Source organism: Parasteatoda tepidariorum, chromosome 8 (assembly GCF_982258835.1).
Source record: "Parasteatoda tepidariorum strain Cologne lab strain chromosome 8, Ptep-v5.0, whole genome shotgun sequence".
Classification (NCBI taxonomy): Eukaryota; Metazoa; Arthropoda; class Arachnida; order Araneae; family Theridiidae; genus Parasteatoda; species Parasteatoda tepidariorum.
Window position 1 is genome coordinate 104,827,082 of NC_141762.1, and position 144,179 is coordinate 104,971,260.

Sequence of the window (144,179 nt, forward strand, 5' to 3'; positions counted from 1 at the left end):
CATAATTAGGAAATGTGGGCAAATTTTGACAATTGTAGGTTTTAACCCGTTGGATAAAGGATGTTAACCTGAAGGATGTAATACACCTGTTTCAGGATGCGTAGCCAAATTTTTCAACAAAAAATAAGCACCTTTTAAGCACTTTTCAAGCTCTCAAAAAGTATCTTTGAGCACTTTAAAAAATATCATAATTAGGAAATGTGGGCAAATTTTGACAAAAGTTTTAACCGTCATATCAAAAAAAAAACTCACAATTTTGGCCTGAGGATAAATATCAGTTATTATAAATATGAAGTAATTTTAAATTAACATATATGTAAAATTACAAGCGTTCCATTATTTATGTTCTTGAATTATTTTAACATAAAATTCCTCTTTATTTTGAAAATTACCATCAAAATCCAAAATTTTGGTTTAAAAAATATAAATAAATTATTAATAAATATTAATTTTAATAAGTAATAATAAATTATATTAAATAATTATAAATAAAACTGTTTCAAATTGAAATTTATCTAATCCCTTAATTTGTTTAACTATTGAAAATAAAAATACAATAGCGATTCGTGGCGAAAATAAACATGTAAAAGAAAAGAAAAAAAAATCTCATTTTGGAAAAGGGAAAAGCACTTTTTAAAAACACCTAATTAAAAAAGCACCTTAAAGGCCTTTTAAAAAACAAAAATCGAAAAAAAGCACTTTTTAAAAACGCTACAAACCCTGTGCTTCCAAATGGAAGCATCACTCATGTATTAATATTTCCAGAGATAAATCACTCATTTATATTAATATTTCCAGTGATGTTATTAATATTAACAATGATGAATCAATCATTTATATTAATATTTCCAGTGAAGTTATTAATATTAACAATGATAAATCACACATTTATTTTAATATTTCCAGTGATGTTATTAACATTAACAATGATAAATCACTCATTTATATTAATATTTCCAGTGAAGTTATTAATATTAACAATGATACATCACTCATTTATATTAATATTTCCAATGAAGTTATTAACAATGATAAATCACTCATTTATATTAATATTTCCAGTGAAGTTATTAATATGATAAATCACTCATTTATATTAATATTTCCAGTGAAGTTATTAATATGATAAATCACTCATTTATATTAATATTTCCAGTGAAGTTATTAATATTAACAATGATACATCACTCATTTATATTAATATTTCCAGTGAAGTTATTAACAATGATAAATCACTCATTTATATTAATATTTCCAGTGAAGTTATTAATATGATAAATCACTCATTTATATTAATATTTCCAGTGAAGTTATTAATATGATAAATCACTCATTTATATTAATATTTCCAATGAAGTTACTAACAATGATAAATCACTCATTTATATTAATATTTCCAGTGATGTGTCCTAAAAATGCCAAGAAATAAGCTAATCCTTCATAAGTCAAACTACTCAACATGAAGGGATGAGAATGACAATACAAAAGTCTATTATCTTGAATAAAATTTTGTAAATGCAACAGATTCCTCAATCGCACACTGTCAGACGTTTTGTCGATTTTGTTTAGAACCGTACAATAAGGACGTTTAAATTCCTCCAGCAACTTCAACATATCTTCACTGCTTTCTTCAAGTCCAACTTTACCATCAACAATTAAAAATATCTTCACCAAGTTCCGACTGCTTTGGAAAAATGGAAAAACTATATCTTCGAACCACCGTGGTTGCCTTTCGCCGTACCCGGGCATGTCGACAAGACGGAGTTTAGACCCGACTTGGAAAAAATTAATTGACTTCGTATGGCCAGGTTTCTTCGATGTTTTGACGCGTATATCTGGAACATTTTGCAATATTGCTTTGATTAACGATGATTTTCCAGCATTACTGGGACCTATCAAAGCAACTTCAGGTAAATTGGGATTGGGAAATTTTTCAAAGTCAATAGTTTTGGAAATCAAGCTTATTTCGTGCTCACTTTTAGGTGAAAATAGGTCCTCCGCAGCAAGCAGAGACTTGAAGCCTGGAGAAAACAAATTCACATCTTTAAAAATAGGAACTTCCACGTAACTTTGCAACGTTAAGCAAGGGTTATTGTACTTGAAATGAAGGGTTTGTTCTGTGTGATATAATTTTGGCTTGAAGTTTGCGACAGAATTTATTCCTTTCATTTTAAAGTTAAAATTTAACTTAATGCATTTAATTGACATTATCACATTCATTCCTGATATTCAATAAAAGGCCATCGTTTAAATAGAAAGTAAATTGGAAATGACATAAAAGAAAACTACAAAATGATGCTAGGAACAATGGTTATTTACAAAATAGCGTGTGAATTGTAACATGTGTCAGGATAAAACCTTATATCCTATTTATTTTGGTGTATCGTATTTGTTTACTTTTCGCGACCAATTTTGAGATGCTGAAGTTTCTGGCTCCCTACTTCTGTCCTGCTCTAGACCAACTATGTATCGTATTTCAGTATAAATTTAGTCCCGCAGTCAAGCATCACTGGCTGCGATCAGTGTGCGGGTGGAACCGACGGTGGGCGGTATTGGTCCTCGTTAAACTGTTCTACCATAAAGTGCTCGACTTTGCATGCAGGTTGTCGGGTTCCCGAAGCGGGGGAGCCATCACCTCTGCAGAAAATCAAAATTGTGATGGTATATCTTCGGATCATCCAATGGGATATTTCCCAGACCGTCGCCAATAACCCATTGTGCAGCAAGTAGCAAAAACACGTGAACAAGAAATGCTAGCCCAGAAGATTTCAAAACGCAATGTGTTGTGAGTCAAATAGCGTCAGAACACACTAAAAACAGAAACGCGGAAGTTGCAGTCCTTCCTTAGGTTGTGGAAAACACAATCCATTATCTAATAAGGCTTGCTTGAATATTGTTTTGTTGCATTTGTAAACTATAGCTTGTCTAAAGTAACAACTCCCCTAACAATTCGTCTGGAACAGTGGCGGTGACTATGGTTACGAGGTATAACTATTTCAAGTAGAGGTGTGGGGTCATTGTTTAATACTGGCTTTGGCTCGGGTTGGCGAAGGAAAGGGAATAATTTTTTTGGGTCTATTATGTTAGCCCTAGAGTGAAGAGAAGCTACCTTACCTGAAATGCGCTATTCCTTTCCATAACAGCAGTCGACCTCCGACTTTGTGGCCGGGGGGTTCTTACAGTAGACAAACTATACAAATATTGACCATGTAAAGGTAAGTACATAGACTCCAGGAGATATAATTTGGCGTAAGACTTCCGGGTTACTACTTGTAATTAATTTTTACGTCCAAGTTTGACCGAGGAGATAGGGGGGGAAGCACATTTTATAAATGAAGGATAAGACCGACTAAAAAAAAGCTTTTAATGAGAGATAAAAAAAATTACAGATAAACAATTTCTTTTATTAATTCTATTTTAAAACAATTCGAACCATGAATTTAAAATTGTAAGTTCGAATTTTTCGATTGCTGTTTTGTGAGGTTCAGTTCATTTTGACAATTGGTGAATAATAATTCGGTGAATACTATATACATGGCTGCCAACATAGATAGGTAAAATTCCAGTAAATTATATAAATCTCATAAGTGTTGCATAACGTACTAAATATTTTACACACGGGGAACGATAGGGATTTTTTTAGTCATCGAAATAGAAAAACTGCAATATTTTCCAGTTATGATTGACATTAAACATACGTAAATGTTATGTATTATGTTTACTCATAATTTCGAATATTAATAGGCATTTGATTCATAAAATATAGTAAAAAAGATTTTTTAAAAATTTATTTAAAAAGTGAGATTTGAATAAAAATAAACTGATAATCATAGAACAAAACTCATTATTAATACTTACTTCAATATTCAAGCAAGCAAGTAATAATCTGTGCAAAAATTCTACTTCAATAGTGATTTTTTTTTGTGGAAACTTTCTCAATTAGACTTTTCTAAAACGTAGAAAAACCAGGAGAAACTGGAAAATCCAGTAGAGTTGGCAGTTATGTATATATATGTGTGTGAATATACATAGCTGCCAACATGATCCCCCCCCCCCCACTCTTGAGATACTTGTGTTTAAAATATGAGTTTTTTCAATTTAAATTTCAACGAAGCAACTAATAAGCAAAACCCAAAAAAGTAACAGTGTTATTTTACAGAAAAATAGGCAAACACTTTATTTATGCAGTGATATTAATTTTCCTTAGAATCATAACCAGTCAGAATTTATATATTACAGGAACTTATGAAGGGTAAAATTAAGCATAAACTTAAATCACAATAAAACTGTGACATATGAGCAATTCTACAAATAAACGTCATTTAGGCGGCAAAAAAAAAATTCGGGGGGGGGGGGGGGGGGGCACACTATTTCTCCATGAATTTTTTACATAAATATAATATTGTTATAATGTCTCTCTAAAATGTATTTATAGAGATTTCATACTATAAGATGATATTTTAGAATAAAAAACAAAAAAATTTAATCAAAGTTCGTAAATTGAAAAAATCGGGAAAAATTTAAAATTGGTATTTTGTCATTTAAAGTATGTAAAAAAGAAAAAATTTCATGTTCAATACTTTTTCTTGCTTTTTTAGGGTAAGTGGTAGGGTGTAAAAAAGAAGAAATTTCATGTAGAAATAGAGTGCCCCCCCCCCTCCCAAATTTTTTTTAAAATTTTTGTTTGGCTGCCTAATTTGCGTTTATTTGTAGCATTGCTTATATGAGCAATTCTACAAATAAACGCCAATTTTTATACTAAAATATAATCTTATAGTATGAAATATCTATAAATACATTTTAGAGAGACATTATAATAATATTATATGTAAAAATCGTTTTATCTGAATAAATGGCTCAGATTTATCTAAGTATGTCACAAAGAAAAAATTTCATGTTCACGATTTTTTTTCTTGCCTTTTTAGGGTGTAAAAAAGAAGAAAATTCATGTAGAAATAATGTGCACCCCCCCCCAAAAAAAAATTATATATTTTTGACCTCCTAATTGGCGTTTATTTGTAGAATTGCTCATATGTATATGTTGTCTCCGGATCATCCTCAGGGATGTTTCCCAGACCGTAGCCCATTGTGCAGCTCTAATGCGACTTAAATCTAAGTACTAAATCCTTGAATATTAAGCCTTATTTCCTCGTAAACATAAACTTTTTTAGGAAGTTTGTTATTGTTTACATTTATTCTAAATCCGAAAAGGACGATAACGCAGAGAAAATTCATTACTGACCCTGATTTTGTAACTGAGAATATCCAGGCCCCGATTATCACCTAGGCCCAATATGCATGGGCCCACAATTTCTGAGGGGCCTCAAAAATCTGTAAAAAGTCTAATGAAAGGTGGGCTAGCTTTGTGTTGGTTTAAGTATTACATAAACACATATTTAGGCTAATCAGTGACTTTTAGCAAAAATCACCGATTTCAATTTTTGTGGCCACCAAACTATTTTTATTTTGACATAACATTGTTTCATATTTTGCTTTAATTTATAAATACGTAAATTTTATCTTAGAAAAATAATCTTCAATTGTCTGTTTTCAAAATTTCTTAGAACGTTTCTCTTGAACCATGTAGTTCGATAGATTCTTTTTCATTGTTAGGACTACTCTTCAGTAATTTAATTTTTAAAATATTTTGTAAGGAAAATTTAGTGGGCCTTGGGCTTGAATTTGTCTTGAGAATATCGTTTGCATAGCATGTTTCAAGTAAAGCACTCTAGGCACATTTTTTAATTTTACAGCTAGCAAGTATTAATTATTATTTTACTTTTAAAATTAACCTCACCCATGAATTTCTATCTAGCCTTGATGACATAGAAAGAAATACAAGACACATAATAATAATAAAGAAACTTTATTTGTACAAGGAATAAATAATATTTATAAACAAATAATAAATTTGATTGCAACGTTCAATACTTTATAAATACAAAATGAACTTTCAACATTTCTAAAACTTAATTTCATTTTTATAGTAAGCTAGGAATCTTTACATAGGAAATGTTTCTTATTGTCTACTGTTAATATATAAAACAGACATATTAGACCAACTTTGTTTTTATTCATTCTATCATAAAAGGTCTCTACTGACTAAATTAATTAGTGGAATTTATAATATCTACAGAATACAATTTTGAAACAAACCAGTCACAGAATATGATACAAGCATTATAATTTTTTATCGCACAGTCAAACTCGTTTTAAGGAGTAAAACAATTTGATTATTAAACCTGAGTGAACTGAAATTGTCAGTAATAAAAGTTATTTTAATGTTCCAAAAGAGGAACTAGGAGAGGTGCCCAAATCGATTACTCTTTATTTACACTGTTTGGAACAACCTTAGAATTTGTTTAAACCTGGACAACTGCTCAACATACAGCATGGATTGGATGAAATACATAACATCTATTGCGTCTAGAAAAGTTTGCAATAACTTGGCGTACCCCTTTTTTTGCTATCTCTCTCTCTCATTTGGTGGAGGTTTAATTATTCAACATTTAAGTTAGATTTTGTGTCTTTACAAGTATTTCGTCAGGGACATGCATGGAGATACTTCATCATCGTTGTCAAGAACAGCCCTGGGCAGGCCTTGTCGGGGTTGACACAGAAAAAAAAATTAACAAAACAGTTGCTTTTAGTAGCCTAAAGCATGAAAGTAGTTGCCGAAAACTATGAAAATACTCCTTAAAATCCTTCTCTCAAGTAGTGTGACACAATTTCCCTCCAGTTTCCTTCATTGTCCAGCGCATGTCAAGACTAAATATGCACTGTTTCTAAATGTCCCCAAATTTTTATATTTTACGTTATAAGGGTTGTTGAACAGCCGACCCAGTTTTAAGGGTATACGACCACTAATGTTCAACTCCGTAGCCTTGTCATTTTGAAATCTATCCGGAAGACAAGGGAACTCCTGGATCAAGTATTGGGAGAAATTTGCCTTCGTGGAGGACTTTATGATGGAACTAACCCACATTTGTGTTACACGGAGGGGAAGAACTACGAGAACCTCCCACAGTTAGACTGACGGCAAGGGGACTCTAACCCATGATCCGTCTATCACTGAGGATATTTCACACCAGCATTGTGTTCGGTGCAAGCCGGATGCGGAATTCGAACCCGGTTCGCAGCATGATTTTGAAGGTCAATACAGATGAAATAGGGTGCGAGAGCGTTCACAAAATCAGCCACATATTCTTTGAGCCAGATGAACGTTACTTTTGTCAATTTAAAAGAATGAAGTTAGTAGCAGTTAACTCATCATGAAGACGTTAATTGAAAAGGAGCACCTGATCACTCTAGAATGTCATGACATGATGAACAGGTTCATTCATGTTAGCGATCATCTTAGTAAGCTGGCCCAATCCATTATAAGAAAAGCACAACTACTAAATAATAAAAAAATACTCTGTTCTTCATGAATTTTTTTTAAGGCAGACTCAATTCTTTGTGTGGTTAAGCCTACATATTTCAAGACATTCTTATTTTAACTATTTTAGCCACTAAAACTTTCAATGCTAACATTTCAGCAAAAAATATTTCGAATTTTTAGTTAGATGCTTTGGGTAAAATATAAAATACTTAATATTTACATAGGTGCCAACATTTAAAGGAAAAAATCCAGTGGATTTTACGAAATAATATAAATTTCACGCTAATTGTTGCATAATGTACTAAGTATTTCACACTGAGAAATTTTAGGGATTTTTATAGTCATCAGAATAGAAAAAACTGCTCTATTTTCCAGTTATGATTGACATTAAACACACTTGAAACGTTATGTATTATGTTTACTCATAATTTCAAATATTAATAGGCATTTAATTTGTCAAGTACAGTTAAAAGATTTTTTTAAAATTAATTTAAAAAAAGGATTTTTGAATAAAAATAAACTGAACATTTTAGAACAAAAAAAGTTTTGAACTGATTTCTATAAATGAAGTTCGCTTCATTATGCTTTAGTAATACTTATTCAAATATTCAAGCTATCAGGCAATAAACTGTACAAAAATTCTATTTCAATCGGGATTTTTTTCAGGAAATTACTCAATTTTAGGAAATTTACTATAATGTACAAAAACCAAAAGTATTGAAATTATACTAGTAGATCAGGAGAAACTGGCAAAATCCAGTAGAGTTGGTAGCAATGTATTTACTTTTTCCAAAATATTAATCGAGAGTTCTAAATTAGTCCACCTTAGAATTCAAAGTAGGGGTGATACGTGATTATCAACATTATTTACATTTAATTCAGATCAACTGGTTAGTCTAGGTAAAAATGAAAAATTATTTTTTGTTGGCTAACAGTATAATTTGAAATATTAGAAAATGTTTTGTGACTGGCTTGTATAATAAATGAGACTAGTTTTAAAAAAAATCCACACATTAAAATGAACTCTACATAATGAAAAAAATTATAAGTTAGAATATTTCAGAAGCTAAGTAGCAAGTGTTTTTAAGAACAGCTGTACAGATATATACATGGAGCAATCACAGAAATAAACACAATTTTCACTTCATTTGTTTTTCAAAAATAAAAATTTAAATTTTTCTAACAAATCTCTTTCAATTTAAGATGTATTGTCTGACAGCAATATAATTTTAAATGCAGGGATACCGACTTACAGATATATTTTTCTATATTGGTATGTAAGTGGGACGCACAGGTACAAAAAGAGTTTATTGTTAAAGAGTAATTGGGTCGGACAATTGGCGAAATAGACAAATGGTCGTTGCTGCTTCATTGCAGATTTTATTTAAAACTCACACCTGAAAAAGGACTAAAATAAAGTTATTTTAAAATTCTTTGACTAAAACTAGGATTAGAGGGATAAAAAAAAACCCTCTAATAATTGCAATACAAGTTTTTAATATATATAATCAGGGATCTGTCCAGACATTTTGTGAAAGGTCCGTTTTTGTAAAATTGTGAAAACATTACTCGTAATTTGTGAATATAAAATAAACGTTAAGTCACATTCTTTTAACCAGGGTCCGCTTTTGTGAATTTGTGCAAATAAGGTCTGTTATTGCAAAAAAACTTTTTCAAGGAGTTTTTAAATTGCAAAAACATACAAGATTATGCTCAACACTGTAAAATTATAATTAAAAAAATTTAATTTTAAAAAATTAACAGCAATTGCAGTTACTAAATTAGCGATGCAACATACAAATATTTGGTATTTAGCCTATACTGCTGAACGCAGAATATTCATTTCGATTGAATAAAGGAAGAAGCGTCTGTGAAGACAAATTTTAGTTCGTTTACATCTGTCTTTCTCCCCCCCTTCCTGGGAAGGGTTTATTCGATTAACAAGACAATAATGAAAATAAACAAATTTGTGAAAGGATCGATTAAAAGATAAATTATTTTGTGAAGGGTCCGCTTTTAAGTTAAAATATTTTGTGTAGGGTCCATTTTTATGAAAAGATATTTTGTGAAGGGTCCGTTAACAGACCCAAATTTCTTCTGAACAGATCCCTGATAATAGAAAAGCAAATTTTCTAGATTTAACTATTAAAAATTGGTAGAAATTGAAAATTAAAAATCATCACAAAAATGTGGTTAAAAACATGGATTTATTGTTTCTCAAGGGATAAAATTTTTGTTTATAAGAATTTTTTTTTTTTGTGAAATCCTTAAGTCCAATTCGTGAAGGTACCGCTAAACAATAGTAAATTTGGTCTGGACAGACTCCTGATATATATATATATATATATATATATATATATATATATATATATATATATATATATATATATATATATATATATATATATATATATATATATATATATATATATATATATACAAGCGAATTTTCTAGATTTAACTTTTCAAATTAGTGCAGATAGAATTATTTATTTATATATATCCAGAGAAAGAGATTATTTGCAGCATTTTAATATTTTAATTAAATATTAATTTTTTTCTTTCTTAATAACACAAAAATTAAGAAAATTGGCTTATAAATAAAAAGTTATAGACGTTACACCAATTGTTAAATTGAATCAATTTCAAAATGACCACCTAATAATTGTTTCGGTTCAAAATAATTGAACAAAAATGATCTTAGCCCTTTTTCATCGTGTACTCCTTCGCATAAAAATTTCATAAAAATCTGTGAAATGTCAGCAACGAGATTTTTTTAAAATCTTTTTTATGTTTATTTTGCACAACTTCAAATAGAATGAGCCATTTATGTATCATTACTTTAGAGTTTTCCTAGCATTTCTTACAAATGACGAAAATATTTTCTTCTTGAATGAAAGTTTCGGTAAATTACCTAATACATAGCATAATTTCAATAGAATTCATAGTTTAATTAACACTAGAAAGACTGAAACTTAGTATATACCTAAAATGCCCAAAAGCAGTCAAAATGACCGGATTGTGAAAGAATTACTAATGTGTAAAGAAATTTGTTTAAAATGAATTTTTTTAATATTATTTACAATTATATAACAAGTTATTAGTAAATATTAACAATAAAAAAAATTATGTGTTGTACAAAAAGTCACAAAATTCTAAGAAATTGTGCCATTGTATACATCATTGTTTTTCTAATTGAAATTAAAAAGCAGTCAAAATGATTTTCTTGGGCAATCTAGTGTTAACAACAGGCCATTAGACTAAATATACAGAAATAAAATTAACTAGACACATATGTGAAAGTCTTAAAATATATTCTAATAAATTTAGGTAATGTAATGAGTGATCAGTAAATGCATTCAACAACATAAAACATATTTACTGTGAAATGGTTTTTATTTCCTTCAATTTAAAATGTAAATTATTTTTAGAAAAAAAAAACTTTCATAATTTTTATGAGAGCAAGAAAAATAAATTATAATTTTGTTTTTTTGAAAACAATGTAGTAGATTGGGAACTGAAAAACTTTGCATCAAGTATTAAAGTGAATCTGACTTTGAAAGGGCAGAGGAGGTCATCCGCTTTTTCTTTACAGTTTAACATCACTCAGACTCTTTACTTGTAAAAGAATTCCTCTACAGACTTGCTAACCTTATAAAAAAAAATGCATCGATTTTTTTTTTGAACCACAGTATTGTGTTATAGCTTATAAAACTGACACATTTTTTTTGGCTAATGACAAATTTTTTAATAAAAAGCTATTAATAACATGAAAATTATTAATAACGTCTAAAAGAAGGACATTAAAAGAAAATAAAGCGAAACTTTTAAAATCAGAATGGTAAAAACTCGATTTTCGAAGAAATTTTATAATCGTGGCTAAAACATTGAGCATTTATTTAATTTATTACTCAAAGTTGGCTACATTGATTTTTTTGATTACATAAAAAAATGTAACATAAATTGTTTTTGGCAATACCAAGACTACAGATAAGTTTGAAATTTTTTGATAGTCAAGCTTGAATTTGAAAACTAAGTCGAATTTAAATCCCGAGTCAGTAGAAAATAAAATGAATAGTTAAACGTTTTTAAGTTAACATTAAAATAATTTCTTGTAAAAAAAAATATCACAAAATAAATAAAAAAAATTTTTTCAAAAAATAAAGTATAAATTAAAAAAAAAAAAAATTGTTAGCTGTATTACGCATAAAAAAAAAGGTAGTTAGTTTTTTAAAATAATAATGATTGAAGAAAAATTTTTCATAACTATACACAAAAGAATATATTTCTAGTCTAATTTTCGATGACTCTATATAATACCACTTTTACGTTGAATTGTTTAAGATTCACTGTACATACAATTTTTTCACATAACTCCACTATATGAATTTCACTTTTGTCCACTTTTTTGTTATACAAAACTGTTATTATAAACCCCAGACCATTTAAAAGGACTGAGCCAGTCTCAACTTTATCTTAATTGATGTACTCTTTTTTTATTCTTAAAATTTTTTTCTTCTTCAGCACCAACTTTAAATGAAACAAATTTCTTTTCCTTTCTTGAAAAAAGAAAAAATCTGAAACTTGTAATAAATAAGGCCAAAAACGAAAACTATATTTTTTAAACATTATCATATGACATTATGCAAGTTACAATAAAAATTAGAAAAAAAAATCTTTGCAGTTATTTACAGAAAAAAAATTACGTTAATTATCAATAGTTACTTCTTTTAAAATCATTAATACGAGAAAGCAGATTATTAAAATCATGAAAACAATTATTTATAATACTAGTTCAACATACATAAAAAATTTATGACAAATATAACTATGGTTTAGAAAAAAAATGCTGTATTATTTTTTTTTAAATCACTGCTTTAAAAGTACAAAATTTATATAAATTTAAACAATATAAATAAATGTGTAATAAATATGAATGATACAATGAATAAAAAAAGAATATTAAATAATGAGTCTTTTAAAAATTGTAAAACACAGTCTTCACAAAACATTTGCTAGAAAAACTGAAGTACAGGGTGCACATAAAACGTTAGGTCTTTAAATATCCATAACACGTAATGCACTGATTGCAATGTTTTAAAAAAAGTGACACACATAATTAGCAGAGCTTTAATTTATATACTTCTATGTACCATAAAATGCTTCAATTAATCTTTTTTATGTTATTTCTTTATCTAAATTCTAATTCTTAAACCTGCCAACATTGGAGAGTGCCAGAGATTTGGCCATGGTACGTAGTAAAATCTCTCAACAAAAAATAAGCACCTTTAAAATACTTTTTAAACACTAAGCACATTAACAAAATGCAAAATAATTTTCAAAAACTTTACATGATCATGATAAAATAATTAGTTTCTGTCAAAGAACTCTTTTCTTGATTACATTAGCCACAATAAAAAGATCGAGAGATTTTTCAGTTCAATTTCAGAGGGGGAGGGACAATTAAATCTGAAATTGTGAATATCTTTCAAAATGCAGCAGAGTTGCACATGAGAGTGCAAGAATCTCACTAAACTCAGCTTAGTAGTCACTCCCAAGTATTTAATCAAACATGTAATATGATTTGCACTATCATACCCTACGATCCGACGGTAGGCCGAAATGGATTGTGAAAACGTCGAATAAAACAATGTGAAAACCACGCTTTTGCATAATAAGCAGCGAAAATCGATGTGGTAAAGAAAAAAAATCTCATTTTCTAAAGGGACAATTAAGCACCTTTAAGCACTTTGTAAAAACGTTATGCACCATGTCAGCTGAGTAGTGTTTTTTTTTTTTTTTTTTGAAAATAAAACTTTCAGATAAGTACATCAATTGTTTTGGAGCTATAAACCCTACATGGAGTAAAAACTATATAGAGTAATTTTATGCGCACCTTGTATATACTATAAAGAAAAACCTTCAACAACATTGCTTGAAATTATTGCTCTTTTATAACACTGGAAAATATATTAATTAAAAAGACAAACTTAATACCTATGATACAAAAACAAAATATAAAACACTATATTTAGAGATTGATTTATGATACTTTCCTTTTATAATCAAGAAATAACTTGCACAATTATTAAATCTATTATTTTAAAATGACTTTTTGTATTTTATTCCTCATTTTTGACTAATTTTATAATGTTAAAAATTTTCAGTAACATTTTTTAAAATTATTTCAATGCAAACAGATAAATATTCATAATACATATGATAAATACATAGAACACAAAAAGTGGAATATAAAGAAAATAATGAGTTTACTGCACTTTAAAAAAAAAAAAAAATTTCCACTAATAACAGGAAATTCAGCAAACTTTTTAATTTGAAAATTAAATATTTATTTTTTAGAATATTAAAATGAGGAAAAATAAAATAATATTTCCAGTATTGATAGCTAAAAAGAATTAAAAGAAAAAAAAATTTCATTACATTTTTTAATTTAAATTTTTAAAAATTTGACATAAAAAAATATCTTTTGTAGTACACTAAAAGTAGATTCACAAATTTACTAATTTGATATTTTTTCAATCTGAAAAGGTAATTTGCATAATGATTATTCCAGCATTTTCTAAAAAAAATTAATTTTAATACTCTCTATATATCATTTTCCAACAAAATGTGCAATTATAACGTTAAATCATACTCTGCATTCAAAATTAAAGCAGAACACATCCAAAACCCCAACCCTGATTATATATCTGCCAAATTCAGTAGATTTTACGAAATAATATAAATTTCATGACAATTGTTGAAAAATATATTAAATATTTTTCACATAGGGAATTTTAGAGATTATTATAATCATCAAAATAGAAAAGCTGCAATATTTTTCAGTTATGATTTCACATTAAATGATATTGAAATACAATGTATTATGCTTATTCATAATTTTGAATAATTAGTAATAGGCATTTAATTCATCAAAGATAGTTAACTGAATTCCAAATTGAGTCTCGCTTTATTACGTATGAGTGACACTTACACAATTTTAGGTAATTGTCTAAAATGTACGAAAACCAGGATAATTTTTATTAAACTAGTAGACCAAGAGAAACTGGCAAAATCCAGTAGTCTACTGAAAAATCCAGTAGAGTTGGCAGCTATGTGTTTATTTATTTAGAAGAAAGTAATGAAGAAAAAAACAATATTTAATACATTAATTTCAAAAGTTTCTATTTTACTTCAACGAAAATGTAATGTAGCACTTCTTATTATTATCTCTTTCCCCTTGTCACAAACAGCAATTCTCAATAACATCTTCACCCTCAAAGCGCAAGATCAACCAATATGAAATATACTAATGATGTATACAGAAAAATCGTTAACTCAATTTTTCTTCTTCTTATAATGCAGGGTTGCCACAGATAAAAATGAACAAAATAGTTGCTTTTAGTAGCCTTAAACATGAAAATAGTAGCCAAAAACTAGGAAAATAGTTGCCTAAATAAGAACAAAAATTCATCAAAAATATGACTAAAATTTTGTTAATGACTTAATTGTCATGTACCATGATCCATTCAGTCAAGTAGGTGGCAAATATGATAATTTTTATATAAGCGTAAATGTTTATATATATGAAAAGTGATTACTCATATTCGAAATTCAAGCACCCTAATATTGTATTAAATTATTTTATTATTTATTTTTTCTTTAAATCATGCGGAATTTTGTAGCAATAATCATTAAAAAGGCGATCGAGAACTGAAATAGACTTACAATGGAGTCTGTGCAGATTGAACGAATTAAAAAGTGAAAACTCAAATTTGCAATTCAAAATTTTTAATTTTTTATGAAAAAAAAAAATGTTCAGTATGTTCAGATTGTAGGGTGCAGATTTTCCACTCAATTTATGCTTTAAAAAAAATATATAAAAACAAAAACATCACTAGGGGTTTAGAAAAGTCTCCTTTTCCTGAAAATAGTTGCTTTTTTAGCCTTTTCAGGCAAAAAAAGTTGCCATAGTCACCTTATGCCAAAACTAGTTGCAAATAGTTGCATTTTAGTCGCCTGTGGCAACCCTGATGGTACTAGACAGGGTTGGAGTTTTTTCCGGCAAAAAGGGGTTTTTTGCCAGGACAGTGGCAAAAACCTGGTTAAAAACTGGTAAAAACCAGCAAAAACCAAATTATCTAAATTGCTGATTAAATATTATTACAAAATACTTGAAACAAATTTAAATCAGTCATAAGGAATAATAATTTTGATACATTACATGAAAAAATTATTTTTAACATATTAATAATTAATATACCTAAGGGTAATAATTTTTAAAAGATTGAAAGTTTCTGATCTCTTTTCATTTTAGAATCCTAAAATAAATGTTTTTTTACAAATAAATATTATTATTTGTATAATACTATTATTTATTATAAAAAATTATTATTTGTACAATAATTAACTACACATGTTGATAGATATTTTATGCTTTAAATTATATTTGTATTAATTTAAAAATAAGTTCATTTCACTGGAAAAAAGAGAATAATCACAAATTTTCCAATCAATAATGTTTTAAACTACTAAAATGATACATTATCATTTAATTATGGAATAATAGTTTTGTTAATTTTTTTGTAATTATTTGTATTCATAGTATATATTTCAATTTTAGGAATAATTTTGTATCAAAAATGTGTTTTTGTCCTCTCATCTTATAGGAAAATATAGGTTTTTGCCACTTTGCTTGGCAAAAACCTGTTTTTGCCAGGACGGTTTTTACCGGTATTTACCATGGTTTTTTCCACCTGCGGCAAAATCTTGCCAACCCTGGTACTAGATAAATTTAAGATATAAATATTGTAAGAAAAATAAGTACTATTTTAAAATTAAGTAACTTCAACAAAAAAAAGACTAGTACATTCGAATTAACATTGATTTCAAAATGATTACTGTCAATTTAGATTGAATTTTATTTGCTGGCTACTCCTAGTTTGCAACGCAGTAGATATTTCTTAATATAGCGGAGACATTGCGAATTTAAGTTTAGTTTGAAAGTAACAATGTGAACAGTTTTTAACATAACTAAATAGTTTTCATTATAAAAGAAAAGAAAGTAGTCTTCATTAAAAAGAAAAGATAGTTTGTCTTTAGTAAGAACTCCCCCCGCCACAAAGTCTGAGGCCGTCTGCTGCTATGGAAACAAGAATAGTGCATTTCAGGGAGTTCTCTTCACTCTACCGCTAACAAAATAGCAGGGGTGATTGCGAGCCCAACTCAAAAATCCTGAAAACTTCTTGAGTAAAATCATTAATGATGCATTTCAAAAAATTAATGTCCTAATAAATTTAAATTAATGATATTTTCAAAACATGAAATTCTAAGTAAATCAAATGCAGCATAATTTAAATGGACAATTATGTATAAGTTTACTTTTATGTCTAATCACATTTATTATTATACCAGAAAAAATATTTACAAATGAAAGAGATGCCAATCATAAATTCTAGTTCTAATATTTCTAAATAAAATATACAAGAATTTTTATTCACAAATGTGATTGATAATTTCTTGAAACTTTTGGACCTTGGATTTCTGAAAATTTCTGGATCACGGTCAGTGAAAAATACAGGTTTTTCCCTGAGCACAATCACATCTACAATAGACCGGAGAAAAAAAATACCCATTCTTTCACCGACTTGAGCCAAAACATGTCCTAAACAATGACCCCACACTCCTACTGGAAAAAGTTAAACCTCGTTACCATAGTCACCATCATGGGTCCAGACAAATGACTAGGAGAGTTCTTACTTTAGACAAACTATACTCAAACTATACTAACAAGATAAATGCAGTTAGTCTTGACAATTCAAATGTTATTTTGCGTTATATATTAATTTATCATCATAATTTTCTATAAAACAGTCATTTATATCTTATAACAATTAAATGTATTATATTAATAAATATTTAACAAACAAAATGCACTTTGAGAAACTAAAAATACAAAAATCATAGAACATTTTTGAAAGAACAAAAAAAATTACCGTAATATAAATATTTAACAAGATAGCAATACAAATATTACAGTAAAACCTAAATTATCCATATAAATTATTATCTTTTTCATTTCAAATTATGTCACTTGTCTTTACAATGATTAATGAAAATAAATAAACTAATTCTTTTCTTTTTAATAAAAATGTAAATTTTAACAAAATGAGAACACAATTTATTAGTCTTTTGCAGAGAAAAAAAATCTTTATTAATCACAAGTCAATATTTTAAAAACAAAACTGGAACCAGGATGTATACAACTTTTTTTTCTTTTTATGTCAAAGTTGTTAAAATAAATTTTCTAACCCTTCTTTTTTCTAAATTTTTAATATTTGTTTCATTAGGGATGCAAAACTTGTGGCTGTTTTTCCTACTAAAAATGAACCGTAAAAACCGTTTTTTATTTTTTAAAGGCGTAAGAAATTTTGTGTTTTTTTAATTTAGTTTCAATCTATTTTGAAAAATAAAAAGTAATAAAATTTCAAAATGTGCAGTACATATTTCAGTTGTTAAAGATTTAAAACCACTGTCAGGTAGACTTTATTCATTGCATTTTCATTTGCCAGGATATGTTATATATTTTAAATATTTATTTTATACATTATAAATATTTATTTAAAAATTAAAGATATAAATAACTTACATACGGTAAAAAATAAACAAAAATTTTTTTCCCAAAGAGAATTTTATTTTATTAAAGAAGTTACAAGAGTGCAAATACTACAATTCTTATTAACCTTTTGTTTAAGCCTGGTACAGCAATTCAACCAAAATTACAAGCTTCACAATGCTAAATGCTATAAGTAAAAGTTTAACTTAAGAAACCCTAAAATCAAAGAATCAATCGAGGATTAATTATTATTATATGATTATAAATATTAGTATGATTATATTATAATTAATCCTTGAATAGGATTAACTATTTGACCATTAATAATTATAGTTGTACCCTCAATTTTACAATTATAACAATTTATTTTCTCTAACAGTAATTTGAGGTAACTTTGGTCATGGATAATTGAGGTTTTACCATTGTTAACAAATTGTACACAGATAGGAATGAATAAATGAAGATATGTTTTCTCAGGTAAAAACTATACTTAACATATCAGATGAGATGCACAGTAGTACCATCTTGCGTATGGCGACCACATCGAAGCAAATCATCATAGTTGGCGGGAACAGTCGTTTTATATGCTTCTTGAGATCCCATATCAGATCTGAAAGGAATAATATTTATTAGCAAAATATAAAATATATATTTTAATCAGGAGTAAAGAAAAACTCCATAATAGTTTGTCTATGGTAAGAACTCCCCCTGCCACTAAGTCTGAGGCTGTATGCTGCTATGGAAACAAGAATGGCTCATTTCATGAAGTGTATTTTCTATTCACTCTAGGACTAACACAATACCAAACAGCAAAACAAACAATAATTGGCTTACCAAGAAATGTAAAGATTTCAGAATTAATATTTAAAAGCAGTTTTAATCTTAAATAGCCTCTAAAGTTAATTTTTGCTTAAAAACTTTATTAAGAAAAGCTATTTTCCTTAACAAAGCAGTGCGAATTTTAAGCACACGTGTTGAAAAACAAGTAAATATTTCAATATTGAATAAAAGAAATTATTTTAAGTTACTTTTTTGGTCATCCTACCTAATGTTAGTTAACATAACTTGTCCTAGACTTTATAAGTCCAAAATAGTCAAACAAATGTGAAAAATACTTTTTATCGACCATTGCAGTAAATTTTTACAACCTAGTTGTGCTTATGACCATTTCTTTTTACTTATAAGTAGTGTAAATTAATCTTAATAGTTTTCCAACAGATACCAAAAACGAATTAAGTGTCTACCAATAAACTAAGTACAGTTTGTCTACGGTAAGAATTCCCCCCACCACAAAGTCTGAGGATTGCAATGGAAATGCACATTTCATTCAAAGAAGCTTCTCTTCACTCTAGGGCTAACACAGTACACCCAAAGGAAAAGATTCAATTTCTCTCGCCGACCTGAGCCAAAACGATGACCTCACATCCCTACTTGAAATAGTAATACCTCGTTACCATAGTCACCGCCACAGGTCCAGACGAGTGGCCAGGGGAGTTCTTACTTTAGACAAACTTTACTTTCTAGATTTTTAGGTTCAGATTTCCTGTTTTCACATTATTTTCTTAAATTTACTAATAAGTAAATGGCATTAAAACAGGGTGCATAGCCAGATTTTTCAACAAAAAATAAGTACCCTTTAAGTACTTTTTAAGCACTCAAAAAATATTTTTAATCACTCTCTAAAAAATCCATAATTAGTATCTCTGCAGTAATAAAATTTTTTTTTTTCTTCTATCGCTTCAAGTTCTTAATTTATAAACACAAAATCAGTTAAATTCAAAAACATTTTCAAAATCTTTACATAATCATGATAGAATAACTAGATTCTGATAAATATTGCAAAGAAAATAGTGAAAATCATGCATTTTATGTAATTTAGAGGGACAATCGACTCAGCAAAGAAAAAAAATCTCTCATTAAAGCACAGAAAATGAAGCACTTTTGCAAATTAAGCACTTTTGCAAACACCTTTAAGGGCTTTTAAAAAACATAAATCAAAATTATACCATTTTTAAAAATGCTAAGCGCCCTGTAAAATATAATTATTTAATTGACTGTATTAAAATTATACTGAACCTTATTACAACACCCTGTTGAGGTCCTAATGTATTGAGCAAAGGCCGATGTGCTTGACCCAATGGAGGAGATTTCTGATATGATGCTTTTGTAATGCGATGATGACCACCAGACCTATGCATGGGTATATTATGGTGCATTCTGGTCTGAGAGGATTCAGTCGGAGACTGGGCGAATAAGCCTTGCGGAACCGGAAAATCTTGAAATGCTTGTTGTGATGGGGGGTGTATATGATAATGTTTATAATGGTACTGTTGAACATCGGAGGGGGGTACAGTATGGGTGGCAGAAAGCAAAGGGTTGCTAAGAGGATCATAACGAACTACCGCATTCGATGGAGTTGTATGAGATCCCTGAGATTGGCGCGTAGCACGATATGCCCTCGCCCGTTTCTTTTGCTTGCGACGGACGCAACACTGTATAGTTAGTAAAACAGTATTGACAGCACCGAGTAAAACACCTATATACACAAGTACTAGGAGCTCCCCATTTTGTACATGCATGACCGCCCCCGCAATGACGAGAGTCACGCCTGTCAAGATGGCGAGAATGAAAATTGCTTGTTGGAAATAGTAACACACTTCGTGAATGTTGCACTCGGTTGTGGAGGCAGATGATGTACCAGAAATAGCGGAAGAAGGAATGCGATCCGTGTGAGCGGACGTCGCTCCGCTCCTGCTCGAACCGGTCGTGCTGTGCAGTCTCTGTTGTTGCCGTATTTGTTGGCCATAATGAGGGTGGGGTGCAAAGGGTGGCGCTGCTGAAGCTCCACTGTAACTGCTTGGATTTGTATGCTGAGAAAAGACGCTGTGAGCCACTGGTACTGCAAGTCGCTCACGGTCTACATCAGACATGCTCTAGGCTATTAAGTAAATAAATTTTAACACTATTAGAATGTTTGAAAAATATATTTATTTTTAAATAATTGAAAACACTTAAATCAAATTGTTAGAAAATAAAATAAGAAATAAATTCGAGTCAATTTAAGCTTGAATTTCCTCATTTTAAAGCTATAACACACATTATAATATATATACATACAAAGTAACCTAGAGAGCCATATTATGAGCCCCTTAATTGACCTATAATTATTTCCTCTGGAAGGGTATACTAGAACCCTGTAATATAATACAGTGACCTAATTTGAGTATTATGGGTCAATATTAAGGGGAGATATAGAGACATGTAGTAATACTGTATATAGGTATGATCAGGGTGACCATGAGTTATACTCTTCTGCGATTTTATTTTAGTTTCTCACATGCTATTGCCCGGTCATTACCAAAATTTGGAAGGAAAAAAATCAATTATATTTAACAAGACAAGGCAATTTTATACAGTTTGAATTGTATGCACTTGTTAATATGTTGATGTTTTGTATTTAACATTAAGTTGCCATGCAAAAGAATACCATCAATGCTTAGTTGAACTTATAACTTTTTCGTTAAAATTATCACTTAATACGAATGATTTATACTCAAAATAAAAGTGTTGATATTGATACATTGTTAATGTCATTTTTTTAAACTTAATAGTAGGCACATTCATATATTTTAATTAATATGCATTCAAAAAAGATGTAAGAGCATAATATATATATATTTCTTTTGGACATGTATTATGAAAACTATAATGCTAAAAGGCATGTAAAAATTTTAAGGGTTTCAAGTGCCGGTATTTACAGACATTACTATGCCACTACTTTTCACTCTTTATAATTCGAATGAGAGAATTCTAATTTACAAATTATGTAGAAAAATGCAAAAAATTGTAAATATTTAATACCTGAAATGATAGACTAACTTCTTAAGCATTGAAAAGTATGAAATAAAATCAAACAAAAAAAGGTATAAGTATTGAAAAAGAAAACTAGCAATAGCAAACTCAATATTTTTCTTATTTTTTAACATGAAATAATGCAAGCAACAAACAATAGCATATGGGAAACTTATATGTTTAAGAGGATGCAAAAAAAACACATTACCATAATTCCTAAATTTAGTATCTATACACGGTATCTGCTACATTTTAGATTTCCAAATTCATGACTTTCCATGACTAATTCCAAAAGTTACTATTTTCTCCGACAAAATCACAACAATAAATTTAAAAAAGCTTTATGATAACAGTCATTGGAATGGTAGGTATAACCATAACTGTTATATTTTGCATCTTCATATTTATATATTTTAAATTTAAAAAACAGAGTAAAGAAAGAGTCGAAGTAATAAAATAGCTGAAAAAAATACAAAAGCAAATAATTTTTTTTCTGCAGAATCACATTCTAAAGATACTTTTCTTGTTCATCGGAACAGAAAGAAATGCTCCTGATTTTTCTGTTCTCATTTCGGAATAAAAAAATTCGCCAATGACTGGCTTGCTTAAGCTAAAATTTTAAATTGATAAAATAAAAAAAATTCTGAAATCACAGAAGTTTAAAAGATAATTCGCTTCAGAAATTATGTTTTTTCTTTCATTTTTGAAAGAACACCATACTTTTTAAAGAACACGATAAAAACATTTTAATCAAATATGACTGAGTGAATTTTGTTACAAATTCAGATATTCAGAACACCATGAAATTGGGGGGAGGGGGTAAATTCCATTTTAAAAATTTGATTTTCGGAAACCTAAATCCATGACTTTTCAAGATTATTTTTAAAAAAATAGTTAAAATTATGACAAATTTTCTTCAATAACGAAAATCATGACTTTCAAGGTACTCGGATACCCTGTCTATATTAATAAGTACCTTTTACCCCTGCTCACATTAGAGTAAAATTCTAATCACACTTAATTTTAAGCATCAATTATTGATTATAAATTTTTTTTACAATTCCTCAAAGTGGATAAGTACTGAATACGGCAGTGGCGTATAAAAAAAACGGGTTTCGATTCCTGACCATGCCTTTGAGGGTTCAGTTTCTATTAATAATTAAAATCAGTGTTCTCCTTAAACATTTTTTGAAGGTCAGCTCTCCTTGCCAGTCCATTGATCCTTAAAAAAGCGCCATGTTGCCCTTATTGTAAAAATAAGCTACTATCTCTTAAAAACAGGGTTAGGGTTTTGGGACATCCTAAACATGTTTTGGGCAGGACATGTGGGTTTTTCTGTTAAACTGGCAAAAAATGTCCTAAATTGTCTTAAAGTGTCCAAAACTTTGAACACTGGTAAAAGGTAAAAATTCTATGTATGTAACCATTGTACACATAATAATTACATATATTAATAAATATTTCATACTTTTATAAAATTTGCTTTAACTTATTAAAGGAAAGTAATATAACGGGAAAAAATTTATAACTTTTGAAGCTCCACAATTAAATGAACAACAAAAGTGAATACCTTATCCTTTAAATACTGATAAATTATCATTTTACATAAGGATAAATAATGAAATATTAAAAATAATATGTTCAAACATTAACCTTTTATTTTTCAAATATTTCTTTTAAAATTGTGACATAATTCGAATTAAAGGGTTTTGAAGAGGACAGTTTAAACCGTAGATTAATCTATTCTGCCCTGAACCTTGCCAACTCTGCTTAAAAACAATGTCAATACGAATGTGCAAACAATATTTGCACACTCATAAAATTATCTGTGTTTATAAAAATTTATGCAGAGATTGTCTTTTAGCATGTCTTTAATAAACTACAAATTTTCTCTAATTATTAAAATGAGAAACAAAAAAATTAAATAGTATAAGGAGGTAATTTAAAAAATGCTGAGGATCAAATTCAGTTATTACATAATATTACACATTTTTATAAATTTATACAGTGCTTAGTGATTGCTCTTTCAAAATTCAAAGTGCTCTTTTCTGAGGAGATTATATTTTTAATTAATTTAATATTTAAGAATATTTCCATATCGTAATCTGTCACGCCAACTACAATCGGCAAATAAATTTTAAACTTGCAATTTTTAAAAAAAAAAAATGCAGATGTTTGTCGAGGGGTGGTTACAAATTACACCCTTCGAGTTGGTCCTTTTTTGTGATGTTTTTTTTTCATTTCTCAGGGGCCTCTGCCTGGAAGTTGCCAGGACTTGGCAATTATTCCGATACAGAAATCTCCCCTAATAATTATTAATAAGGATGAACAATTATAAGATTTATAATTCAAATGGGGAAGAAAACTTACAATGAAAATATAAGAGATCGTAAAGTTCCTGATCATTAAAGGAATATCCTTTAATTTATCATTGTATATTAGGCAGGGGTCTGTCCAGGCCGAATTTACTACCGTTTAGCGGTACCTTCACAAATTCAACTTTAGGAAAAACGGTAGTTTCACAAATTCAATTTTGGAAAAACGGTAGTTTCACAAAATACTTTTTCTTAAAATTTCATTTTTGTATCCCTTAAGAAACGATAAATCCATATTTTTGTGTTGATTTCTTAATATAATTTTTAATTTTTCACAAATTACGTCTAAATTTTCACAAAATAGGTACCTGTCAGAAAAACCTAGACAGACCCCTATTAGGATAGTTAAAATAATATAGTTTCAGACTATTTAATTAAATTTATTAATCATGTGATAAAACGGTCTGACTGCAATACGAAACAACTTTTTTTCATTGTATTTAGAGATACTAATCTTAAATAAACTTTAATTTTAAATAACCATATTAAATTATAACTTTAAGAAATTTTTTATAAATTAAATATGATATGTATCATAAAGCATAATGTATGAGGCTGATAGATATTATATTAAAGGAAAAATTCTTATGTATACGGAAAGAAAAATATTCTTCAGTTTTATTGACTAAAGGTTTCAACAAACCTCGAAGACTTAACGCACATTCTACCATCATTAGTTACTATCATGAAGTTTACGGTCATAAGATGCGAAAAAATATTGAAACTTTTTCAATAATGCATAACTATTTAAGGCAAATCATCTTTATAGATTGAACATATTCATAATTTATATAAAATAATATCTTCATTAACTTTCCAAGATCTCATATGCTGCACCCTCTTCTCCAAAATTTCGATTTGACGGGTTACTAAACTCCAAACAGACAGACAGACAGAATGCGCGGCTTGAACTGAGTTCAAAACCAAAACAACTAAATACGAGAAATTAAATTAATTTCAAATACAGAAAATATTTCGATATAATAAACTAAAAGTAAATAAAGTCTATCAAAGTAAATATGAAAACGAATTTCGATTAAAAAAACGGACACCAGCTATATTAAAGATTATAAGCGAAATTACTAAGCCACCCAAGCTTGTTATTGCAAAGAGAAGGAAATCAACTTTAACTTCCACTCTTGATTCCATATAAAAATAAAAATAATAAAAAATTCTTATTGCTTGTAAACAATATTTACAATAGTTAATTAACGTGCTGAATTTTGGAGGTGAATTTCTTAAGCATTTCTTATTTTACAATTCGAGTGTTGGAATTATATGTTTCTGATTCATTCGATTTGTTTTGCTTTTGTATGCGAACGGAAGAAAAGAAATCAAAGTGTATGTTATAAAACAAATTTCTCCTTCATGGATCTATAATTGCTAATTCGAACTTTCTCTGTTATATGAATGCTTAAAAATCTAATGAACACGTTGTTATAGAGGGGATATTTCCGTATCGTGATCTGTTGCGCCAACTGTAATCGCTAAGGTGACAAATAGATTTTAAACTTGCAATTTTTAAGAAGAAAAAAAACCCATGTAGATGCTTGCCTGGGGGTGGTTACGAGTTATACTTTTCGAGTTGGTCCCTTTCCGTGATGTTCTTTTTAGTTTCTCGCGGGCCGCTGCACTGAAGTTGCCAAGATTTTGCGATTATTCTGCAGCAGATCAGGAAAATTGCACAAAAGAAATGTTTTTCTTCCCCTCTCAAAATACTCTTTTTTTTTCGATCTCTAATTTATCAATGATAATTGGGAACTATATGAATCGTTTCATTTTGATATAAAGTTTCACTTTACTAATGATAATATGTATTTCAAAATAACTGAATAATTAGAAAACATTTTATTTAGTTGTGAAATAATTAATATAAGTTTACGTATGTATGCTAAGTAATATATACAAGTTTTCCTAGTTATATTTTAAAAAATGTTTTGTATACAGTGTTTTCATTGCAGAAAAAAAAATAGAAGATAATTTCTCACCCTTTCGCAAAAACAGGGTGAGATTTCAAAAAGTAAAGTGAGATTTCTAAAAATTAAAAAAAAGCACGAATAGACTTGGAAAAAAAAATTTCTTTAATTTATTATACATTTTTAACATTTTCTAATTTCTGAACCATTGAATATTTTCATTGCATATGGAAAATGTTTCATATCTTCTTTTTCATCAGCTATTCTCATTAGATTTGTCAAACATCATCAGTCAATCCGTTGAGATATTTTATTTTAATTCGGTTTTGGGTGCTAAATGACCTTGCAACAGATGCTGAACTATTTGTAATCACTAATTAAATTTGCAGCATTGTGCACACACTTTCCTATCCTCTACATCTGCCAGCATAGGCTTTTGAATTATTTCTGTTACAGAATAGTGAAGTTCGTTAAAGTTAATTCCATGTTCATACTTCTTGTTAGGTCTTTCAGCATAGCTTTCACAGACTTCAATTTTTACAAATTGCTGTCAATGAGGGAGTTTGGTAATTCATTAACAGCTAAAGATAGAGCTAACTTTAAACAACTTATTAAACAAGACAAAAAAAATTTTTCTCAACACTTGCCGTAGCTGTTCTCATGTCTTTTTCAAAATGGCGTAAGGCGAAATTTTGTTCAAAATTCGAGAGATTCCCACATTTTAAAATTGATTAATAGAGTGCGCAAACTTCTCTCGTTAATAATTTTTTAATGCGAAAAAAGAAAACATATGCGAGATTCTCGTGTTCTCGCCCTGTAGTGAAAGCTTTGAGTATACAACCACGCCAAGTTGGTTGAATAGCTTAACGAGAGATATGAACGTATTTTTGGGGAGTAGAATTTTAAAATGGGATATCATTCCAATTCTTTGGTTACCTACAGTTGAAAGCTTTTATATTTATTTAATTATCTTTATTAATTTTGTTTCGACAACATGCCAACTAAGTTATCTATTTTTACTCCCATCGTATTCCTTTTGCTTTCCATTATCAGGAGTCTGTTTAGAAGAAATTTGGGTCCGTTAATGGACCCTTCATAAAATATCTTTCATAAAAGCGGACCCTTCATAAAATATTTAAACTTCAAAACGGACCCTTCACAAAATAATTTAGCTTTTAATCGGACCCTTCACAAAATAATTTATCTTTTAATCGCACCCTTCACAAATTTATTTATCTTCATTATTGTTTTGTTAATTGAATGAACCAGATACCCGTTCTCTGTGTGAACCCAAGGAGGGGGGGGGGAGCAGGGTTGGCAGGTTTTTGACACGTGACAGTTTTTGACAGTTTAAACCGTCACATCAAAAACCTCACTGTCGGAAATGTCAAAAACCTTTATTCATATGTGAAATTTAATTAATACATAAAATTTATATATTTTTTATAAAGGATAGTGTTTCTAAATATGTTCTAGAAAAAATAAATTTAAAATTTTGAAGAAACACTTATATTTTGAATGGTAACCAAAATCTTGTACTTTTGAAAACTCACATCTTTTGTAATATTATGTATTCATTTTCATGTGCTATTGAAAATCTGCAGTGATATTATTAAGAAATTTATTTATAACCAAATTTAGTGTATAGTATAGATTAAACTAAAAATTAGACATTTTTAAAGATAAACATTAGCAGTTTTGTACATTAGACATCTTCTTTAAAAAAAAAAATCTTTTTAATATTCTTTTAAATCTTCTTAATAATCTTTTTAACATAAGACAATACAAATTTAAGTGCTTTCTGTTAAATACATAGAGTAGTTTGTGTCGATTTACAGTATTCATTTACAGCCTATTCATTTACTATGCTAAAAATTTAGTTTATCCAAATACTTGTGAATTTCATTTTGCTGAATACGATATAGTTTTGTTGAATATCTAAATATTCAGCTGTTGAATAATTACTTCTTGCTTTCAAGATATGCATTATTTGTATTTTTAATACAAGTGGAGAAAAAAAAATTAAGAGATAAAAATTGTTTTAAAATGATAAGTGTTAATAATTATAAATAAATATAATAAACAATATGAATTATATTTATCATTATTCATAAATATAACTACTTTTAAATTCAAATTAACATACTGGATAATAAAGATATTCGGTATAACATTAAATTTTTTTTTTTATACACTTGTATCAAGTTTGTATTTATACAACATAACTTGTAAGTTCCTTATAAATATTAGTTATATGTTCCTTATATGTCAAAAATGCATAGTAATAAACTTTTAAATTTTTTAAGTATCAAAAAAAAAATTTTTTTTTAAATATAAATATTTAAAAAATTTTTGTGCAAAATTTTTATGCACATGCATTTGAATATAAATTTCTGAGTTTTTAAATCTGTTATTTTACCTTAATTTTAATTAAAAAATATTTTAAAACCTGCTGATTACCTTTAGTATAATTAAATTTCAATATAATGCATGGCAACTGTTGGTAGTTTTGAAGTTTATATATTTTCTTGACAAACTTCAGTTTTTGACGGTTTAAACCAGTATTATACCCTTGTCATGTCAAAAACCACTTTTTGACGTCAAAAACCCAACTCTGGGGGGAAGAAAGGCAAATGTAAATACACTAAGTTTTGTCTTCAGCAGACGCTTCTTCCTTTATTCGTCTGAAAAGAATATTCTGCTTTCAGCAGTATGGGCTAAATACCAAATATTTGTATGTTGCATCTCTAATTTAGAAGCAGCAATTGCTGTTTATTTTTTTAAATTATAATTTCACAGTGCTCAGCATGTCTTTACAATTTAAAAACTCCTTGAAGAAGTTTTTTGCAATAACCGGACCCTATTTGCACAAATTCATGAAAGCAGGACCCTGGTTGAAAGTACGTGAATTAACATTTATTTTATATTCACAAATTACGAGTAATTTTTTCACAAATTTTACAAAAATAGGACCTTTTACAAAATGTCTGGACAGACCCCTGCTTTTAAAAAATAGTGACCACTCACAGTGCAATCTATAGCATATTTAAGGATAATATTTCAGCTATACTAAACTATTTAATTTGCTATAGCATTATTTGTTTTAAATATGTTCAGCTGTACCTTTTTCTCAAAGTTTCTCCGGTAATTAAATTTAGTATAGTTAGAACAATATAGCTCACACAAAAGCACAGTGATAGTGTCTTTCCTCTTAATTGTATAATCTGTACAGGGAAAACTCAGGGATTTTTTTTTCTTCCTGATTAGAGTGACAACCCTATAATGATTCATGTTTAGTTTATGCATATGTTATTCTTAATTCTTTCTCTCTATTTTTTCAGATTGTATCCAAGAAAATATAAATAAAAGTCTATTTTTAGAAGTATGAAATTATCTTCTCTTACATGGATATTGAAATTTTACTTAACACTATTATGATAGATGCAAGTATGTATGAAATTTAATCGTTCAAATTACTGCATATTCTAAGTATTTTATACAAAATTGATAATGTAGATACTTCTCCTAGAAATTACTTTTAACAAGTTTCTTTAAATGAAAAATGACTTGCAAGTGGCTAAAAAAACCACTTGCATCTCTTCTCTTATTTGTTATTTATTGTAATAGTAAAATAGTATTTAATGATACAATAAAGTTGGCTAGAAAAATATCTTATCAAATGAAAAATAATAATAATAAATAATTATCCCTCTAAATATTTAAAAAAAAATGACCCCTAAAACAATCAGAAATATTCCTTAAATATCTAATTTACAGTTTCAAAACTACATAAAATAATTTAAAAAAATATCCTCCCCCAGAAAATAGTTATCAGAGCTTGCCTCCTTTGACCTTTTATCCCCTTCCAGTGGGCACATCTGTTCATTATGAGCAGATGTGCCCACGGGAGAGGCAAAAAGTTGCTTTATAGTTGCTATGACATAGCAACTATAAAGAAATTTTCTCAAATTCCATTTTGTTCAGGAGAATAACGTTAGTTCATTTGATATTTATTCCTAAAGAAGTTAAAAGTTTTTTAAACTCATTTACACAGAATTCCTTACCTTTATTATTGGTGATTATTAATGGTTATCATTAGTGATGCAAGGGATCTTAATTTGGCCGGATACCGGATATCCGGTCAATCTTTGAGCCGGATATCAGGTATCTGGCCACAATACTTTTTTTTAAATAAGTATTGATGAAACAATTCCTCAGATCGATTATTACTTTATTCTAATATTTGTCTTTAATATAACTGCCAACCATTCAGATCTTTTCTCAATTTTTTAAATCAAGTGAAACTAGAATTTTTTTTTTTTAATGAAATTAGTTATTTATTAGTTAACATTTATATGTTTTTATTTGTTTTTGTTTTTACTTCATTTTATTTTGAAAATCAAAGAGGTTGGCTATTATATAATTATAATATAATAAATATGTATATCTGTACAGTAAATATATTCTGTTGTAATTTTATACCATATTTTTATATACTACATACTATGTTATATTACATAACTTTCAAAATACTAACATACTTTAAGAATATTTATATCAATGGTTAGTATAACATAGCTGTTGTAGGCATGACCGAGATAAAAACTAAAACCTAATGCATATTTTAAGTATAATTTCTTTATTTTATAAACACTATAAATATAAAAAAAAGTATATTTGAAAAGAATGTTGATTTTTATGTTAAAATTACATTTTCTACCATCATTGTGATGAATTATATATATATATATATTTCATTTTTACCTTTCTACTCAATATTTTATTTCGAGCCAAATGTTACTGCCGGATAATCATAATATCCGGCCTACTAGCCGGATAGAAACTGCCTGCCGGATATCCGTTGCATCTCTAGTTATCATCAAGATTATGCTGGTCCATCAGCAGAAAACCATAAAAAATTTTGACTTAGGGAATTCTTTTTTGAGAGTAAAAGAAAGTTGTGCATGTACCCTTATTCTAAAAGCCTTATATTTTTAAGTATTTCTCTTTTATCTGTGACTTAAAAGTATGGTGTTTAATTGACATGTTTTGTTTCAGAAGGATCTAAAAGTAATATAGCTGCTAGATTCCAAAATGCCATTACCCACAACGTTCTTCCTCCCATTGGGGTGTTTTGGGACATTGAAAACTGCCAGGTTCCAAAAGGAAAGTCCGCTATTGTACTTGCCCAGAACATTAGGGAGAAATTTTTCACCAAGCATCGTGAGGCAGAGTTTATGTGTGTCTGTGATATTAATAAAGAGAGTAAATATGTTATCCAAGAATTGCTTTATGCACAGGTAATTTTCTTTCATGTTTTAATTAATAAAGTATCTTAGAATAGCTTTTCCAGTTGATTACTGGATTTTGCCAGTTTCTCCTGGATCGACTTGTTTAATTAAAATTCTCCTGGTTTTTGCACATTTTAGAAAATTCCCCAAAATTGAATGAGTTTCCTAAAAAAAAATCCCTATTGAAATAGGAGTTTGGTACAGATTATTCCTTGCTTGCTTGAATATTTAAATAAGTATTACTAATACACAATGAAGCGAACCTCATTTATTGAAATAAGTTTTAGAATGTTCAGTTTATTTTTATTCAGAACTATCTTTTTATATTAATTAAACAAATTTTTTTTACTATCTTTGATGATTTAAATAAATATTAATATTCAAAATTATAAGAAAGTTGTTAATGTTGAAATGTTGAAAAAATTGTAATTGTTGATATTGTTATGTTTAATGTCAATCGTAACTGGAAAATAATACTGTCTTTCTATTTTAATGACTATAAAAATCCCTAAAATTTTCTATGCGTAAAATATTTAGTACATTATGCAACAATTATTATGAAATTTTATTACTATGTTAAATCAACTGGATTTTTTCTTGTCCATGTTTTCTAAGGTTTTGTATTTGCATTGATTTAAAAACAAATGAATCTTCATATCAGCAAAATATTCTGTTCCTTTTTTCAGTCATGCTGGTTCACTTTTAACATAGAGAATCAGTATGGCGAATTTCTATTTAAGCTGGGTAAATATTACTTTCTAAAATAATCTTTTTCTTTTTGTATTTTTTCACATTGGAAAATATCGATTTCCAGTCGCAAAGCAAAATTACTTCATTCCATAGTGCTTTCATAATTTTGAAAATATGGTTTTTAAATAATAATTTTTTTTAATTATTTACTGAATACTTATTTTCTTTATCATTTTTTATTCTATTGTTTTCGTAGGCCATTAAGGCAAGCTATCTTCTTTTCTAGTGGTGCCATCTATGGCCAGGAATTCCACTTCTCGTACACCTGTTTACACGGTTCGGGTGGACCCATTTATATATCCATTCATTCATTCATAGATCATAATATTGACCAGAACTAGAAAATTATTAAGTCTTCAATTCAGTACTCTGAGAGATATAATTTGTTGTGGGAACATAGAGGACTCTGTGACCCAAAAGATTTAACAAGCGCCAGTCACCCTTTACTTCACGGTCTATAGCCAGCTGGATTCGAGCCCCCATTCTAATGGACATGAGACCAACGCCCTGCCAACCAGCCTATCCCGACCCCATTCTACGTATTAAATACTATTAGTGTCGTATTCCTGAATTGAAAACTCTTGTTCACTCAGTCACGAAAAAATCACTTCTGATAGAAAATATTTTCATCCACAATAATTTAACTTTCAGTTGTATGCTGTAATTAATCATTTCACTCATAGATTACAAATTAAAAACATTTTTTTTATAAATCTTTTATTTATGTCAAAAAACTAGTATGGTTTAATGAAAATACTTTTAAATTTATGTTAAAACATAGGTAAGTGATAAAAGTTATTATTTTCAATCTTTAAAGTGTTAATGAAAGCTCTATTTTTTAAAATAACAAGAAGTTTTGAATGTTTGTCGAATGCAGATACGTGAAAAGGGTAGTAAAAGAATAAAGGACTTACCTTAGAAGTATGGTACCAATTCTTCTTTTTATAAAATGCCATATTCTTAAATCACAAAGAATGGTAAATTGCACATAGTGTTTTTTTAAGTAAAATATTGATTAATTGTCTACACAATAATTTCTGATCTGAATTAATCTTACCTATGCATTTTGTTTTAACTATATTTTTTTCCATTTCCTCGATAACGGGAATGTCAAGATGTATTTCTTAAAGACTCTTCAATTGCTCTGTTACTCTCTTTCCTTGAAATGACACCCAGTCCCCTAAATGCTAATTCAGTCATAAAAATAGTTCTGCTTGTGCAACACCATGATATACAGCAAATGTAAAGCTCCGCACACCTATACTCCACATCCTTAAAGACTTCTTGCATTACAGTGTCTGGCAAAACTCAATTCTACCTTGAAACTCATAACAAAATAAAATCTCGAGAAATGGTGATTAACTTTCGCTTTGACAAAAAAAGAATAGTCGGTTTTTAATAGAAAAAAACTCACAGGAAAACGCTGCAGCATAAACAAATGAGGAAGCGTTGAAACTCTGAGAAGGAAAAAATAACGTATGAAAATCTCTATGGTATTCTATCAATAAGCAACTAGGTGAGCAACCAAAAGAAAAAAATGGTTGCTAACTTGTAACCTTGGATATGTCGTAGAATGTTCTAAATCCAAGTGTTCAAGTTGGAAACTATTGAAAGTCATTGGTAGCAAAATAGAGATTATTAACTGCATCCTATGCTTCATGGTATTTTATAACAAAAGGGATAGGCAGGCAGGGTTAGTGGAGAAAATTAAAAATTTATTTTTAAATTACATAATAATAGCCCCCTTATAATGCTTCTGTTAAAAAAAAAAAGTGAAGTTCCTTCATTTCATTACAATATACAGTAGAGAACCATTTATCCGGTATCCAGATAACCGGAAAACGTGGAAAAAATTTTCACAGTTTTCCCGCCATTTTAAACTAGAACGATTATGAAGAAGAAAAAAAAGCAGAAATTAGACTCATCCTTGAAGTTGAGTAGTGGAAAATGTAAGGAAGGGGAGAATTTTTTCCCCCGTTTACCCAGAGAAACGTCATTTCCTCCTTGACCTTGAAGATCGAGAGGAGGCAGGGAAGGAAGGAATGTGTTTTTTTTCTCCTTTAGGCCGTCAATCAAACTCAAGGGTGTGGCATGCTGATTTCATTTTCTGTTTGATTTACGAGGGGGGTGGGGAAAATGCATTGCATGCATATCAGTGAACAGAAGATGAAAGAGAAAAATATATTTATCTATTTGACATCGATTAATAAAAATAAAATCTTTTTCTTTTGAATAAATTCTGATTCTTTGGAAGTGCGGTATCATTTGCAAGTTTTTCTTGATGTGGAATCACATCTGCTGTAATTAAAAATCATGTTTTTATCAATAAGAAAAATAAATAAATAAAAGGGGAAGTGGTAATTAATTAAAACATAGGATTATTTTATGAAGCAGATTGCAGTTTTGTTTTTCTGATTCCACTACGTTTGATTTTTTTTCTTTTCACGATAAATTTCTCACACAATAAATTATTTCTTTTTATTCATAAATTTTATGGTTATTATTATTTTTTTTTTAAATTCCGTTGATCTTGCCTTGTTCCGGGTTTTGATATTTATGCTAGTGCCTTTTTTAACTATCGTTTCGGTTTGATAATTTTCAAGTGTTTTTATTTAGATTAATAAGTTTTCCTTTTATTTTATCGCTTCCCCCGTATAGTTAGGTATGAAATATATTGCGTTATTTAATCATTGGTTTTGTTTATATTAGTTAATTTAGTAATTATTTTTAAAAAATAAATATGAGAATTTTGTATTTTTTAAACTTGTTTTTCTTGTCTAAACTTACAAATTTTTTTATACTTTTAAATGTTATTTTTCTACCATTTTTTTTTCTTTTTAAATTTAGGAGTGCCTTTCTTTTTTCTCTTACTTTATGCGTTACACTTTTTCCTTGTAATTCGGGTTCGATGAAACATAGATTAACGACACTTTTTGGTCGATCCAGAAAACCGGGAAATTCAGACATCCGGGATAGCGATGGTCCCGAGCATCCCAGATAATTGGTTCTCTAGTGTATTTTATTTTATAACCGTCATTGAACAGTTGACCCATTTTTGGGGGGTTTACGACTGCTAATGTTGAACTCTGCAGCCTTATGATTTTGAACCCAATCCAGAAGGTAAGGGAACTCCTGGATCAAGTATTGGAAGAAATTTGCCTTCATGGAGGTTAGTTCCTTTTTAATGGAACTACTCCTCATTGGAGAGGAAAACCACTGAAACCTCCTATGGTTAGCCTGTTGGCAAGGGGACACTAACCTATGATCGGTCTACCACTGAGGATATTTCACGTCAACTCTGTAGTAGGTGCAAGCCGGATGCAGAATTTGTGCCAACCAGTCATCAACCAGTTCACCTCTTTGGAAGGGGAACACTCTCCACCCTGATCACGACTTTTACAATGTATTTAATGTAATTGTAAAACATAAATTAGACCTAATTTTGAATAAAACGACTTGCCTATGAACTTTTACAAAATCATTAGTGTAGATTAGTCGATATTCATTATTTGATGCAACCTCTATTTTTACCATTGATCTATTAACTCTTCTAATATGATATTTACTCTTCTCATCTAATATGATGAGTATCTCAGAACCTGGAAAGTCATGAAAAATCATAGAAAGTCATGGATTTTGGTATTGAACAAAATTTGTCATGAAATGTCATAATTTTAACTATTTTTTAAAAAAAATTCATGGAAAGTCATGGGTTTAGATTGCCAAAAAATTTAATTTTTAAAATATAATTTACCCCCCCCCCTTCCCCACCCAATTTCACAGTGTTCCGATGTTCCAAATGTCTAAGTTTGTAGCAAAATTCCCACTCATAATCATATTCTATTAAAATATAAAATGTTTTTATCTTGTTGTAATAAATGTAAGAAGAAATAAAACAGCTTTAAATAACTACATATATCTGACAGTATTTAGTTATTTGCTTTTGTATTTTTTCAGCTATTTTATTGCTTGAACTCTTTCTTTACTCTGTTTTTTTTAAGTTTAAAATTAATAAATATGAAGATGCAGAGTATATCAGTTATGGTTATACCTACCATTTCAATTAATGTCATTATAATGCTTTTTTTAATGTATTGTTGTATTTTTGACGGAAAAAATAGTAACTTCAGTAAGTCATAAAAAATTCTTGGAATTATTCGTGAAAAAGTCAAGTATATGAAAATCTAAAATGTAGCAGATACCCTGTATTTAAATAGAAGACAATTTGTTGTATAAATGAGAAATTATATATCAAATTATTAGTATTAAATAGAAGACTATTTGATGTTGATGTTAAAAATTTATTTTTTGTTAATGTTTGTAGGTGACAGTGGTTCACATTAGTGCAACTAGTAAGAATGCTGCAGACGATAAGCTGAAGCAGTGTATGAAGCGATATGTCGATACTCATGGCTCACCTTCTACTTTGCTACTCATATCAGGTAAATTATCTTACCTGTGTTCTCACTACAAGTCTTTTTTCCTCAAGTATCAAACTCTGTGGTAAACAATAACAGGTCTGAAATCATCTACACATGGTGCGTAGCATTCTTAAAAAGTGCTTAAAGGTGCTTATTTTCGATTTTCGTTTTTTTGAAAGCTCTTAAAGGTGCTTTTTTCATTGGGTGTTTTTGAAAAGTGCTTAATTTTCAAAAATGAGATTCTTTTTCGTCTTTATCATGTTGATTTTCGCCAGGTATGATGCAAAATTATGCTTTTTAAATATCTACGCAGTTGGACTCGGATTTAACTAATTCATAGGAACTGAAATTATTACTCCCTAAGAATTAAAGTCTATTCTACGAGCAATTTCTTTCCTTCTGAAGGATCAAATGAAAAGAGGACTTTGTCCTTTCCCCCTTTTGTCCCTATAAGATAATACGCCATGCAAATTATAAAGTTTATTGTTTCTATCTGTACTGTTAAGCAAGGAAAAATTTTCTTTTTTTACATGCTTTACTAAATTAATGTATATATTTTTAAAAAAAAATTATATTGGAAATGTTAATTGATTGTTAAAAAAGTTTTCAATGAATTGCTTTAGTTACCTAAAAATATTATTATTTAACCTTTTTCTTTAAATAAACCGAAAAATTCCCTTTGAAACCAAATGAGCTTGGTTTAAACCAAATAAACCTGATTTAAGCAAGAACTCTTCTTTTTATATAAAATTTTTAATTATATGAAAAATAATTTGTAAAATTTTTTTTTTATAAAAACCTAATTTTTTTTTTACAACCCTGGTATTTAATTTTTCTTTTACACCAAGAAGCTGAGATATTTAATTTTTCCAAAAACTATTTAATTGTTCTGAAATTTAATTATTCCGAATAATAATGCTTGAAATGTAAGCAAATCTACTCCATTTTTCCGAAATTTGGACAAAGTTAAAGGATTTTCCCCATCTGCAAACAAAAGAGTATGTGGCTATAAAAAAAGTGCAACTCACCTGCTTGTAGTTTTTGCTGGACTGAATTATGCGTCTGAAAGAAACTTGCCATGAAATAATTCTGAAATTAATGACTGTTTGAATAGTATTTGCAGCTCAGAATGTTCCTTAAGCCTTTTCCAAATAATATGAAACATTATACGTCTTTTCATTCAATAGTTTTTGTGGTATGAGATTGAGAAGCCAATGATTAAAGTTTTATGAAATAGCAATGGTAATAATGTGGCAATTTTTTTTCTTCTTAAGATATAGAGAGAGTGACTTGAAAATTACGAATTTTTTGTACTGGTTAAATGATTGACTTCTCTGATTTTAAATTGATTTTTAATCGTTCATTCCTTAGCAGACCTACAGATTGAGTAAAATCTTATGAACCCTGAGTCTGATAGTAGATTTTATTTTATAGCCGTCGTTAAACAGCCGACACAATTTTTTTGGTTTGCGACTACTCGTAACTTTGTAATTTTGAATCCAATCCAGAACCAAGAGAACTCCTATATCAAGTATTGGGAAAAATTTGCCTTTGTGGAGAACTTTTTATGGAACTAAACCGCAATTAGGTTACACGGAGAGGAAAATGCGAAAACCTCCCACCGTTAGCCTAACGGCAAGGGGACACTAACCCATGATCGGTCTACCATTGAGGATATTTTACGTCAGCACTGTAGTCAGTGTAAACTGGGTGCAGAATTCATATCGATCAGCCATGCATGTCTCCCACAAGTTAGGATGAACATGGGAAACCTGGAATTGTCAGGGAATTTTATTTTAACTCCAAAAATCAGGAAATAGCCAGAGAAGCTGCAATTTTTTTGCAAAAGCTTGGAATATTCCTACATCATATCTGGAAAATAACCAGTCTTAAAATTCTCAGTAACATTAATCAGTTGTTGAGATTCGTGTTAAATAATTCTAACATCTATTACAATTATTTGTTGTAAAAATTTCACATTTTAATCGAACTGAAATGCTCCCTTCCTCATTTCATAATATTTTTTTACACAGAAAATCTAATATTTCGCATTGCAAATAAAAGAATCAAAGTTTTCTGATGAAAATATGATCTTAATTTTCATTGAATTCACCTAGTATACCTGGATAACTCAGGGAATCTTTTTCTGAAATTGAGTGGGAACCCTGCCATGACTGGGATTTGAATCTGGTTCATATCATTGGAAAGCGAACACTCTATCCAAGGGATAGGCAAACTGTGACCAGCCGAAAGGTTTTATCCCTCTCGCGGATAGTATTTTAACATGCCAATCTGTGGTGAATATAAACAATATACATCCATTTTCTTCTCTACTTTGTTTAAAGTTATTTTTGTTCCTTCTTTTTTAACAAAGTACTGGTGACCTTTTTACTTTCTCTATTTTTGTTCTACAAAACATAAATTGATGAAAATAGCTAGCACAGACAGTTCGCTTGGTAAAATATTGAAAGCAGAAGTTCTTTATGGAATAGCCGTAGATTGGCGCCATTTGAAGCAGTTGTTTCTAAATATGGCAAAGTTTGAGTTTTACAAATAATTACCAAAAGCTAGTTTCCCAAATTTAATATTTCATGCCCAGATAATCAATACAATTGCTTCATCTTATGTATGTGAACAAGTGTTTTCAACAATGAACCTTAGAAAAAATCATTTCAGAAATAGACTAACAGACAAAGATTTAGACTTGTTCCTTAAAATAAGTACATCTCACTTGGAACCTCAATATAAGGAACTTTTAAAAATGAAATTGCAATTTTATTCATCTCATTAAATATTTAAATTAAAACTTGTATATTGTTTTTATTTTTATTTTAGACGTTTTTTCTTAGACCACCGAACTTTTTGCCCTCAACCAAAAAATTTAATCCATCCCTGCTCTATCCCCTGAGCCGTCCCGACTTCAAATATTAGATTGTTGACTATTTTGGCAGCTATAGAAAGTTGTTACTGGGAGTATTATGTGATTACAGAAAAGCAAATTTTATTTTACCCTTTGACTATGAATTTTAAAAAATTATTTTTTTGTCTCGTTTATTATTCAAAAGGACAAAATAGGTCACAAATAAGGCAAATTTAGTATTTGGGATTTTTCTGACAAGCGGTTATCAATTTAGAGGCTGGGACATATATGTCCTGGCCGTACTTAATGGTGGGATACATATGTCCATTAGTAATTTTTAAGCATTTGTTGGGACAAATAAGTCCCGTCAGTAGTCAAAGGTTAATTCTAACTCGCCTTGCTTAAATGTTTTTTTTCCTCCTTCTTGTCATAATGAAATAGTCATAAATGGAAGCTTTGTGATAAATAATTTGTATTTCTGATTGTTATTTCAGATGATGTCAACTTTGCATCTGATCTGTCTGATTTCCGTCATCGTCATAACATAAGAATAATATTAATCCATCGAGGCCATGCTCATCAATCATTGTTAACGTGTGCTCATGAACAATATGATTTCTCCAGTATAACTCAAGATTTACCTACCAGAAGTCCCAGCAAAGTGAGTTAACTTTAGGTTAACTTTTTCAACTGACATATTTTCTCATGTTATTTTATTTTATATTGACCCAAGTCAACATTTTTTGTGGTTTTCCATTGATGGACTAACGTAGTCTTGATGATAATCATCAATAATTCCATCATGAATCATTATATTTTATTTTATAATCGTCGATGAACAGCTGACTCAATTTTGGGTTTAAGACTACTGATGTTTAACTTTGTAGCTTTGTAGTTTTGAACCTATTTAGAAGACAAGGCAACTCCTGGATCAATACCCCCAGAGGTATGATAACATGGAGGACTTTGAGACTCGACAGATTTAACGTGCACCAGTCACCATTTACTACACGGAGAGTCTTTGTTCGGCAGGGATCGAACCCACGACCTCTTGGACATAGGCCCTGTACCCTACCAACCAGGCTGTCCCGACCCCTATCATGAACTATTATATTTTTTGATGGTAACCAACATAAGTAACCATCACTCCAATGTAGGAATTCAGACTGCTTTATGATGGTTCAACATCAAAATAGCAACTGGTTTTGATGGTTTGTTCATGTTGAACTATCACGAATCTCCATCATAGTTTCTTAAAAATCAAATGTTGGTACGGTCATGAACATAAAAAAAAACAATGTTTTGATGGTTTATTCCTGAGAACCAACATCAGGGTTGCCACTCCACGGGGAAAATCTGGAAAACACGGGAATTTTTTTTCCAGACTTGAGTGGCAACCCTGAACATGAATTCCCATTAGACCATCATAAAAGTGTATAGTTGGAATCATCATCGATTATTAGTTCATGAGAATCAAAGTTCTCTTGATGGTTAACCATCATAGTGTATTAAAGCAGGGGTGATTGTGAGCCCAACTCAAAAATCCTGAAAATTTCTTGAGTAAAACCCCCTAATGACGCATATAAAATAATTAATGTCTTTATAAATTTAAATCATTGATATTTTCACAGCGTAAAATTCAAAATAGATTATATGCAGCATAATTTAAATTAATAATTATGTATAGGTTTACTTTTATCTCTAATCACATTTACTATTCTACCAGAAAAAATATTTGCAAATGAAAGAGAGGCCAAGTATAAATTCTAGTTCTAATATTTTTAAATAAAATATACAAGAATTTTTATGCATAAATGTGATAGATGATTTCTCGAAACTTCTGGACCTTGGATTTCCGAAAATTTCGCAATCGCAGTTAGCGAAAAATCTGGACTTTTTCCGGAGCACAACCATCCATGATTAAACCAGTATTTTCCATCATGGACTGATGGAAGTTTGTTGGCATATCAAAATCTATGAGCGCATAATGGAAAATGTTGAATGATGGTGACCATCAAATTTTATTCCATCATGAATAGCACTGAAACCAAAATAAGCCATCAAAATGTTTTGATGGAACCATCAAGAATTTTGACTTGGGAAGTAAGGGTTATTTCTGTGCTGTATATGAACAAAGCTATAAAAAAAACACGAAAAAAAAACATATATAAAATAAAACCGGCTTACCATCGTTTCGAAATTATAATGGAGCCCTTCCTTTACTGTCTGAACACAGTACGAAGGAAAATTTCACAATTAAATCTCTTTAGAAAATACTTCATAGAAATATGAAGCGCCAATAAAACTTTAATTGCATCGATAATCTTCCTAATACTTCATATTTTAATTTTACAATACTTACAACTTTACTAAAAGCAAATTTTTCAAATTCATCACCACAACATCAAATATCGACTTCCAATTCAATCTTGCTTTATCTCACCCTTTTAAAGGGTGCAGAAAATTCTCAGGATCATGAAAATTCCAGTTTTTTGTTTTAAATTTTCACCTAGCAAACACATTACACAGTAAAATTGATTTTATGCAATTCTTGAATAAACTAGCAAATGTGTTAAAAATTGCAGAAAATAAAATAAATTAAAATAGTAATAATTTATAAAATTAAATGTATAGTTTATCTAAAGTGAGAACTCCTCTGGTCATTTGTCCAGACCCTTGGTGGTGACTATGGTAACGAGGTAGAACTATTTCAAGTAGGGGTGTGGGATCATTGTTTAGGACTGGTTTTGGGATCGGTCTGAGAGAAAAAGGGGATATTTTTCTTCAGTCTGCTGTGTTAGCCCTAAAGTGAAGAGAAGCTACCCTCCCTGCTCTATTCTTGTTTCCATAGCAGCAGACGGCCTCAGACTTTGTGGCTGGTGGAGTTCTTATCGTAGACAAACTATTATGACCAACACATAAATTTAAGGAATTTAAACTAATGAATAAACAAATTGACATACAAAGTTATTTGTGTCATAACACTTTTAGTGACGCACTTTTTATTTAAATTCAACATTTTTTTTAAACATTTAATCAGACCGAAAGTTTTCTTAGTGCTGCTTGAATTTTCTCCTTATCTTAATTGCATGATCAGGTATATTTTGCCCCCTGCTCATTATTTGTTTTGTTTTTCACTGCCACAAGTCTAAAACAAACACAAGAGTATTATTTACTGTTGACAATAAAAGGAACTGAGCTGTGAATCGGGTTCGAATCCCAACAAAGACTGGTTGATACGAATTCCGCACCCGGCGCCCACCGACCACAGTACTCGCGTAAAATATCTTCAGTGGTAGACGGATCATGGGTTAGAATCTCCTTGCCGTGAGGATAACGGTGGGAGGTTTTCGTGGTTTTCCTCTCCATGTGAAGCAAATGCGGGTTAGTTCCATTAAAAAAAGTCCTCTGTGAAAGCCAAATTTCTCCCAATATTTGATCCAGGAGTTCCCTTGTCTTCTGGATTGGGTTCAAAATGACAAGGCTACGGAGTTGAACATTAGTAGTCGTACGTTAACCAAAAAAATTGGGTTGGTTGCTTAACGGCGGTTATAAAATCAAATAAAAAAAAACTCGTCAAAAATAGCAGCAAAAGGAAAATAACGCTGTTCCAAAAATGTAATCAAAAGTTGTCATTTTAAGTTTTGTGGTAAAAAATTATTCAGATGTTTGTTTTTTTTTACTTTTTTATTTATTTATAAATATTTTATGTCTATAAATTTTTTTATATTTTTACTCATTTATTTATTTATTCATATTTTTCTTTAAGTTTCATTATTTTGATATAAAATTTATCGTTCTATTTTTCTTTCCAGTCTGTCTCTAGTCGTCCTACTGAAATAGAAGTAACAGACCTTCCTCTTAATCGAAAAGAAGTACAAATAAGAAATAAATTAAGAAAATTATCCACCAACTGTGGTGGAAAAGTTCTTTTCATAACAGGAAGTAAAGCAGTCATAAGATTTGCCAATGCAGATGCAGCTGAAAAGTTAGTGTTTCCTTCCCTTCTTTTTTTTTTAAATTTCTAACTCAATGATATAAATTTTTTTGTAACGTAGGAATTTTTAAACAAAAATAATGTACATTTTCTTCATTATTTTGTCCAAAATTTTAATAGAAATGAATACCTGCCAGGTCTCTTGTTTTTTAACGAAGGCTCCTGTATTTTACGACTATCTACTATTTACCTGTATTTTCTCAAAATTCTCCGTATTTGTTGAAGAAATTAAAAAAAAAATTGGGGATAAACTATCTACTGATGGCGAAAATACTTCTCTTATTCCTCAACCGAAGGTGCTTTTGCCTGTACTGCAGTATGTTGAGTTTTAATAGTTTAAGTCGAGCCGTGATGGTTCAGGGGTTAGAGCGTTCGCCTTCCAATGTGGTGAACCTAGGTTAAAATCCCAGGAATGACTGGTCGTTACGAATTACTCATCCGACTTGCACTGATCACAATGCTGACGTGAAATATCTTCAGTGGTAGATGATCACAAGTTAGAGTCACCTTGTTGTCATTCTAACCTAGGATTTTCGTGGTTTTCCTCTCCACATAACTCAAATGCATGTTAATTCCATAATAAAGTCCTCCACAAGGCAAATTTCTCCCAATATTTGATCTAGGACTTCCCCTGTCTTCTGGATTGGGTTTAAAATGACAAGGCTTCGGAGTTGAACATCAATAGTCGTAAACCCCAAATGGGCTCGGTTAGTAAAATATCCATTATTTTATTTCTCCAATGTTGGCAGGTATGGAAATGATATCAATAAATAATTTATAATTATTTATTTTGATGCTTTGATCCTATTTTTAATGATTATATATAAATTTTATGCTATAAATAATTTTCTTTCTTACTGATTGTTCTTGTCATATTTAATAATATTGTATATAAGTATGCAATGAATTACGATTTTCGTTTGTCTATTTCGTCCTTTTTTTTTCCAGACTTAAAAATTTTTGTAATATAGTAATTATGGATGTATTAAACTTAATTTTAGAAGGATAAGATAACAAATTCAGTATAATTTGATGTTCAAATGCGTGCTACCTAGTAGTTATTTTAGTTTTTTTTAAATATGGGACACAGGGCTACAGGGTCCATTTTTAAAGTGGGTTTCAATCTATAATCTTTAAATTAAAGATGCTCATGAAAAGTGAATATTTTATAATCAGAATAAAAAAAAAAATGCAATTAGCTATTGTTTTAATAATTTGTCAAAGCAGAATTTTCATATTCTGTGATTCTAACTACACTTTTGAAATTACAGGTCCTTAGGATCCAGAACTATTTCTGGGTCCCTTTTTGCTTAAACGAGGTTCCCATTTAAAATATAAATTTTCAACCCTTTTTCCAAGTAATGTTCACTCTTATAATATTGTTTTATTAATTGATAGACAAAGCAAAGAATTTCTAATCAAACTGAGAAATTGCAGGGGATTTTGTATCTTATTTTCGTATTTTTAAAAAATGGTAACCACTCAAAGAGTGCAACCTATTAAACTATTTCATTTACTATATAGCATTATTTGTTTTAAGTATGTTCAACTGTTTCTTTTTTTCTCTAAGTTTTTTCAGCAATTAAGTATACTACTAGCATAGTTAGTTAACCTAATACAGCTCATACAATAGTGATTGTGTTTTCCCTTTTAATATATATTGTGTATAATATGAACAGAGAAAACACAGGGGATTTTCTTCTTCTCCAGAATTGAGAAGCAACCCTGAGTTAGATGTCGAAATCACACGAATCGGACTCTTCAAAAAGAGATTACTAAATGCATGTTTTTATTTTGAGATTCAGTTTTTGTCATAAATAATATCATATTAAAAATAACGGATTTCATAAGCTTTGTGGAAATCAGTAGTAATAACTACATGCAAAAATGGAACAAAAATTTATGCAGAAAAGAAAAACAAATTTTTCACTTCATTATTCTCAAATGAGAAAAGAAAAATAACAAACATTTTTCCCCACTCCAATGCACAAGAAAGGCACCTTTTGAATATAATTCTCAAGAAAAGATGAAATCTTTCAAAAATTTCTACAGAAAAGACGAGCAAAATTTTTTACTTCTCCCCCCAAAAAAATCTTTCTGCAAGAATTTAGTAACATTCTGCGACAATATCGCCATGATTCTGCCACTGGGAATGTTGATGCAAACATAATAATTAATTTTTTATATGAAATTTCAATTTGTTGGATGATATTACAAATGATATTTTTATGGGATTCAGAAAGGGGATTTTTATGGGATTTCAGGGAGTTGGATCCCTTTAAAGATAAAATCCCTATGATCATATGTTAGAAATTTTTCTTGTAAAAAAGTTTTACTATTGTATTGTCATATAGTAATAGTTTTGGTTGTGTTATATCAGGGTCGGCCATATTAAACCAATGTGGTTTAAACTAAACGTTTTTTTTTATTATTTTAAAACCACACTAAGTTTTTTTATTTTTAACGAAAAATCTTTTTTAATTATTTAATTTTTTATTACCTATTTAAATACTTTTAGTTTCAATATAACCTAATTAAGAAATAGTAAATTTGCCAGTAAAAATCTTTTCAATTTTGAGTTAAATTGCTGATGTTAATCTGTGCTTCTTTAAAACGTTATCAAAGCTAAGTCATAAAGTCTCTGAAAAGATGCTTAAAATAAAACAGAAATAAAACAGTTTTTAAAATTAGTTAAATAGTGTAATTAGAGAATAACCTAAAATCAAAAGTTTTTCTGTAGGTGTTATTTTGAATTTTATTTCTCAGTGTATAGTTGTTAATTTTTTTCTGTTATTAGTACAACTAAAAACTAATTTTTAATGTAAATGCAGTATTTTATTGTATTTGAAGTAAGGATTTTAATATTGGAAAAAAACGTGTATATATAAAAGAACATTTTAATTATCAATGTCTATTATTTTCTTTTGAGCTCTATTATTTATAAGCGTATTGACATACTTAAAGCTTCATTGTGTTGAATTATTCTTCTCTAATTGTTGTATTGTGTTCATTTACTTCCTTGTTCAAACTGGTATTTTATTTTTTATTAAATCATCGGTACTAAAATACACCTTCACTATACTATTTTATTTCTATGTATTTACATATGCAGCCTATTTGAAATTTTTAGTCTTTTTCATCCCTACATTATTTTCAAATATTTTTTTTTATATAATATAATAAAAAATATATTATCTTAAGCTCTCCATGCTCTTAAATATTAAAATCGTTATTAATTCTGTTGTAAAAGAGAAAAAAATTGCTCAAAATTATTTTTTTTAAAATTTTTTTTAAATTAGCTATTTTCCTTGTGAAATCAAGGTCTATTTTGAGATTGTCAGTTGAAGTTCTGACTTGTTGAGGAAAAATTTTGATTTTGTCGCAAATTATAATTTTGATTTGTTATTATATGTCATTTTGAGGCAAGATAGAATATATTTAAAGTATGGTCATCACATCATGAAGCCTTTTAAGGATAATTGGAGTTTGGGGGTTCTTTCAAAATCGAAAAAGTTTTGTTTTGAGGGGTAAACTCATCGAAAGTTTGTTAATGTATTGCTTAAATTTATTTTTTTGACCCTACTCCACCTTTTCAGTAAAACATAAATTGAAGTCTTCAAACTTGTAATAAATTTAAAAAATACCATTCATATTTAAAACAATTATTGAATATTAAATAATATCACTATACAGAAATATGATTAAATTCATATTGTGACTGTGATCTTTTTAAATTAATTAGTGGATTTGTACAGGTAGCATTATTGACTTTTTGGCCGTTACAGATTACATCTTAGTTTGGATTTAATGAAATGATAATTATTTCAGAGAAATAAATAAAATCGTTTAAGAAAAATTTATTTATTAATTATTGAAATTGGCCATAATTCAAAAATATAAAAATGATAAAGAAAAGAAATCCCTTAAAAAGATCAAGATAAAACATTCTCTTACATTGGAATGTCAGTTAGAATTTTTCTATTCAACGGTTGGGGCTGGGATGCCCAAGAGGGCACCCCCAGTCGCCAAAAATTCGAAATTTAAAGTGAATGAATTGTTCCCATCATTAAGTTAGGAGCATGGAAGAGATCCAGCTTTGGTGATTTATCGAAAGATAACATCGCCAAAAGTAAAACCAACCCCCCATTATCAATATTAGGTTTGAAAATACTTTGGCCGTCGCGAATCGCCAACAAGACTGGGACAATTAGTATATCCATGTAACTGAAACATATTTGTGGTAAGAAGTTAAGAAAGAAGAGTTATAAATAGATTTTTGTTTTCGATTAGGCGCGACAATAAATTAATAAGTCTACATTAGTATTGAAATAAAAAGCTGTTACATTGATCGTTTAGAAAATAATAAAATATTTTATGTTTGCTTTCTATAAATTTTAATAAAAACTATTTAGTATATTTAATTTAATTATAATTCCATTAATAATGATTTTAAAAAATAAGTTTAAGAAATTAGCATATGTAATGTCTATTGTGCCTAGGATATATGTAATGCCTATAGAATATGTAATGCATATTGTGGCATCACAATGCATGAACATCCATTTTGTTTTTCATGAAACTACTTTTATCAAAGAATTGAATCTTTGGATGCAAAGAAAATTTTTTTGACTTGTAAAATAAAATTATTAATATTTGTGGTAATAACCATATCATTGTCTTTTAAATTACCCAAAATATTAGTACAGGTATAAATTGAAAGTATTCAATTTTTAAATTTTGACCGTTCTAGAAAATTTTAATAATAGAGAATAAACACTGTTCGTATTTCGAAAATTGTAAAACGAAACACATAATAAAAGAACAAAATAATCAAAATTAATTCAAATCAACTTAATTTCTTCACACTGAAACATATATAAAATAATACCACTTGCATCAGTTATCTGTTGTTAACCCCTGAAAATATATCGCACATTTTCATGAATGAATGATTCTTGTATAATTGAAATAATAACTTATTTTAAATTCCATGGGGAAATTTTCTTTTATATCTCCAAACAGCATGGGAAAAAGATTACTATTAACAGATGGTAAAAAACGCACCACTATTTATTAATTTATTTTTTCTACTATTGACAACAGAATGACTAAATAGAAAAAGCTGAATCTATGTGGAAAATGTCTATGGTTTGAAAAGATTTGTTAAATCTAGTTTTTTTTCTATAAAAACAAAGTTTTTAATCTGCAAAACTCTTGTCAGGCTAGTCTTGACGTATGCTTCTGAAGCTTGGACAATGACAAATCTGGAGGAAAATTGTATCGCAATATTTGAGAGAAAGATTTTGTGAAGTATGACGCCCGGTGGCTGAGTGGTAGCGCTTCGCGCTGCCGTGCCACAGGTCCTTGGTTCGATCCTTGGGCCGGGCAAGGCCGACTCAGCCTTTCATCCCTTCAGTGGGTCGATAAAATGAGTACCAAGCATGCTTGGGAACTAACACTGGGGGTTCCGCGTTCGGCTGACCACCTGACCGGAACATATGCTCCTGCACCCCAGAGCCCAGGGTCAAGAAAACTGAGATGGGCACAGTCGGCCTTGGCCCTCTTAATGGGCTGTCGCGCCACTGAGTTAGTTAGTTTTATTTTGTGAAGTATACTCGGTGATGTAATTGTGTGAAAATAATAACTGGTGAAGGAGATTTAACTTTGAACTGTACAAGATTTATAAACAACCCGATATTATTAAATACATAAAAATGAATAGAATGAATTGAATTGACAATACACTAAAAAAGGTACTGTTTTTTCAGACCCACTGGAACAAGAAAGCGGGGGGTTGAGATGGGCTGACTCGGTGGAGTCGGATCTTTTTGCAATTAATGAAAAGAATTGGAGATCAAAGATAAATCGGAAGTCGTTATGGAGAAATTTTCATAGGAAGGCATTGGCCCACATTGGGCTGTCTGGCCAACTATGATGATTCTTTAAATTGTTTTGTTTTGAAAAATATTTTATACACATTTTATGATTTAGGATAGAATGGGGGGGGGATTCCCCTTCATATATCACAACACACACATAAATTGGAAAAAAACGAACCCAATTCTAAAACACCAGATTTCCTTATGCACACAAATTTTTAACACAGTTGAATTTTGTCGTCGCAATGGGAAATTAATCTCAATTGACTGTAACACGGGAAATACACATTTCTTTTTTGCCACAGTTTTTGTCAGAATACTTTTGGATATTAATTATTTAAATCGCAGGATTTTCACAGTCATCAGAAGTCACACTTTTGTTCGACGCTGCATCGGGGACTGTTCAACTCGCGATAGGCTTTCTTCATCGGCAACTGGCAAACACACTCAGTCGCCACTTTCAAATCCGTCTCTTAGTTAGAAACTTTTGTTTTATTGAAAGGTATAATAACGTGGCATACTATACTATGAGGAACCCCATTCCTTTTTTTTTTTTTAACTTCTTGCCTCTCTGGCAGAATTTTTACGATCTTTCTGCTACAAAACTCTCTAGCACTAATGTCTTTCTGCAAGATACTTTCAATAATAGCAAAGATGTATGTTACTAATTTAAAAAAAAAAAAAAAAAAAAAAAAAAAAACATAATTATTTTCAATGAATATGTAGTATTTTTTATTCTAATATTATGAGTGATTTTGTTGGGGTGATAAACGCACCAATTATTTCCTTTATCACATTTTGTAAATCATTATCACGCTAAAAGAAATAATTAAAAATCATGAAATCCATAGCAGTAAATACCGAAGAACAGATCGACGACGGAAATCACGCGAATTGGACTCTTCAAAAAGGGGTTACTCAAATGCTCGTTCGTTTCAAAATTTAATTGTTGTTGAGTAAATAATATCGGAATTTAAAAAACTATGTGGAAATCAAAAGCAATAATTGCAAAAAAAAAAAAAAACTATAGAATTGTTGCCTTGAAAAGTAAATACTCGAATGCACACTTCAAATTTCCCATATCGATCGGGATAATTAAAAACCACGTTAAAATCAATAACTGCCGAAAATATAATCGAATCACTCAAATTCAATGTGACAAAAAGTGATTATTTAAATGTGCAATTCAAATTTTGCGAGTAAATTTCTGCAGGAAAGAAGACCGAAATTTTTTTCTTTCCAAAAGAAAAATCTTTCTGCAGGAACTCTGTAACGTTGATTCTGCCACAGGGCTTCTTGTCAGCCTTTTAGTGTGGAATCCTGCTCGGATAGCAGTCTGTTCTAGCTACATGGTGCGTAGCGTATTTAAAAAGTGCTTCAAGGTGCTTATTTTCAATTTTAGTTTTTTAAAAGCCCTTAAAGGTGCTTATTTTCAATTTCAGTTTTTTGAAAGCCCTTCAAGGGGCTTTTTGTTAGTGGTTGTTTTTAAAAAGTACTTACTTTTCCCCTTTTCAAAATGAGATTTTTCCTTTACCACGTTGATTTTCGCTATGAATTATGCAAAAAGACGCAGTTCACATTGTTCTGTTCAACATCTTCACAATTAATTCAATCCCAATCTATTTCGGCTTATTGTCAGTCCGTATCGTTTGAAAACGCCATTCGTTTTACATGATTCAAAACAAAAGTTTTTTTATGGCATGACGGTTAGAACAGTCAATTGTCAAAAACTTCCCAACCCTGCCTAATTATGATATTTTTTTTAAGTGTTTAAAAATATTTTTGATAATTATTCTGCTTTAAAAGTGCTTAAAAGGTGCTTATTTTTTGTTGAATAAAAGCTCGAAAGTTAAGGTAGGCATAAGCAGATATAAACAAGAGTGCTTTTAATTTTATCATGTTTCTGAAGAAAGGGAACATTAAAATGACTGTGCCCCACTATGTGAAATGTCTCACTAGTGGTCTTCATCGTTTCTCAAGTTTTATGCAAACAGGGTTGTTATTCATTCGTTCATAAAATAGGTCGAGGGATTTTTCAGGTTCTCATGTTTGCTGAGGGGAAAAACTTGCAATGGTTATTCCAGCAGTTTTTAATCTTAATTTAGAACAGAAGGTTAATTATTAATTATATCAACGAGTTTTGTTTTGAATTATGAATTACAAGAAAGAATTTAGACAAAAAATATAAAAAGATTTGTTAAAGCTTTTTATACTACATATATGGTCTGGGCAGGCATCATGTTGGATGGCCGCACACCTTTCCATGTCTTTAAAAGAGACTCTATGACTGATATAAGGATGAGCTCTTGGAGCCCTATGTTAGTTTTTTCAGGGATGCAGTTGGCCCTGAGTTCATTTTAATGGACGATAACGCGAAGCCACATAGAGCTCTTATGGTCGACGAATTTCTAGAGAGTGAGGATATTCTCCTGATGGATTGGCCAGCCTGATCTCCAGACCTCAACCCTGTAAATCATGTCTGGGTAGCTCTAAGGAGGGCAATTGCAACTCGCTACCCACTCTGAGAACCATCCAGGGAATGAAAACAGCGTTGTTTAACGAGTGGGACCAATTGCCCCAGGAGATGATAAACTGCCTTATTTCAAGTATGAAATCACGCTTCGAGACCTGTATATCTGTAAGGTGTGACCATGCCCCCTATTAAGCAACTTTTTTTTTGTTTATTCTGCAATCGCTATTTCATACCTACCGACTCCATCTAGTGTTACGCACGATTATGCGTGTGTATTACAATAGTTGAATGGTTATTTGTTTTGTATTAAATTAATGTACGTAGATATCAAATGTCATTAAATTTCCGGTTGAGTAATACAATTACTGTTTTTGAGAATTTTGGTATTTTAAAAAATAAGTTTTCCCTTAAGAAGCCTCTACCCTCACCATCCTGGATTCTAAGTTCAATTTTTAATTTGCTCTTTATTAGATTTAAGAGAAATAGCGCTTCTATGAATTTTTCCACAAAACTTTAAACCAATGAAATGATGTAACTTAATGTTTTGAGCAATGGTCTTATAAGCTACTTTATTTTTGTAGTTTACTTACACTTACAATTGCTTTGTTACAAATGTAGTTTACAACTACTTTTTTTTAAATGTAGTGACTACAAACTACTTTAGTCACTACTTTAAGGAGACGAACTTTGCTTCCAGAACTTAATTTACTCCTATGTTTCGAAATGGTTTTAAATAATAAATTGGCTTACATTAAATATGAGGGGAGCCAGTTCGTTATTCCAAAACATTTTTTTCTTTCTAATTCGTTCATTTAACTTTTCACTTTTTATGCTATTTTCGACAGCGAAGATTTAATTTAAAAAATGCGAAATTATCAAATACTTGCAATAATTTAATTGTTTAATGCTTCTTTTAATTCCTCTAAGAAATTTAAGTTCATCGAAAATACGTTTTAATACAATTTTAAAAATACAATTTTTGGGATTTCCGGCAAAGTCGGTGAGCTCGAGTTTCGGAAAATTGATGCTAATCCGATCTGACGATATGACTTCTGCTTGTTTGTTTACACTTCCGTAGGATTTCGAAAACTCTTGGAAGCGTAGTTTCGCTGAAGTAACGTTATCTCTGTAATTTTCACATTGTTCCAATTCTTTTTCTAAAACTTCATCAAGATTTGAGGATTTGGATTTTACTTCTTCTTTATCAGTTTCGGTTTGATCCTCTGGATTTAAAAAGAGATATTTAAAAACGATTTCGTCATTTTCAAACAATCTCTTCGATTTTTCTTCAAGTTTAGCAAATGCTACTGATGCTGACTGGATGTTGTTACCTTCTATTGAAGATTCCAGCTCATTTATTGTTTTTGTTACGGCTGTTCGAAGAACTTTTCTTTGAATTAAGCAATTGTTATCCATATTTTCGTCAATGGATATTTACGTTGGGCGCCAGATATTGTATCTCGGGATCTTTTTGGCTATTGGTTTGAAATGAATCAGTGCGAGCCAATATTTTTTAGTGTTTTTTATTTAAACTTAACGAAACAACAACAAACAAAAGACTGAAGAGAAAAGCTATGTATCCTTACAGATGCGCACACTGCGCCATCTATCGCAAGGTAAAAATTTAATTTAATGGAAGGAAGATGCAACACCCTTCCTTTGAAATAACATCAATGTTTCATGAGTGCGCATGTGAGAGTGTGATCGAAGTGCAGGGTTGCAAAAAATGAACCTAACCAGTATAACCGCCTGGGTTTTTCTAAAATTGATTTCTTATTTATCCTCTGTTATATTAAAGAGCTATTCTATTAAAATATATATGTAGTCTAGCCTAAAAAAATGCACCTATGGTGAAGAAATTAATTGTGTTTGGCAAGGCCGTAGCCAGGATATTTTTTCGGGGGGGGGGGATATGGTAAGAAGCAAGGACAGTTTCAGACATGCAAAGTAGGGGGAAAACATTGTAACAAATATTGCAAAAGTTGAACTAGTAATTAAAAAATATTACATAATACTTATTTTTCAAATAATATTACATAATAATTATAATAAATTAGTAAACAAAGTTTACAAAGACATGTGACAGGGATTTGAAAAAAAAATTTTGATTACTTTTTTAGGACAAACCAGAATATCCCGAAATATGCTTAATAAAGTTAGTTAATAAAAGGTTTGATTCGACAGTTTTTGTTTTTCTTTTTACTGGCAGGCTCAAAGAAAGACTAAAAAGTTTGAATCCCAGAATTTCGGGGGGGGGGGATTTGTCCCGACGGTCCCCCCCTTGGCTACGGGCCTGGTGTTTGGAGACTGGAGAGTTACCTTGTTGACTTGATTTGACTGTATAGCCATTGATAAATCAGTGCCTTTGATTCGCTTTCTATGCAAAAAAAAAATTATTTTTTGAAATTAAAATAGTATAAATAAAAAGTAATCCTGTGTTAAAATAAGTTTCTATTGGGTGATGTATGTGAGTACATATAACATTTTGTATCGTGATGCCAGAGGAAACTTTATTCAGACTTTTACACCAATTTATTTGTATTAATTACACTTTAATAACCTATATGTAAAGTCAATTCATAAAATTAAACTTAATTATTAATATTAAAATAAGCTTTTTTTAAAATAAGGTACTTATTCCTGCCCTCTCTTTTGAAAAAAAAAAAAAAAAAACCCTAATGAAACATGAGAAACTCAGAAAAGCCCAATGAAACCCAGAAAAACCCGGGTTTTTTGCAACCCTATCGAAGTGATTAATCATCTAATACTATAAACTAATTTTATTTCAAGAATGAGTTACTTAAGCTAACTGCTCTTACTAAATTTTAAAGTAAAAATAACTTCACTGACATGTGTATTATATCTATCTTATTCCAATTATAAGTTTTAGTTCTACTGAATGCCAAAAATTGAGTACAACTATTTTACGTAAGAAGTGTAAAAGAATATTCTTAGTGTTTCAATACAACAGAAACTATCCTTGGTTATTGAGTTAGTAAAACACCGAGGTCCATAACAAGAAATAAACATTACGCAATCATGCACGAAAGCATATAATCGACACAAATCAGTACCAATAAGTCTTTTTCAGTGGTTGGAAAAACTACATTATTTTACTAGTTTACTATAACTACTTTGTTAGAAATATAGTTAACTACAACTACTTTTTTTTTTAAATGTAGTTACTAATTTGGAATTTAGTAACTACTACTTTAAGGAAACGAACTTTGCTGGAGAATTGAATTTACGCATAAGCTCAAAATTTGTTTGATTAAGAAATTCACTTATATATGAGCCGCTCAGAAGCCAATGCGGTTGAGTCCATTTTTTGATATTTTCTGATTTTTCGAAATTTTGATGAAATAAATAATAATCTTCTTAGTTATTAAACGATTTACTCGTTGGTTAATTTTTTCTAGGTTAGACAGCCCTTTTTTTAATAGCTTCTGAATACATTGTATAATAATTTCAGAAGCCATTGTGAATAAGTCCAGCTTTTATCAATATTTTTTTACATAAACTTTGAAATAAAAATTAAATTCTTCTTCTTTCGATATTTGTTGGTAACACTGATAAACAAGAAATTCATAGTAACTCAGGGTTGCCAGACGTAGTATTTTTAATACTACGGTAGTATTTTTTCACTAAAAGGAGTATGGTATTTTTTGTAGTATTTTTTTTTTAAATGTGGTATTTTTTTTTATTATTTATTTTATTTTCATTTCCTATAACAAAGAAAAGTGCCACTCTAGTTTTGAAGTAAAAAACAATTTTTGAAATAATCCAACAGTTTATTTTCTATTAGTCACTGTATCTAGTGATGATTGAGAAAAATAAAAGTTCGTCTATACTAGTAGACATAAATTTCTTATCTTTTTCAGCTGCCAAAAGGTATAAGTCCTAACATTTTTAAGATGCTGTCATTATTTCAATAAATACTTACGTTTTTATTTACACATCCTGTACATATCTTGTCTTTTTGCAGAGTTTACACCTCGAAAAAAGAGTTTATACACTTTTCTAATTAAATTAATAAACCAAGAATTTTAAAAACTAATGTATCAAAAAACATTAATTTTCTCAATTATTGTGTTTTGGACTTAACCGCATTGGCTTCTGAGCGACTCATATAAGGGAATAATTAAGAATTATTTATTCATGTTTACTCGAGCTTGTTTGTTATTCGAAAACAATTTTTTCTTCTTTCTAATTCGTTCATTTAACTTTTCATGCCTTTTTCGACAGCGTATACTTAATTTAAGAAAGTCGAAACAATCAAATACTTGCAATTTTTCTAATTGTTTAATGCTTTTTTTTAAATTTCCTTTAAGAAATTGAAGTTCATCGAAAATACGTTCCCTTCCTTTGAAATAACATCAATGTTTCACGATTCTGCATCCGCATGTTAAAGTGATTAATTAGCTATTTTTAGTAATGGCTCATTTTTATATTAGCTATATGCAATTTCAGCAACTACAGCTACACTTTCATTGAGGCCATTGACAGGCGAAGATTTGTATCCGGCAAAGTATGAAATGATTTATATTCGGCACATTGCCTCGGCATTATATGTAATGCCCAGATTATACCTTTCGTAGGCCCTCCCCTCCTTCCCCCACTCCTCCCCTCTTTTCAAAATATATATGCTAAAATTTTCTTCGTATGGAAACGTATTACGCCATTTTAGATGTATTAATTTCAGAAATGACTAAAAGGCATAAAGCTTACAGTGATTTGTACGATAATTTAGGTTTTCTTGTTCACTAAAATTTGTCAGAATCTGAGATTAAACTAAAAGCGCAAAATTTGATGAAAATTTACTCATCCGATTTAGAGGAAAACTTTGTAGATGAATTTTTTCTATTTTCAAATTTGTATGAACATAAATCTGCACAAGAAATGTTGAAGGCTCAAATTAAAGATAAACTTGTGAATACTTTTCCTAACGTTCACATTGCATTAAGAATATATTTGTCGATTCTTGGATCAAATGCAGAAGGAGAAAGATCTTTCTCCAGATTAAAATTGATAAAAAATTATTTGCTTTCAACAATGAATCAAGATCGTTTGGCATCGCTCGCACTTATGTCTATTGAATACGACATTTTGCGTAGTTTGGAATTCGACAGCGTAATACAAGATTTCGTTGAATCCAAAAATCGCAAAAAAGTAAATATATTAGATCATAAGATTCTGCAAAATAATTAATTACCGTAAAATATTATATTTTTATTTGTATCTTCATAATTTTGTGCAAAATACACTTGTTGTTTTTAAAGCTAAACTATTTTTGACAACAAATTTTTCTCTCCCAAGTTTTTCGTAGGCCCTAAGCACGTGCCTAGTGTGCCTATAGGTTAATCCGGCCCTGGTAATGCCGGATGCTATTTAGGCAAAGTATGAAATAAACGTCCTGATTAGTTTATTAGGAAAATGATGTGCATGTTACTGTGAATGACCGAAATCGGTGGTTGTTGACTTTCACCTGTGAATGTTGACAATCACATAGTCGCTTTGGTGAATGTCCGAAATATTTATTACATCCGATTTGATATTAATTTATTCGTGGATATAATTACATTTATTCGATATTTTAATACTTACTGACGATAGATTAGAAGAAACATCAGTGTTTGGAGTATCGGGCAAATATATACCGGGCAATGATACTTGACCTTAAAGAAACACGAGTGTCGGGTATACCAGACAGTGGCCCTTGACCTTAAAAAACATCAGTGTAGGGTATACCGGGCAATGGCACTTCACCTTAAAAAACAATTGCCCGGTATACCCTACACTGATGTTTTTTTAAGGTCAAGTGCCATTGCCCGGTGACCCGGACGTGATGTGAACATGTCTACCTTCACTGAAATTCCCACTTTGATATGAACACGTCTATCTTGACAGTAACGCCCACTTCGATCTGAACACGCCTACATTGATGGGCGGTCACATTGAACAGTTGATTTGCTACTTGTAGCTGCGATATTATCCACCTCCTCGCTTTGTTTTGATAACACACAACGTACTCACTCGACTGCTAAAGCCAACATAGGAGCCTCCACGACCGTGAACTCAATACAGCTCTCCCGGCTTCTCACAAAACAGCAATATATCGACTAGTGGTGTTCCGTTCATCGAATTCTATCACAGATATAATTCTGGTGGGGAGTAGTGTAGTGTATCTACCACTACTAAAATATAATTCCTATTCACTAGTACAGTGTTTCCCAAACATATGACTTTTGTGTACCCTTTCTAAATTTTTCGTAACGCTGTGTACCACTAATAAAAAAATGAATGTATTTTTTACTGTAAAAAAAATTTGCACAAAATTTAAAAATCACAACTGACTGCTGACGCCACTAATGTTTAACTGTTAATTCTGCAAAAAATAGCCAATAGAAAAAAAAAGTAATCGTAAATTTTCATGGCTAGCTTTGTTTCTAAATAAAATTTTTTGACATTTTCGTTTGTAGCAAGATATTTCGCATAAGAAAGCTTACCCCCGCTAAACTGTTCCCGTACCCCTGGGGGTACGCGTACCACACTAGTATATAAGACATGTTAACTCGATTCTATGGTGAGTGGTGAGGTAGGGTAAACTAACCAGTGAAGGAACACTTCAGCTTCGCTTGCCTTTTAAAAAATCATATTAATTTCAAAATTCGTAATTTTAGTTTAATGACAGTGTCAACATATTTGTTACTAATTGCAAATAATGTAAAAAAATTGTAGAGAACTTACTTAATATAGTTTTAAAGTTTCGGAGGTTCAAATAACAAGTAGTAAGAAGACCAAGTGAAGGAACAGCTCTTACCAGAGAATGAACACCCAGTAAAGGAACACTTAATTTTGGTTATTTTTTAATGCTCCTTATGAATTTATAAGCCACACAAATATTTAAAGACAAGCCTATTCTTTAAATTATAATATATAAATACTAGGAAGATGTAAACTTGTAAACTAAAGAGTGGGGGAGTTCAGTGACCCCCCCCCCACTCTTTAACATTATGAGCAGCCAAAACAGTGATAAATATTTTATGACCGTCGTTGAACAGCCGAACCAATTTCGAGTTTACGACTACTATTGTTCAACTCCGTAGCCTTCTCATTCTGAACCCAATCCAGAAGACAAGGGAACTCCTGGATCAAGTATTGGGAGAAATTTGCCTTCGTGGAGGACTTTTTGATGGAACTAACCCGCATTTGCTTTACATGGAGAGGTGGACTACTAGAACCTCCCACGGTTAGTCTAACAGCAAGGGGACTCCAATCCATCTGCAGCTGAGGATATTTCGCGTCAGCACTGTGGTTGGTGCAAGCCGGATGCGGACTTCGGATCGACCATCCATCGCTGGGATTCGAACCCAGTTCACCGCATTAGACTTCGGTATTTTACTGGGAACTGTGTCTTAACGATCAGTCTACTACTACAGGACCAATTTTCATGTCTGCCAACATTGAAGAAATAAAATAACGGATATTTTACTAACTGACCCAATTTCGGGTTTACGGCTACTGATGTTCTTCTCTGTCATTTTGAATCCACTCCAGAAGATAAGAGAACTCCTGGATCAAGTATTGGGAGAAATTTGTCTTCGTGGAGGACTTTTTGATAGAACAAACCGCATTTGCGCTACATGGAGAGGAAAAACCCCCATGGTTAGCCTGACGGCAAGGGGACTCTTAACATTTTCTTACAAATACAGGTAACTCTAAGACTAAATAAATAAATTTGTATTAATTTCAATAAAAAAGAAAAGAAAAAGTCGGGAAAACTCATTACTTTACCTTTTAAAGTCTCAATAAAAACATCTGCAATAGAAATTTAGATCAATGTAACAAATATTGGAGTCTAACTCAGAATGTTAAAAGTGAAACTAACGAGCATTTGCGTAAAAGAGAAATAATAATAATAAAAAAAAACTTTCATGTATAGCCTAATGGCGATGGAACTGTCGCCACCCATGCATATTCTGTCAGCGAAATCGGCGACTTGGCGATACGAACGCGGCCTATTTTTACTCGTTGCTTTTGTGATAAGTTGTACTTTTATCCATTAATTTTAAAAAGTAACGTTGTCATGTATGAATAATTCTCAGTTGAAGTTTTATGTCATTTCCTCACCTCTCACCCTAAGCAGAGGTTATCAATTTAAAATATTAACAACTTTCGCCCATAAACAGACTTACATAAAACCAACAAAGAAATCGTAAAAAATTAACTGAAAAATTTAAAAACTGCGATTTATTATATAACTCTAGTCGTTTAAAAGTAAACTAATGTCGTTAAAAAGGGAATCAGCATTCATAGGAATAAAACAAATTCCAGAGCAAGAATCTTATTAGTGTGACCTTGACTAGATCGGGAAAACTAAACGCGCTTTAAAATTTAGACTTAGGGAAAACTATAGTTATGTCCGTTATCAAGAATTCGAAAAATCATCAATTGCTGCACATTGTTGGAACCTTGGACATATATTCAATTTTGACAATGCCAGTAACACCACCCTGTAACATCATCTCATCTTGATGCCCTGGAATCTTGTTTTATTCATATGAATGCTGATACCCTTTTTAACCACACTAGTTCTTCACCAACTCTCCGTAGCTCTTGGAAATGCATTTAACTCTGATTTGTCTCTCGTGGCTACTGTGGTTTTTCTAATTTTGTTTCTCACCTTTAGTTTTCTATTTTTCGTAGGCAAATTAGTATTCTAAATCAGTACTCCCCAACTTTTTTATCGCCGCGAACTTTTTAACGTTTATACAACTTTTGTTTCTTCTCATTCACGTCTGATAAGTCTTGGACATGGGCGCCAAATTTTTGAGCGCTCGAAACATGTCCACTATTATTTTCACTTTTTATATTTTTGAAGCGAATAAAGCTTTTAATCAAGTAGTATCTCCATTTCTTCAATTTTGTTTTAATTGACACACATTTAATTATCGAATTAAAATAATTTTACTCTGAGTCTTAAGTTCGAATTATTAATATGCATTTATTCTTAATTTTTACTTACATGTTAAATGAATTGTAAACTATAAATCGATTTTGAACTATTTTCATTCACATCTGCCATTCAGTCAAAATAATGAAAGAACAATTAAAAACATAATTCTCTCTTTTTAATAAATCCTCTTATAAACGTTTATTTTTACTCTTAATCATATGAATTGGTGATAAAATGGCAAGAAAGTCTTTGCTTGCACCTTTCAGTAAACAATTGTAACTTTCATTCTCACAGAGCTCCTAAAATTAAGTGGCGAGAATTTCGATTGACGATAATTTCTATTTGGCGATAAATTCTGCTGGTAGGGAGCGATTGAAACTTGCATTGCAGTTACAGATAGAGTATTTTAGCAGGTTGGAATTTGGATTAGCGATAATATGGCGATGAATTCTTGTAGCTGTCAAAAAACCATTTAAACGCTTATCAGCCGTGTCTCCTGTGTTTTTAACGAAGACTCTTGTATTTTACGACTATCTCCTCTTTAACTGAATATTAAAAATTTTCTCTGTATTTGTTGAAGAAATTAAAAAAAAAAAAAAAAATGGCTATAAAATATCCATTGATAGCAAAAATACTTCTCTTATTCCTCAACAGATGGTGCTATTGCCAGTACTACAGTATGTTGAGTGTTAATTGTTTAAGTCTTGCCCGGGATAGCCTGGTTGGTAGGGCACTGCGCCCATGTCTAAGAGTTCGTGGGTTCGATCCCCGCCGGTCGAAGACTCCCCGTGTAATAAATGGTGACTGATGCACTTTAAATTTGTCGAGTCTCAAAGTCCTCCATGTTCCCATAACAAATCAAAACCTCTGGGGGTACTGATCCAGGAGTTTCCTTGTCTTCTGGATTGGTTCAAAATTAAAGGGCTACGCAGTTGGGACATCAGTAGTCGTAAACCCATGAAATTGGGTCGACTGTTCAACGACGGTTATAAAATAGAAATAAAATTGTTTAAGTCAAGTCACAGTGGCTCAGGAAATAGAGCGTTCACCCTCCAATGAGGTGAACCCAGGTTCGAATACCAGCAATGACCGGTCGATACGAATTCCGAATCCGACTTCCACCGACCACAGTGCTGATATGAAATATCCTCAGTGGTAGAGGGATTGCAGGTTAGAGTCCCCTTGTCGTCAGGCTAACCGTTGGATGTTTTCGTGGTTTTCTTCTCCACGTAACTTAAATGCAGGTTATATTCATTAAAAAAAGTCCTACTCGACAGCAAATTTCTCCCAATACTTGATCCAGTAGTTCCTTTGTCTTCTGGATTGGGTTCAAAATTACAAGGCTACGTAGTTGAACATCAGCAGTCGTAAGCCCAAAATTGGGTTGGTTAGTTTTATTTCTCCAATGTTGGCAAGCATGAATCCCATTGAAATTTGGTCCTGTAGTAGTAGACTGATCGTAAAAACACTTTTTTCTCAGGTTGCCGTATGTGCAGAGGATCAAAATTATGATAACATGTCTTTGGCTGATCTTCAAAACTGTTTACCACAAACCGTCGCCAATTATAGTGCAGTTTTGTTGTGACGTAAATAATTGAATTGTAATCATTTTAGCTAGTCGAAAAGTAGTCAAAATTTCTATAAACGGTAATTTCTATTTAGCGATAGTATAATAGGACTATAAATTTTACTTAAGTCGTAAAAAAACGACAGTGTCGTTCGACAGTGAGCTCTAGTTGAAATTAGATCATGCTAATTAATCTGAACGCTGATTATTGGAACTTGCATTGTCATTCAGCGAATAGCAATATTTATCCTTTCCAAAAAAATATTTTGGATGGTAGGAATCATAGTTGCAGGCACGTTATTTAAAATATAAAATACGTAGTCTTTACGCTGTATTAGTTTTTTTTTCACAATACTATTTTAAAAAATCGAATCGAGACTGTAATTGTCTAATTTATCCTTCATCGGTTAGTAATCACGAACCCGAATTTTAGCACGTGCATGGTGGCGCAAAGTTTTGATTTTGAACTCGAAAGTAAAATTGTGAATCTTGCGCCTGAGTTTCTAGTTTTTTTTCTTTTTTTCAATGCAGCAGTTGACATAGTGAATTTGTTTTATTTCATACCGCGTTCGCAAAAGGAACTATGTGTTTGCATGTCATGTCCAATCTCCAAAATAATTGAGTGACTTCTGCTTAAATTTATCTTTCTTGTATGGACGATTTAATGAGATAAAAGGATCTAAAATATGGCTTAAATAAAATGCATCGTGCCTGTAAGTATAATTTGAAGTTTTAATTATCGAGTTTATTTTATAAATCTATTCATATATTTTATAATGTTTATTGAAATGTTAGTCTTATTTTAAATGGGTTAGCACTTTAATGTTGTGCAGTTTATTTAAATCAGTGTAAATCGCGAGTTTCATTTTGCTTTGACTGTAAATATTGTGATATATTTTTAATTATTAGGTAAATTTAAATAAAAATATTTGAATTGTGAATAAATACTGTGTACTTTCGTTTTTTTCGTAAAATGTAAAGAGATCAACTAAAAACCAAAAAGTTGAATTTTTTTTGATTTACAACACCCATTCATCAAAAATTATAATTTGTTAGCCGTTTATTTTTGAAATTGTGATTTTTTATCTTCTTTTAGTAACTGTTTGAAATTGTAATGCTTTTCATATTTTTTAAATTCTTCATTATTTATCATTCAAAAATTTTAATTTAAACCTGAACTTAAAACACAGCAAACAACAAACGACAAAAATATTAAACCTTTTTTTTATTATTTCAAAATTTAGTTACTGGTTTTATTACCTCCAAGACATTTTTTGAAATTTTATTCAGAAATTATTCTATTGTTCTTAATTTGTGTATTAAATATCTTATTTTCATGTTCTGCTTTTAGTGTTGGTGACAAAGCTGTTTTTTAGGAGTTTTTCTACTAAATGTTTAACCTGTAGATTAATTGAAATGTATTTTGTACTTATTAGATAATTAAAATCTTGTAATTTACTTATGTCTGTTCAAAAATTATGCATAGATAAAACTAAGTACAAACTTTCATTTAATTCTAAACCAAGACAGATAGTTGATCAAAATTTCGTTTTACTATCTGAATCACCAATCTTTTATTCTGACAGTTGAATGTATTTAGATTAAGGTGTCAACAATTTAAAATATTTGAATCAAATGATTCAAATCAGTTTTTTTAAATTCTTTTAATAACTCTTCTAAAAGAGTATTAGAATATTGATTGTGAAGTGAAAAGCAACGATTGGGAAAATTTTGCTGTGTTTGCAAAAATATTTGAATAAATGAGAAAAACAAAAAATGTAACTTATCTAAAATTTTAAAATGATACAAAATTTTTCGAGTAATCTTATACAAAATTAGATGTTTTCAATGTACTTTGTATTTATGATCAGAACACACTCAAGTGTGTTCTGATAAAAATATCCTTTAATAATTCAAAGGTACTAATGCCATCAATTTAGTGAGATATTTTTATCTTACTAATTGGTAATTGTTTTATTATATTTTTTTAATATTTCTAGGTTTCCTTTTAGAAAATATTAAATAATTACTGAATTTTTCAAACTATCTTATGTAGTGTTTGAAACTTTTTTTTCATGTTGTATTTAGGACAATTAATACCATGAATTTATTCAGATCTTTTTGGTACGTTACTAATTGTGTGTGTGACTGAATTTGTACAAAATTGAGTATAAAAATTGAAAATCAAATTTGTTTATTCTGATACAAGTGAAACAATTATAAACAGCGGATATATTACTTAAATGCATGTAAATGATTTTTTCTTAGAAAAGTGTATTAACGATTTAGTAATTTAGAAAATTAACAATTTTGAAAATATTAAAGATTTGATATTTTTTGCTTCATAATTGAAGCTTAACTTGCCAATGTTTCAAAAATGGAACATGAACTTTGAGTTCTCATTTAATGAGCAATTACTTGTAATAATATTATTTTTAACTTTACATTATCAAGTATTTTTTGCATTTAGTTTGGTTCAGTTTTCATTATTATTCGATTTTTTATTAATTATAGAAATTTGATGTTTTATGAATTTTAGAATTTTTTTAAAGTTTTATCCAGTTTGTAATGTTTGCCTAAAATCCAATTTTTGTAATAAGACTACAACACTTGCAAGTTCTTAAAGGGACAATATAACCCTCAGTTACGCATCAGATTCGAAATTTTATTTTAAATTTGAAATATTAGTTTAAAACATAATATTCCATTTTTAGAATATTTAGGATATCTTGAACCTAAAAATTTTAATTAAATATTTTTGGTGGGTAATATGAGCAAATTGATAATTGATTATGTTTTTAAAAGAGCAGTTCTATAAAAATTTTCTAAGTATCTCAAACAATTATGATTTGTTCAGTGCTCCATTAATAAAATTATGCTGGAAACTATTAAAACTTTTAAGTTCCGGACAAACTAATTCTGAAATTAAAAAAGAAGTGTACTTTATTACTCTTTTACAATGAAATTAATATTGTGTTTGCTGTACTTAACCAAATTATATATTTTTTCTTTTCTTTTTTTTTCCTTTTTTTTTTGTTTGTAATTTGCCTATTTTTTAAAGTAGTCTTGCATTTGTATACAATAACAAAAAATGTCTTGTTTTTTTTTTTTTTTTTTTTTTTCCTCATTGGCTATCAAAATTTTGTTAAACTTTATACAAGTTGGTAATCATTTATTTTTCAAATTAAAGTTTTAAAAATAATAGAAAATGGTAGACAACAAGAGAATTGATCTATGTTGATCAGTATAATTATATTAACTGCAAATGTTTTTGATGTATCATAATATATATGGTTGCCAGAAGAAAATTATGGAAATATTTTAATACTTAATTTCCCTAATTAGCTCGCAAAATATAGTATTAATGTAATCATTAATGTTTTAAGAAAACAATGCGGCATTTGAAAAATTTCTACTATTTCATATCAGGGTGCGTAGCGTTTCTTAAAAGGTGCTTATTTTCGTTTTTTGAAAGCCCTTTTGCTGGGTGTATTTAAAAAGTGCTTCATTTTCAAGGAGATTTTTTTCTTTACCATATCAATTTTTACCTCGAATTATGCAAAAAGTGTGTTTTTCAATTTGTTCTATTCAACGTTTTCATAATTCATTCAACCAATATTTATTTCAATATACCATCCGTCCGCAAAGTATGAAAGCCCCAATTAGTTTATGAAAAAATTGCGGGTTTAAATACTGAGCTGGATTCGGTGGGAAAGATTCACGCATTCTCGTGAGCATTTCTGCTGCATTTTGTAGGAGAGATAATCTTTAATCATCATCATCCTAGTTGGCCTGACAGCCCAGTGGGGGACAATGCCTTCCTCTAAAGATTACTCCATAATGACTTATGATTCGTCTTTTCTTTTAGCAATCTTTTTAAATAATTCTTAAATTAATTATTTATAATTTTGAATAATTTTTTTTTTTTGCATAATTGTTTAAAGTATAATTATGAATTTATAAACTCACTCAGATTCACTCACTATTGAATGCATTTAAAATTGTGCATGAATTGTTTTTATGGTGGCTAATATAATCACTAAAAGAATTCTCTGTAAGAAACTAATTATTTTATCATGATCATGTCACTTAGAAAATAATTTTGGATTTTGTTAACATATATATATATATACAGAGATGATTGTGCTCCTGAAAAAATCCGGTTTTCCAGATTTTTCACTAACTGCGATCCTGAAATTTCCAGAAATCCAAGGTGTAGAAGTTTCAAGAAATCTATCACAATTATGTATAAAAATTCTTGTATATTTTATTTAAGAATATTAGAACTAGAATTTGCATCTCTTTCATTTGTAAACATTTATTCTGGTAGAATAATAAATGTGATTAGAGGTAAAAGTAAACTTATACGTAATTATCAATTTAAATTGTGCTGCATATAATTTATTTAGAATTTCGCGTTGTGAAAATATCAGTGATTTAAATTTATAAAGACATTAATTTTTTGAATTGCGTCATTAATGATTTTATTCAAGAGATTTTCTGGATTTTTGAGTTGGGCTCACAATTACCCCTGATTTCCCTAATTAGTTCACAGAATTTAGCAAAGAAAACAATGTGACATTTGAAAAATTTCTACTATTTCATATATATCAAAGTTATTTTTACTTTTTTGTTTCTTTAAGTTTTCATCAATATTTATTTATTTATTTTTGCACTAGGGCCAAGAAACGTATGGACAAGGAAGTTGTCTTTGGGAACAAAATTTCAGTTAACTTTGTTCAGAAAAGTGATGTAGATTTCAGTGCAAGAAAGTACTCAACGGAAGAGTCAGCTGAAACTTCATCTACCTGCAGCAGCCGTGATTCATCCCCATCCGAAGATCAAAATTCACAGGACTATGTATTAAACAATGGGCACATTTCATCATCACAAAGAAAATTTGAGTTCCCCCCACCGCCCGTCATGTGCGAGCAAAATTATCCATCGTTTTTAAAAGAAACCATCTTTTCATCCCATCCAAAAAACAGTATGGCCAATTCCAAACTCATGGCATCAGCTGACAGTGCATCTACGAAAAACTGGAGAACTCATGTCGATTGGAACGGTCATTCAGCTTACAGATATAAAGACATATCTGCCTTTTCGCCTGTCCGAAAAGAATTGGATTCCACGTTGACCTCTAAGTATCCCCAGAGGAATGTGGGTAAAGTGTCTCCTTTTTTCATGCAGGATTCTAAAGAAACAAAACACAACACGCCTGCAGTTTTTAATGAATCTTCCGCGAGAAGACATTTTCAGTTGGATGCCATGAACTCTTCGTTTTCATCATTTTCTGCCAGTAGTGGTTTTTCTAATTTACCTCAAACCTCACTGAGTGACCCATTAAAGTATTCTTCTCACTGGAGCGGCGGCTATTCGTTTGACTCGAGGAGTTGTGATGTCCCTGTTGAACTAATTGTGTCCAATCTAGATCAAATGTTTGAAATCAATGAAATGAAAAACATTTTATTCAATGTATTCAGTGATCATGTTATGGTAAGTTCATTCATGTCATTCAGTTTCTTTTAGAGTTAAATTACGAGCTAAAGAAAAAAACGTCTCGATAACAATTGATGTACTGTTCTGATTTTGGTGCCCTGAGATTCAATCCTTATGTTTCAAAGGGTTAACTTTAAATATACTTATTAGTTAGTGCATACCTATTTTTTAACGCAGACTCCTGTATATTACTACTATCACCTATTTAACCTGTTTATTTTCAAATTTCTCCTTATTTGTTGAAGATATTTAAAAAAATCTATATATATTTGGTGATAAAATATCCACTGATGACAAAAATACATCTCTTATTCCTAACCAGATGGTGCTATTGCCAGTACTGTAGTATGTTGAGTGTTAATTGTTTAAGCCAAGCCGTAATGGCCCAGGGAATAGAGTGAATGAGGTGAACCCCGGTTCGAATCCCAGCAATGACTGGTCGATACGAATTCCGCATCCGGCTATCACTGACCACAGTGCTGACGTGAAATATCCTCAGTGTTAGAGGGATTACAGGTTAGAGTCCCCTCCTCGTCAGGCTAACCGTTGTAGGTTTTCGTTGTTTTCTTCACGTAACTCAAATACAGGTATTTCCATAAAAAAAAATTTCTCCACAAACCAAATTTCTCCCAATACTTAATCCAGGAGTTCCCTTGCCTTCTTAATTGGGTTCAAAATTTCAAGGCTACCGAGTTGAACGTCAGTTGTCGTAACCCCAAAATTGGGGCGGTTAGTAAAATCTCCGTTATTTTATTTCTCCAATGTTGACATGTATGTAAATAGTAATTTTAAATAAATTTTTAAAAATTTTTTTAATGTTTTCTAAACAACTTCTCAAAAAAGTAATATTTATAAAACTATGTTTCTTGTGCTAACTGTTGGATTTTCACAAACAATATTTATACTTTAAAGTGCCACCACTTTAGATATGTTTATTAACTATTTTGGCCTCATTTACTTGCAGAGGAGAAGGCAATGGCCACGGACAATCAATCAAAGGGGGCATACAATTGACAACTTTTAAAGTATACTAATAAAACTTAAAATCTTTTACTGAATAACTAGTATTTATTTATTAAGTGCATAAGCAAATGAAATTTTTTATTGGGTAAATGTACTTTGTTTGAAAGAAATATTTGATGTATTTTATAAGCAAATTAATTTTTTTTATTAGATAAATTCTTTGTTTGAAAGAAATATTTCAAACAAATTTAAAAATTTAGCTTTAGGTCTTGTACTGTTACGGAAATGAAAATTTCAGAACTAAGAATTTGGTTTAAAATAATAAATTTCTACAAATTATAAAATTTCAGCAAACATTTATGAAAACGAATTTTAAATTACGATTTAAATTATTATGTATAAATATCATCCTATGAGGTTGCATTATTAATCATATCTTAAGGCAGTGTTTCCCAAACTTATGACTTTTGTGTACCCTTTTCCAAATTTTTCGTAACGCTGTGTACCACTAATAAAAAATGAATGTATTTTTTACTATAAAAAATTGCACAAAAGTTTAAAATCACAACTGGCTGTTGACACAGCTAATTATTAACTGTTAACTCTGCAAAAAATATCCAATAGAAAAATACGTAATCGTAAATTTTCATGGCTAGCATTGTCTTTAAGTAAAATGTTTTGAAATTTTAGTTTGTTGCAAGATATTTTGCAATAGAACGCTTACCCCCACTAAACTGGTCCCGTACCCCTGGGGGTACACGTACCACACTTTGGAAAACACTGTCTTAAGGTTACATTATTAAAATCTTCTCTTAAGGTTACATTATTAATTGTCTCATAGGGTTACATTATTAATAGTTTCTTAAGGTTACATTATTAATAGTATCTTAAGATAACATTATTAATCATCGCATTATTGATCTTTTTTTCAATCTGATCAAAACATTTGACTTGAGTATTCATACACACTCCACAGTTAGACCTGCATACGTGAGAAAAATCATATGAATTGTCAAAAAAAATTTTACCTTTTGTTTCCTTTCTTTTTATATATTTTTTTTCAAATACTCAATTGGAGAAATACAACTATAAAAATTATTTGACATAATTTTATTAGAAAAATAGCTTATTTCTAAGTATAAAATAAAATGGAACATGATCTTTTTCTAATACGAGAAATTTTGTGTTAAATTTTTTTGTTAGGATTTTAAACATATTAAAAACAATTTTTTCTTAATATAGTATAATTTTTAAAACAAATTAAATCTGTACTGTATGGTTTCATATGCATAAGTTTTCTTTTTTTATGAAATTTTTCTAACTGAAAGGCTTTAGATCTTAAAAAGAACTTATAATTTTAACTCTTTTTTTTTTTTTTTAAATACCAAATTCAGTGATAGCTGTTCTGATTATAAATTATATTTTCATTTGACAAACTTTTTTGAATCTGTATAAATTTTCCTGGAATTCACTATTCACTCTCTTTAGTGATGCAATGTTAAAAGTATGGGAAAACTTGAATTATAAAAAAGATGTTGATTCTTTGACAAAGTTATTGAAATTTGAAAGAAAAAAATTATATAACAGTGTAAAAAAGGAAATACAACATGGCAGAATAATATTACTGCAGTAAGGTGTAAAAATGGGATTTTGCTTAAAATACATCTGAACTGAAGTTTATTTTTACCTGATAACTAAATTCTGTGAGCATTTGAGTAAAATTGGCATAGCTACTAAAGGATTATTGATGTCTGAAGATTGTTGTATCAATTAAGCTACAATTTTGAGGTAGGATATCATCAGCATGATTTCTACCACGACAATTGGATCCTGTTTAGCATTTGTAACTTTCAATATTTTTTTCAAAAAAAGAAAATAATTTGTTTTGTTTTTTCTCAACAGGGGTATTTTTTTTAAACATTTTTAAGTGTATCTTATTTTTTATTTTTAAAGAATTATTCATTGAAAAATTTATTTAATTTCACTGTAGAGCTGAAATTTCAATTTTACTGATTAATGCCTAAAATATTTTATACTTTCTATTTGCTATTTGAAACATTTGTTACTCTTATTTGGATGTTTGTGTTCAAACTAATACAAATTTACAATTGGGGGGCCTCTCTTGTTTTTGGTGATTTATATATATATATATATAATGTAGAGTATATATGTATATAATGTAGTTGAAAATGTAGAGAAAACATCGAAAATATTAAAGATTAATGAAAAGAGAAGAAAAATTATTTAAAAAAAAAGAAATTTAATTTTTATTTTTTAAATATTTTATGTTACTAATTTTTCTTTTTCTCTTTTCAATAATCTTAATAATTTTCCACGTTTTCTCTATATTTTTAACTTATTTTATGAGTTCTATATACTTTCCGCTTATGTGCAGTAAATAAAACTTATTAATTTTCTTCTTTTTTCTCTCCTTTTTTTTATCCTTTTCGTCTTACTTGTGCTATATATATTTGTGTGTGTATATCAAAATAAACCAAGAGTCAATTATACAATGGTAAACAAAAGTTGCAATAGCCCAAAAATGACAGCAAGAGATACGGTAACTAGAAAAGGGGTTTCTCGGAAAAAAATTAACAATATTTGTCGCCAAACCAAGGGGCATCTGATTCTACACTCTAATCTTCAATCTATCTTATAACCAGCACACTTGAAAAGTTTTCAAACTTTTTTATATGAAAAAAATTAATAAGAAAGACATAATTTTTTTTATTTTATTATTACATATTTTTTTAAAAATATATTTCTGTTTTACTTTATATGCTGGTACTTGCTGGTTGGTTGAACCTTATCACTGTTAGTATAATTTATTTTTTAAAAAAATCAAGAAAATTTTTTTTTTGAAAAATTTTTCTTAAGTGTAGTTTTGGGAATCGATTATTTGTTAGCAATTCAGGGCGTACACTGGTCAGCAGAAATTGTGGAAACTTTGAAGACAATTTGATTTTTTTAGGGGGAGGGAAAGCCTGGAATATTTAAACTGGGGTGGTAACAATATTTGAACTGGTGATAACAATAAGTTATCAATGAGATTTAAAGTAAATTATTCTAATTACTGTTACAAACATTTCTTCCAGACATTTCATCACAAAGTAGTTAAAATTATTTTATGTTCAGACGCTATGTCAAATCGAAATATAGGTAGCCTGAAAAAGTATTCGATAATTCTTTTGCTTTAAAAAGTTTTTAGATTTAAATTTTCTATAAAAAGGTATTTTCTGATTAAAAATAATGTTGCATTTAACTAAAATATGATTCGTAAATGGAGATTTTTAAAAATTAGGAATTTTTTTTCGGACTTGGAAGTGTTTAGCAGTAGCTCCTGTAGAGTAATATTTTTATTGTGAATATATAATAACTTAGATTATATAGAAACTTTTTTTTTTCTCTTTGTTTTTAGAAATTTGGGACAATTTTTGAACTTGACTGACCAATTGTTAACGAAATTGGCATTTATATTTTGTGTAATAGTTCTGTATTTCAATTAAGAAATATGTGTTGTTCTTTAGAAAGAAATTGTTTCTATTTATTTAGGTGCTTCATATATCCATGTCACTTCAACCAGATGGTAGTGCAAAAGCTATCGTAAAAGTACCTTCATTACAAGATGCTCAATATGCGATATCCCGATTGCATAGGAAAAAAATTGGACATAAGAGAATACTAATATCGCATACATTTTCGGAAAAAAGTCCTCCGTTTTGTGTTCTGAAGTAAGTTGAGATAACCTCCTCTATACTTTGCAGGATAGTTGAAAGTTTTGTGGTGTTCCAATTTTATATCTATTTTTATTTTCTAACTATAAACAGTCGAACATGGTTTAAAGTAAACACCCGGATATGGTGAACGAAGTGTTCACTCCCGTGCCTTGCTATACACATATAATATTATTTTTGTGGATATAGTAAACCAGAAGAAGAGAGGAAATTGGATATTATGATCTTTTTTTCTGTCCTCGACTGATTTTGTTTCTTCATTTTTTGGTAATTTTTGAAGAATATTTTTGAAAAATTTGAAAAAATATCTCTTATCAGCTTACACAATTATATATGCAAGAAAGAGTACTTTCTAATATTCATGCCGAATATTTAATATTCAATTCTAATATTCAATAGCCAAACAAAAAAAATATCAATGCAATAATGTGAGGTCATTTAAACAAAATTGAACACATTAAGCAAACAAATATATCACGCAAAAAAAAAAAGAACATGTAAAGAAAAACAAAACAAAATCTATATAGCAAGTAGTGAATTCAAATGAACTTATATGTACCGGGATCTTTCAAGAATGATTTAAAATATTTTTGTAATAGGATTGCCAGATTACGAAATATGAAAACAGAAGTGCAATTGGAGTTCAAAAATCAAACGCACTTTCAGTACTGCACTAAGAATGCACCATAAAATAAAATCCCTCTAATTACACTTTCAACTCCATTTGCATGTCTGTATTCATATTTTGTAATCTGGCAATCTTATTAAGAAAATATTTTAAATCATTCTTGAAAGAATCCAATCAAGTAATTTTTATGTATTGTGAAAAATTTTGTTTTAATTCAATCAAACCCCACTATAGTAAGCATGGTTTATAGTGAACTCCCGGAAAGAGTGAACAAAAAATTCGCTCCCATGACTTGCTACACGCGTATGTTATTTTTTATGGGTATAGTGAACCAAAAAAGAGAGAAATTTGGATATTGCGAACTTTTTTCTGTCTTTAAACTGATTTTCTTCATTTTTTGGTAATTTTGAAATTTCTACTTGAAAATAAATACATTTACTGATTTTTAAAGCCATCAATAGCATGAAACGTAGCAACAAGCATTTTCTCTTGTTTTCTTAGCATTAATTATTATTGAATAGCAATATTGAATTGGTTCAGCATTCAAAGAAGCAAAACAAATGCTTCTAGTCAAAGCTGGTGAAATGATTTGGCGAGACTACTTTTTATGTGCTTGAAGGGCTGGTTAGACAGGTTTAAAAAGAGGAATAACATAAATTGGGGGAAAATTATTGGAGAGTTGGGAAGTATTTCCATATCTGATTGCTCATCAGCTAAAGGTTTAAAAAAAAAAAAAATTGTACGCAAGACAAAGAGCAGTGTTTTCACTGCAGCGTGAGAATCTCGCATATTTTTTTCTTTTCTTGCATTGAAAAACGATTACTGCGTGAAATTCGCGCATTCTATAAATCAATTTCAAAATTCGCGAATTTCTCGCATTTTGGAAACAGCTTCGAATTACGCCATTTAGAATAAAATCCGTTTCACTTTTCTTCCTGGATCTTTCATTATTTTCAACATCTGCCCCATTATCTATCTTCCCTATTTACCAGTATTGTTCAGAACCTTTTCTAACCACGGAACCCCTTTCAGATCACATTTCTCTGCAACCACGTGTTTACCGTAGGTGAGGTTTCTTTATGTGAGACATTCAAATTTTTTATTCACTTATGTAAGATGGACAAATACCTTGTAAAGGCAAAATCTTCTATGATGATGCACCAAAAATATTCAATGCTTTATAAAATAGAAGACGTTAAAAATGTATTATGATTAAAGAAATGATTTTTTTTCAAGAGTTTTTTAGTTTTTAGAAATCTCACTTAACTTTTTGAAATCTCACCCAGTTTTTGAGAAAGGGTGAGAAATTCTCACCCATTTTTTTTTCTATGATGAAAACACTGACAAAGAGTAATAAAAAATAAAAGTTAACTCATTTTCGTTACTACGTATTATTTTTCAGTCATTTTTTTTATTTCATTTTATCGGTCATTTATTTAAATAACAAGTAATAAAGTGAGGGAATTTGGAATCATTAGATAAAATTGTTTGTGAAACCGATATAGTGAAGTTTCGGTTACAGTGAACCGAAATTTCGGTCCCTTGAAGGTTCACTATAGCGGAATTTGATTGTATAACTTTGAAATCATTCCTTATTTGATTTTATATTTATATTCTGAATGACTTTGTTTTATACAATTTAATAATGAAAATAAATTGTTATAAAATCAGTGTTTATATTAATTAATATTTTTTTTTAATATCTTATTCAGATCAGAAACAATTTCTCTGTTGAATGATATTCCTTCTAAAAGTTTGCCATTAATAAAATTTCGAGAACTATACGAGAAAAGGTATTACTTTTCTTTTTGATTAGTTCCATTTTTAGACTTTTCTTGTATCAAGTTCTTATTTTTTTAATCATTCTTTAGATATCATAGACCCATTGCTGTCTCGGAACTGTATAAAATGAGAGATGTAGTCGTTATTCAAGGTGACTCTGGTAGCCGCGTTGTGTACTTGAATATAGATTGTTGCAAAACTCCTTCTTTACCAGACTCAGAAGATTCTCAGGTTCAGTATTGTTTTATTTAAGTTTATTTTACTTGTTACACACCTGCACTAAACCTTTTTTTTTTCTAGTCTTAAAAAAGCTTCTCAGTTTTAAAAAAATCTTTAGCCCTCTTTCTGGAACCTAATTCACAGTATACAGTTTATTATAATAACTGTTGATTTAGTATAAGAACTTGTAAAACAAAGAGGGAAAAAAACTAGCATAATTTTGTAACATTTATGTGAGTTAAAATCTTATCTATTATCTGAAAACACTTTTTTTGTTGTTGGTTAAATGAGTTGGAAAATATAAATTAAAGTGAAACCTTAGTGATTTTATGGCACTTTTATTTGAAGCAAAAAGTGAGAAAAAATTCTCGAAAAAAGCATTTAGAATCGTAATAAAAGTAAAAGTAAAAATGACCCCTTTAGCTTGTCAAATCTACAATTGCAATTCGGTGTGCTTGGTATTTTATACTTCATCTATTTTATTTTATATTGTCAGTTAATAATTCTTGAACTTGTTGGGCAATTTCATGGTGACTGACATTACATTTTGATAGGTTTTCTTATTTATGAATTTTATTTTTATAAATATTTAGTAATTTTTTAAAAATTTTTTTATTGGATATCTTTCAATAGCCTAATATTATGCATGTAAGAAAAAGGGATGAAAATTATAAACGTTTTTAAAAAAAAAATTTGAATAAAATCAAAGAATGTGACGATACATGGAAATGGCATCATATTTTTATATTCAAATTCTCAATTTTCTTTTGGCAATAAAGGAATTATTTTTTTTAATTAACAGAAGTGAAATTTACTGAAAACATTTACACCACACATGAAATGACATGTAAAACATGGCAAGTTGAAAAAAAGCTCTTGTGGCTGATATTCTTCATCTGTAGCTCTACAGCCTATTTCAATCCAAGTAAAAGGTTTTTCCTTCAGAAATTATCCGCTGCTGCAGTTCTCAAACAGTTGACTTTAATATCATTTAGCGATGTAATGGAAAACTTTAATTTTTTATTTTATATTAAAAAGAGTTAATAAAGAATTTAAAAAAATTATTTAATGTAGGGATGTTATTAAATGCTTATATATTTGTAAATTTTTTGGTTATGTTGTCCTTTGTAGCTTGGAATTGCTCAGTTATCAAAAGTAAAAAGTTTTATTCATATATACCCTCTATTCATTTTTTCATGCCTTCATATTTCCAATTTAAGTTCAATAGTTTTTGCACTACAAAACAAATTGTAGTGTGAAACTGAACACCCAAAAACAGTGGTAGTGGCTTTTGCTATTTTTTGATATCGAAAGAAACATTACTTAGTATGAATGCTCTAAACAACTCTTAAATGTGATGTGCTAAGGGTATTTGTAAAGAGTTATTTTATTTTTTAATTCATGAAATTGTCCTATAATGCTAAAGGCTAGAGAATTATATTGGTCATTTTTAATTTCTTAGATTTGGTTTGATTTCTTAAATAGGGTTGCCACTCTGCAGGGAGAATAGGGAAAACCTGGAAAATACAGGGAATTGAAAAATCACCTAAAATAACCGGGAAAATGCTGGGAATTTTGAGTTTTTCTTTACAAACTGTGACAATTCAGGGAATTTTGTTCCTTATTTTTGTCTTTTAAAAAATTGTGACCTCACAAAGTGCAATCTATGGGATATTTAAGGATATTTCAGCTATGTTAAACTATTACATTTACTATATAGCATTATTTGTTTTAAGTATGTAAGCTTTTTCAGCAGTTAAAACTAGTATAGTTAGTCCAATATAGCTCACAAAAAAAGCAGAATAATTGTGTTTCCTCTTAATATATTGTGTGTAACATGTACAGTGAAAAACACGGAAATTTTTTTTCCAGATTTGAGTGGCAACCCTGTTAAATCAATTTCAGTTTTTCCAATGTCTTAGAAGAAATTTCTTTTTTTCTGGAAGTTTTCATAAGTTTTTTTTAATCTCTTCAGAACAGGCCAGTCTTATATGCATTCTCTAGGTGTCAATAATCAGGGTAAAAAAATAATAAAACTGGTAGCCAAACTATTTTTATAGCAATAATTCATTTGTGGGTGTGGTAATAATAGTTTGCTTCATTTAATTCACCAAGACTTAGTTTAAGTTAAAAATTGTATAGTTACACTTTTAACTCCCTAGGATTGGATGTGTTAAATTTAAAATGAAAGCAAAAATAAGCCTGTCAAATTAGGTATGTTTTTATTTATTTTTTACTTTTCACTTGTCACTTTTTATTTTATACTATCCTGATTCTAATTTCTTATGACTCGCCTGTCCGGAAAAGATTAAGGACCTTTTAATGACTTTCATGAATTTATTTAACTCTCTTTTTTTGTATTAAATCCACTGAAAATAAATATCCCTTATAATTTTAATGATATTTTTATTTATAGGACTTGAACAATATTGAAAGACCGTATTGTGAACGCCATTTCCACGTGTCTGTTTCCGAAGGATGGGCTGAACATTATAGTATTTGTCCACTGCCCAATGTGCACATTTCTCTCAAAGTTTTCTCAACTGCTGTCCATAGGTTATTGGATACTCATCAAGGTTCTCTTCCACTAATCAGGTTTGTTTATTTTTTCTCAGAAGGATTATTCAATGTATTAATAAAAGCTTACCAGACAAAAAATCAGATACTGTTAGAGAAATCATCATATTTTTCATTTTATAACTGTCGTTAAACAGCCAACCCTATTCTTTGGGTTTATGTCTACTATTGTTCAACTCTGTAGCCTTGTAATTTTGAGCCTAATCCGAAAGACAAGGGAACTCCTGGATCAAGTTTTGCTTGGATTAGTTTTTGGTCTCGTTAGTTTCAGCATCCATTAAAATCACTTGTCCAGATTATAGCTATGTCATTTCTTTAGTGGGTTCACAACATAAATAGATACATAAAATTATAGCGTTTTTAAAAAGTGCATATTTTCAATTTTTGTTTTTAAAAAGAAGGTGCTTTTTTAATGGATGTTTTTAAAAAAAAGTGCGTAATTTTCCCTTTTTAAAAGTGAGATTTTTTTTTCTTTACCATATCTATTTTCGCCATGCATTATGCAAAAGCACGGTTTTCACATTATTCTATTCCACATCTTCACAATTCATGCAAACACATTGCGTGTCGACCTACCGTCGGTCCGTAGCGTGTGAAAGAGTTTGTTTACATGTTTGATGAAATACTTGCAGGTCCATATGCGTATACTGAACTGGATTCAGTCAGAAGAATTCTTCCACTCTCATGTGCAATTCTGCATTTTGCAATATACTCCCAATTTCAGGCTTTATTTTTCCACCCCCCAAAATCGAACCAAAAAATCTCTTATCGTTTTATGGCGGTTAATATATTCAAGAAAAGAGTTTTTCGCCAAAATCTAGTTATTTTATCATGTTCATCTAAAGTCTTTTAAAATTATTTTCCATTTTATTAATGTATGTAGTGCTTAAAACTATTTTTGAGTGTTTAAAAGGTGCATATATTTTGTTGAAAAATTTGGCTATGCCCCCTGAAATAGATGCACAAAATACGTTTTAACTTCTAAACCATAAATTCTAACATTATCTCCATGATGAGTCAAGCTAGTGTTAAAAAAAGACTCTTAAAACATATCCTCATTTGTCTGGATATCATTTAAATTTCACTTGCCTTTTAAACTCCAGGATTTTGTGGGCTTTTCATGTGAGATAAACTGATCTCAATGGGTACCAGCTTGTTATTTTATAAAATATCTGGGTTGCAATTTTTTTTAAAGCTTAGTTTGACTGTACTAATTCCCTATGCTAAATTATTCTAGAAAAAAAAGGAATTGAAAAGAAACTTTAGAAACTGTTTCTAAAATGACCTAAAGATTGGCCTTAGATACTATATTTGAGTATTATTCTCTTTATGTTCTTAGATACTTACTAGATGGGAACATAATTCTCTTTATGTTCTTAGATACTTACTGGATGGAACATAATTCTCTTTATGTTCTTTGATACTTGCTAGATGGGAACATAATTCTCTTTAAGTTTTCTGTTTTCAACAAGCACAAAATTGTATTTACTTCTTCTTTTTTTTTCGTTTATAAAATCGCAGAAAATTAAGCTTTTCTTTACAGTGTAATCAAAGAATTTCCTTTTTTTCCTTTAAAACCTCCTTTATCCCAGCCTTTTTCTTTTCAGTTTCATTATTGTTTTTACTTTTATAAACTAAGATTTTTATTAAAAGTTGAATGATTGGCCAAGTACAGAGATTCAGAACTGAATCCATTTGTTTTGGTTAATTTGTTTAAACAGACATATTTATATAGTATATTTTTTGTCCTGTATCCAGCCTGAGCCAATCAGCCATGTGCTATCTTGCTGTTGAATAAAAATGTCAAAAACTAAAAGAAGTATCCCTACTGTCCATATCTTTCAATTTGCGGCACGAAGATATATTGTCCATTTATGGAAACAACCTCATATATTGAGCATGAGCTATGTATTTGCATGTAGTATGCAAATGCATATAAAAATTACTCATACAAAAAAAAATATCACTGGAACAAATCGCTATACAATATCCTGCTACTGTCGGTCACAAGTGAAAGAAGATACTGGTTTAAAAGGCTAGCAATCATTAAGTTGTTTTTATCTGTTAAAAGTTTAATATAAAAATAATGTTCTAGTGATTTTTGATTTCTTGCATTATATTTATAATACGGATGTATCTCATGATGTTATTTTATTTATTCACTAGCTTTTGTGATTGTTATGAAGCTGAAATCGGCCCTTTACCTGTAGTTGATGAAAGAACGTACGAAGATGAAAGATTAAAAGGAGTTCCTTTAGAGCATTTAATAGCCTGTGTAAATGGAGTTGAAGTAGCCCTGTCCGCATTGTGCATCAAGAAAGTTCAATGGCTTGAAAATAAGCTTATGGAAGTTAAAAGTAATAATATTTATTTTTATCTTTCTTCACTCTTGCAATAAAACTCAATGCAAAGTGATCCAAAAAAATAACAAGGTGTTAGAAATTTGATACTGAAAACTACTAAATTCAATTACAAGGTTGTCACAGGCGACTAAATTGTGACTATAAGGAACTATTTTCTGCCTTAGGCGACTATAGCGACTTTTTTTTTCTTCCTGAAAAGCCTTTTTTAAAAAAAAAAAAAAATTTCAGGATAAAAATACTTTTCTGTACCCCATGTGACGTTTTTAGCATAAATTAGGTTGACAGCTTGAGGCCCGAGGGAGCTTCTGAATGCAATTAATTATTTTTTCTTAAAAAATAAAAAAATTTTAATTGCAGATTTGAGTCCTCACTTTTTAATGCACTAAATTTACACAGATTCCATTGTAAGTCTATTTTGTTTCTTGATCACCTTGCCACAAAATTCTGCCTGATTTTTTAAAAAACCAATTTTTAATACGATCTTACGATGCATGAATTTTGAATTTGAGTAATCACTTTTCACAAATATATATGTATATATATATTTACAAAATCAATTATTGATAAAAGGGAAAACTTTTTAGAAAAAGTGTGTTTTTTTTAATGAAAAAGTATATTTTTTAATGAATTCTAATTATTAAAAATATTTAATTTTCTGCAAATATTTTTTTTATGCAAAAATTTGGTACCAGAACACTAATATTTATATAAATGAAATGAAATTTTAGTCACATTATTGAAAATTTTGTATTTAGGTTTTCAAAGTTTCTGACTATTTTCATGTTTTAGGCTACTAAAAGTAACTATTTTGTTGTTTTCTGGGGCAACCGTGCAATTACACCAATATATATATATATTTTTTAAATATTTGTCATGAAGAAAAATCTGAATCAATGCAGACACAACAATTCCAGAAATTAGATTAAGAGTAAACTAACTGAAATTATCAATATTTGTCTGAACTATAGTATACTTGTTGCCCAAATTAAAAGTGCTGTCAAGAATATTAAATAAATTACAAAATCTAAAAATGTTTCCAAAGCATATTATTTTTTATCTTCTCTTTATGTAACCAGAAAGAATCTCAATAGATATCATGAAGGTTGGAAAAGTTATCATAAAAATTCAAGCAAATTCCAAAAGAAAACATTTCAAAATTGCATTAAATATTTGTTATTTTTCGTCACACTTTGATCTCTTATAAAAATCTAATTATTAATAATATCTAATATTAATAATATCTAATATTAATAATCATATATATCAAAGCACAAATCACCCATTTATATATATTTAGACTGTTTTGAAAACATTCCTGTACAGAATTTTCTGCAAATTTATCTGTAATTCTGTAAAATTATTACATTAATTTACTTGGAAAACTCTGGAAGGATTTAAAACATAAAACCAAAAGATATCAAGATTTGAGAATTAGCTTATGGCTTGCATAGAAAAATTAACTTAAAGTTTAAATGGATGTTAACATAAGAAAAAGGAATGTTAAAAGTACTTAATGGAGTAATGCAAGATAAAAGAGGCTGAAGGAGAAAATCTGTGACAAGTGGTTTACCACATGACATCACAAGTGGACACTCCTGATAGCGTCAGAATTACTGTACATACCTAGCCACTCTTCCAGATTTTCCGGAATGTTTTACTTTCATATTTAATGTGATAACATTTTTGATTTCATGATTGATTCCTGTTTTAACACATTTATTTTTTATTTATTTTTAACTACCACTACATTTTAATAGCTTAAACATACATAAGAAGGATTCTGCCACACTGTTAATGGTCAAGATTACGGCTGAGTAATAAAAATAGCTATTTTTGCGAATTCTCATAATAATCTATTTAAAATAAGTAATTTTCCCCCTTATTACCAAGAACTATATATAAAATTTTGTTTGTTTGCAACTAAAATGAAAAAGCAAAACCGATTTGATAAAAACAAAGAAATCTTATTTTGCCCACTCAACAAGCGATTCAGAAAACTTTCTCTCCTTATACAGGGTGCGTAGCATTTGTAAAAAGTAATTAAAGGTGCTTTTTGGGGGATTTCGTTTTTAAAAGCTTTTAAAGGTGCTTTTTTTCAGCTGGCGTTTTTAAAAAGAGGTTTTTTTCACGAATAATTTTTTTTTTTCCTTCAGTGATATCTGACGGATTCCCTGCCTTTCACAAAAAATGGGGTGTTTGCTCCGTAATCATTCACACAGACTTCATGTCGTACCCACGTAATGACTTGCGCATGCACGCACACTCGAAACTGAAACACGAGTGCTCCAATTCGGATAGAGTCCGATCCTTATTAAATGTTTTTCTTTTTAATTTATTTTAATTTTATTCTTGTTTATTTTATTTTACTTCTAACACTTTTTTGATGTAGAGGGTAAGGGTACTTTTGCTCTGAGTTCAGAGTCAAGCTGAATTCACTTGGTGATGTGGGAAAGTACTGATTGTTTCGATTTACGTCTGTTTCTTTTTGGGTTTTTTTTTAATGCTAAAACTGTTCATAAAAGTATTTGTTTTTCAATAATATCATTGATTCAATATGAATTTTTTGAGTGCTTGAAAATTTTTGTGAAGTGCTTGAGAAGTTTTTAAAAAGTGCTTATTTTTGATTCAAAGATTTGGCTATGCACCCTGTTATAGTAAAGCAAAAGAACATAAACTCAAAAAATCTGAAATGAGCAAAAGTTTTTAGTGATTCAAATGCAGGTTGATAAGAAGTTCTAAATTAACCAAAAAACTGGAACTTTAATTCCAAGTAATCGATTTAATTTTATTACTTTACAATCACACATTACACGCAATTTTAAACTTTTTTGGTGATTTATTTTCTAGTAATTTTTTAAATATGATTTTAATTTAATTCAACCACAAACTATTTTGGCGTATCGTCAGTCCGTAACGTATTAAAACGCCATTCGATTTTCATGATTCAAAAATTTTGACAATTGTCAAAAACAATACCGAAAGGTTTTTTTTTTTTTTTTTTTTGACATGACGGTTAAAACCAGATAAAACCTTCAATTGTCAAAAATTTTCCTATCCTACCTAATTGTGATTTTTTTGTAAAGTGCTTATTTTTTGTTGAATAATTAGGCTACACGCCCTGTTGTCTAAAGTATGCAAATACTAACATAAAAGTCACGAATAGAAATCTTTCTTCTTTTTTTTTAGGCCTCCAGAGTGTGAGCCCAGCATTGGCAGGGCAGCTAACGTTGTTTGGACGTGAGGTTATAGATCTTTTAAAAAATCAGCCGCAGTGCCTGGTGTCTTTTAACAAATTCATCCCCACCTATCATCATCATTTTGGTCGCCAATGCCGTGTTGCTGACTACGGTTTCACCAAACTCATCGATCTCCTGGAAGCCATTCCTCACATTGTGCAGGTAACACCAACTTTTAATCTTTTTGTCCTTATTTTTGTGTGTGTTCAGATCATCCCATTTTTTTCTTCAGATTCAAATGCAGGTATTAAAATTAATCAATTTAAAAATTCAAACTTTTTCGTTCTATATACAGGGTATCCGCACACTTGGAAAGTTGTGGATTTCAGTTTTGAACAAACTTTTTCTTCATTTGAGCTTTTTTTAAAAAAAAAAAAATCATGGATTTGGGTCTCTGAAAAATCTAATTTTTAAAATTGAATTTATCACAAATTGATGTAATTTTTAGATTTTATTTTTGGCGGTTACTGATTTTAATTTTCACATGGTTTTTTAATATCCCTATATGTTTCAAACATTATGGAAAATTCGAATTGAAAATTGGCAGTTATTGCTACTGAAATCTCCATAGTTTTTAAATCCAATATTTTTTATCCGATATTATTTATTACAACAACTGTACCTCGAAATGAAACACGCTTTCGAGGAGTCCGATTCGCGTGATTTGGTCATTGATCTTTTTTTCGGCAATGGATTTCATGATTTTTATTTTGATTGTGATGATTATTTACAAGATGCGAAGAAGTAAATAGGTGGTAAGTTTTTCCCCCAACAAAATATGAGAATAGAAAATTCTTACACATTCAATTAAAGAAGAATTATAATACTTTTTTTGTTGTTGTAAACACAGCGCTTTTGTTATTTTAAATTAGTAACATATAGGTTTTGTATTATTAAAAGTATCTTGCAGAAAGATATTAGTTCTAGAGTTTTGTCGCAGATAACTTGGTAAAATTCTGCCACAGGGGAGGTGATAATTCACTTAATTACTGGTGCAAAAATGTTCAAGCTGCATATTCACTGTCATTTCGAGATTAGCGAAATCTTATTTTAAAATTCTTTGTTAAAGGAAGTCTTGAATTAGATTATAAATTTGAATTAAATATTGGCTTGAGGGAATATTAACTAATCGATAGTGATTCTATTTTTTTTTAATGCAGCAGTTCTATTAAAATTTTATTTGTACTGATATAGAACTATTATGAGTTGATCTGTGCATCATTAATAGAATTGTACTAGGAACCTGAAAATTATTCATTTGAACTGATTTATCTGACTACTATTTCTTTGATCATTTGCATGCCTACCAAGGTATACAGATTAACATACCTGCCAAGCCTCTTGTTTTTCATCAAAAACTCTTGTATTTTATAAATATCTCCTGTTTACCTGTATATTCTCAAATTTCTCTGAATTTGTTGAAGAATTTTTTTTTTAAATTGGGGGGGGGGGGAATATCCGCTGATGGCAAAAATATTTCTCTTATTCCTCAACAGATGGTGCTATTGCCAGTACTGCAGTATGTTGAGTGTTAATAGTTTAAGTAATTATAACTAATAATTTAAAAAACTCTTAAGATTTTATATATATTTTTTACTTCGCTAAATGTAAGCGCTTATATTATTTCTAATTTTGAATTTCTCTTTTTTAACTTCACTTGTAGCCTAAAAAATGTCGCTAGTAAAATATCCCTCATTTTATTTCTCGAATGTTTTTCTGATAAGCTTGAGTGCTTAAATTACAACTGGAGCTCTGTGTCAGATGACTATACAAGTTACAATTGTTTTCTTTATTATTGTGAGCAAAATTTATTTTAATTTTATATCCAATCGAAATTTTGGCCATTTTCAGGCATAAAGAAAAATTAAAAATAAGAGAATAATTATATTGCTGCCACATCTAAAATAAAAACATTAGGTTCATCATCCTATGATTCCAATCTGATGAATAAAACATTCTTATGTTGCAGGAAAGTGAAGAAAACGCCTCTTTAGTTTCTGTTAACTAGAACTGTTGAAAGATTCATTTTTGGTTTTCAATAAATGATCAAATAAGCACATGGTGCATAACGTTTTTAAAAACTGCTTAAAGGTGCTTATTTTTAATTTTCGTTTTTTAAAAGCATTTAAAGGTGCTTTCTTTATGGGGTGTTTTTAAAAAGTCCTTAATTTTTCCTTTTTTAAAATGAGATATTTTTTCTTCACTGTGTTTTATTCAAAAGCGTGGTTTTCACATTTTTGTATTCACCGTTTTCACAATTCAACCACAATGCATTTTGGCATGTCTTCGGTCCGTAAAGTATGACAGCTCCAATCATGTTATATGTTTGATAAAATACTTGGGAGTGACTACTGACCTGGGTGAGGTGAGATTGTTGCAAGATATTCTCAGTTTCAGGCTTCATTTTCCACCCTCTTAAATCGAACGGAAAAATCTCTTTATCTTTTTATGGTGGCTAATATAGTTAAGAAAAGAGTTCTTTGTCAGAAACTAGGTATTTTATATGTAAAGTCAATGAAAATTATTTTGCATTTTGTTAATGTATATAGTGATTGAAAATATTTTTCGAGTGCTTAAAAAATACTTATTTTTTGTTGAAATATTTGGCTACGTACCCTGCTTTAGGCTCTGTTAACTAGAGCAACGTCCTGTTGAAAGATATATTTTTGGTTTTCAATGAATGATCAATTAAGCATTTTGGCTTCCAAAATGAGTTATTTAAAAATACTGGGTGTTAAACTTTGTTTAAATAATTTCTTGTCACTTTGAGCTGTACAAAATAATAAAAATTATTTCTTGTTCATTAATAGGTTTATATTTCCTGATTGTATTCTTCCACTTGTTTGGTAATACCGGTAGTATTTTTTAATTTTTAGGTACTGGGAGAAGGTCAAGATCGCCAAGTGACGCTCACTCATCGCACTCAAGTGAAGAGGTTTTCCGCCGAGCTACTTCGAATTCTGAAGTCCCGCGCCAGTAAACAAATTGCACTCGTTGAATTTCCTCAATCCTATGAGCAAGTGATTGAGAAAAAGTTTGAAGTGACAAACTATGGAGTGTGTGAAATCGAGGATCTTCTAGAAGAAGTGTCCGAAAATGTTATTGTGGTATGAATAGTGATTGTTTTCATTTAAAGACTGTACTAGTAGAAAATACAGTAGAGAACCAATTATCCGGGATGCTCGGGACCATCGCTATCCCGGATGTCTGAATTTCCCGGTTTTCTGGATCGACCAAAAAGTGTCGTTAATCGATGTTTTATCGAACCCGAATTACAAGGAAAAAGTGTAATGCATAAAGTAAGAGAAAAAAAGAAAGGTACTCCTAACTTTAAAAAGAAAAACAAATGGTAGAAAAATAACATTTAAAAGAATAAAAAAATTTGCAAGTTTAGACAAGAAAAACAAGATTAAAAAATACAAAATTCTCGTATTTATTTTTTAAAAATAATTACAATTCCTAAATTAACTAATATAAACAAAACCAATGGTTAAATAGCGCAATATATTTCATACCTAATTATACGGTGGAAACGATAAAATAAAAGGAAAACTTATTAATCTAAATAAAAACACTTGAAAATTATCGAACCGAAACGATAGTTAAAAAAGGCATAGCATAAATATTGAAACCCGGAACAAGGTTTGATCAACGAATTTTAAAATAAACCTAATGATAAAATTTATGAATAAAAAGAATTAATTTATTGAGTGCGAAACTTATCGTGAAAAGAAAAAAAAATCAAACGTAGTGGAATCAGAAAAACAAGGCTGCAATCTGCTTCATAAAATAATCCTATGTTTAAATTAATAAACAATTCTCCTTTTATTTTTATTTTTTTTGTTGTTGATAAAAACACGATATTTAATTACAGCAGATGTGATTCCACGTCAATAAAAACTTGCAAATGATACCGCACTTCCAAAGAATCAGAATTTATTCAAAAGAAAAAGATTTTATTTTTATTAATCGATGTCAAATAGATAAATATATTTTTCTCTTTCATCTTCTGTTCACTGATATGCATGCAATGCATTTTCCCCACCCACCCCTCGTAAATTAAACAGAAAACGAAATCAGCATGCCACACCCTTGAGCTTGATTGACGGCCTAAAGGAGAAAATAAAACATTCCTCCCTTCCCTGCCTTCAAGGTCACGGAGGAAATGTTTCTCTGGGTAAACGGGGAAAAAAATTCTCCCCTTCCTTACATTTTCCTCTACTCAACTTCAAGGATGAATTCATTTCCGCTTTTTTTCATAATCGTTCCACGTCAATAAAAACTTGCAAATGATACCGCACTTGAATTTATTCAGAAGAAAAAGATTTTATTTTTATTAATCGATGTCAAATAGATAAATATATTTTTCTCTTTCATCTTCTGTTCACTGATATGCATGCAATGCATTTTCCCCACCCACCCCTCGTAAATTAAACAGAAAACGAAATCAGCATGCCACACCCTTGAGCTTGATTGACGGCCTAAAGGAGAAAATAAATCATTCCTCCCTTCCCTGCCTTCAAGGTCACGGAGGAAATGTTTCTCTGGGTAAAGGGGGAAAAAAATTCTCCCCTTCCTTACATTTTCCTCTACTCAACTTCAAGGATGAGTTCATTTCCGCTTTTTTTCATAATCGTTCTAGTTTAAAATGGCGGGAAAACCGATCAAAATTTCCCCCGGTTTTCTGGTTTCCCGGTTATACTGGATAAATGGTTCTCTACTGTACAAACAATCACTAGTAGAAAAATTTGTACTAGTAGAAAATAGTGTACTAGTAGAAAATAGTGCTAATATCGTAGATGTTGTACATGCGTGTATTGGTACACATGCATATATTGTACATATGTGCATGGGGCATATGTGTGTTGTAGATATATGAATGGTATATGCTTATATTGTATGAACATGAGACATGTAGGCATTTCCTGTATGTTCATACTATACAAAGCTAGTATTCATTGTATATACATACGTACGCAAGCACTAACACACATTGTGCATGCATAAGTATAACTCGTTCACCAGGAGTTGGCACTTTACAGGAGTTGGCCTTCATCATGTGGTATGCAATGGTACTATTTCGCTATTTTTGGGAGAAGGCTGTGAGCAATCCTGAACAAGGTTGCTATTTGCAGGGTCTGTCCAGGCCATATTTACTACCATTTAATGGTACCTTCACAAATTCAACTTTACGAAAAACGGTAGTTACAAAAAATATTTTTTCTTAAAATTTAATTTTTGTGTTCCGTATGAAACTATAAATCCATATTTTTGTGTTGACTTTTTAATATAATTTTTAATTTTTCGCAAATTTTGTCTAAATTTTCGCAAAATAGGTACCTCTCAGAAAAACCTATGCAGACCCCTGATTTGGCGATCGTATGGCAAAAATATTTATTTTGCAAACTTTATCTGCATTTCTATAACATTCAATATTTCATAAATTTGATGTTATTTTGTGTAATTTTTTATGGTATTTTGAGTGAATAGTTTTTCTTTTTTGAGACATTTTGCTGGGAAAACAGCAGTTTTTAAATTTAAGATATATTTAATTAGTCAGAGAAACGAAAGGTATAATAGGTAATAATGAGAAGTAAGTGACTGAAAAAGAAGTCACTGTTTGTGTTTGGCACGCATTAAGGATTGTCTTAATTTCTAGCGCGGAGACGTTTCTACTCCCACGCTGAAATGAGCTCTGGGTCAGAGGAGGTGGCCTGGCCAACTCCTGTTGAACAAACTATATTTGCAGAACATGTATACAATCATTGTGTATATACATACATGTCTACTACATATATATTATATATATATAAATATATGTGTATGTATGTAAGTATTTACCTATATATGCATTACGTTATACCAGTCTTTCTCAAAGTGGGCGATACCGCCCCCTTGGGGGCGTTTGAAATCTAGAAGGGGGCGTTAAGGGGCCCAGAAAAAAATGGGTGGCGTTGATGTGGGTTAGGGGGGCGATGTATAATTTGTAATTTCATTTACTTTGCAATTACATTACGTATTTTAAATTGATGATAATTTGTAATTACATTATGTAGTTTAAATTTCACTAAAATTAAAACCCACCTACTACACAATAACGAATAATTAGTTTATATTTCTACCCTGTATGATGTTATTAAAACTTAAAATACTTAACATAGATTTCGTAGGATAGCCTGCACACCGTACGCAATCAATTTGTAACAAGTTTCTGCGGATAGATAAAGGAATATGATTGATGATAGTTAAAAAATTAGAGCAATTTTACCTTAATTACATTGCACCAGAACGAAGCGATGAAGCCTTCAAGACTTCAAGATCATTTGAATAAAATGCATCCGGATAAGAAGGACAAAAATGTAGCCTATTTTCAAGATCTGGAAAAGAAGCATAATGCTCAGCCAAGTGTATTGAAACTTTTTTTGATGGCTGCTAAGCAAGACGATGACGGACTTCGAGCTTCATACAATATCTCTCTGCTAATTGCTCATACAGGTAAACCACACACCATCAGAGAAACTTTAATTTTGCCGGCGATAAAAGAAGTTATAACTACTGTGCTCCATAAACCGGCGGCAGATATAATTCAAAAAAATCCTTTGAGCAATAGTTCTGTCCAAAGACGAATTGATGAAATGGCTGAAAACATAGAAAAGTCATTGTGCAAACAGCTGAAGACTAGTAAATTTTCAATTCAGTTGAATGAGTCCACTTTACCAACTAATGAAGCATTGTTGTTGTCTTACGTGAGATTTATTAAAGATGAAAAAATATGTCAAGAACTTTTATTTGCTAGAAATTTAGAGACAGACACGAAAGGAGAAACCGTATTTAAAACACAGGAAAAGTTTTGTGATGAATAAGGAATTCTGTTGAAGAATATTACATCAGCTGCTACAACAGATGGTGCTCCAGCTATGACGGGGTGTCAGAAAGGCTTCATGTCGTACATAAAAAAGAAAATTCCTGATGTGCTTGCTGTACATTGCGTTATACATCGACAGCATTTAGTTGCTAGAAATTTAAGTGAACGACTATTTCAATCATTGCAACATGTCATCAGAGCAGTCAATAAAATCCGAAACAACTCTTTAAATGACAGATTATTTAATCAGCTTAGTGTTGATAATGATGAAGATTTCAACAGATTGATCTTTCACACAGAAGTGCGTTGGCTGTCAAAAGGAAATTGTCTGACTCGTTTTTACAATTTGTTTGACTCTGTCTTAAAGCTCTTGGAAAACAAAGACACAGAATTGCACGAAAACCTCATCACATCAGAGAATGATATCGCATACCTTTATACAGACATTTATACATTGCTTAATGATATGAATCTCCAACTTCAAGGTGATGACTTGAACTTAATAAAAACAAAAAATGTCGTAGCTGCTTTCGTAGCCAAGCTGCTTTTACACAAAAAGAATATCGGTAGACGTGAGTTCCATACCTTTCCCAATTTATCAGTATCCTGCAACAAGGCAGTCGACTTGCTCGTCTACTGCCAACATTTGGAAAATCTTCACAGTGATTTCATTGAAAGATTCCAGGACATTTTGGATTCCAGGAAATACCAGACTCGGTGTTACATCTTTTTTCAAATTTCAACATACTAATATCACCCCAGTTGGAAGAAGAACTTATAGAACTGACAACGAACGAGGAAATGAAAATGAAATACAAAAATGGCTACCAACAATTTTGGCTACAAAAGTCAATTCCGCAGCTGTACCCTGGATTGTGGTCTATCGTTGAACGATTTTTGACAGCATTTCCATCGTCATATTTGTGTGAACGTGGATTTAGCGCTGTGGCAACATTGCTTACTAAAAAGAGAAATCATTTGCAAGTTACCAAACACGGCGACTTACGACTGTTTTTGAGTAAAAACGAACCTGATATCAACAAACTTATTAAATATCATCAAATTCATCCATCTCATTAGATTAGTATAAAAACGAAAACTGATTACATATTTATATTGTTTCTTTTAATTTGATTAAAATATATTATTAATATTATAAAGTTGGGTTTTATTTGCTCTCACTGGCAAAAATTTCTAGTTTAGAATGTAAGTTTAAACATCAGAACCGACTAATACATATAACTAAATTAAAGTAATGAAATTGTGGTTTTTAAGTTTTAGGGGTGTATAAAAAATGGGGGGCGCTGAAAAGGGGGCGGTAAAAGAAATAAGTTTGATAATCAATGCGTTATACCATCTGTGTTGTATAACATGATACATACTGTATACAATCATTTTAACTTGTAATCTTATATTTTGATTACTTGTAATCACGATTGAAAGTTATTGAATATGGCAATCACGATTGCAGCTGTAATCAAAATTGAGTGTGTAATCATGATTATGAGTACTGTACTCAAAAAATGTAATAGATTACATTTTTGCTAAATTTTGTCTAAAATCAGTACTCGTAATCAATCCATCGTAGTCCGTTAAAATCAGATTATCATGTAAAGAGCTGTTATGGAGTTCAGCTTCTTTTTATTTTTCAAATTAAATATTAATTTTTTAAAGTTATTCAATAATTATGTTCAAAAATTGTAGTTTAATATTAAAAGTTTTTGTATTTAACTTGTCAATTTATGGGCATAAAAATTTTAAAATTTCCATGCCTGTTTTACGGGATTTGATACAGGGTCAAAATTTTGTGTTTAATGCTTAACAATGTTAAAGTCCATTTTGAGCTATGTCCACTTTTATTAACGCGCATTTTGAACTATGTTTATTTTTGTAAACACACATTTTGAGCAATGTCCAAATTTCGTAAATGCGCATTTCTAGCTATTTCAATTTTCATACGCGTGTCTTTCATTAGTTATTGCAGTTGCCTTATTCAATTCAAACTGTATGAAATGCATTTCGCATTATTTCTCATAATCGTTCTTTTTTTCTCTTCTTTTTTTAAAAACTTTTTTAAAGTGAATGAAATTACCATGAATCATTTTTTATCCAAACAAATTTGATGCAGTAAGATTTAAATTACAGAAAATCGTATTAAAGTTTTATATAGAATTTTAACTTTTTACCAACCATTTATTAAAAATTTTCTCCTGAAATAAAGACATTTGATTTAACCAAAGCTATATTTCTTTGGCAAGTTCTGTTTTAATTTTTTTTTTTCATGAATCAAAATTTTAATTTCTTTTTTAAGTGAAAGATTCTGTAAAAAATTTTATCTTTTAATTAATTTCCAATCTCCTGAATCTGAAATAAAATAAGACAGTTGGAGAGACTTTTTTGAATATTAAACTATTAAAGAGCAAAAATTAAAAAGGGTCATCACGGGTCTCTATAATTTTTCTTTTCTTTGTTTCTAATGTTAAAAAAAAACTATTACCATATTACATATGTGACTTAACTACCACTACAATTATTAAATATCAATTCACTGGTATATATAAGACATGCTAACTCTATTCAATCTTGAGGTACCTTTTGATGAAAGATTGGTATTGCCAATTACTTCTCTCCCCACATTGGTGACCCGGATGTTATATGAACTAGTCTTCATCGAAAGTAACGTCCACCTCGATGAACGGTCCACTAAATGCTGATCATGAGAGCTGTATTAAAGTCACGGTCGTGATCGCTCCCGGTGTTGTCATTAGCAGTCAAGTGTATACAGGCCGATGCTTTGTGTGATCGAGACTGAGTAGCAACGGTGTGAGATGGATAATGACTCATTCACAAGTAACTTGCCACTGTTCAATGAGGATCATCCATCAACGTAGGCGTGTTCAGATCATGTCCGAAGGTCACCAATGTGGTGATCTTGGTTAAACTTGCTGTTTCAGGCTGCATCCTCCTTGTGCTGTTGCTTCTCAGTCTCATTTACACACTTAACAGCAACACAGGAGAAACCACACACCCAACTTAACACAGCTCTCGCAACAAGCACTCAACACGCTGTGAACTTAATACAGCTCTCACCACGAGCCCTCAAAATCCGGTGAACTTAATACAGCTCTCACTATCTTTGGCAAATACAGCAACTAGTGGTATACGTTCATCGAATTCTATCCCAGATAAAGCTTTTGGTGGGGGATCATACCACTACAATTATTATATATCAATTCACTAGTGTATAAGACATGTGAACACTATTTAATCTTTAGGTACCTTTTGATAGAGGCTGGCATTATATTATCCCCTCACATATGATAATTACTTTCTCTCAGTATCCTTGAGGCAAGATTTGTTTGAATGTTTTTAGTTTTCCTGATTAGAAATACTTTGACACAGTTTTTAGCCCAGATATTCCTAGTATCTGCGTGTGTTCAGAACTTTATTTTGAGCACGAATCAGCAGTTGTGTAAAATTTTTACCCTATTTTATTTTTCTGTCCTGGTTCTTGAGTTTAAGCATTGTTCTGTTTAAGTTGAAAGTTTAGAAATTCATATTTCCCTTGTGAGTACAAAAGTCAAAGCAGTAAAGTAACTATGATATTCATTTGGTTTCTGTTTTGTTCTAAGGATGATGGAACAAACATTTCCTTGCTCACTGGCCTGTAAACAGTGCAAATTTCACTGCATTTTTCTTTAGTTAATAAAAACGTTTTTACTATCATTTTCCTTTATTAACATATGTGTAAGGAAAGATATTTGTTTAAATAATGAAGTGTGACATTTATTTTGATTAGTACTTTATTTTTTTCAACAAAAGTTTGCTGTTTTGCAGATTTGCTCATCTGGTGATGAAACTTTGATTGGAATTCCGAAACGAGGTAACAGCATTTTCAAAGTTAAATTATTTTGTTATTTTTGTTTTCTAATTTTGTGTTTTGTTATTGAAATTGTTTGTTATGGTGTGATTTTCAGGCTTATAAATATTATAAATGTTTGTTCATAACTAATAAATGTACTAATTTTGGCAGAATAATGCATTGTATTATAAACTTAATAAGATAATATGCCTATTACAATTTACCATTTTCATTATACCAGGTGGGCGTGTGCCTCTTTAACAAACGTTAAGACGCAGGTGTAAGGGAATGGCCGCAAATGAAATTCATTTATATGTTGCTAAAAACGTTAGGATATTTATTGGAAATATAATATCTTTGAGTCTTAAACGTTGAATATTTAATAGGTCACTACACATTTTAGGATTAGAAATGTCATAAATGTTTGCTCATAAGTAATAAATGTACTAATTTTGACAGGATAATGCATTGTATAATAAGCTTAATAAGAAAATATGCCTGTTACAATTTCCCATTTTCTTTATACCTGGAGGCCTCATTAACAAACATTAAGACATGATAAACGCAGAGGTGTCAGGGAATGGTCCCAAATAAAATGTATTAATACGCTGCTAAAAACCTTTGGATATTTATTGGAAATGTAATACTTGTGAGTCTTAGATGTTGAATATTTATTGCTTAACCATTTGAATATTTCTACCATTCTTTTTGCAATAAATTTAATAAATCATGATATTTACTTCTCTGATAATTAGTATATAAATTCTTATAATATATTCGCAGAAATGAATAAATATAAGATATTTATTTATATTTTGTTTTCTTTGGAACAGTTACAGAAATTTTATGTTCCCTGGAAAAAAAATTTGGGTACAAATCATTAGTTTCAGTAGTTCTTCTACTGGGAACTGTGTCTTTATGATCTGTCCACTGCGGGCGTGTAACCACTCTAAAATGTAAAATATAAGCTTAATCTCTGTGTAATCTCAGATGTCAACAACTTCATTGAACTAAAAATTTAAATATATAAGAAAGTCTCTCTTTTTTTTTAAATATATAAACCTAGCAAGAATTTTTTTTTTTTTTTGCTTTTCGGACCCTAAGCTAGTTCATAGTTTGAACTGTTTGAATCTAAATTTAGAAAATATTCTTTCTAGTCTTGTCATAAGAGAAACAATAAATAATTGAGCAACAAGATATGTTTCGACTTTTAATTGATATTCTGAATTGTGGTTTCTGCCAAATTATAAATTCTAATTTTTCCTTCAAACCTTTTTTTTTCTTCCTCTTGCAAACGAAACAGTGTACAGATGTGATAGAAATCTTAGAATAAAATGAGGATATTTTGGTCTAATCTTTTTAAATACTCATCACAGAAATTTCTTAGCTGAGAAATTTATTAAGTTAATGTAATGTGTGTACTAGTGATTGGTGTAATGTGTATGCATCTTGCATATAATTTGTTTTATAGATATGTATTGTATTATAATTTAGCAATATGATTTTTTTTTTTAAATCACGTACTGTATTTTTATTACGTATCATTATTTGTATTAAATTGGCTTGGAAAGAAAATCTGATTTCTGTAATGTTTTACTTCATATGATTTTATATAAAAAGTTGCGAAGCTAAATTTATCAAGCAATAATTTGATAACTCTAAAGAGCAATTTTTTTTAATAATTGCAACGAAAATAGGATTGAAAATGATAAAATGTGAAACTTCCCACAGGTGAATATAAAAATGTGTTTTTTTCAAGTGGGCTTAATCTGAAAAAAACCCGCTGATTTTTCTCTTCTGGGTTCCTCTTAGTGAACCCTGACTGGTAATAAACATATTTCCATTATAGCCATTTTGTTCTATATTGCTTAAAATACAAGTACTTTTGAAGATTATTAAATGTGTAGTTTGCATTATTCATCGATAATGAATAAAGGGTTGTTCTACCTGGAGTAACTTAGAATAAATGTTTTCTCTTTCCAGTAATGTTTTTTTTTTTTTTTTTTATCTTATCTTATTTACTCTTCATTAGATATCTGAATAACAAATTGCCTCACTGTCTTTTAAAATCCATCAGAATGTTGAACATGAATAATAATAGTAATTTTAAAATTATTAACTGTTTAACTATAATATTGCTTTTAAATAATATAAAGTGTTATAAATATTTTATCATATGCTTTGGTTAGTAAATAGAAAAAAATATCTAATTAACTTGTAAAAAAGAATTTTTGTCTACTATGGATGGATTTTGAGTACACAATTTGAGCACCAACTATGGAATTGGAGCACACTCTGTGGATTGTAAACAGTATTTCTACATAGCTAATATTAAATAAATAAATTCCACTATCATTATGTTTTTGATGTTGATAACTCTAAGTTAAACTAATTGTCTGTCTTACTTAATTACTTAAAATACTTACTAAATAATTACTTATTTCATTGTCTTAAAATAATTGTCTTACTGTCTTAAAATAATTGTCAGCTACTTTTTTATTAAGCTTTTTACAATTATTAAGCTGTTTATTATCCATAAATAATAAATGATTGCATAGTAATTGAGAATATTGTAGTGTGCTCTTTGGGTAAAAAAACGTACATTTTTCTCGTAAATGTAAATTAAAATTTCAACTTTGTATGGTTGCATCTAGCGAAATTCTCTTTTGATTAACTGGAGAATTTTTTTCTTTCTAGAACAAACACCTGAAGAGATAGAACGCACAAAGCAGTTTGCTGTTGAAGTAATTGAATTACTAAAGCATACACCTTGTTGTACAATGGCATTTAATAAGTTTATTCCTGCATACCATCACCATTTTGGAAAACAGTGCCGTGTAGCTGACTATGGTTTCACAAAACTCATCGAATTGTTTGAAGCTATACCTCATATTTTAGATGTAAGACTTCGTTTGATCTTCCTTAATCACCAAAACAAGAACTTTTATTAATCCGTACATATCTGGAATTGGTTGAGAATTTTTTTAAATACAGTCAAACCTCGTTAGCGTGAAATCCGGCTGGACTATCATTATTATTTCATATCAACTATATTTCATCTTATCTGATACATTATGAAAACAAAGTAATACGTACTACAGTCAAATCCCGCTATAGTGAACACCTTTTATAGTGAACTCCCCGATATAGGCCTTGCTACACACATGTAATGTTATTTTTTATGGTTATTGTGAACCAAAAAAAAGAGAGGAAGCTCTATATTATGAACTTTTTTCTGTCTTCAACTGATTTATTTTCTTCGTTTTTTGTGATAATTTTAAAATTTCTACTTCATACTAAATACATATACCAATTTTTAAAACAATCTATATCATGGAATGTAGGAATAAGCACATTTTCTTGTTTGCTTCATTATTGAATTGGTTCAGCATTCAAAGAAGCCGCAATCTTCCAGTATCTGAAAAAATGCTTCAAGTCAAAGCCAATGAATTTGCTAAGCAATTTGGTGCAACTACTTTTATGTGCTTCAATGGCTGATTAGACAGGTTTTAAAAGCGGAATAACACAAATTCGTGAAAAATTATTGGAGAATCGGGAAGTGTTTCCGTAACTGATGTTGAGGATTGTTCATCAGCTAAGGATTACTCTTTTTCTTTTTTTTGTACGCAAGACGAAAAGAAATAAAAAATTAAAGTTAATACATTTTTTTTACTACATTTTATGTTTCAGTTATTTTTGTATTTCATTTTATTGATCATTTATTTAAATAATGTGTAATAAAAAGGTGGAATTTAAAACCATTAGTCAAAATTGTTCGTATATAGTGAATGTATATAGTGAAGTCTCGGTTATAGGGAACCGAAATTTCGGTCCCTTGGAGGTTCGTTATAGCAGGGTTTGACTGTATTAATTCATGTTATGTGATATATTAATGTATACAAACAATACTGTTATGAACCAAACAAATTGAAATAAGCTTAAAAGTTTTAACTATATTTACTTGCCCATCTACTACTTCTAACAAAAGAAGAAAATAGAAATAACCTTCCTCAAAATTAATGATGGTGATTTTATTCACATACTTATTATCTGTGCTGTGTCCAGTTTCCTTTTATGCTAAGCAATAATCAGAAATTTCATGTTAAACATGTAGAATACAACAACAACTGATTGCTGACTCACGGGACGAAACGTGTTTCATGCAAAGCAGTATTTCATGTTAAGCAGTTTTGCGTTAATGAGGTTCAACTGCATACAAAAAAATCTTTCAAGAAGGCTTAATTTAAATGTATAAAATTCTATTTTCTCTAAAAGTCTGTTATAAATTCTGAAGGATATTTTTTGTTCAGTTTTGATTAAATTTGTACCGATAAATTGATATCTACTAAAAAAAAAATTTCTTCTCTGATGCATTTATATTTCTTTCAGTTATAAAATTACATGAAAATATATTAATATTCAAAAATATTTCCAACGAAAAATTTTTTTAAACATTTATTTGAAAATATAGCTCTTTCAAAAATATTTACTTTTTAAGAAAGCAGTATGCTGTTGAGTTTTTATTTGAGATATGTAGCTCAGCTCAAACTGCATGCAAAAAATTAAACTTAGTTTGAAATGTGAGTTTTAACAAAGTGAAAATAGTTCAAATAGTGTGTTTCAGAAAATGACAACATTTGATTCCATTTTTTCAAACTATTGTTAAGACTTGTTCATGGTGCATAGCGTTTTCAAAAAGTGCTTCACTTTCCACTCTCTGAAATCGAATTGAAAAATCTCAATCTTTTTATGGTGGCTAATATAATCAAGAAAAGAGTTTTTTTTCTCAGAAACTAGTTGTTTTATTATGATCATGTAAAGTCTTTGAAAATTATTTTGCATTTTATTCATGTAAATAGTGCTTAAAAATGTTTTTTGAGTGCTTAAAAGGTGCTTATTTATTGCTGAAAGATTTGGCTACACACCCTGTTGTTATTTTTTAGAAATTTAACGAAAATGTAGGAGCAAGAGTATTTAGAAATTTTAATGTATTTAAAAAGAAATCAAATGTATTTAACAAGCGTTAGATGATGCTAAACTTAAATAAAAAATGTAAAAAGCATGTCCTGGATTGTAGTTTTTTCTCTCTCTCTTTTTTTTTAAGAAATAGATAAATAAATAAAAGAATTTATAACTACATGGAAAAGATTGTTAAATAATTTTCTAATCTTTGTCTTTAATAGGTTACCGGAATGGGGGAGGATAAAGTCTTGTGCTTGGTGCCTAAGGAGCAGCACAAAATCCTTACCCAACGCCTGGTTTCAGTCCTGAAGTCGCAACCAAATGAAGTGATTGACATTCACCAGATAAGTTCTTGTTATGCGCAATTGCACGGGCACTCTCTGAGACCCACCGACTTTGGCTTTAATGACTTACAAGATTTAGTCGAGCACATGGATGCACTGAAAGTAATTTTAATTTTTGTTTATATTTTGAGTTATGCAACAATTTCTGGCAATTAGAAACTCTGGGAGACAATACCTTGTGGTTGGAATTCATTGGGATTTAACTGATTCTTAACAGAGAATTGAAAAAACTTTTATTTTGCCTTTAGAATATTTGTGTTGTGTCTGCCACTACGAAAATACAATTCCAATTCACTAGTATATAAGACATGTTAACTCGATTCTATAATGGGGTACCTTACCATAGATGGAAGTTGACATTGTCGATAGCTACCATCCCCACATTAGTGACCTGGATGTGATGTGAACACACCTACCTTGAAAGAAAATCCCACTTCGATTTAGAAACACCTACTTAGATAGATGAACCATATTGAACAGTTAACTTGCTATCTGTGACTGCGACATTATCCACCTCCTCGCGTTGTTGCTACTCAGTCTCGATCACACTCGACGTTGGCTTGTATGCACTCTATTGCTAATGGCAGCATAAGAGTGACCTTGACGGTGAACTTAATACAGCTTTCACGATCAGCACTCACAGTCCAGTGATCTTAATACAGCTCCCCAGGCTGATCACAAAACAGCAATGTATGAAATAGTGGTATCTCTTCATCGAATTCTGTCACAGATATAAATCTGGGGAGGGTGGAGTACTATCGTACGTCTACCACTACAAAAATACAATTCCAATTCACTAGTATATAGGACATGTTAACTCGATTTTGTGTTTTGGTACCTTTTCCTAGATGAAAGTTGACATTGTCGATAGCTACCGTCCCAACATATTACATTCCATAAACTGTAACAGGTTGCCAGGAACAGGGAAAACCTTGAAAATTAAGGTAATTTGAAAATCACCTAAAATAACGGGGAAATGCAGGAATTTTTGAGTACAAACTTGGGAAAATACAGGGATCTGTGTTTTTCATTGTCGTCTTTTAAAAAATGGCAACCAAACTCAGAGAAATCTATGGGATATTTAAGGAAGATATTTCAGCTATACTAAACTGTTTTATTTACTATAGCTTTATTTAAGTATGTGCAGGTGTTTCTTTTTTACTAGTTTTTCCAACAATTAAAACTGGTATAGTTAGTCTTGATATAGCTCATATAAGAGCACAGTAGTTCTTTCCTCTTAATACATTGTGTATAATATGTATAGGGAAAGCGCGGGGACTTTTTTTTTCAGATTTGAGTGGCAACCCTGGTTAATTTTAATATAAAATTGCATGAAATTTTCGTAACAACTTAAGAATATCGTTGAACACCATATTAGCTGGTTTGCATATTAATTTTGGAAAACTATTATTATTCTTGAAACAGTTTTTTGCATAGTTTGGCAAATAGTTTTTTCTTTCTTTCTTCTATTTGTTTATAAGACTGTTTAAGACATTGTGAATCCTTGACCCTCAGGTTGCATACTTTTATTTTGATCAAAGTGGGTTAAAAAATTTTATTAAATATTTTTCATTATCATCATACAGGGTTGCCACTCCACAGGGAAAACCTGGAAAATACAGAGAATTTAAAAAGCACCTAAAATAACAGGGAAAATGTCCGGAATTTTGATTTTTTTTCTTTACTAACTGGGAAAATACAGGGGATTTTGTTTCTTATTTTTGCTTTTAAAAAAATTGTGACCACTGAAAGCATAATCTATGGGATAATTAACCATGATATTTCATCTATACTAAACTATTTCATTTACTATAGCATTATTTAAGTATGTTCAGCTGTTTTTCCAGCAATTAAAACAAATAAATATAGTTAGCCCAATATAGCTCACACAAGAGCAGAGTAATTGTTGTTTCCTCTTAATATATTGTGTGTAATATGTACAGGGAAAACACGGAATTTTTTTCCAGATTTGAGTAGCAACCCTGTCATCATAGTTGGCCAGACAGCCTAATGTGAGCCGATGCCTTCCTCTGAAGATTTCTCCATAACGACTTTCTATCTATCTTTGGTCTCGAATTCTTTTCAATAATTGCAAGAAAAGGCCAGACTAGCCTGGTCGGTAGGGCACTGGGCCCATGTTCTAGAATTCGTGGGTTCGATCCCCGCTGGCGGAAGACTCCCTGTGTAGTAAATGGTGACTGATGCACGTTAAATCTGTAGTCTCAAGGTTCCCATAACGAATGAATACCATTGGGGGTCCTGATACAGGAGTTTCCTTGTCTTTTGGTTTAGAATTACAAGGCTACAGAGTTTAACATTAGTAGTCGTAAACCCGAAAATTTAGTCATCTGAACCGAGGCCTTTCCCGTTTTCTTGTTCTTAAACACAAAATCCAAAATTTTTTTTTCAAATTATTTACCAATCGTCAAACCATAAATGTATTTCTGTTTTCTAAATTATTTATTGTGAGTGCCAATTGTGCAACTAGAAAATGAACTGTATTTTTAAAAAAAAAACATTTTAGAAGTATAGAAGCAGATGTTATGTTAGGTATCTTATGCATTACGCAGAGTGCAAGAGAATTTTCTCTAAAATTAAAAAAGTTCACTCCGAATTTTACTCATCACTTTTTGAGGAAAAGCTTGAAGCCTTGCTTTTGATTAAAAGTAATTTCTTTAGCAACTGTTATAAACAGATTTTTGATAAAAATTTCCTATGCGAAGCCAAATCAGCTATTTATGTTCGAAATATAAATATATAAAAATTCTGTAAAATAAAGCTAATTTTTTTAAATTATGAATAATGGCTTTTAAAAAATCTTCTTTAGAATAATATTTATCTACCTATTTTTTACTTTGCTAAATATAAGTGCTTGTATTTCCAATTTTGAATTTTTCTTTTTGACTAACATGATTATGCCGGGTGTATCAAAACTGTACACATAGCCCAAGAATTGTTGCTGGTAAAATCTTCCTTATTTTATTTCTCAAACGTTGACAGGTATGTGAATGGGAAAAAATATTAGGTGAAAATATTTCTAACTTTAAACAAATAGTGTTTTCCCCTCTGCTGTGTCACAACTTGGAGAAAGTGGGTGTTTCATTATTCTGCTCTAGGTAGATGGATGTATAGTTTGTTAAGTGCATTTTTTGTCTCCATATTTAAAGTAAAATAATGCTTAATTTTAATGTTTTAGATAGTGATTGGGTATGTCAGGACTTACGTAACCTTGGTGGATGAGAAAGTGATCCATCAAATATCACTTAATATCCGGCGTTTATTGATGGAGCAACTGGACAGTAAAATGACCATCAATGAATTTTGTGAGAAGTATGAAATGCGATATGGTCACAAGATAACCCCTTCCTTACATTTCAAAGATATGGAAGAATTCATTGAGGTGAGTTATATTGACTTTTTTTAAAATCACTTTCCAACATAAAGTAAAGAATTCTTGAATATTTAAACCAGAATACATAAATGATGTTGAATAAATGCATGCCTGCCAAGTCTCGTCTTTTTTAACGAAGACTCCTGTATTTTACTAATTCCTGTTTACTTGTATATTCTCAAATTCCTCCCTACTTGTTGAGGAAACTTACGAAGAAAAAAACTTATGATAAAATATCCCCTGATGACAAAAATACTTCTCTTATTCCTCAACAGATGGTGTTATTGCCAGTTATGCAGTATGTTGAGCGTTAATAGTTTAAGTTGAGCCGTGGTGGCCCAGGGGATAGAGCGCTCACCTTCCACCGAATTGATCCCAGGTTCGAATTCCAGCAATGAATGGCCAATGCAAATTTTATTACGAATTTTAATCCGAATTTTATTTTTCTGCTGTTGTCAGGGGTTCTGAAGACATCCATAAAATATTAGTATTTCAATTGAAATAAATACTTTCTATTGAGAAATTTTATTTTTCTGCTGTTGTCAGGGGTTCTGAAGACATCCATAAAATATTAATATTTCAATTGAAATAAATACTTTCTATTGAGAAATTTTTAAACTATTCTATGTATTGACAAATGAAATTTTTTTAAATGTATAATTATTCCTTTTGAGATTTATCATATGTTTTTATAATGGATTAAAGTTGCAAGTCAGTAAATAAAACAAATTTAATAAAAGAACAAGCATTCAACTAAATGGTTTTTTCTTTAATTTGATGAATGGTGCCTATATGCAGCATTTTATTTCTTGTATAAAATATAATTTTTCATACAAAATTTTTTTTTTTTTGTGTGTTTGTCTTAATGTAATGTAAGCATATTTCACTGAAAATAATACCACATTTTATAAATTTCCTATGCTTGACTTAAAGTATATTAAAGCATTACTTTTTTAGCTAATCATTGTTTTTTTAAAACTTATAAGCAATGCTCTCATTTTTTTTTTCTTGTCATAATGCTGTTTTAATAAAGAATCCAAATTAATAATTTTGTTACATCCATTTTTTATATTAAAATATATTTTTAAAATCTATTCTTTATTGTATACACTGTTTTGATGAAATTAATCCTGAATTTATTTATGTAATTATTTAAATGTTGTCAAGTTATATGGGACTCAAAAAATAAATTCAGATTGAGGAAAGGAACAATTTTCTGCATATATTTTAAATTCTTAATATTTATGCGAATTTCTAAATTTCAATTGCTCTTATTTATATTATAAAAATCTGTAATTGTTTAGAAACTGTGAAATCTCAGAAAATTTGATTTTGCCCAGATAGATCAGAAATTTAACAATCATTCATTATGAGCAATATATATAAATCGACGAATGTTAATCAACATAAAATAATAAAGATAATAGATAAAGGTAAAATCGCTAAAAAAACATAGTATATCAGTGTTTTATTGAACGTGAATTACAATGAAAAATAGTCACACAATTTTACTTTTTGTTTTTGATCCGGTATTTGGAACTATAAAATTTTTGCAGGCTTTTCAAACGCCATTATTCCAGAAATAATTTCAAGCAAAATATTATTTAAGATTATTTAATTTTTTTTTTTCAGATTTAGTTTTAATCAGAAATATTTTAATTGTAAGTCATACGTTTAAAAATTTTATGTTATTTTGAACTATGCAATTCTTAAATGACAAAATTGAAATTTTGGTTTTTTAGACTTCTAAAAATTTTTTTTTAATTAGTACAGTAAAACCTCACTCGATCTTTACTCATGGTTTCATTCATAAATTATTATACTCATTCATTATGAACATTACACATAATAAAACAGCGAATGTGGGTCAACATAAAATAGTAAATTAAGACTTGAAAATTATGAAGAAGTAATAGACTGTAAAATTTATAATTGGAACAAAAGCTTTAATTGATAAAAAACATGTGCAAAAATATTTCTGATACAAAAGTATGATGAATAAATACATCTATTTATTTAAATGTTTGGAATTTTATTTGTATACTCTTCTATGTTTATCATAGTAAACAACCTGATAAGAACATAAAAATAAATATAATGAATTGAATGGTGATTCAAATGAATGATGACAAAAAATATAAGGATATTGCTTTTTAAACCCACTGGAACAAGAAAGCAAGGGGGGGTCGCGGTTGAGGGGGGCTGATTTGGTGGAGTCCGATTTTCTTGCAACTAATTAGAGATCATTGAAAAATCAGAAGTCGTTATGGAGAAATCTTCAGAGGAAGGCATTGGACTGTCTGGCTAACTATGATGAGGATGACTCTTTTTTGTTTGGCACAAACAATAAATTTTCAACATTTGTAAAAGGTTGCTGTTCAATGTGAATACAGCTCCTCATTGTCCAATGCCTGGCACTGATTGTGATTCAGTTTTGCCATCTTCATCGGTGTTCCCTTGCTTCTGCAACCATTTCTCGAAACCCATAACACCACTGCAGCTCGAGCGGTACATCAAATGATGCATAAACCTCAAACATGATGTTTGAGGCATTTCCCCCCAACTGTTACAAATCATTGTTTTCTTCATCATTAGCATCACCTACAGCTTTTCTTTTCTAAATTAATTGTATTCAGTATTTTTTTTTTTAATGTCAGTAGAATTTCTTAATGATAAACTACTATTTTTCTACTGTTAAAGAATCTCCTATTTTTGAAAACAATATAAACGGGTATGATGAGCATTGTAAGAATAAATATTAGTGACTGGACCGATAAAATAAGGCGATACCTACGGTAAACCGAAGATACAGGAAAGATGGGACGAGGTTGGACTGTATTATAAAAATAATGAATCATAAACTACTATATTTTGCATGTAAGTGTTTTTTGATAAACTTGTTTTTTAGTTGTGTGCATAATCTTTTTTTCTGAAGCTATGGAGAAATCCAAAAAAAGCAAAATTAAACCTATAGACACTTGAACTATGCCTTTGAGGGTCAAGAATTGAAATCTCTTGGAAAAATGAATTTTTATACAGATAAATTACATCTTTGTGTCTGATGGCATGTTTTTAAATATCACCTGCACTGCATATTTAGAGATGATTCTGTTTCCGGAAAAAAATCCGGATTTTTCGCTAACCACAATCTGGAAGTTTTGGGAAATCCAAGGTCCAGAAGTTTCAAGAAATCAATGATAACATTTATGTATAAGAATTTTTGGATATTTTCTTTAGAAATATTAGAACTAGAATTTATACTTGGCATCTCTTTCATTTGTAAATATTTTTTCTGGTTTAATAATAAATGTGATTTGACATAAAAGTAAACTTATACATAATTATCGTATTAAATTATGCTGCATATAATTTATTTAGAATTTCATGTTTTGAAAATATCAATAATTTAAATTTATATGGAAAGTAATTTTTTGAAATGCGTCAATGATTTTGCTCAAGAAATTTTCAGTAGTTGGGCTCACAATCACCCCTGCATATTTAAGCACATTAAAATTTATCATTCTAAGTTGTTGTGATTGTTTCTCATGACATTACATTCTCATCATTAGATAAAAAAGTTATCAAGATGTTCTGTTTTTTTATTTCCACACATTTTACATTGAACTTTTATTTGGAATAGAATCTTTCTAATCTGCACTGCTCTTACTACTAAAACTGAACTCAGTGGTGTGACAGCCCACAGAGGGCCAAGGACTACTGGGTCCATCTCAGTTTTCTTGACCTTTGAGTCTGGGGCACCAGAGCTAATGTTACGGTTGGGTGGGAACGCAGAACTCCCTGTACTTAGTTCCTATGCATGCTTGGTACTCATTTTAACGTCCTACTGAAATAAAAGACTGAGCCAACCTTGCCCAGTCCGAGGATCGAACCCAGGACCTGTGGCATGAGAGGCACAGCTCTTACAACTCAATATAAAGCGTTTTTAAGAAAGTGCTAAAAGGTGCTTATTTTCAATTTTTGTTTTTTAGAAGCCCTTAAAGGTGCCTTTTTCATTAATTATTTCAAAAATGAGTGCTTAATTTGTCCTATTTGAAATGATTTTTCTTTACCATGTCCATTTTCTCCATGTATTATGCAAAAGCATGCTTTTCTCTTTCTTTTATTCTATGCTTTCACAATTCATTCACATACAATCTATTTCGGCATACTGTCAGTCCATATTGTATGAAAGCACCAATCATTTTACATGTTTCATAAAATGCTTAAGTCCGTATGTGCATCTACTGAGCTGGGTTCAGTGAGATTATTGCACTCTCATGTGCTCTCAACTCTGTTGCATTTTGTAACTCAATTTCTGGCTTCATTTTCCACCATCTGATATTAAACCGAAAAATCTCTCAATCATTTTATAATGGTTAATATAATCAAGAAAAGAGTTCTTTGTCAGAAACTAGTTATTTTATCATGATCTTGTAAAATCTTTGAAAATTATTATGCATTTTGTTAATGTATATAGTGCTTAAAAATATCTTTGGAGTGCTTAAAAGGTGCTTATTTTTTGTTGAAAGATTTGGCTATGCACCCTGAACAGTGTTGAAATTCGTTTTAATTTAAGTGTTTTTTCCTTTCAGGTTAAGGATGGCTATGTTTTATTGACTCCTCTACAAAATCTTGCAAAGAAGATAATACTTCTCTTACAAAAGGAAGGAGGTTGCGTGGAATATGCTCTCTTTCGCAGTATTTATCAGAAGTATTATTACACGAATATCAACACAAAGAATTATGGTTTCACCAATCTGAATTCACTGTTTGAGCACTTTTCAGATTATTTTTCTGTTAGTGGGAAAAAACTAAAAAAGGCTGTATCCTTGAATGTTGAAAGATTAGGTAAGAATATTTTTCATTTGGACAAAACAAACAAAGGTCAATATATTTTTGTTAGCCCCTTTATGAGGAAATTTCTCAATCGTGTAAAACAGTGTTCCCCAACCTCTTTATCATGACGGACCTGTCAACGTTTGTTAATTTTACCTCGTCCCGTTGGGGGGGGGGTGCATTGATTATTTATATTTTAGATTTTTTTGATTTATTAATTTTATTTAAACATGCCTTCAAATTAAATCAAATTACACCAAAAAATAATTATAAAGTAATTTAACATTTTAACTTACTAGAACATTAAATCAATGAGAACCCTGATCTTGTTTCTTTGCAATGAGACGGTTCCATCTGGGTGTAATCGGAGACAATGATACATTACAAACATAAAAAAATTTATGTCACTACCTTCGGGGGCTCCTTTTTTTAAAAAGATGAAGTTTTAATGGAACACAGATATTTTAAATTTAGTTTCAATGAAATGGACGGGCTGGTACCATTTGATCCACAGACCGGAACATTCAACTTCAGTGGTCACTATCAGAGCCTGACTAAGGTAGGAGCATGCGGCCTCCCAAATCGAATAGAAAGTTTATTTTACGTTTCCTCTTATGAACTTTTTTTAAACAAAATATCAATACAATACAGTGTAAAATCCGTCAGTTATATGTTAGCTTCTTCATTAATCTATCGTATGAACACAATCTATGTTTCGTAAATCTGTGGCTCTCTAAGGCTGAATTCAGCTAAATTTCTGATGAACAAATTTGACCAATTAAAAACCTGTATTTGTGATGTGTTTAAGAAAATACAGATTTCTGGTTGGCTTAATTGAGCCATCGTAATTGCGAAAATTAATCTGGATTCCGCCCTAATGTCAGCAAGGAACACTCAGAAAACTGCATTCAGAATGATGGATATAGAATTGTCAGAAAATTGACAGAACGATATTTCGTCTGATGCCTGAAGGGGGGGGGGGCTTAATAGCTATTTTATGTTCTAGTCAATTTTCTTGTTATCTATAATGAGGTGAAAAATTTAAATACATCCATAAAGTTCGGTTCTTCATTACTGAAGTAATGAGGGCCACAAAGCAAGTTTTTGCCCCTGGCCCCAATTAGACTTAGTCGGGACCTGGTCACTATATTTTATGTTCAATGTCAAAAATGCTTGAATACAAGTGTGCTGTAATTTGATTGAATAATTCTTTTTTAAGATGAAAGAACAGTTTTTATATATTTAATTTTGAGACGAGATCATTTTTGTGAAGAGTATTTAAACTAAAAAAAAAAAATAGTAAACCTGCTTGACGTATACAAACTAGTCTTTTAAATTGTCTTTCAAATGTGTTCTTTTCATTATTTCACTTTCATATTTTCCCTTTTATTATCTGATAATTTTGAATATATTCCTGATATATTTTGATGTGAGACTTTTGTAAGTTATTTTAATATTACAATTATTTTGTTGGGCATGCCAGTAGTTCTGTTTCTTTAATTGTTTCACTAATTATTATTTATGTGTATTTTAGAAGAGTTATTCATGTTTAATACTTACTGAATGAATACTTGTTTAAATAAGTTTGAAATTTCAAAGACACGTATTTTAAATAGTTTATAAAAAAAATATTTGTGCCTCTTGAAAAAGGGCTATCGAGAAGCCAACCTTTCATGAAAGATTATGTTGACGAGATTTTACAAACAAAGGAAAAATGCTTTTATTTTTATCGGATCCTGTTCTACGTGTCAAAATAGCATGATTCAAACTTGTTTTATTACCATAAGACACTAGCACTCTTTTAAGAAATATAGTTTACTTTTGTAACATACAGGGTATACGCGCACCTGGAAAGTCATGATTTTCGTTATTGAACAAAATTTGTCATGATTTTAACTATTTTTTAAAAAAAATTCGTGGAAAGTCATGGATTTAGGTCGCTGAAAAATCTAATTTTTAAAATGGAATTTACACCCACATTTCACGGTGTTCCGAATATCTGAACTTGTAACAAAATCTCCACACAGTCATATTTTATTTAAATATAAAATGTTTTTATAGTGTTCTTTAAAAATTATGGTGTTCTTTCAAAAAATGAAAGGAAAAATATCCTTTCTAGAGCGAATTATCTTTTTAACTTCTGTGATTCAGAATTTGTATTATTATTATTTTTTTTTTTTTATCAATTTAAAATTTTAGCTGAAGCAAGCCAGTCATTGGCGATTTTTTTTTTAATTTCAAAATGAGAACAGAAAAATCAGGAGTATTTCTTTCCTTTTCGATAAACAAGGAAAGTATCTTTATAATATAATTCTGCAAAAAAAATTTGAAAAAAAAATCATTTGCTTTTGTATAAATCAGGAGTATTTCTTTCCTTTTCGATGAACAAGAAAAGTATCTTTAGAATATAATTCTGCAGAAAAAATGGGGGGGGGGAAATCATTTGCTTTTGTATTTTTTTTCCAGCTATTTTATTGCTTCAACTCTTTCTTTAGTCTGTTTCTGTTTTTTAAATCTATAAATATGAAGATGCAGAGTATAACAGTTTTGGTTATACCTATCATTTCTATTAATGTTATTATAATGCTTTTTTAAATTCATTGTTGTGTTTTTGTCGGAGAAAATAGTAACTTCGTTAAGTCATGAAAAAATCTTGGAATGAGTCGTGAATTTGAAAATCTAAAATTTAATAGATACCCTGAACTTAGCACCTTCCATCTTTAAATTTAAAAAAACTAATATATATATATATACAAGTTAAATTATTTTAGTATTTTCTGTTGCTAGCTCATTATTAGGTTTAAAGATGCTCTCTAACTGTTATTCCTTGAAAGTTTTTATACATTTCTTCATGTGAAAAAAGTCTATTGAATGTCTAAAATGAAAACATTTTATTTAATTTTCAGGTATCTTGAGTCATCCTTTGCCAGATTTTTTAGCATCTTCCCAGGAAACAGAGCTTATCAAAGGTGAAAATTCAACACATTTTGGAACTCAATTTGTGGAAGGTGAGAATTTTTTCTTTTTATTATATGTACATATATATTGGGAGTACAAGTAAGTTTACTGCCATTTTTTATCAAAAATTGGCAGTTTATTGCGAAAAAACGGTACATTATTTTTTATTCAAAGCATTCTCCATTACTAAACACTAATTTTTCACATCTTTCTGGGAGCATTCAGATACCACGTCGGAAGAGCTCTTCATCTTTTGAGAATAACCACGAATAGAGCTATTCCTTGGTTTCTTCAAATGATGTAAATTTCTGCTCAGACAGACAATGTGCCATCGACAGAAATAGATTATAATCTATGGTCTGGTGAATACGGCGGTTGAGGTAGGACTTCCCATTGAAGTGTTTCCATATAGCAAAATCAATGTTCAATTTCTCTTGTCTTCAGTTCTTATGGCACACAACTTCCTTGTTTTTGGATCTTTCCCAACGATTTTAAACGATGTGAAATTGCTTGCTAAGTCACTTGTTATGTAAGAGCAAGTTTTTGCGTTTGAGACGAATTTTCTTCCCAGTCCTTGTCTTAGTGCAATTTCAGCCTTCCTCTGTGTTCTTTGTTTTCCACGTCAAACTCACAATTTTTAAACTTCTGAAACGACTCTCGACAACTTCTTTCATTTAAAGCGTCCTCACCATATGCTTCTCCAAGCAATCTATGCACCTTTGCTGCAAATGACGCTTATTTGGCAGAAAACTTGACATTTTTGATCATTTCTGGAGCAAATTATCTTTTAAACTTCTGTGATTTCGAAAAATTTTTATTTTATCAATTTAAAATTTTATCTGAAGCAAGCCAGTCATTGGGGAATTTTTCTTATTCCAAAATGAGAACAGAAAAATCAGGAGTATTTCTTTCCTTTCCAACAAACAAGAGTATCTTAAGAATATAATTTTGCAGAAAAAAGGAACAAAAATTATTTGCTTTTGTTTTTTTTTCTCTAGCTTCAACTCTTTCTTTACTCTGTTTTTTAAATTTAAAATCTTAAATATGATGATGCAGAGTATAACATTTTTGGTTATACCTATCATTTCTATTAATGTTATTATAATGCTTTTTTGAAATTTATTGTTGGGTTTTTGTCGGGAGAAAATAGTTATTTCGTTAAGTCATGGAAAGTTCTTGGAATGAGTCATGTATTTGAAAATCTAAAATGTTTCAAATACCCTGTACTAACTTCCTTTTTTTTTAAAGCCAATGTTAAATCAATCATCAAGTAATCAACTGTATTTTTTTCAGACTCAAATGGTTCATCTGAAGAGAGTCATTTGATCATCAAGCGATCTCCCTCGTGCTCAAATGAAACATCATCCATGTTAAATCTGCATCAATTGAACCTCAAGTCTGGAAATCTTCAAAGAACAGATTTGTTCAGATGTTCAGGAGATATCAGAAGTTCTAAGAGCACTCCGACGCAGGGGAGTAGGAAAAATAGAATTGCTGCCAACTTTTCTATGCCAGCATAACTTTTTATGTCCTTTTTAAACACCTCAAAATTGCTTGCTATGTTCCTGAAGACTTATTTTTTATTTGAAATGCCACTGTCTTTCATTTAATTATTTTTTTACAGTTCCGCCCACCCCATTGGTTTTTTTTTAGCCAGTATTATTATTTATTATTTGAATAACTGTTATTTATTGTTATGCTGCAAGAAAAGATAGTTTTCTTCTGTTTTTGTATATGAAAAAATATGATGTTTTGAATTATGAATGTTGTGTTTTTTTAATGAATTATCAAATCCTATTTAACACAAGGTGGAAAGTTTTTTTTTTCCTTCATGATAATCATCCTTAACATTGAATGCATTCTTTAATTTATGCATGAAACATTTATTCGACTGTATATGTTAAATGTAAATTTAATTATTACAGTCGTGCACCTACCCTAGGGTAAAAAGAGTTTTATTTAAAGATCATATTTTGCCTTTTTACTCAATGTTTACACTATCGGAGTGTAAGGAAAAAAAATAGCAATATATTTTTTTTTCGTTATTTTTTTTTTCAGTATGCAAGGTCTATCTGTTGTATTTTTAAGAATGTTCATTCAGTTTATGTTCAGCGCCATATTATGTGTAGAAATGTATGATATTATTTTCATGCTCATTCTAAATTTGTTTTAAAAAGGTAGCAAATGTTTTAATTTAAAGTGATACTTGAATTGAATTGTTGTGGTTGTAAAGTAAATATAATATAAATATTTTATTTTTTTATATTGAAAATAAAATTCTACATTCTGGAGTGTCTTATCTTATATTTGCTCATTGTGGTGGGCAGTTGGTGTGGAGTCTGTAGTGGCTCAGCGATGACTGGTCGATTCAAATTCCGCTCACCTGAAATATTCTTATTTATAGACAGGTCGTGAGTTAGAATCTTAAAGATACCAACAAAACCAATACAGGGTTGCCACCCCATAGGGAAAACCTGGAAAACACAGGCATACCTGCCAAGTCTCCTGTTTTTTTACAAAGACTCCCATATTTCAAGACTATCTCCTGTTTACCCGTATATTTGTTGAAGGAAAATTTGGCAATAAAATATCCACTGATAACAAAAATACATCTCTTATTCCTCAACATATGGTGCTATTGCCAGTACTGCAGTATGTTGAGTGTTTTTAGTATAAGTAATTATAAATAATGATTAAAAAAATCTTCTTTAGATTAGGATTTATATATATATTTTTTACTTACGTGATAATGTAATGTATCAAAACCCCAAAAAAATGTTGCTAGTAAATCTAAAAATCACCTCAAATAACAAGGAATTTTGAATTTTTCTTTAGAAACTGGGAAAATACAGGGAATTTTGTTTCTTATTTTTGTCTTTTAAAAAATGGCAACCACTCAAAGCACAATCTATGGGATATATAAGGATGATATTTCAGCTATATTAAACTATTTCATTTACTAGAGCAATTTTTTAATTTACGATTTTTCTCTTAAGTTTTTTCAGCAATTATAACTATAGTATAGTTAGTTAGTGTATCGCAATATTTGAAAGAAAGATTTTGCGGGATATACTTGGTGGTGTAAATGAAAACAATAACTGGAGAAGGAGATTTAACTTTGAACTGTACAAGATTTATAAAAACAACCCGATATTATTAAATACATAAAAATAAATAGAATGAATTTAATCGCCCACGTGATTCGAATGAGTGACGACAACACAATAAAAAAGATACTGCTTTTTAGACCCAGTGGAAAAGAAAGCGGGGAAGGCCGCGGTTGAGATGGGCTGATTCAGTGGAGTCTGATTTTCTAGCAATTAATGAAAAAAAATTGGTGGTCGTCATGGAGAAATCTTCAGAGGAAGGCATTGGCTGTCTGGCCAACTATGATGATAGTTAGCCCAATACAGCTCATACAACAGTGATTGTGTTTTTCCTCTTAATATATTTTGTGTATAATATGTACAGGGAATTTCTTTTTTCCAAATTTGAGTGGCGACCCTGCAACACCACAGCTGAAAACAAAGGAGTTGAAAGATGTTTGTAAGAAACTCCTTTATATTTCAACCTGAAATCAAATAAGTACTGTACACAAAAAAAAGATGTCCTAAATAACTTCTGTTATAATAATGAGATATTTCACGTTCTAAGTGTCAATCTTAATATTTCTGGAGAGTAACTTCAAGTATCCTAATTAATTAGTGCTAACTAAAATCGGACACAAAAACGTACTTTCTCCGAAATAACATGCAACTTTTTTTACATATTTCGATTTTCCCAGTAGTCAAGCATCACTGGCTGCGATCAGTAAGCAGGTGGGTACCACTTTGATCAGCCTGCATAGAGACTGAGGGTGCACGGTATCGGTCCTCATTAAACTCTTCTGTAATTGTTCCATAACTGTAAATTGCTCACCTTCATGCGCAGGTCACCATAGGAGGGGAGCCATCCCCTCTGCAGAGGATCAAAATTATGATGGCATGTCTTTGGATCATCCTCCGGGATATTTCCCAGACCGTCGCCAATAGCCCATTGTGCAGCTCTAGTGTGACGTAAATAAATTACCTACCTACATATTTGGATTTCTAACACTATAAATAGGGCTCTCCCCAGATATATGAGGAGGTAGACAAAATTGGAATATAAATTGGGGGAGGGGGCTAGGAGGATATATATATTTGGCAATGCAATCTAGAGTGAACATATATAAATATAATAAAACATATACAATAAAATATCTGCAATTTAATTGTTTTATTCACTAATGCATTCTCACATCTTATGTTAAAAGTCTTAACCATTTGCAGCTGTCAGGCACCAAATGTTTTTGTAGGGATGCTGACCGCTCCACTTTCTGTAAGAAATATTATAAAGTGGTCAAGTATTAAAAACTATGACAAGCATAATTTTGTTTCCTTTCGCCAATGCTGTAGAAGGCGCACCACAATATATTTCGAACATGGAAAATTTTCATATTTGAATGTAGTGGTGGGCATCACAACTGTTAATCATGTTCACTAAGTGGAGCATGTTGGCATCTTTGCTTCTGAGTGTTGATAGGTTATGACCGCAAAGAGTTAATGCAAGAAACGAGCCTGACATGAAAGTTATATATTTTTAATAATTATCATTTATGACTTAATGTGATTTTTAGAGTTATGTTACACATGCATATAATATTATACAAAAGCAAGTTAAAAATTTCTAAAGATGTTTCAATTATGTTATTTTAATTACAATGAAACTTCGTTTGTAAATAAAAATTAAACAAATGAACTATTAAAACAGGTTTCCCACGGGTCAGGGAGTTTAATTTTAACTCCAAAAATCAGAGAACAGTCGAGGAAAGTTGCAATTTTTTTTTTTTTAAAAAAACCCCTCAAATTCCTATATTATACCCGGAAAACAACCAGTCTAAAAACTGTCAGCAACAGTAATCAGTTATTTAGATTAGAGTTAAACAATTCTAACATTTATTACAATTATTCGTTGTAAAAATTTCGCATTTTAGTCGAACTGAATTGGTCCCATACTCATTTAATGATATATTTTTACACAGAAAATCTGATATTTGGCGTTACAAATAAAAGAATCAAAGTTTTCTGATGAAAAAGTGCGTGATATAGATAAAATATGATCTCGATTTTAATTGAAATTTACGTGGGAAAGTCGGGGAATTTTTTTTTCTTCTAAAATTGAGTGAGTACCTTGTTAAAAACACGTTAAGCTTCTGCCTTTCACCAATATCTAAATATTTTTTTTATAAGTATATATTAGCAAACAAGCATATTAGCAATTTTATAAGTATATATTAGCATATAAATAAAGTAATAACTAAAAAAGTTAAGATCCAAACAAAATTGGAATGTTGAAGAATTATGTTCCCAAGAACTAGGAAGGAAGTGGTTAAGTACGATTTAACTTGCTAGAGTCTTTTTAATTACCATTTGTGTACCAATATAAAATGAAATATTATCTAAACTGCTAATAAAAAATTTGTTTCATTGCAAAAAGTTGAAAATTCTTAAAATTTTGTACCCAAGTCTCACAAATCTTTCAAACTCTGAAAAATATCTTGCAATTAAATTCGGTATATTAATTTTTAAATACAGACGAATTACTAAGCTTTCATTTTTCTTTTCGACTGTCACCAGTGACATAGTTTTGGGTAGGGTTTAGGGGGACAAAACCCCCTCCGAAATTAAACATTTGATTAATGAACTATTGTAGGGTAAGTAGGATCTAGATACAAAAAAGTTTTCATTTTATGTCATTTAAACATTTAGAATATAATATATATAGTCGGCTAAATTATTATTCCAGACTCAACTGTGTTTGTTTTATTCTTTCTCAATTGCTGTCGATCTGCACATTCTTTACTTATGAAATTAGACATAAGACCCCCAGTCTACAGGAACTTCCCTCTCATTTCCAGAAATCACATAAATAACAAATTGCTGTATACAAAAGAACTGTTTTGTATTTATTCCAGACAGGGCCGTCTTTAAACTATTTGAGGCCCTGGGCACATTAGGATCATGGGGCCCCTATGACCTTGAGAAAACACTATTTAGCTACAATAGATAAAGAAAGACAAACAAGGTTCTAAATTTATTTTTATTTAGTTACTAGCTATAAAAAAATAGGAAATATAAAAAATAATCTACAAAAGTAACTCGCTTAACTTAAAATCCTTAGATTAATTCTATGTTGATTGCAAAGGTACCCTTCTAGATTTAAGATGAGCAAAATCGTTAATCACTTCTTCAAAATCTATGGTATTGAGAATATCACATTCTATGGACATCAGCGACAAACTATTTAATCTCTCTTGAAGCATTGTACTTCTTAATTCATTTTTTATTCGTTTCAATTTGGAGAAGGAGCGTTCTCCGCTGCAGTTAGTTACCATCATGCTTAAAAATATTCTCAATGCAATTTCTACGTTAGGAAATGTGTCTTCAATTTTGTTTTGCTTCAATAGATTATATACTTCCTGTACACTGTTAGATGCTTCATTTTCACTCTGAACATTTATTAAGTATTCTTTTAAATGTTGACATTCTATTTCTAACTCTTTTTCATTTACATCTTCGTGATAGATTTGAGAAAATTCTTTGCATCCTTGTCGTATCTCTTCGGAATTCAGAGTTTTTAAGTGAAAAAATAAACTAAAACGTTGACTGACGATCTCATATGAACTTTGTCGCTGTTTTAGATGAACACTCAAGGTATCGATTATTGGGAGAAAGGTTTCTACGTTGAATCGCTCTTTTCCATTCAATTGGACTGATGGCGCAGAGCCATCAAAAAAACTCTGCCGTGAGCTTCTACGTCTTGTTCTTTGAGATAGATCCTTGTAGTCAGATTCTGGGTTATTTTCTTTGGCAGATGATTCGAAGTTATCAAATTTATCCCTGAGGTTAGTAATAAAATCATAAAGTGAAGTCAACAAATTGGTTGCAACGTCCAGTGTTATTGTTTCTTTCTGAAGATAATTACTTGTTTTGTCTATTCTTTCCAATATAGTGCTCCAGATTTCCGTCAGTATAATAAATTCTAGATTTCCCATTTTTCTAGACAGACTAAGGGCTTCGTCTCTTGTTTCTCGTGCCTGTTCAGTATCGTTTGCGATGGTGATTAAAGCTTCTAATATTCTTTTATAACCCCCATGCAAAGCACTTACTGCATCAGCTCGGGCTGACCATCTGGTTTGTGAAAGACTCTTAACAACTTTTTTTGAACCTAAATGTTCTGTTAACATATTCCATCTGTGGGTAGAGCCCGAAAAAAAGTTGTACACTTTCTGAACTATTTCAAAAAACTGTGATGCCTCCGGTACACACCCAGCAGCATGGACACCTACCAAGTTTAGTGAATGTCCTGCACATGGTATAAAGGTGGCAAATTCACATTTTTCCTTGATTCTTGTTTGTAGACCACTATACTTTCCCGACATATTTGAAGCATTGTCGTAGCTTTGTCCTCTGCAATCTTTTATGGGAATATCATGTATCTCTAAAAAATTTAAGATGGTCTCCGCTAAATACTTAGATTTATGTTCTTTAATAGGTATAAATTTCAAAAACCTTTCAACAGGAACACAGTCTTTTACGTATCGAATGATGAAAGTTAGCTGGTCAATATGAGACAGATCGGGCGTACTGTCAACGCTTATGGAAAAATATTTTGCTGATTTAACTTCATTTATAATTTTTTTTAGAACCTGTTTTCCCATTACTTCAATAAACTCATTACAGATATTTGCTGATAAATAAGAAATGTTACCCTTTCCAGGATTCCCAAATTTTTTTAAGTGATCTGCAAGAAATGGATCAAATTCACTCAATAATTCCACACAACCCAAATAATTTCCATTGTTTGGAGATCCTAGGATTTCATTGTCGCCGCGAAATGGAAGCCCTCTCGATGCCAAAAATTTTACAACAGCTACAATCCGTTTAAGTACGTTTCTCCAGTAATCCACTTCCTTTTGATGTTGAGATAATAAGTCTATATCTACTCTACCAACCGCTTTACTTCGTGCCAGATAAGTCATCATAGATTGCTTATGCGCTGAGCTATTTTCATGTGTTAAAATTATGTGATTAATATGCTTCCAATCATTACATCCATTCCGAGAGCAAAGATTAACATCAGTTGGGTTAAATAAGCAGCATGAAAAACAAAATACAGAGCATTTGGAAGGCGAATACAGCAACCATTTTCTTTCGACGCTTTCATTGTTCTTTAATTTGCGAATAAATAATGCTTTGTTGAAATATCTCGTTACTAATTTATTACCATCTTTGTATGTTCTGGATGCCTCGGAAAAGTCAGAATCTTTATTTTGAAAATATACTGGTCCCTTACGAATTAAAATTTCGCGATTTATTTCAACAAACTTTTCGTGAAAATAATCGGCGGGATCGTGCGATATTAATTCTTCTGTGTTGGAAAACTGCTGTTCAATTGACACAGTTGGAGTTGTCGGTTTTAGTGAAGTCGTTGCACTTTCGTCGTAGGAATAGTCGCTTTCTGATTCAATCTCTTTTTCAAAATTGGAACATGAAGGTTTAGAAATTCCCGCAATTTGTAATTGAGCTGAGTCATCATGTGGAACATTTATGAGTTGATTGCTACTTACAGAAGTTTCTCCAGTAGTAGTAGTAAAATATGATGTTAATTTTGGTAACTTTTCAATTACTTCTTTCTGATGTAGAGCTTTTTTCCTTTTTTCAGATCCACTAGGATATGACCGTTTCGACATTTTATATTATAATTCACTATTTAATTAATTTTATAACGAAAATATTCGCTAACACAAAACAGACAAAACGACGATTTAATCAAACTATACTATTTTTTTTATCAGAGCTCGAGCACAGTCAGTAACAAACTAACAACTACAAACAAAACAAACGCCACAACATCGCAGACAAATACTTGAAGGGAATTCCCGTTCGTCAAGTCAAACGACGATCGGGAATTCCCCTTTTTTGTCTTTGGTATTACGAATGACGTTCGAATAGGTTTCTTTAAGACATAAACCACACCGCATCAAATAATTCTTTTTTTAATTTAATAATTTTTTTTTAAATTGTATTCTTATACTTACATATAGGTATTTAAATTAACCTAAACATACTAATATCGGAAAAACTCATTTTTGAGAGAGAGTGGAGTATTATACCCTGTTTATTTATTAGTTTGATCTTTCTTTTTGACAGATGTCAAATCTGAAATCGATATAACTTTGCAACGACGAACAATATCTTCTTATTTTAATAATATTAAAAATTGATAATAATCATAAGAATAGACACACAACATAAAAGTACCTGTTAAGGACTCAAGCATTTTCCGAAAGTCTTAAGTGGTTTTTATTGCTTCGAGGTAAAATTTAAATAGAAAAACTGAAAACAATGGTTTCTTACCTACCCAATGTTTTTATGTCTAGTGCAATAAAATTGATTGACGAATGAATTTATTTATTTTGAATAGTTTAAAACATACATACAGCCACATATTTAGCCAACACATTTTTTACACAAATAGATATTTTCTGTTTCCCATCACTGACCCATCTGTCAAAAAGTTCAAGCTATGTTGTACAAGGTATAGCTATCCGCATGCGGCAAACTAAAGCTAATATAATAAGCGTAGGTATTGTAGTAAGTCATTATCATCAGATTTTTCAAAATTAATGTTTTTCGGTAATAATGTATCGGTTATCATTTGGTAATCTGGCAGGAACTAGGGGGCCCCATTCGATCGCGGGGCCCTGGGCACGTGCCCATAGTGCCCAGTGGGGAAGAGGGGCCTGATTCCAGACATAACTACTTGTGGCGGGAAAAATATTGGCGCCTGTATTTCGCTGGGAGGTGTGAGTTCAAAAGCTACCGAGGAGAAAGAAAGACTTCCTCTTTCAATTTGTTTATTATTCGATTCTGAATTCATAATATTCTCTCTTATTTTTGATTGCACCGAATAAGCATGTTCTCGATTGAAATATGATGCCTTTTATCATATTTTTGAACAAGAATGTTTTGACTTGCAAGAAATCACTTAACGTATATCAAGACAATTGACACATAATTCATTATCTTTTACAAATTATATTTTCTATATCGCGGAAATCTTCTTGTAGGTAGAACATATACAAAGGGGGTGATTTCCATTACATATAATGCAATTGGAACTCTTGACATAAGACAAAAAAGTTATGATGTATTTCTTTCATTATTACTTTTATTATAAGAACTCTTAGTGATTTTCCAGGAGGTGTGTCATAAATAAATAAATCTATTTCCTTTCCTAGTTTAATTAACCAGGTGTCCGATTGTTTTACACTTATAAAAGTAACGCCTTATCTGTACCAAAGAAAATTTTTATACACTTATTAGGAGGCACATAATGGGCCAAAATAGATTTTGTTAATTAATCGGAAGGAAGTTCTTTAAGCTATATATTCGGGGAAGCAACGTGTGAGTCGTGGTGTGGTTGTTAGCGCCGTGGGTAAAGAAGTTTGTAGACTCGGTGGTCAGGGGTTCGGTCCTGGGCACGGATTAATTTTTAATTTTTTTTTCTATTTACTTCATATTACTTTTAAAAATTTATTTTTTGAAATTTCAACGTGAATAAAGTGTTATATATATAAAAATAATTATTTTTCTTTGGGAAAGAGAGAATAATGGCTGAAAAACGGATAAATTTCGACTCCGAAGTTACGCACGCGACTCACTCCGTAACTCCCTTTAATATTAACTTATAATTATCAAACTCTGCAAGACATTAGAGTTTTATATACCAAACAATCGTAATAAAGGAAATTTTTATACACTAATTAGGGTGCGCATAGTGGGCCAAAATAGATTTTGTTAATCAACGGGAAAGAAGTTCTTTAAGCTATATATTCGCGGAAGCAACGTGTGAGTCGTGTTGTGGTTGTTAGCGCCATGGGTAAAGAAGTTTGTTGAATCGGTGATCAGGGGTTCGGTGCTGGTCACGGATTAATTTTTCATTTTTTTTTCTATTTACTTTATTTTACTTTTTAAAATTTATTTTTCGATATTTCAACGAGAATAAAGTGTTATATATATAAAAGTAATTATTTTTCTTTGGGAAAGAGGGAATAATAGCTGAAAAACGGATAAATTTCGACTCCGGAGTTACGCACACGAATCACTACGTAACTCCCTTTAATCTTAACTTATAATTTTCAAACTCTGCTAGAAATTAGAGTTTTATATACCAAACAATCGTACCAAAGAAAATCTTTATACACCTATTAGGAGGCACATGATGGGCCAAAATAGATTTTGTTAATTAACCGGAAGGAAGTTCTTTAAGCTATATATTCGTGGAAGCAACGTGTGAGTCGTGGTGTGGTTGTTAGCGCCATGGGTAAAGAAGTTTATAGACTCGGTGAACAGGGGTTCGGTCCTGGGAACGGATTAATTTTTAATTTTTTTTTCTATTTACTTTATTTAATTTTTTAAAATTTATTTTTCGATATTTCAACGAAAATAAAGTGTTATATATATAAAAATAATTATTTTTCTTTGTGAAAGAGGGAATAATAGCTGAAAAACGGATAAGTTTCGACTCCGGAGCTACGCACACGACTCACTCCGTAACTCCCCTTAGTATTAACTTTTAATTTTCAAACTCTGCCAGAAATTAGAGTTTTATATACCAAACAATCGTACCAAATTAAATTTTTATACACTAATTAGGGGGCACATAATGGGCCGAAATAGATTTTGTTAATTAACCGGAAGGAAGTTCTTTAAGCTATATATTCGTGGAAGCAACGTGTGAGTCGTGGTGTGGTTGTTAGCGCCATGGGTAAAGAAGTTTGTTGACTCTGTGGTCAGGGGTTCGGTCCTGGTCACGGATTAATTTTTAATTTTTTTTTCTATTTACTTTATTTTACTTTTTTAAATTCATTTTTCGACACTTTAACATGAATAAAGTCTTCTATAAATAAATGTAACTATTCTTCTTTTGGAAAAGAGCGAATAATAGCCAAAAAACGGAAAAATTTCAACTCCGGTGCTACGCACACGACTCACTCCGTAGCTCCCTTTAATATTAACTTATAATTTTCAAACTCTGCCAGAAATTAGAGTTTTATATACCATACAATCGTACCAAAGGGAATTTTTATACACTAATTAGGGGGCACACAATTTGCCAAAATAGATTTTTTTAATTAACCGGAAAAAAGTTCTTTAAGCTACATATTCGTGAAAGGAACGCGTGACTCGTGGTGTGGTTGTTAGCGCCATGGGTAAAGAAGATTGTAGACTCGATGGTGAGGGGTTCGGTCCTGGCCGCTGGATAATTTTTAATTTTTTTTTCTATTTATTTTATTTTATTTTTTTAAATTTATTTTTCGACACTTTAACATGAATAAAGTCTTCTATAAATAAATGTAACTATTCTTCTTTTGGAAAAGAGCGAATAATAGCCAAAAAACGGAAAAATTTCAACTCCGGAGCTACGCACACGACTCACTCCGTAGCTCCCTTTAATATTAACTTATAATTTTCAAACTCTGCCAGAAATTAGAGTTTTATATACCATACAATCGTACCAAAGGGAATTTTTATACACTAATTAGGGGGCACAAAATAAGCCAAAATAGACATTGTTAATTAACCGGAAAAAAGTTCTTTTAGCTATATATTCGTGACAGGAACGTGTGACTCGTGGCGTGGTTGTTAGCGCCATGGGTGAAGAAGATTGTAGACTCGATGGTGAGGGGTTCGGTCATGGCCGCTGGATAAATTTTAAATTTTTTTTCTATTTATTTTATTTTATTTTTTTAAATTTATTTTTCTACACTTTAACATGAATAAAGTCTTCTATAAATAAAAGTAACTATTCTTCTTTTGGAAAAGAGCGAATAATTGCCAAAAAATGGATAAATTTCAACTCCGGAGCTACGCACACAACTCACTCCGTAACTCCCTTTAATATTAACTTATGATTTTCAAACCCTGCCAGAAATTAGAGTTTTATATACCATACAATCGTACCAAAGGGAATTTTTATACACTAATTAGGGGGCACACAATGGGCCAAAATATATTTTTTTAATTAACCGGAAAAAAGTTCTTTAAGCTATAAATTCGTGAAAGGAACGCGTGACTCGTGGTGTGGTTGTTAGCGCCATGGGTAAAGAAAATTGTAGACTCGATGGTGAGGGGTTCGGTCCTGGCAGCTGGATAATTTTTAATTTTTTTTTCTATTTATTTTATTTTATTTTTTTAAATTTATTTTTCGATACTTTAACATGAATAAAGTCTTCTATAAATAAATGCAACTATTCTTCTTTTGGAAAAGTGCGAATAATAGCCAAAAAACGGAAAAATTTCAACTCCGGAGCTACGCACACGACTCTCTCCGTAGCTCCCTTTAATATTAACTTATAATTTTAAAACTCTGCCAGAAATTAGAGTTTTATATACCATACAATCGTACCAAAGGGAATTTTTATACACTAATTAGGGGGCACACAATTTGCCAAAATAGATTTTTTTAATTAACCGGAAAAAAGTTCTTTAAGCTACATATTCGTGAAAGGAACGCGTGACTCGTGGTGTGGTTGTTAGCGCCATGGGTAAAGAAGATTGTAGACTCGATGGTGAGGGGTTCGGTCCTGGCCGCTGGATAATTTTTAATTTTTTTTTCTATTTATTTTATTTTATTTTTTTAAATTTATTTTTCGACACTTTAACATGAATAAAGTCTTCTATAAATAAAAGTAACTATTCTTCTTTTGGAAAAGAGCGATTAATAGCCAAAAAATGGATAAATTTCAACTCCGGAGCTACGCACACAACTCACTCCGTAACTCCCTTCAATATTAACTTATAATTTTCAAACTCTGCCTGAAATTAGAGTTTTATATACCATACAATCGTACCAAAGGGAATTTTTATACACTAATAATTAGGGGGCACACAATGGGCCAAAATAGATTTTGTTAATTAACCGGAAAAAAGTTCTTTAAGCTATATATTCGTGAAAGGAACGCGTGACTCGTGGTGTGTTTGTTAGCGCCATGGGTTAAGAAGATTGTAGACTCGATGGTGAGGGGTTCGGTCCTGGCCGCTGGATAATTTTTAATTTTTTTCTCTATTTATTTTATTTTATTTTTTTAAATTCATTTTTCGACACTTTAACATGAATAAAGTCTTCTATAAATAAATGTAACTATTCTTCTTTTGGAAAAGAGCGATTAAAGGCCAAAAAACGGATAAATTTCAACTCCGGAGCTACGCACACAACTCATTCCGTAACTCCCTTCAATATTAACTTATAATTTTCAAACTCTGCCAGAAATTAGAGTTTTATATACCATACAATCGTACCGAAGGGAATTTTTATACACTAATTAGGGGGCACACAATGGGCCAAAATAGATTTTGTTAATTAACCGGAAAAAAGTTCTTTAAGCTATATATTCGTGAAAGGAACGCGTGACTCGTGGTGTGGTTGTTAGCGCCATGGGTTAAGAAGATTGTAGACTCGATGGTGAGGGGTTCGGTCCTGGCCGCTGGATAATTTTAATTTTTTTTTTCTATTTATTTTATTTTATTTTTTTAAATTCATTTTTCGACACTTTAACATGAATAAAGTCTTCTATAAATAAATGTAACTATTCTTCTTTTGGAAAAGAGCGAATAATAGCCAAAAAACGGAAAAATTTCAACTCCGGAGCTACGCACACGACTCACTCCGTAGCTCCCTTTAATATTAACTTATAATTTTCAAACTCTGCCAGAAATTAGAGTTTTATATACCATACAATAGTACCAAAGGGAATTTTTATACACTAATTAGGGGGCACAAAATAAGCCAAAATAGAAATTGTTAATTAACCGGAAAAAAAAGTTCTTTAAGCTATATATTCGTGACAGGAACGTGTGACTCGTGGCGTGGTTGTTAGCGCCATGGGTAAAGAAGATTGTAGACTCGATGGTGAGGGGTTCGGTCCTGGCCGCTGGATAATTTTTAATTTTTTTTCTATTTATTTTATTTTATTTTATTTTATTTTTTTAAATTTATTTTTTGACACTTTAACATGAATAAAGTCTTCTATAAATAAATGTAACTATTCTTCTTTTGGAAAAGAGCGAATAATAGCCAAAAAACGGAAAAATTTCAACTCCGGAGCTACGCACACGACTCACTCCGTAGCTCCCTTTAATATTAACTTATAATTATAATTTTCAAACTCTGCCAGAAATTAGAGTTTTATATACCATACAATCGTACCAAAGGGAATTTTTATACACTAATTAGGGGGCACAAAATAAGCCAAAATAGAAATTGTTAATTAACCGGAAAAAAGTTCTTTTAGCTATATATTCGTGACAGGAACGTGTGACTCGTGGCGTGGTTGTTAGCGCCATGGGTAAAGAAGATTGTAGACTCGATGGTGAGGGGTTCGGTCATGGCCGCTGGATAAATTTTAATTTTTTTTTCTATTTATTTTATTTTATTTTTTTAAATTTATTTTTCTACACTTTAACATGAATAAAGTCTTCTATAAATAAAAGTAACTATTCTTCTTTTGGAAAAGAGCGAATAATTGCCAAAAAATGGATAAATTTCAACTCCGGAGCTACGCACACAACTCACTCCGTAACTCCCTTTAATATTAACTTATGATTTTCAAACTCTGCCAGAAATTAGAGTTTTATATACCATACAATCGTACCAAAGGGAATTTTTATACACTAATTAGGGGGCTCACAATGGGCCAAAATAGATTTTGTTAATTAACCAGAAAAAAGTTCTTTAAGCTATATATTCGTGAAAGGAACGTGTGACTCGTGTTGTGGTTGTTAACGCCATGGGTAAACAAGATTGAAGACTCGATGGTGAGGGGTTCGGTCCTGGCCGCTGGAAAAATTTTAATTTTTTTTTTCTAATTATTTTATTTTATTTTTTTAAATTTATTTTTCGACACTTTAACATAAATAAAGTCTTCTATAAATAAAAGTAACTATTCTTCTTTTGGAAAAGAGCGAATAATAGCCAAAAAACGGATAAATTTCAACTCCGGAGCTACGCACACGACTCACTCCGTAACTCCCTTTAATATTAACTTATAATTATCAAACTCTGCAAGAAATTAGAGTTTTATATACCAAACAATCGTAATAAAGGAAATTTTTATACACTAATTAGGGTGCGCATAGTGGGCCAAAATAGATTTTGTTAATCAACGGGAAAGAAGTTCTTTAAGCTATATATTCGCGGAAGCAACGTGTGAGTCGTGTTGTGGTTGTTAGCGCCATGGGTAAAGAAGTTTGTTGAATCGGTGATCAGGGGTTCGGTGCTGGTCACGGATTAATTTTTCATTTTTTTTTCTATTTACTTTATTTTACTTTTTAAAATTTATTTTTCGATATTTCAACGAGAATAAAGTGTTATATATATAAAAGTAATTATTTTTCTTTGGGAAAGAGGGAATAATAGCTGAAAAACGGATAAATTTCGACTCCGGAGTTACGCACACGAATCACTACGTAACTCCCTTTAATCTTAACTTATAATTTTCCAACTCTGCTAGAAATTAGAGTTTTATATACCAAACAATCGTACCAAAGAAAATCTTTATACACCTATTAGGAGGCACATGATGGGCCAAAATAGATTTTGTTAATTAACCGGAAGGAAGTTCTTTAAGCTATATATTCGTGGAAGCAACGTGTGAGTCGTGGTGTGGTTGTTAGCGCCATGGGTAAAGAAGTTTATAGACTCGGTGGTCAGGGCTTCGGTCCTGGGAACGGATTAACTTTTAATTTTTTTTTCTATTTACTTTATTTAATTTTTTAAAATTTATTTTTCGATATTTCAACGAGAATAAAGTGTTATATATATAAAAATAATTATTTTTCTCTGGAAAGAGGGAATAATAGCTGAAAAACGGATAAGTTTCGACTCCGGAGCTACGCACACGACTCACTCCGTAACTCCCCTTAGTATTAACTTTTAATTTTCAAACTCTGCCAGAAATTAGAGTTTTTTATACCATACAATCGTACCAAAGGGAATTTTTATACACTAATTAGGGGGCACACAATTTGCCAAAATAGATTTTTTTAATTAACCGGAAAAAAGTTCTTTAAGCTACATATTCGTGAAAGGAACGCGTGACTCGTGGTGTGGTTGTTAGCGCCATGGGTAAAGAAGATTGTAGACTCGATGGTGAGGGGTTCGGTCCTGGCCGCTGGATAATTTTTAATTTTTTTTTCTATTTATTTTATTTTATTTTTTTAAATTTATTTTTCGACACTTTAACATGAATAAAGTCTTCTATAAATAAATGTAACTATTCTTCTTTTGGAAAAGAGCGAATAATAGCCAAAAAAACGGAAAAATTTCAATTCCGGAGCTACGCACACGACTCACTCCGTAGCTCCCTTTAATATTAACTTATAATTTTCAAACTCTGCCAGAAATTAGAGTTTTATATACCATACAATCGTACCAAAGGGAATTTTTATACACTAATTAGGGGGCACAAAATAAGCCAAAATAGACATTGTTAATTAACCGGAAAAAAGTTCTTTTAGCTATATATTCGTGACAGGAACGTGTGACTCGTGGCGTGGTTGTTAGCGCCATGGGTGAAGAAGATTGTAGACTCGATGGTGAGGGGTTCGGTCATGGCCGCTGGATAAATTTTAAATTTTTTTTCTATTTATTTTATTTTATTTTTTTAAATTTATTTTTCTACACTTTAACATGAATAAAGTCTTCTATAAATAAAAGTAACTATTCTTCTTTGGAAAAGAGCGAATAATTGCCAAAAAATGGATAAATTTCAACTCCGGAGCTACGCACACAACTCACTCCGTAACTCCCTTTAATATTAACTTATGATTTTCAAACTCTGCCAGAAATTAGAGTTTTATATACCATACAATCGTACCAAAGGGAATTTTTATACACTAATTAGGGGGCACACAATGGGCCAAAATATATTTTTTTAATTAACCGGAAAAAAGTTCTTTAAGCTATATATTCGTGAAAGGAACGCGTGACTCGTGGTGTGGTTGTTAGCGCCATGGGTAAAGAAGATTGTAGACTCGATGGTGAGGGGTTCGGTCCTGGCAGCTGGATAATTTTTAATTTTTTTTTCTATTTATTTTATTTTATTTTTTTAAATTTATTTTTCGATACTTTAACATGAATAAAGTCTTCTATAAATAAATGCAACTATTCTTCTTTTGGAAAAGTGCGAATAATAGCCAAAAAACGGAAAAATTTCAACTCCGGAGCTACGCACACGACTCTCTCCGTAGCTCCCTTTAATATTAACTTATAATTTTAAAACTCTGCCAGAAATTAGAGTTTTATATACCATACAATCGTACCAAAGGGAATTTTTATACACTAATTAGGGGGCACACAATTTGCCAAAATAGATTTTTTTAATTAACCGGAAAAAAGTTCTTTAAGCTACATATTCGTGAAAGGAACGCGTGACACGTGGTGTGGTTGTTAGCGCCATGGGTAAAGAAGATTGTAGACTCGATGGTGAGGGGTTCGGTCCTGGCCGCTGGATAATTTTTAATTTTTTTTTCTATTTATTTTATTTTATTTTTTTAAATTTATTTTTCGACACTTTAACATGAATAAAGTCTTCTATAAATAAAAGTAACTATTCTTCTTTTGGAAAAGAGCGATTAATAGCCAAAAAATGGATAAATTTCAACTCCGGAGCTACGCACACAACTCACTCCGTAACTCCCTTCAATATTAACTTATAATTTTCAAACTCTGCCTGAAATTAGAGTTTTATATACCATACAATCGTACCAAAGGGAATTTTTATACACTAATAATTAGGGGGCACACAATGGGCCAAAATAGATTTTGTTAATTAACCGGAAAAAAGTTCTTTAAGCTATATATTCGTGAAAGGAACGCGTGACTCGTGGTGTGTTTGTTAGCGCCATGGGTTAAGAAGATTGAAGACTCGATGGTGAGGGGTTTGGTCCTGGCCGCTGGATAATTTTTAATTTTTTTTTCTATTTATTTTATTTTATTTTTTTAAATTCATTTTTCGACACTTTAACATGAATAAAGTCTTCTATAAATAAATGTAACTATTCTTCTTTTGGAAAAGAGCGATTAAAGGCCAAAAAACGGATAAATTTCAACTCCGGAGCTACGCACACAACTCACTCCGTAACTCCCTTTAATATTAACTTATGATTTTCAAACTCTGCCAGAAATTAGAGTTTTATATACCATACAATCGTACCAAAGGGAATTTTTATACACTAATTAGGGGGCTCACAATGGGCCAAAATAGATTTTGTTAATTAACCAGAAAAAAGTTCTTTAAGCTATATATTCGTGAAAGGAACGTGTGACTCGTGTTGTGGTTGTTAACGCCATGGGTAAACAAGATTGAAGACTCGATGGTGAGGGGTTCGGTCCTGGCCGCTGGAAAAATTTTAATTTTTTTTTTCTAATTATTTTATTTTATTTTTTTAAATTTATTTTTCGACACTTTAACATAAATAAAGTCTTCTATAAATAAAAGTAACTATTCTTCTTTTGGAAAAGAGCGAATAATAGCCAAAAAACGGATAAATTTCAACTCCGGAGCTACGCACACGACTCACTCCGTAACTCCCTTTAATATTAACTTATAATTATCAAACTCTGCAAGAAATTAGAGTTTTATATACCAAACAATCGTAATAAAGGAAATTTTTATACACTAATTAGGGTGCGCATAGTGGGCCAAAATAGATTTTGTTAATCAACGGGAAAGAAGTTCTTTAAGCTATATATTCGCGGAAGCAACGTGTGAGTCGTGTTGTGGTTGTTAGCGCCATGGGTAAAGAAGTTTGTTGAATCGGTGATCAGGGGTTCGGTGCTGGTCACGGATTAATTTTTCATTTTTTTTTCTATTTACTTTATTTTACTTTTTAAAATTTATTTTTCGATATTTCAACGAGAATAAAGTGTTATATATATAAAAGTAATTATTTTTCTTTGGGAAAGAGGGAATAATAGCTGAAAAACGGATAAATTTCGACTCCGGAGTTACGCACACGAATCACTACGTAACTCCCTTTAATCTTAACTTATAATTTTCCAACTCTGCTAGAAATTAGAGTTTTATATACCAAACAATCGTACCAAAGAAAATCTTTATACACCTATTAGGAGGCACATGATGGGCCAAAATAGATTTTGTTAATTAACCGGAAGGAAGTTCTTTAAGCTATATATTCGTGGAAGCAACGTGTGAGTCGTGGTGTGGTTGTTAGCGCCATGGGTAAAGAAGTTTATAGACTCGGTGGTCAGGGCTTCGGTCCTGGGAACGGATTAACTTTTAATTTTTTTTTCTATTTACTTTATTTAATTTTTTAAAATTTATTTTTCGATATTTCAACGAGAATAAAGTGTTATATATATAAAAATAATTATTTTTCTCTGGAAAGAGGGAATAATAGCTGAAAAACGGATAAGTTTCGACTCCGGAGCTACGCACACGACTCACTCCGTAACTCCCCTTAGTATTAACTTTTAATTTTCAAACTCTGCCAGAAATTAGAGTTTTTTATACCATACAATCGTACCAAAGGGAATTTTTATACACTAATTAGGGGGCACACAATTTGCCAAAATAGATTTTTTTAATTAACCGGAAAAAAGTTCTTTAAGCTACATATTCGTGAAAGGAACGCGTGACTCGTGGTGTGGTTGTTAGCGCCATGGGTAAAGAAGATTGTAGACTCGATGGTGAGGGGTTCGGTCCTGGCCGCTGGATAATTTTTAATTTTTTTTTCTATTTATTTTATTTTATTTTTTTAAATTTATTTTTCGACACTTTAACATGAATAAAGTCTTCTATAAATAAATGTAACTATTCTTCTTTTGGAAAAGAGCGAATAATAGCCAAAAAAACGGAAAAATTTCAATTCCGGAGCTACGCACACGACTCACTCCGTAGCTCCCTTTAATATTAACTTATAATTTTCAAACTCTGCCAGAAATTAGAGTTTTATATACCATACAATCGTACCAAAGGGAATTTTTATACACTAATTAGGGGGCACAAAATAAGCCAAAATAGACATTGTTAATTAACCGGAAAAAAGTTCTTTTAGCTATATATTCGTGACAGGAACGTGTGACTCGTGGCGTGGTTGTTAGCGCCATGGGTGAAGAAGATTGTAGACTCGATGGTGAGGGGTTCGGTCATGGCCGCTGGATAAATTTTAAATTTTTTTTCTATTTATTTTATTTTATTTTTTTAAATTTATTTTTCTACACTTTAACATGAATAAAGTCTTCTATAAATAAAAGTAACTATTCTTCTTTGGAAAAGAGCGAATAATTGCCAAAAAATGGATAAATTTCAACTCCGGAGCTACGCACACAACTCACTCCGTAACTCCCTTTAATATTAACTTATGATTTTCAAACTCTGCCAGAAATTAGAGTTTTATATACCATACAATCGTACCAAAGGGAATTTTTATACACTAATTAGGGGGCACACAATGGGCCAAAATATATTTTTTTAATTAACCGGAAAAAAGTTCTTTAAGCTATATATTCGTGAAAGGAACGCGTGACTCGTGGTGTGGTTGTTAGCGCCATGGGTAAAGAAGATTGTAGACTCGATGGTGAGGGGTTCGGTCCTGGCAGCTGGATAATTTTTAATTTTTTTTTCTATTTATTTTATTTTATTTTTTTAAATTTATTTTTCGATACTTTAACATGAATAAAGTCTTCTATAAATAAATGCAACTATTCTTCTTTTGGAAAAGTGCGAATAATAGCCAAAAAACGGAAAAATTTCAACTCCGGAGCTACGCACACGACTCTCTCCGTAGCTCCCTTTAATATTAACTTATAATTTTAAAACTCTGCCAGAAATTAGAGTTTTATATACCATACAATCGTACCAAAGGGAATTTTTATACACTAATTAGGGGGCACACAATTTGCCAAAATAGATTTTTTTAATTAACCGGAAAAAAGTTCTTTAAGCTACATATTCGTGAAAGGAACGCGTGACACGTGGTGTGGTTGTTAGCGCCATGGGTAAAGAAGATTGTAGACTCGATGGTGAGGGGTTCGGTCCTGGCCGCTGGATAATTTTTAATTTTTTTTTCTATTTATTTTATTTTATTTTTTTAAATTTATTTTTCGACACTTTAACATGAATAAAGTCTTCTATAAATAAAAGTAACTATTCTTCTTTTGGAAAAGAGCGATTAATAGCCAAAAAATGGATAAATTTCAACTCCGGAGCTACGCACACAACTCACTCCGTAACTCCCTTCAATATTAACTTATAATTTTCAAACTCTGCCTGAAATTAGAGTTTTATATACCATACAATCGTACCAAAGGGAATTTTTATACACTAATAATTAGGGGGCACACAATGGGCCAAAATAGATTTTGTTAATTAACCGGAAAAAAGTTCTTTAAGCTATATATTCGTGAAAGGAACGCGTGACTCGTGGTGTGTTTGTTAGCGCCATGGGTTAAGAAGATTGAAGACTCGATGGTGAGGGGTTTGGTCCTGGCCGCTGGATAATTTTTAATTTTTTTTTCTATTTATTTTATTTTATTTTTTTAAATTCATTTTTCGACACTTTAACATGAATAAAGTCTTCTATAAATAAATGTAACTATTCTTCTTTTGGAAAAGAGCGATTAAAGGCCAAAAAACGGATAAATTTCAACTCCGGAGCTACGCACACAACTCATTCCGTAACTCCCTTCAATATTAACTTATAATTTTCAAACTCTGCCAGAAATTAGAGTTTTATATTCCATACAATCGTACCGAAGGGAATTTTTATACACTAATTAGGGGGCACACAATGGGCCAAAATAGATTTTGTTAATTAACCGGAAAAAAGTTCTTTAAGCTATATATTCGTGAAAGGAACGCGTGACTCGTGGTGTGCTTGTTAGCGCCATGGGTTAAGAAGATTGTAGACTCGATGGTGAGGGGTTCGGTCCTGGCCGCTGGATAATTTTAATTTTTTTTTTCTATTTATTTTATTTTATTTTTTTAAATTCATTTTTCGACACTTTAACATGAATAAAGTCTTCTATAAATAAATGTAACTATCCTTCTTTTGGAAAAGAGCGAATAATAGCCAAAAAACGGAAAAATTTCAACTCCGGAGCTACGCACACGACTCACTCCGTAGCTCCCTTTAATATTAACTTATAATTTTCAAACTCTGCCAGAAATTAGAGTTTTATATACCATACAATCGTACCAAAGGGAATTTTTATACACTAATTAGGGGGCACAAAATAAGCCAAAATAGAAATTGTTAATTAACCGGAAAAAAAAGTTCTTTAAGCTATATATTCGTGACAGGAACGTGTGACTCGTGGCGTGGTTGTTAGCGCCATGGGTAAAGAAGATTGTAGACTCGATGGTGAGGGGTTCGGTCCTGGCCGCTGGATAATTTTTAATTTTTTTTCTATTTATTTTATTTTATTTTATTTTATTTTTTTAAATTTATTTTTTGACACTTTAACATGAATAAAGTCTTCTATAAATAAATGTAACTATTCTTCTTTTGGAAAAGAGCGAATAATAGCCAAAAAACGGAAAAATTTCAACTCCGGAGCTACGCACACGACTCACTCCGTAGCTCCCTTTAATATTAACTTATAATTTTCAAACTCTGCCAGAAATTAGAGTTTTATATACCATACAATCGTACCAAAGGGAATTTTTATACACTAATTAGGGGGCACACAATGGGCCAAAATATATTTTTTTAATTAACCGGAAAAAAGTTCTTTAAGCTATATATTCGTGAAAGGAACGCGTGACTCGTGGTGTGGTTGTTAGCGCCATGGGTAAAGAAGATTGTAGACTCGATGGTGAGGGGTTCGGTCCTGGCAGCTGGATAATTTTTAATTTTTTTTCTATTTATTTTATTTTATTTTTTTAAATTTATTTTTCGATACTTTAACATGAATAAAGTCTTCTATAAATAAATGCAACTATTCTTCTTTTGGAAAAGTGCGAATAATAGCCAAAAAACGGAAAAATTTCAACTCCGGAGCTACGCACACGACTCTCTCCGTAGCTCCCTTTAATATTAACTTATAATTTTAAAACTCTGCCAGAAATTAGAGTTTTATATACCATACAATCGTACCAAAGGGAATTTTTATACACTAATTAGGGGGCACACAATTTGCCAAAATAGATTTTTTTAATTAACCGGAAAAAAGTTCTTTAAGCTACATATTCGTGAAAGGAACGCGTGACACGTGGTGTGGTTGTTAGCGCCATGGGTAAAGAAGATTGTAGACTCGATGGTGAGGGGTTCGGTCCTGGCCGCTGGATAATTTTTAATTTTTTTTTCTATTTATTTTATTTTATTTTTTTAAATTTATTTTTCGACACTTTAACATGAATAAAGTCTTCTATAAATAAAAGTAACTATTCTTCTTTTGGAAAAGAGCGATTAATAGCCAAAAAATGGATAAATTTCAACTCCGGAGCTACGCACACAACTCACTCCGTAACTCCCTTCAATATTAACTTATAATTTTCAAACTCTGCCTGAAATTAAGGTTTTATATACCATACAATCGTACCAAAGGGAATTTTTATACACTAATAATTAGGGGGCACACAATGGGCCAAAATAGATTTTGTTAATTAACCGGAAAAAAGTTCTTTAAGCTATATATTCGTGAATGGAACGCGTGACTCGTTGTGTGTTTGTTAGCGCCATGGGTTAAGAAGATTGAAGACTCGATGGTGAGGGGTTCGGTCCTGGCCGCTGGATAATTTTTAATTTTTTTTTCTATTTATTTTATTTTATTTTTTTAAATTCATTTTTCGACACTTTAACATGAATAAAGTCTTCTATAAATAAATGTAACTATTCTTCTTTTGGAAAAGAGCGATTAAAGGCCAAAAAACGGATAAATTTCAACTCCGGAGCTACGCACACAACTCACTCCGTAACTCCCTTTAATATTAACTTATGATTTTCAAACTCTGCCAGAAATTAGAGTTTTATATACCATACAATCGTACCAAAGGGAATTTTTATACACTAATTAGGGGGCACACAATGGGCCAAAATATATTTTTTTAATTAACCGGAAAAAAGTTCTTTAAGCTATATATTCGTGAAAGGAACGCGTGACTCGTGGTGTGGTTGTTAGCGCCATGGGTAAAGAAGATTGTAGACTCGATGGTAAGGGGTTCGGTCCTGGCAGCTGGATAATTTTTAATTTTTTTTTCTATTTATTTTATTTTATTTTTTTAAATTTATTTTTCGATACTTTAACATGAATAAAGTCTTCTATAAATAAATGCAACTATTCTTCTTTTGGAAAAGTGCGAATAATAGCCAAAAAACGGAAAAATTTCAACTCCGGAGCTACGCACACGACTCTCTCCGTAGCTCCCTTTAATATTAACTTATAATTTTCAAACTCTGCCAGAAATTAGAGTTTTATATACCATACAATCGTACCGAAAGGAATTTTTATACACTAATTAGGGGGCACACAATGGGCCAAAATAGATTTTGTTAATTAACCGGAAAAAAGTTCTTTAAGCTATATATTCGTGAAAGGAACGCGTGACTCGTGGTGTGGTTGTTAGCGCCATGGGTTAAGAAGATTGTAGACTCGATGGTGAGGGGTTCGGTCCTGGCCGCTGGATAATTTTAATTTTTTTTTTCTATTTATTTTATTTTATTTTTTTAAATTCATTTTTCGACACTTTAACATGAATAAAGTCTTCTATAAATAAATGTAACTATTCTTCTTTTGGAAAAGAGCGAATAATAGCCAAAAAACGGAAAAATTTCAACTCCGGAGCTACGCACACGACTCACTCCGTAGCTCCCTTTAATATTAACTTATAATTTTCAAACTCTGCCAGAAATTAGAGTTTTATATACCATACAATCGTACCAAAGGGAATTTTTATACACTAATTAGGGGGCACAAAATAAGCCAAAATAGAAATTGTTAATTAACCGGAAAAAAAAGTTCTTTAAGCTATATATTCGTGACAGGAACGTGTGACTCGTGGCGTGGTTGTTAGCGCCATGGGTAAAGAAGATTGTAGACTCGATGGTGAGGGGTTCGGTCCTGGCCGCTGGATAATTTTTAATTTTTTTTCTATTTATTTTATTTTATTTTATTTTATTTTTTTAAATTTATTTTTTGACACTTTAACATGAATAAAGTCTTCTATAAATAAATGTAACTATTCTTCTTTTGGAAAAGAGCGAATAATAGCTAAAAAACGGAAAAATTTCAACTCCGGAGCTACGCACACGACTCACTCCGTAGCTCCCTTTAATATTAACTTATAATTTTCAAACTCTGCCAGAAATTAGAGTTTTATATACCATACAATCGTACCAAAGGGAATTTTTATACACTAATTAGGGGGCACAAAATAAGCCAAAATAGAAATTGTTAATTAACCGGAAAAAAGTTCTTTTAGCTATATATTCGCGACAGGAACGTGTGACTCGTGGCGTGGTTGTTAGCGCCATGGGTAAAGAAGATTGTAGACTCGATGGTGAGGGGTTCGGTCATGGCCGCTGGATAAATTTTAATTTTTTTTCTATTTATTTCATTTTATTTTTTTAAATTTATTTTTCTACACTTTAACATGAATAAAGTCTTCTATAAATAAATGTAACTATTCTTCTTTTGGAAAAGTGCGAATAATAGCCAAAAAACGGAAAAATTTCAACTCCGGAGCTACGCACACGACTCTCTCCGTAGCTCCCTTTAATATTAACTTATAATTTTAAAACTCTGCCAGAAATTAGAGTTTTATATACCATACAATCGTACCAAAGGGAATTTTTATACACTAATTAGGGGGCACACAATTTGCCAAAATAGATTTTTTTAATTAACCGGAAAAAAGTTCTTTAAGCTACATATTCGCGAAAGGAACGCGTGACACGTGGTGTGGTTGTTAGCGCCATGGGTAAAGAAGATTGTAGACTCGATGGTGAGGGGTTCGGTCCTGGTCGCTGGATAATTTTTAATTTTTTTTTCTATTTATTTTATTTTATTTTTTTAAATTTATTTTTCGACACTTTAACATGAATAAAGTCTTCTATAAATAAAAGTAACTATTCTTCTTTTGGAAAAGAGCGATTAATAGCCAAAAAATGGATAAATTTCAACTCCGGAGCTACGCACACAACTCACTCCGTAACTCCCTTCAATATTAACTTATAATTTTCAAACTCTGCCTGAAATTAGAGTTTTATATACCATACAATCGTACCAAAGGGAATTTTTATACACTAATAATTAGGGGGCACACAATGGGCCAAAATAGATTTTGTTAATTAACCGGAAAAAAGTTCTTTAAGCTATATATTCGTGAAAGGAACGCGTGACTCGTGGTGTGTTTGTTAGCGCCATGGGTTAAGAAGATTGAAGACTCGATGGTGAGGGGTTCGGTCCTGGCCGCTGGATAATTTTTAATTTTTTTTTCTATTTATTTTATTTTATTTTTTTAAATTCATTTTTCGACACTTTAACATGAATAAAGTCTTCTATAAATAAATGTAACTATTCTTCTTTTGGAAAAGAGCGATTAAAGGCCAAAAAACGGATAAATTTCAACTCCGGAGCTACGCACACAACTCATTCCGTAACTCCCTTCAATATTAACTTATAATTTTCAAACTCTGCCAGAAATTAGAGTTTTATATACCATACAATCGTACCGAAGGGAATTTTTATACACTAATTAGGGGGCACACAATGGGCCAAAATAGATTTTGTTAATTAACCGGAAAAAAGTTCTTTAAGCTATATATTCGTGAAAGGAACGCGTGACTCGTGGTGTGGTTGTTAGCGCCATGGGTTAAGAAGATTGTAGACTCGATGGTGAGGGGTTCGGTCCTGGCCGCTGGATAATTTTAATTTTTTTTTTCTATTTATTTTATTTTATTTTTTTAAATTCATTTTTCGACACTTTAACATGAATAAAGTCTTCTATAAATAAATGTAACTATCCTTCTTTTGGAAAAGAGCGAATAATAGCCAAAAAACGGAAAAATTTCAACTCCGGAGCTACGCACACGACTCACTCCGTAGCTCCCTTTAATATTAACTTATAATTTTCAAACTCTGCCAGAAATTAGAGTTTTATATACCATACAATCGTACCAAAGGGAATTTTTATACACTAATTAGGGGGCACAAAATAAGCCAAAATGGAAATTGTTAATTAACCGGAAAAAAAAGTTCTTTAAGCTATATATTCGTGACAGGAACGTGTGACTCGTGGCGTGGTTGTTAGCGCCATGGGTAAAGAAGATTGTAGACTCGATGGTGAGGGGTTCGGTCCTGGCCGCTGGATAATTTTTAATTTTTTTTCTATTTATTTTATTTTATTTTATTTTATTTTTTTAAATTTATTTTTTGACACTTTAACATGAATAAAGTCTTCTATAAATAAATGTAACTATTCTTCTTTTGGAAAAGAGCGAATAATAGCCAAAAAACGGAAAAATTTCAACTCCGGAGCTACGCACACGACTCACTCCGTAGCTCCCTTTAATATTAACTTATAATTTTCAAACTCTGCCAGAAATTAGAGTTTTATATACCATACAATCGTACCAAAGGGAATTTTTATACACTAATTAGGGGGCACAAAATAAGCCAAAATAGAAATTGTTAATTAACCGGAAAAAAAAGTTCTTTAAGCTATATATTCGTGACAGGAACGTGTGACTCGTGGCGTGGTTGTTAGCGCCATGGGTAAAGAAGATTGTAGACTCGATGGTGAGGGGTTCGGTCCTGGCCGCTGGATAATTTTTAATTTTTTTTCTATTTATTTTATTTTATTTTATTTTATTTTTTTAAATTTATTTTTTGACACTTTAACATGAATAAAGTCTTCTATAAATAAATGTAACTATTCTTCTTTTGGAAAAGAGCGAATAATAGCTAAAAAACGGAAAAATTTCAACTCCGGAGCTACGCACACGACTCACTCCGTAGCTCCCTTTAATATTAACTTATAATTTTCAAACTCTGCCAGAAATTAGAGTTTTATATACCATACAATCGTACCAAAGGGAATTTTTATACACTAATTAGGGGGCACAAAATAAGCCAAAATAGAAATTGTTAATTAACCGGAAAAAAGTTCTTTTAGCTATATATTCGTGACAGGAACGTGTGACTCGTGGCGTGGTTGTTAGCGCCATGGGTAAAGAAGATTGTAGACTCGATGGTGCGGGGTTCGGTCATGGCCGCTGGATAAATTTTAATTTTTTTTCTATTTATTTCATTTTATTTTTTTAAATTTATTTTTCTACACTTTAACATGAATAAAGTCTTCTATAAATAAAAGTAACTATTCTTCTTTTGGAAAAGAGCGAATAATAGCCAAAAAACGGATAAATTTCAACTCCGGAGCTACGCACACGACTCACTCCGTAACTCCCTTTAATATTAACTTATAATTATCAAACTCTGCAAGAAATTAGAGTTTTATATACCAAACAATCGTAATAAAGGAAATTTTTATACACTAATTAGGGTGCGCATAGTGGGCCAAAATAGATTTTGTTAATCAACGGGAAAGAAGTTCTTTAAGCTATATATTCGCGGAAGCAACGTGTGAGTCGTGTTGTGGTTGTTAGCGCCATGGGTAAAGAAGTTTGTTGAATCGGTGATCAGGGGTTCGGTGCTGGTCACGGATTAATTTTTCATTTTTTTTTCTATTTACTTTATTTTACTTTTTAAAATTTATTTTTCGATATTTCAACGAGAATAAAGTGTTATATATATAAAAGTAATTATTTTTCTTTGGGAAAGAGGGAATAATAGCTGAAAAACGGATAAATTTCGACTCCGGAGTTACGCACACGAATCACTACGTAACTCCCTTTAATCTTAACTTATAATTTTCCAACTCTGCTAGAAATTAGAGTTTTATATACCAAACAATCGTACCAAAGAAAATCTTTATACACCTATTAGGAGGCACATGATGGGCCAAAATAGATTTTGTTAATTAACCGGAAGGAAGTTCTTTAAGCTATATATTCGTGGAAGCAACGTGTGAGTCGTGGTGTGGTTGTTAGCGCCATGGGTAAAGAAGTTTATAGACTCGGTGGTCAGGGCTTCGGTCCTGGGAACGGATTAACTTTTAATTTTTTTTTCTATTTACTTTATTTAATTTTTTAAAATTTATTTTTCGATATTTCAACGAGAATAAAGTGTTATATATATAAAAATAATTATTTTTCTCTGGAAAGAGGGAATAATAGCTGAAAAACGGATAAGTTTCGACTCCGGAGCTACGCACACGACTCACTCCGTAACTCCCCTTAGTATTAACTTTTAATTTTCAAACTCTGCCAGAAATTAGAGTTTTTTATACCATACAATCGTACCAAAGGGAATTTTTATACACTAATTAGGGGGCACACAATTTGCCAAAATAGATTTTTTTAATTAACCGGAAAAAAGTTCTTTAAGCTACATATTCGTGAAAGGAACGCGTGACTCGTGGTGTGGTTGTTAGCGCCATGGGTAAAGAAGATTGTAGACTCGATGGTGAGGGGTTCGGTCCTGGCCGCTGGATAATTTTTAATTTTTTTTTCTATTTATTTTATTTTATTTTTTTAAATTTATTTTTCGACACTTTAACATGAATAAAGTCTTCTATAAATAAATGTAACTATTCTTCTTTTGGAAAAGAGCGAATAATAGCCAAAAAAACGGAAAAATTTCAATTCCGGAGCTACGCACACGACTCACTCCGTAGCTCCCTTTAATATTAACTTATAATTTTCAAACTCTGCCAGAAATTAGAGTTTTATATACCATACAATCGTACCAAAGGGAATTTTTATACACTAATTAGGGGGCACAAAATAAGCCAAAATAGACATTGTTAATTAACCGGAAAAAAGTTCTTTTAGCTATATATTCGTGACAGGAACGTGTGACTCGTGGCGTGGTTGTTAGCGCCATGGGTGAAGAAGATTGTAGACTCGATGGTGAGGGGTTCGGTCATGGCCGCTGGATAAATTTTAAATTTTTTTTCTATTTATTTTATTTTATTTTTTTAAATTTATTTTTCTACACTTTAACATGAATAAAGTCTTCTATAAATAAAAGTAACTATTCTTCTTTGGAAAAGAGCGAATAATTGCCAAAAAATGGATAAATTTCAACTCCGGAGCTACGCACACAACTCACTCCGTAACTCCCTTTAATATTAACTTATGATTTTCAAACTCTGCCAGAAATTAGAGTTTTATATACCATACAATCGTACCAAAGGGAATTTTTATACACTAATTAGGGGGCACACAATGGGCCAAAATATATTTTTTTAATTAACCGGAAAAAAGTTCTTTAAGCTATATATTCGTGAAAGGAACGCGTGACTCGTGGTGTGGTTGTTAGCGCCATGGGTAAAGAAGATTGTAGACTCGATGGTGAGGGGTTCGGTCCTGGCAGCTGGATAATTTTTAATTTTTTTTTCTATTTATTTTATTTTATTTTTTTAAATTTATTTTTCGATACTTTAACATGAATAAAGTCTTCTATAAATAAATGCAACTATTCTTCTTTTGGAAAAGTGCGAATAATAGCCAAAAAACGGAAAAATTTCAACTCCGGAGCTACGCACACGACTCTCTCCGTAGCTCCCTTTAATATTAACTTATAATTTTAAAACTCTGCCAGAAATTAGAGTTTTATATACCATACAATCGTACCAAAGGGAATTTTTATACACTAATTAGGGGGCACACAATTTGCCAAAATAGATTTTTTTAATTAACCGGAAAAAAGTTCTTTAAGCTACATATTCGTGAAAGGAACGCGTGACACGTGGTGTGGTTGTTAGCGCCATGGGTAAAGAAGATTGTAGACTCGATGGTGAGGGGTTCGGTCCTGGCCGCTGGATAATTTTTAATTTTTTTTTCTATTTATTTTATTTTATTTTTTTAAATTTATTTTTCGACACTTTAACATGAATAAAGTCTTCTATAAATAAAAGTAACTATTCTTCTTTTGGAAAAGAGCGATTAATAGCCAAAAAATGGATAAATTTCAACTCCGGAGCTACGCACACAACTCACTCCGTAACTCCCTTCAATATTAACTTATAATTTTCAAACTCTGCCTGAAATTAGAGTTTTATATACCATACAATCGTACCAAAGGGAATTTTTATACACTAATAATTAGGGGGCACACAATGGGCCAAAATAGATTTTGTTAATTAACCGGAAAAAAGTTCTTTAAGCTATATATTCGTGAAAGGAACGCGTGACTCGTGGTGTGTTTGTTAGCGCCATGGGTTAAGAAGATTGAAGACTCGATGGTGAGGGGTTTGGTCCTGGCCGCTGGATAATTTTTAATTTTTTTTTCTATTTATTTTATTTTATTTTTTTAAATTCATTTTTCGACACTTTAACATGAATAAAGTCTTCTATAAATAAATGTAACTATTCTTCTTTTGGAAAAGAGCGATTAAAGGCCAAAAAACGGATAAATTTCAACTCCGGAGCTACGCACACAACTCATTCCGTAACTCCCTTCAATATTAACTTATAATTTTCAAACTCTGCCAGAAATTAGAGTTTTATATTCCATACAATCGTACCGAAGGGAATTTTTATACACTAATTAGGGGGCACACAATGGGCCAAAATAGATTTTGTTAATTAACCGGAAAAAAGTTCTTTAAGCTATATATTCGTGAAAGGAACGCGTGACTCGTGGTGTGCTTGTTAGCGCCATGGGTTAAGAAGATTGTAGACTCGATGGTGAGGGGTTCGGTCCTGGCCGCTGGATAATTTTAATTTTTTTTTTCTATTTATTTTATTTTATTTTTTTAAATTCATTTTTCGACACTTTAACATGAATAAAGTCTTCTATAAATAAATGTAACTATCCTTCTTTTGGAAAAGAGCGAATAATAGCCAAAAAACGGAAAAATTTCAACTCCGGAGCTACGCACACGACTCACTCCGTAGCTCCCTTTAATATTAACTTATAATTTTCAAACTCTGCCAGAAATTAGAGTTTTATATACCATACAATCGTACCAAAGGGAATTTTTATACACTAATTAGGGGGCACAAAATAAGCCAAAATAGAAATTGTTAATTAACCGGAAAAAAAAGTTCTTTAAGCTATATATTCGTGACAGGAACGTGTGACTCGTGGCGTGGTTGTTAGCGCCATGGGTAAAGAAGATTGTAGACTCGATGGTGAGGGGTTCGGTCCTGGCCGCTGGATAATTTTTAATTTTTTTTCTATTTATTTTATTTTATTTTATTTTATTTTTTTAAATTTATTTTTTGACACTTTAACATGAATAAAGTCTTCTATAAATAAATGTAACTATTCTTCTTTTGGAAAAGAGCGAATAATAGCCAAAAAACGGAAAAATTTCAACTCCGGAGCTACGCACACGACTCACTCCGTAGCTCCCTTTAATATTAACTTATAATTTTCAAACTCTGCCAGAAATTAGAGTTTTATATACCATACAATCGTACCAAAGGGAATTTTTATACACTAATTAGG

General features: G+C 30.6%; 2 protein-coding genes and 1 pseudogene across 9 annotated transcripts; 1 reads left to right on the forward strand and 2 right to left on the reverse strand.

The window, feature by feature from the left end:
* Window positions 1-1,374: 1,374 nt before the first annotated feature.
* Window positions 1,375-2,169, reverse strand: LOC147806609 (GTP-binding protein 8 pseudogene; annotated as a pseudogene).
* An 8,589-nt stretch (window positions 2,170-10,758) lies between these two features.
* LOC107446977 (uncharacterized) lies at window positions 10,759-25,217 on the reverse strand. Of its 3 annotated transcripts, none has more exons than XM_043054416.3 (4): window positions 24,867-25,217; window positions 20,073-20,934; window positions 18,492-18,606; window positions 10,759-11,032 (listed from the first exon to the last, which is right to left on the reverse strand). In XM_043054416.3, exons 2-3 carry the CDS (start codon window positions 20,924-20,926, stop codon window positions 18,495-18,497), a joined length of 966 nt encoding a protein of 321 aa, XP_042910350.1. In that variant the 5' UTR covers window positions 20,927-20,934; window positions 24,867-25,217; the 3' UTR covers window positions 10,759-11,032; window positions 18,492-18,494. The 3 variants fall into 3 exon arrangements, with proteins under 3 accessions (XP_042910350.1, XP_087025672.1, XP_015917255.1); XM_087169546.1 differs by having other exon boundaries at window positions 10,759-14,833; XM_016061769.5 differs by having other exon boundaries at window positions 10,759-18,606; window positions 24,867-25,213.
* A 108-nt stretch (window positions 25,218-25,325) lies between these two features.
* LOC147806610 (meiosis regulator and mRNA stability factor 1-like) lies at window positions 25,326-112,843 on the forward strand. Of its 6 annotated transcripts, none has more exons than XM_087169547.1 (21): window positions 25,326-25,564; window positions 29,481-29,586; window positions 31,198-31,439; window positions 36,505-36,622; window positions 39,956-40,122; window positions 43,277-43,449; window positions 67,013-67,829; window positions 72,348-72,526; window positions 74,870-74,950; window positions 75,029-75,170; window positions 77,575-77,753; window positions 79,902-80,092; window positions 83,285-83,496; window positions 86,211-86,441; window positions 94,037-94,082; window positions 96,759-96,961; window positions 99,245-99,469; window positions 102,564-102,767; window positions 107,351-107,606; window positions 110,501-110,602; window positions 111,846-112,843. In XM_087169547.1, the coding sequence occupies exons 2-21, from the start codon at window positions 29,544-29,546 to the stop codon at window positions 112,070-112,072; spliced, it is 4,038 nt and encodes a 1,345-aa protein (XP_087025673.1). In that variant the 5' UTR covers window positions 25,326-25,564; window positions 29,481-29,543; the 3' UTR covers window positions 112,073-112,843. The 6 variants fall into 6 exon arrangements, with proteins under 6 accessions (XP_087025673.1, XP_087025678.1, XP_087025674.1 ...); XM_087169548.1 differs by having other exon boundaries at window positions 25,336-25,452; XM_087169550.1 differs by having other exon boundaries at window positions 25,343-25,452; window positions 31,201-31,439.
* Window positions 112,844-144,179: the final 31,336 nt, after the last annotated feature.

Coding starts and splice junctions, on each gene's coding strand:
- LOC107446977 (XM_043054416.3), bottom strand. CDS start 20,926: ATGTCTGATGTAGACCGTGAGCGACTTGCAGTACCAGTGGCTCACAGC. Junction 18,607..20,072: donor CAACAGGGTGTTGTAATAAG/GTTCAGTATAAT, acceptor TATTCCTTTCAG/ATCTGATATGGGATCTCAAG.
- LOC147806610 (XM_087169547.1), top strand. CDS start 29,544: ATGGATATTGAAATTTTACTTAACACTATTATGATAGATGCAA. Junction 29,587..31,197: donor CACTATTATGATAGATGCAA/GTATGTATGAAA, acceptor GTTTTGTTTCAG/AAGGATCTAAAAGTAATATA. Junction 96,962..99,244: donor CTATACCTCATATTTTAGAT/GTAAGACTTCGT, acceptor TGTCTTTAATAG/GTTACCGGAATGGGGGAGGA.